Here is a 144,179-nt window from a genome sequence, read left to right as displayed (position 1 = left end):
TTCATATTGTCTTTTTCTTCCTGGTTCAGTCTTAGAATGCTGTACTTTTCTAAGAATTTGTCCATTTCTTCCAGGTTATCCATTTTATTGCCATATGGTTGCTTGTAGTGGTCTCTTACAGTCCTTTTTATTTCTATGGTGTCTATTGTTTAAGTTCTGCTTTTTCATTTCTAATTTTATTGGTTTGAGTCCTCTCCCTGTTTTTGTTGATGAGTCTGGCTAAAGGTTTATTAATTTTGTTTATCTTTTCAAAGAACCAGCTTTTAGTTTCCTTTGTCTTTGCTATTGCTTTCTTTGTTTCTGTTTTACTTATTTCTGCCCTGATCTATATGATTTCTTTATTTCTACTAACTTTGGTGGTTTTTTTTTTTTTTATTGTTTCTCTACTTGGTTTAGGTGTGAGGTTAGGTTCTTTATTCGATGTTTTTCTTATTTCTTGAGGTTGGCTTGTATTGCTGAAAACTTCCCTCTTAGAACTTCTTTTGTTGCACCCCATAGGTTTTGGATCATTGTGCTTTTGCTGTCATTTGTTTCTGGGTATTTTTTGATTTCCATTTTGATTTCTTCAGTGATCTGTTGGTTATTTAGTAGCATGTTGTTTATCTTCCATGTATTTGTGTTTTTTAGAGATTTTTTTTTTTCTTCCTGTTGTTGGTTTCTAATCTCACAGTGTTGTGGTCAGAAAAGATGATTGATATGATTTAAATTTTCATAAATTTACTGAGGCTGCATTTGTGACCTAAGGTGTGATCTGTCTTGGAGAATATTCTGTGTGCATTTGAAAAGAAAGTGTATTCTTCTGCTTTCAGAGAAAATGTCCTATAAATGCCACTTAAATCTCTGAGTCTAATGTGTCATATAAGGCTTTTGTTTCCTTATTAATTTTTCTCTCTGGAGGTTTTTTCCATTGGTATAAATGGAGTATTAAAAGTCCCCTACTATTACTGTGTTGCTGTTGACTCCCTCTTTTATAGCTATTAGCCTTTGCCTTCTTATCTATTAAGGTAATACTATGTTGAGTGTGTAAATATTTGCAATTGTTCTATCTCCTTCTTGGACTGACTCTTTGATCATTATGTAGTGTGCTTTTGTGTCTCTTATGATAGGTTTTATTGTAAACTCTATTTTATTTGATGTAAGTATTGCTACTCCAGTTTTCTTCTGATTTTCATTTACATGGAATATTGGAATATATTTTCATCCGCTCACTTTCAATCTGTAAGTGTTCCTAGTTCTGAGGAGGGCCTCTTGTAGATATCGTATATATGGGTTTTATTTTTGTATTTATTCAGCTAGTCTGTGTCTTTTTGCTTGGAGCACTTAATTCACTTACATTTAAGGTGATTATTGATATGTATATTTCTCTTATCATTTTCTTAATTGTTTTGGGCTTGTTTTTGTAGGTCTTTTCCTTCTCTTGTTTTTCCCACCTAGAGATACTCCTTTAGCATTTGCTGTAAAGCTAGTTTGGTGTTACTGAATTCTGTTAGATTTGCTTATTTGCCTCTTGAGAAACCTATATGCAGGTCAGGAGGCAACAGTTAGAACTGTACATGGAGCAACAGACTAGTTCCAAATAGGAAAAGGAGTACATCAAGGCTGTATATTGTCACTCTGCTTATTTAACTTATATGCAGAGTAAATCATGAGAAACGCTGAGCTGGAAGAGGCACAAGCGGGAGTCTAGATTGCCAGGAGAAATATCAATAACCTCAGATATACAGATGACACCACCCTTATGGCAGAAAGTGAAGAGGAACTAAAAAGCCTCTTAATGAAAGTGAAAGAGGAGAGTGAAAAAGTTGGCTTAAAGCTCAACATTCAGAAAATGAAGATCATGGCATCCGGTCCCATCACTTCATGGGAAATAGATGGGGAAACAGTGGAAACAGTGTCAGACTTTATTTTTGGGGGCTCCAAAATCACTGCAGATGGTGACTGCAGCCATGAAATTAAAAGACGCTTACTCCTTGGAAGGAAAGTTATGACCAACCTAGATAGCATATTTAAAAGCAGAGACATTACTTTGCCAACAAAGGTCCGTCTAGTCAAGGCTATGGTTTTTCCAGTGGTCATGTATGGATGTGAGAGTTGGACTATGAAGAAAGCTGAGTGCCAAAGAATTGATGGTTTTGAACTGTGGTGTTGGAGAAGACTCTTGAGAGTCCCTTGGACTGCAAGGAGATCCAACCAGTCTGTTCTAAAGGAGATCAGTCCTGGGTGTCCGTTGGAAGGAATGATGCTAAAGCTGAAACTTTAGCCAGTACTTTGGCCACCTCATGTGAAGAGTTGACTCATCGGAAAAGACTCTGATGCTGGGAGGGATTGGGGACAGGAGGAGAAGGGGATGACAGAGGATGAGATGGCTGGATGGCATCACTGACTCAATGGACATGAGTTTGAGTGAACTCCAGGAGTTGGTGATGGACAGGGAGGTGTGGCGTGCTGCAGTTCATGGGGTTGCAAAGAGTTAGACATGACTGAGCGACTGAACTGAACTGAACTGAATCTGAATGAGGTCCCTGCTGGGTAGAGTAACATTTTTGTAGGTTTTCCCTTTCATCACTTTAAATATGTCCTGCCACTCCCTTCTGGCCTGCAGTTTTTCTGCTGAAAAATCAGCTGATAGCCTTGTGGGGATTCCCTTGAGTGTAATTGGTTGCTTTTCCCTCGCTGCTTTTAATATTTGTTCTTTGTATTTAATTTTTATTAGTGTGATTAATATGTGTCTTAGCATGTGTTTCCTTGAATTTTTCCTGTATGAGACCCTGTGCTTCCTGGTTTTGATTCACTATTTCCTTTCTCAGGTTAGGGAAGTTTTTGACTATAATCTCTTCAGATATTTTCCCAGGCTCTTTCTCCTTCTCTTCTTCTTCTGGGATCACTGTAATTTGAATGTTGGTGGGTTAATGTTGTCCCAGAGGTCTCTGAGACTGTCCTCATTTCTTCTCATTCATTTTTTTTTTTTTTTACCTTTTTTTGTGAAAAGTTCATAAATTTTTATTTACATCTGTTTAGTTCATTTGTTCTTAACAGTTATGTTTAGATTAGTCATGAAAATCTCACAAGACATTAAACAGCTAATTATCATCTTTTTTTTTAATTTAAATTTATTTATTTTAATTAGAGGCTAAGGGCATACACACCGAGGAAACCAGAATTGAAAGAGACACGTGTACCCCAACGTTCAACTCAGCACTGTTTGTATAGCCAAGACATGGAAGCAACCTAGATGTCCATCATCAGATGAATGGATAAGGAAGCTGTGGTACATATACACAATGGAGTGTTACTCAGCCATTAAAAAGAATACATCTGAATCATTCATTTTTTTTTATTCAGCTCCTCAACAATTATTTTGCTCCTTGCCTCTGCCTGTGTCAAGTGTGTGTTTCGGAGTGTCTGTGAGCTTAGTACATCTTTAGGCAACCTGTCTACTAATGGGTGAGGCTGTGTTCCTGTCTTGCTGTTTGTTTGGTGTGAAGTGTTTGGCACTAGAGCCTGTAGGCATTTGGGTGAAGCTGAGTCTTGGTGTCAAGGTTGATACTTCTGGCAGAGCACTATTTAATATTACCTGGGCCCTGGAATTCTTTGGTGGTCTAGCATCCTGAACTTCACGTTCTGATCCTGGAGGCCCAAGCCTGATGCCTGGCCAGTGAACCAAGAGCCCACAAGCCGTGCTCCATGGCCAGAAAAAAAAAGAGAAGAAACCCCAAGAAAAACAGCAAAATCAAAAACAAACACACAGCAGCAACCTGGAGACAATACACACACATGCACTCAAAGAATTAAGAAAACAGACACACAACATCCAAGAATTATGATAAAAAGAATGAAACTAAGAGGAACAAGGAAACAGACAGAAAAGAGAAAAAGAACAAACAAAAGAATTCAAATGTGAGAACAGTTAATAAGGCTAAAATAATAAAAACCAAAAAAATGAAAAAAAAAAACAAACAAACAAACAGAAAGCTCACATACAGGAAAAAACAAAAATAAGTACATAGATATAATAAAAAAGAAAAAAAAATAAACAAACAAAGCACAAATACAAGATAAAAACCCCAGAAAACCACAAAAAGTAAAAAGAGCAAAATAAAAATGTATATTAAAAAATAAATAAAATAAACAACACCTTCCACTGATAAAATAAACAAGGAAAGAATAATAATAAGAATATTTCCTTAGTGCCTCCTCTGTCAGTGTCGTTGCTCCCACAGTGAACCACAGACAATCTCGGCCTCCAACAGGAGGCCCTCCAATACCTGTAGATAGGTCTCTGGACCTGCTGTTGGAACTGTGGTGCCAGTTCAGATTCTCATCTGGCCCAAGTACTGTGTGTAATTGCCTCCAGTGTCCACTGTTGTTAAGGTTAGACTGATAACAGTTTTGGGACCACTCATTGTCTATTCACACAGATGTAGGATTCCACAGTATTCCACAGATGTAGGATTTACCAAGCCTGTTGTGAGGATTTAATGTGTGACTTGAGGAGCTGGGCAAAATATTTTCATTTTTCTTCCTTAGTGACACTGCCCCTGGGGCTCAGCTTTTATTTTGGCCGCTGCCTCTTCTTGTGCGTCACCCTCAGGCATGTGTTCCCCACACAGGCAATAGGAAGCAAAGCAAGGCCTCACTGGGGCACATTAACTTCTTCAGTCCTGGGAGGGGTACAGCAGCCATAATTAGGGTGTGTGCAAATTGCCTCAGCTATTAGGAACTGACAGGCAGTTGCAATAGTCTGGGACATGCTTGCTCTCGTGCGAGTCCCTCTCTGTGCCCACATGGACCAAAGAAACTGGTGGGTGGGGAAAGGGTTTGTACTGGTGGCCCTGCCTCTTGCATACCACTCAATAATGATACCTTGCTTCTGTGGGATCCTGGACTTTTTCTGAAAATTTTATTGATTATGTTGCTCCTTACTTCTGTCCCTCCTTAGGCTGTCTTTTCACAGCAGTTCCCTCCCTGGTCCATGCTCCAGAACCCACTTTCCACCACCCAGCCCCTCTCCATAACAGGAGCCTCATGACTCAGTTTGGGGTGTATAGAGCTCATTTGGCCACACAGACCATGTGAGCAATTTTTACTTTATCCTGTCTTTCTCAGGCTGTCTCAGGACCTTTGATCTCTCTTTCTATCCCAGCTAATTTTCCCATCGTGATATTTTTCTAAGTGCAGGGACCTCCCCTCACGTTCAGCTTCCTGCCAGAGTTGCTGGTCCCTTTTTTGATTCCTCCTTTTCCCCCCCCCTACCCAGTTACTAGAGGATTTTTTTTTTTTTTTTTTGTCCTTTTATGTGTTCAGAGTCTCTCGCTAATGTTCAGTAGGTGCTCTGAGAGAATTGTTCCATTTATACTTATACTTGTGAGGAGCAATGACCCCCACATCCTCCTATTCCACCATCTTCCAGTTCACTGTATCTAAAATTTACCTTGATATACTTGTGAGGAGCAATGACCCCCACATCCTCCTATTCCACCATCTTCCAGTTCACTGTATCTAAAATTTACCTTGAGACTTGGTCTTTGACCCACAGGTTATTTAACAGTGTATGGTTAAATTTCCAAATATTTGTAGATTTTCATGTTATCTTTCTATTTTGATTTCTAGTTTGATTCCAGTGTATCACAGAACACATTGTGTATGATTTAAATTCCTTTAAAACAGGGTCTGTTTTAAAGCCTAGAATATGGTGTGTTTTGGTGTATGTTCCATAAGCGCTTGAAATGCATGTACATACTGATGATGTTGGGTGGATTATTCTATAAATATCAGTTGGATCCTATCGGTTGGTGTTCTCATTGAATTCCTCTTAAGTGTTTGTTGATTTTCAGTGTAATTGTCCTATACATTTTTGAGACTTTGATAATAAAGACTTGAACTGTTGTGGGTCTATTTTGCACTTCACTATCAGTTTTCCATTCATATGCTTTGCAATTCTGTTGTCTGCTGCACACAAATTTAGGATTGCTGTGTCTTCTTTGTGAATTGATCCTTTCATTATTATATAATGTCCTTCTGTGTTTTTAGTAATTATCTTTGCTCTGAAATATAATTTATTTGACATGAATGCAGCCTCTTCTGCTTTCATTTGATTCATGTTACCATGATATAACTTTTCCATTCATTTACTTTAATCCAACCCATACTGTTACACTTGAAGTGAGTTTGTTGTAGATATCATATAGGTGGCTCATCATGAGTCCTGTTGTGCATATTATACCAGGAAGGTCATGTAGAGCTCGTATCATTATTATTTATTTATGTCCTTATTTTTATTTATTTATATTTATATCCTGCCCTTTTCACTCAAATGGTTTAAGAAAACCTGCAGCCAGGATTTTTGGAAAGGAACAAAAAAGTTCCTTTGGAAACTTTGAAACAAGGAAAAGATAAGCAGAGTTAGGTTGATTACAAGGGCTTAAATATTGCTATACCTGAGCTTAAACTCTAGAATTGAACTTCCTAGAAGTTAAAGTAACAAGGTATGCTATGTAATCTTCATGATAAGAAAAGAGGAAGCACATCCCAGTTACTTGTGACTCTAGATCATAACTATCTGATAAACTTTCTGCAGTAATGGATTCCCTACCTATGCTGTTCAGTACATTAAATACTTGAAATGTGGTTAATGAATGAGAATCTGTCTTTTACATTTTATTTAATTTTATTAATTAAAACTTAAATAGCCACTAACTGGAGAGCCCAGGTCTAAGGAAACAATGTTCAGTTTAGTTCAATTCAGTCGCTCAGTCGTGTCTGACTCTCTGCAACCCCATGAATCGCAGCACGCCAGGCCTCCCTGTTCATCACCAACTCCCGGAGTTTACTCAAACTCATGTCCATCGAGTCAGTGATGCCATCCAGCCATCTCATCCTCTGTCGTCCCCTTCTCTTCCTGCCCCCAATCCCTTCCAGAATCAGGGTCTTTTCCAATGAGTCAACTCTTTGCATGAGGTGGCCAAAGTATTGGAGTTTCAGCTTTACCATCACTCCTTCCAATGAAGACCCGGGACTGGTCTCCTTTAGGATGGACTGGTTGGACCTCCTTGCAGTCCAAGGGACTCTCAAGAGTCTTCTCCAACACCACAGTTCAAAAGCATCAGTTCTTTGGCACTCAGCTTTCTTCATAGTCCAACTCTCACATCCATACATGACCACTGGAAAAACCATAGCCTTGACTAGGTGGACCTTTGTTGGCAAAGTAATGTCTCTGCTTTTGAATACACTATCTAGGTTGGTCATAACTTTCCTTCCAAGGAGTAAGCGTCTTTTAATTTCAGGAAACAATGTAGCATAGTGTAATTGAAATCAGATGGGCTGGGTTAATTTTTGGCTCTGTCAGAGGTATGTGTGACTGTGGAGAAGCTACTTAACCTTTCTGAGCCTCAGTTTCTAGATCTGTGAAGTGAGAAAAATGATAGTATCTAAGACTCTGAGGAAATAAAATAGGATGTGCAAAGCATTTAACACAATCCCTGCTGCTACTGCTAAGTCACTTCAGTCGTGTCCGACTCTGTGCGACCCCATAGACAGCAGCTCACTAGGCTCCCTTGTCCCTGGGATTCTCCAGGCAAGAACACTGGAGTGGGTTGCCATTTCCCTCTCCAATGCATGAAAGTGAAAACTGAAATTGAAGTTGCTCAGTCGTGTCCGACTCTTAGTGACCCCATGGACTGCAGCCCACCAGGCTCCTCCATCCATAGGATTTTCCAGGCAAGAGTACTGGAGGGGGGTGCCATTGCCTTCTCCAACACAATCCTTAACACATAGCAAATATAGTCCTATTTTATAATGCTTGGAATTACCTGGTTTGTCAGACTTTATGTCTTGATTTTAACAGGCACTCAAATGGAGGTTTTATACAAGAATAACAACTAGGAGTCTCAGTTATGCTTAAGCATCTTGGCCAATAACTGGTTTTCTGTTCACAGAATCAAAGATCAATCAACATTGTTAACAGCCTATATCCACTTCAGGCTACTTGAGGATACTCTGTATAAAAGCATGGGATTCTCTTGCTTTTCTTGTCAAGTTGTTAAGGGATTAAATCCTAATATTAGCATTCAGTAGCTTTTTCAGGCTTGCTGTTCAGTTCTTCTTGTAGGTATATTAAAAGCAAAAAGTACTAATTTCAGTGAGCTTTTATTGAAACATGAGAAGATTTATTACTTTTAGTAAAAAGAATAGTTTTTAAACTATGAATACCATATGTATTTCATGAAGATAATGTCCAGACTTTGGGCTTGATACGTTGCTATACAGTTGACTAGGGTCTGGCATCAAGCCCCAGCATACTGCCTAGAAAGAGAAATCAGAGGCTGGCACTCAGCTGGTGAGGTGAAGTATCTATAGGTCTCAAGTTTATCCCTTTTTTGTGTCAATTTTATTATTTTGCAGATTTAAATAACTGATATTTAAAACAACTCTTAAGCCATCTATTAGTCCAAGCAGTGAATGATATAATTGCTCTTACAATAATTAGAAAGTTACAAAAAATGGTCAGGGATTGATATTGCCTAGCCTGTAGGCTGCAGGGCAAGTTAGGAATTGACTGTGTTTTCATAATATTGCTAGGTTCTTATATTTTTCTGATAAGCCACTCCTGTACAGAAAGGCCTATGTGACAGAGTGCTATCCTAGATAGCACATGACAGTGTGTATGTGTGTGTGTGTGTACGTATATTTGTAAAGTATATGAAACAGGCTTTATGGACAATAGCAAATGGAAACTCTCTTATGTTGTTTTTAGTAGAATTTCCTCCAAGATGATAGTGTGACAATGATCACTAGAAAAAACTTTATCAGGTTGGCTTGCTTGTTATGGAAACTGTTTGACTCAGAGCCCCTATTCTACAGGAGGGTGGAGTTTTAAAAGAATGACTGACTATCTTTGCAGGTTTGAGAGTGTCTTGAAAAGATAATTGAGTTCTTCCAGCATAATCTTTTATTAGTTCATCATATATTTTGTGTAGGCTCATACCTGGTCCACTAGACTTTAAACAATATTCATTACAAAATAACAGTTTAATTGGGTGAATTTAATGATTCTATAAAATTGATTCAATTCTTTTGGGACAATAAAGCTGGGAGAAAATATTTCCCAGATATCAGTGGGAACCTGTGGTCTCTTTTGTTACATCATGTCACTAAGTCACCTTTCTTTATTGACTTTTTTATAGTTAGTCAAGTTTGAAGACTCCCACAGAGATTGAGTACTTATGTTCTTTGAAACAAAGATGTGATGGTTAGACTTATTTGATAAACTCTTTGGTATCCTTTTTATATTATGCTTAGCATACTTTAATTTTGTTTTGCTTCTGCTTTAAAACCAGGAGTGATAGTGTTTCAGGAAGGGGGACCCCTTCCAGGGCCCGAAACTGGGCTTTTGTCTAACACTTGGAAATGAATTGTCCGAAGAGACACATCTGCTGACAAAGCAAGAGATTTTGTTGTAAAGGGCACCTGGGTGGAGAGCAGTAGGGTAAGAGAAGCCAGGAGAACAGCTCTGCTGTGTGGCTGGCAGTCTCGGGTTTTATGGTGATGGGGTTAGTTTCCGGGTGGTCTTTGGCCAGTCACTCTAATTCAGAGTCTTTCCTGGTGGCGCACGCAATTGCTCAACCAAGATGGATGCTAGCGAGAGGGATTCTGGGAAGTGGATGGACACGCAGTGTCTCCTTTCAACCTTTCCCAAACTCTTCTGGTTGGTGGTGGCTTATTAGTTCCGTATTCCTTATCAGGATCTCCTGTCATAAAACAACTCATGCAAATGGTTACTATGATGCATGGCCAGGGTGCGGTTTCAATCAGTGTGCTTCCACTAAGAAAAGGATCAGACCTTGTTGTTGTTGTTCAGTTGCTTAGTCTTATCTGACCGTTTGCGCCCCCATGGACTGCAGCACACCAGACTTCCTTGTCCTTCACTATCTCCTGGAGCTTGCTCAAATTCATGTCCATTGAATTGGTGATGCCATCCAACCTTCTCGTCCTCTGTCATCCTTTTCTCCTCCTGCCTTCAATCTTTCCCAGGATCAGGGTCTTTTCTAATGAGTTGGCTCTTTGCATTAGGTGGCCAAAGTATTGAAGCTTCAGCTTCAGCATTAGTCCTTCCAATGAATATTCAGGACTGATTTCCTTTAGGATGGACTGGTTGGATCTCCTTGCAGTCCAGGGGACTCTCAAGAGTCTTCTCCAACACCACAGTTGAAAAGCATCAGTTCTTCAGTGCTTAGCCTTCTTTATGGTCTAACTCTCACATCCATACATGACTACTGGAAAAAGCATAGCTTTGACTATACAGACCTTTGCTGGCAAAGTAATGTCTCTGCTTTTTATATGCTGTCTAGGTTTGTCATAGCTTTTCTTCCAAAGAGCAAGCATCTTTTAATTTCAGGACTATATTTGCCCTAACGTGGGACCAACCTCCAGAGTTTGTTTCATTTTCTGTTGATAAGAGAAGAGGAAAAGATGTCTAAAGAAGGAATCAGAATGAAGTTTCAGAAAATCATCATATCAAAAGATTTCTTAATCCCTTGGTTGCTACCTAACCTCAGTGGGTGCACCCATTTCAAGGGACATATAAAACAAGAGGAGGAAGTATTCAGCTGAATCTGTTGGTGAGGAATAGGAGGTGATGATCAATGAAGACTTCTGGAGCTAAGTCTTACACCAACAACAAGTGTTAACTGGGTGAAAATTGGAGGTGGAAAATGGGTCAGCCTTGCAAAAGGGAAAACATGAAGAAAGGTACGTAATGGTATAGGAGAGTAGTACAAGAGATTTGGTTTTGCCAGAGTTTCAATATGAATGAGGATGAAGGGGAATTGGGGGAAGATGTAGCTGGAGAGAAAAAAAAGATCTAATTGCACGATACTGGATGCTTGGGGCTGGTGCACTGGGACGACCCAGAGGGATGGTATGGGGAGGGAGGAGGGAAGAGTGTTCAGGATGGGGAACACGTGTATACCTGTGGCAGATTCATGTTGATATATGGGAAAACCAATACAATATTGTAAAGTTAAGAAATAAAATAAAAAAAATAAAAATAAAAAATAAAATCTTAAAAAAAAAGAAAAGAACTAATTGAAGGAGCTTAAACTTTAACCTTTGCAATGAATTGTAAACATATTCAAGTTTGCATTTTAAAAAGATCACTACTTGAATTTGGGAATGTAAACTGGAAGTAGTGAGAGTCTTTGGGAATCTACTAAGTAACCACCTTAACAACTTACCATAGTTGTACTAAGCAGTACCAAGGAATTGATTAGGGGCCTAGTGGACATTGAAATCAACAAGGGAATGAGTAGAAGAAATAAATAGAAGTGAATAGGAAGTATAATAATCAGAATTTGGTTGGTATAAGTGGGAGGGGTGTTGCAAAGGAAAGTAAGCTATTAAGAATGAGCCATTCATTTCAGATTTTGTCATTCATAGATTTAGAAGCACAGAAGATGGAGTAGATTTGAAGGTAAAGATCATTCAGGTTAAGGTTTACTGAGTTTGAGGTGTCTACAGAAGGACATTCAGACAAAGATGACCAGTAGATTGATGGGTGTAAGAGTTTAGAGCTCAAAATGAGGTCAGAGCTGGAGAAATAGCCAGAAGAATCAGATATTAAAGAGAGCTAAAACAAGTCCATTTTTGAAGCCGGTTAGTGAAGAAAAGCTTCCCAGGTGGCACAATGGCAAAGAATCCACCTGCCAGTGCAGGAGATGCAAATAACACAGGTTCGTTCCCTGGTCAGCACGATCCCTTGGAGGAGGAAATGGCAACCTGCTCAAGTATTCTTGCCTGGAAAATTCCATGGACACAGAGGAGCCTGGCGGGGTATAGTCCATGAGGTGACAAAAAATCCAAGGTGACAGAGAATGCAGTGAAGAAGGGGGGGGGGGGAAAGCAAGAAAAATTATTTTAAAAGAAAAGACAATCAGTGACTACCTGGGTTATAAAAATAGTTAATGCCTGAACCAAATGACTGGTGAAAATTAGGTTTATTGGAAGAGAAGCAAACACGGTATACCTTAAAAGACATTTATTAAAGTGTGGTGCACTGTTAAGGTTTGGGGTTGACTTTAGATTCAGCCTTAGTGCTTAACTGGGCATTAAGGCCTCGCCTCTGGCCACGCCCACCCACACCGGCCTCCTTAAGCTTCGTTCTGCCTGGCCTCCATCTTCAAAGACGTTGATCTTTTCTACCCTGAATTCTAGATTTAGGTTTGGGACCTTGAAGTCACGTTAAGTGTTGAGTCCAGTTCCGTGCTTTCCCTAAGTATCTCCAGAAGGAGGAAGAAGGTACGTTAACACTCTTAAGTTGGCAGGCGTACTTGAGTGAGGCACTGTATCCTGTCAGCTCACCACAGGTGAAGTCGGAGCTGCCGTTACATCCCTGCTGCCGGGAGGTCACTTGAGAACCGAGGGCTTCCCCGTAAGTAGGTCCCAGAAGCCCCACGAAGCCCCACAGACCCTGGGTGGCTTTCGTGCCTCGGAGTCTCTGGAAGTCCCTGCAGATGTGAAGGGTGCTCTATACTGTCTCGTTTTCTAGTTTATTTTTATGGCAGGACGTATTTCCGTTTCTCAGTCCTGAGCGGCATGCCCTGGATTTTACCTCAAGCAACTCTGTGAACAGTCGTGCCCTGTACTAAGTTGGGACTGAACACAAGAGCAGTCGGTTTTGGGGGAAAGGTCAGGACTTCAGTTTAGGACATAATAAGGTTGAGATCCTGTAAGAAGTCCAGGTGGACATTTCAGCAGAGCTTTGATTGTATGGGTTTGGAAACAAGAGAAAAGTTGTTGGAGGGAAATCATGTTGATTAGCCTTTCCCTGTGCTCAGTTGCGGAGAAGGCAATGGCAACCCACTCCAGTACTCTTGTTGGAAAATCGCACCGACGGAGGAGCCTGGTAGGCTACAGTCCATGGGGTCACTAAGAGTTGGGCACAACTAAGTGACTTCACTTTCACTTTTCACTTTCATGCATTGGAGAAGGAAATGGCAACCCACTCCAGTGTTCTTGCCTGGAGAATCCCAGGGATGGGGGAGCCTGGTGGGCTGCCGTCTATGGGGTTGCACAGAGTCGGACACGACTGAAGCGACTTAGCAGCAGCAGCAGTGCTCAATTGGTCAGTCATGTCGGACACCTTGTGACCCCATAACTGTAGCCTGCCAGGCTCTTCTGTCCGTGGGATTTTCCAGGCAAGAATACTGGAGCAGGTTGCCATTTCCTCCTCCAGGGAAACAGAGTCTTAGTCTTTCCCTAAATACTACTTAATTTTCATGTGAATTTGGCTACTCTGACTGTTCGAAGTAAATGTAAAGGATCTGTAGATACTTGGGAGATGGTTATGGTAATGATTCTGGTTAAAATGCTGACTTTTGTTTAGTATTCATGCAGTTTATGTTCCTCTCAGTCACAAAACTTTAGTTCACAACACTTTTTTTTTGACAGGCCAACATTTGCAACACCAGTTAGTGAAATTTCATCACCAGCCAGTTAAAACTTTTTTATGATTTTAATTGTGTTTATTTTCCTTTGACCCATAATTTTTTAAAATAAATACAGTGTTTTTTTCCCCTGAAATGTGGAGTTTTCTGATTATCATATTATGATTGATTTCTAACTTGACTGCACTACAGTCAGAAAATATACCGATAAATTTCTGTTACTCAACTAGGTTTGTTTTTTCAAGGGGCTTTATGGTTCCATAGAGTCCACTTTAGTTCCTTAAAGCTGTTGGATCATATTTGATTATGTATTATTCAAATAGGACATTTCAGTCAAAACCATGGTAATATCAGCAATATTTTCAACTGTGTCCTGTTGTAAGGAGAACAAATTCTTATTTAACTCATTCAAATAACTGTATTTCCATGAAAATAAAAATAGAAGAGTTTCCCAATTCTGGAGGGACAGGATAGAAAAGAGAAAGTCTTCAACTTTACTTAAAAAGGTATAATTTACCAGATTACCTCAATTGATAATTAGCTTAAGGGGAAAGCTTCCCCTACATCTGGAAAACATAGATTAAAAGCTAGTAATATTTCAGATAAAGTTATAACCATATTCATCAGATTACTCCACCCTATATATCTAATCATTGATCTTAATATTTTGTTAACATTTTTATGAAACCATCAGGGTTTCCATTAGAATTTTTAAATTTCTTCTTCTGTTTGGTGGTGTGATCTGAAAGTTATCTAAAACCTGTATTATACCTTTCTTTGAATCTTCTTGAAGATGAAGCATTTTTGAAAAAGCATAAGGTGTACTCTGCAAATAAGTTAAATAAGCAGGGTGACAATACAGCCTTGTTTTATTCCTTTCCCAATTTTGAACCCATCAGTTGTTCCATGTCTAGTTCTAACTGTAGCTTCTTGACCTGCATACAGGTTTCTCAGGAGACAGGTAAGGTGGTCCAGTATTCCCCTTTTTTTAAAAAAGAATTTTCCACAGTTTGCTGTGATCCACACAGAACCTTTAGTATAGTCAATGAATGAGAAATAGATGTTTTTCTGGAATTTTCTTGCTTCCTCTATGTTCCATCGAAATGTTGGCAGTTTGATTTCTCTGCCTTTTCTAAACCCAGCTTGTACATCTGAAAGTTCTTAGTTCACATACTGCTTAAGCCTAGTTTAAAGGATTTTGAGAATTGCTTTGCTAGTATGCGAAATGACCACAATTGTATGGTAGTTTGAACTTTCTTTGGCACTGCCCTTCTTTGGGATTGGAATGAAAAGTGACCTTTCCCAGTCCTGTGGCCACTGCTGAATTTTCCAAATATGCTGTTATATTGAATTCAGCACTTTAATAGCATCATATTTTAGGATTTTAAATAGCTCAGCTGGAATTTCATCAACCTTCACTAGCTTTTTTCCTGTAATGCTTCCTAAAGCCCACTTGACTTCATACTCCAGAATGTCTGGTTCTAGGTGAGTGACCACAACATTGTGGTTATCCAGGTCATTAAGACCTTTTTTTTGTATAGTTCTTCTGTGTTCTTGCCACCCCTTCCTAATACCTTTGTCTTCTGTCAGGTCCTTACCATTTCTGTTTTTTATCATGCCCATTTAATTAAATATATTTTACAATTTTTATCTCTTAAAAATATTAGTCTTTAGTGAAAACGAAGAATCAAGCAGTTGTGAACATAGCAGCATTTCCTGATTGGCTAACTTATGAACATATTGTACACCTCTAGCAACATATATTTTCTCATAGCATAGTTTCTTTCCTCAATGTGGTACAAGACATATATCCGATGCACCCAAGTATCTTTAATTTTTCTCTCATAAGATGATAAAAGTAGGCAAACTTAGACTTGTTTAGCAATTAAAGTTGCCGTATTTTATCTTACTTAGGAGTGATCTGGATATTTAATGCTTCCTATTATTGAACATAATTTTGCAAAACTCTAAATTTTCAAATTACCAAATATCTTGAGAGAGTATTTTAAAATAGATAGGCCTAAAATATAATGGGGCTGCCCAAATGTGCAGTAGTAAAGAACCATCTTGCCAATGCAGGAGACGTAAGAGATGCAGGTTTGATCCTTGGGCTGGAAAGATCCGTGAAGTGGAAAATGGCCACCCACTCCTGTATTCTTTCCTGGAAAATTCCATGGACAGAGGCACCTGACTGGCTACAGTCCATGTGGTCACCAGGAGTCAGATATGACTGAGCACTTGAGTAGCAGAGCAGCAAACTGTCATTATTCCCAAAGATTTCACCAAGAAGTTTCTTATGTCATTTACATTTAATTAAAACAACTTATCAGAGAATAGTTGATTTACTATGATGTGTTAATTTTAGATGTAAAGCAATGTCAATCATTCATATATATATATATACACACATATATACATATACACACACACATATAACATTCTTTTTCAGATTCTTTTCCCATATAAGTTATTGAAGAATATTGAATAGAATTCTTTGTGCTATACAGTAGGTCCTTATTAGTTATCTGTTTTATATACAGTAGTGTGTATATGTTAACTCTAATTTCCTAATTTATCACTGCCCCCCATGTTCCCCTTTGGTAACCATCAGTTTGATTTTGAGGTCTGTGAGTCATTTACATTTAATTTTCTTAAAAGTTTCATCATATCAACTTTTTCTTGCAGAAACATTTTGCAACAGAAAGAATTTAACTTTAACCTTCAGTTAAAGTAGATACAATAAAAGTATTAGACTTAATGTTGATGACATTAAAGATATGCCTATATTAATTAAATCAATCTTAAACTAATATTAATACCAGATATGAATTGAATACTGAATATTTACCAGCTGTTGTGAACCTGAAGTTCATTCAGGTTAGTTTTTTTCCCCCATATTTCTGAGACTTTATATAAGCAAATTTATTTTGCTTATATAAAGGAAATTTATATAGGAAATCAAAGGAAATTTGATTTCCTTTAAGCCAGTTAAGTAGAGCTCACTTAATAAATTCATTTTGGTAAAAGCATTCAGAGATAAAGATATGTCACACTTATAAAGTACACACATACATACCTAGAGATCTCACACCTTCATTTAAAAACTTAGTCATGAATTAGGTATTACAGTATAAAGCAGTTTGTAAAACAACGACAGAAACAAAAAAGTTGGAATAAGTTCTGTTTCCTCCGTTGAGTTTAAAAGACCTCTTCATTCCTCCACCCCCCTTTCTTTGTCCAGATTTAGGTTCTACTAATTAATCTAAAGTTGTAATCTATGGCTTTCTTATCTCTCCTTGCTATTCTTTGGAACTCAGCATTGAAATGGGTATATCTTTCCTTTTCTCCTTTGCCTTTCACTTCTGTTCTTTTCACAGCTATTTCTAAGGCCTCCTCAGACCACCATTTTGCCTTTTTGCAGTTCTTTTTCTTGGGAATGGTCTTGATCACTCCCTCCTGTATAATGTCATGCATTTCTGTCCATAGTTCTTCAGGCACTCTGTTTATCAGGTCTAATCCCTTGAATCTATTTGTCACTTTCACTGTATAATCATAAGTGATTTGATTTAGGTCATACCTGAATGGTCTACTGGTTTTCCCTACTTTCTTCAATTTAAGTCTGAATTTGGCAATAAGGAGTTCATGATCCGAGCCACAGTCAGCTCCCAGCCTTATTTTTGCTGAATGTATAGAGCTTCTGCATCTCTGGCTGCAAAGAATATAATCAATCTGATTTTGGTATTGACCATCTGGTGATGTCCATGTGGAGAGTCGTCTTTTGTGTTGTTGGAAGAGGGTTTTTGCTATGACCAATGCATTCTCTTGGCAAAACTTTATTAGCCTTTGCCCTGCTTCATTCTGTACTCCAAGGCCAAATTTGCCTGTTACTCCAGTATTTCTTTACTTCCTACTTTTGCATTCCAGTCCCTTATAATGAAAAGGACATCTTTTTTGGGTGTTAGTTCTAGAGGGTCTTGTGGGTATTCATAGAACCATTCAACTTCAGCTTCTTCAGCATTACTGGTCAGGGCATAGGCTTGGATTACTGTAATATTGAATGGTTTGCCTTCGAAACGAACAGAGATCATTCTGTCATTTTTGAGATTGCATCCAAGTATTGCATTTTGGACTCTTTTGTTGACCATGATGGCTACTCCATTTCTTCTAAGGCATTCTTGCCCACAGTGTAGATATAATGGTCATCTGAGTTAAATTCACCCATTCCAGTCCATTTTAGTTCACCAATTCCTAAAATGTCGATGTTCACTCTTGCCATCTCCTGTTTGACCACTTCCAATTTGCCTTGATTCATGAACCTAACATTCCAGGTTCTTATGCAATATTACTCTTTACAGCATCAGACTTTACTTCCATCACCCATCACATCCACAACTGGGTGTTGTTTTTGCTTTGGCTCTGTCTTTTCATTCTTTCTGGATTAATTTCTCCAATCTTCTCCAGTAGCATATGGGGCACCTACTGACCTGGGGAGTTCATTTTTCAGTGTCATACCTTTTTGCCTTTTCATACTGTTCATGGGGTTCTCAAGGCAAGAATAATGAAGTGGTTTGTCATTCCTTCTCCAGTGGACCACATTTTGTCAGAACTCTCTGCCATGACCTGTCTGTCTTGGGTGGCCCTTACAAGGCATGGCTCATAGTTTCCTTGATCTAGGCAAGGCTGTGGTCTATGTGATCAGATTGGTTAGTTTTCTGTGACTGTGGTTTTCATTCTCTCTACCCTCTGATGGATAAAGATAGATGAATTTAAAACTGCTTTCCTTTTTTTTTTTTCAAGCTGAAATACAGTTGACATTGAATATTATGTTAGTTTTAGGTATGCTTCATAGTTATTTGACATTTTCATACATTATGAAATTATCACCATGATAAGTCTAGTAACTATCTTTCCTCTTACAGTATTATTGACCATATTCCTTATCCCCCTGGCTTGTACACTTTATAAATGGACCTCTTATTCCCCTTTACCTATTTCCTCCACCAAGTACCAAAGCATCCAAGTACTGCTTTTTGGACTCTTCTGTTGACTATGATGGCTACTCCATTTCTTATAAGAGATTCTTGCCCACATTAGTAGATATAATGGTCATCTGAATTAAATACACCTATTCCAGTTCAAGAAAATTAGAGATTCCAAGGGAACATTTCATGCAAAGATGGGCACAATAAAGAGAAATGGTATGAACCTAACAAGCAGAAGATGTTAAGAAGAGGTGGCAAGAATACAAAAAAGATCTTCAGAATGCAGATAACCATGATGGTGTGATCACTCATGTAGAGCCAGACATCCTGGAATGAGAAGTCAAGTGGGCCTTAGGAAGCATCACTATAAACAAAGCTAGGGAGGTGATGGAATTCCAGTTGAGCTATTTCATATCCTAAAAGATGATGCTGTGAAAATGCTGCACTCAATATGTCAGCAAATTTGGAAAACTCAGCAGTGGCCGCAGGACTGGAAAAGGTCAGATTGCATTCCAATCCCAAAGAAAGGCAATGCCAAAGAATGCTCAAACTACTGCACAATTGCACTCATCTCACACACTAGCAAAGTAATGCTCAAAATTCTCTGAGCCAGGCTTCAACAGTAAGTGAACTGTGAACTTGCAGATGTTCAAGCTGGATTTAGAAAAGGCAGAGGAACCAGAGATCAAATTGCTAACACTTCTTGGACCATCGAAAAAGCGAGAGAGTTCCAGAAAAACATCTCAGTTCAGTTCAGTCCAGTCGCTCAGTCGTGTCCGACTCTTTGCAGCCCCATGGACTGCAGCACGCCAGGCTTCCCATCCATCACCAACTCCCAGAGTTTACTCAAACTCATGTCCATAGAGTCGGTGATGCCATCCAACCATCTCATCCTCTGTCATCCCCTTCTCCTCCTGCCTTCAATCTTTTCCAGCGTCAGCGTCTTTTCAGATGAGTGAAAAGTGGCCAAAGTATTGGAGTTTCAGCTTCAACATCAGTGGCCAAAGTATTGGAGTTTCAGCTTCAACATCAGTCCTTCCAGTGAATATTCAGGACTGATTTCCTTTAGGATGGACTGGTTGGATCTCCTTGCAGTCCAAGGGTTTCTCTCAAGAGTCTTATCCAACACCACAGTTCAAAAGCATCAATTCTTCAGCACTCAGATTTCTTTATAGTCCAACTCTCACATCCATACATGACTACTGGAAAAACCTTGACTAGACATACCTTTGTTGACAAAGTAATGTTTCTGCTTTTTAATATGCTCTCTAGGTTGATCAAGTTGAATGGTTCTATGAAGACCTACAAGACCTTTTAGAACTAACACCCAAAAAAGATGTCCTTTTCATTGTAGGGCACTGGAATACAAAAGTAGGAAGTCAGGAAACACCTGGAGTAACAGGCAAATTTGGCCTAGGAATATGGAATGAAGCAGGGCAAAGACTAATAGAGTTTTGCCAAGAAAATGCACTAGTCATAACAAACACCCTCTTCCAACAACACAAGAGAAGACTCTACACATGGACATTACCAGATGGTCAACACCGAAATCAGATCGATTACATTCTTTGCAGCCAAAGATGGAGAAGCTCTATACAGTCAACAAAAACAAGACCAGGAGCTGACTGTGGCTCAGATCATGAACTCCTTATTACCAAATTCAGACTTAAATTGAAGAAAGTAGGGAAAACCACTAGACCATTCAGGTATGACCTAAATCAAATCCCTTATGATTATACAGTGGAAGTGAGAAATAGATCTAAGGGCCTAGATCTGATCGATAGAGTGCCTGATGAATTATGGAATGAGGTTCATGACATTGTACAGGAGACAGGGATCAAGACCATCCCCCTGGAAAAGAAATGCAAAAAAGCAAAATGGCTGTCTGGGGAGGCCTTACAAATAGCTGTGAAAAGAAGAGAAGCGAAAAGCAAAGGAGAAAAGGAAAGATATAAGCATCTGATTGCAGAGTTCCGAAGAATAGCAAGAAGAGATAAGAAAGCCTTCCTCAGCGATCAATGCAAAGAAATAGAGGACAACAACAGAATGGGAAAGACTAGAGATCTCTTCAAGAAAATCAGAGATACCAAGGGAACATTTCATGCAAAGATAGGCTCGATAAAGGACAGAAATGGTATGGACCTAACAGAAGCAGAAGATATTAAGAAGAGGTGGCAAGAATACACAGAAGAACTGTACAAAAAAGATCTTCAAGACCCAGATAATCACGATGGTGTGATCCCTGACCTAGAGCCAGACATCCTGGAATGTGAAGTCAAGTGGGCCTTAGAAAGCATCACTATGAACAAAGCTAGTGAAGGTGATGGAATTCCAGTTGAGCTATTCAAAATCCTGAAAGATGATGCTGTGAAAGTGTTGCACTCAATATGCCAGCAAATTGGGAAAAGTCAGCAGTGGCCACAGGACTGGAAAAGGTCAGTTTTCATTCCAATCCCAAAGAAAGGCAATGCCAAAGAATGCTCAAACTACCGTACAATTGCACTCATCTCACATGCTAGTAAAGTAATGCTCAAAATTCTCCAAGCCAGGCTTCAGCAATATGTGAACCGTGAACTTCGTGATGTTCAAGCTGGTTTTAGAAAAGGCAGAGGAACCAGAGATCAAATTTCCAACATCCACTGGATCATGGAAAAAGCAAGAGAGTTCCAGAAAAACATTTATTTCTGCTTTATTGCCTATGCCAAAGCCTTTGACTGTGTAGATCACAATAAACTGTGGAGAATTTTCAAGCGATGGGAATACCTGACCACCTGACCGGCCTCCTGAGAGATCTGTGTGTAGGTCAAGAAGCAACAGTTAGAACTGGACATGGAACAACGGACTGGTTCCATATTGGGAAAGAAGTATATGAAGGCTGTATATTGTCACTCTGCTTATTTAACTTATATGCAGAGTACATCATGAGAAATGCTGGATTGGATGAAGCACAACTGGAATCAAGATCGCTGGGAAGAATATCAGTAACTTCAGATATGCAGAAGACACCATCCTTATGGAAGAAAGCGAAGAACTAAAGAGCTCTTGTTGAAAGTGAAAGAAGAGAGTGAAAAAGTTGGCTTAAAACTCAACATTCAGAAAACTAAAATCATGGCATCTGGTCTCATCACTTCATGGCAAATAGGTAGGGAAACAGTGGAAACAGTGACAGACTGTATTTTGGAGGGCTCCAAAATCACTGCAGATGGTGACTGCAGCCTTGAAATGAAAAGACACTTGCTGTTTGAAAGTAAGTTATGACCAACCTAGATAGCATATTAGAAAGCAGAGACATTACTTTGCCAACAGAGGTCCATCTAGTCAAGGCTATGGTTTTTCCAGTGTTCATATACAGATGTGAGAGTTGGACTATAAAGAAAGCTGAGCACTGAAGAATTAATGCTTCTGAGCTTTAGTGTTGGAGAAGACTCTTGAGAGTCCCTTGGAAAGCAGAGAGATCCAACCAGTCCATCCTAAAGGAAATCAGTCCTGAATATTCATTGGAAGGACTGTTGCTGAAGCTTTGGCTACCTGATGGGAAGAACTGTCTCATTAGAAAAGACCCTGATTCTTGGAAAGATGGAAGGCAGGCAGAGAAGGGGAAAACAGAGGATGAGATGTTTGGATGGCATCATCGACTCAATGGGCATGAATTTGAGTAAACTCTGGGAAGTGATGGACATGGAGGCCTGGAGTGCTGCAGTCCATGGAGTTGCAAAGAGTCAGACAAGACTGAGTAACTGAATTGAACTGAATCTCTGGCTTTGTGGAGTGTGTTTGCATTTCAAGAACAGGATAGGGTGATAACTTTAAGCCTTTTCCTAGGAACGTTTTTGTTCCTTCAGGATCAGAATTTTAAAAAGATATTTTATCAAGGCAGCTTCTTTAATGGCATATGCAAAAAATCCCAGTATTTAAATGACAAAAGTTACCTTCCCATCTTGGCCATTTTAGGGTAAGATTTCTTTCAGTTCTCAAGTAAGTACTTGCAAATATTGGCTCCATGTTCATGAATCAACTGGAATTCCAGTAGGTCACTGCCTGTCTGAGAGACGATAGGCTTTAGAAACCAAATTTCCCATTTTCTTTTGGCTTTATTTTAGCATACAATGCAAATCTTTCCAATTTCTTAGCCCCTATATTAACAAATAAGGTGATGAGACATAGACAAGACAAATAGGGCCAAAAATAAAACTAGAAGCCAGAACCCCAGGATATTAACCCAGGTTTAGATTATCTCAGTACCTAAAACATTTTGTATTGTATCTATTAGTGTGGGCCTCTATCCCGTGATTCTGCCGAATTCCTACCAGCAGGACCTCTAACCCATGATTTAGACAATTTAGGCATAGGTAATTTTTAATGGGGCTTCCCTGGTAATTTTTAGTGAACTTACTCACCCAAAAGTGTCTTCCAGACCCAGAAACTATTTCTTAGTTGCAGAGCAAAATTATGTGCCAAAGGTCAATGGCCCCATGCCCAGGGAAGTCCAGGGAGTGGTCCCTGGACCCAATGGACCAGGCAGCTGCTTGGGCTTATCCAGCTGTTGGGCTCATTGAGCTTGCTTGCTCGATACCAGAAAGCCACTAATAAACCATCAGCAAAAAGTCCATCTGCACTTACCTCCTAACTGACTACCAAATTTGTTACAGAATTAGGTTTATTTGCCTGATACATAGGAAACCAAACTCTAAGATGCTGAGGTTTGTAACAGAGACTAAATCTCAGAGCTGGGAAAATAAATCTCAAATCCAGCTTCCTGAAAGTGTGGGGCTTCAGATGTTTATGGGATAAAGAAGTAGGGTGGTCTTGCATAGGAAAAGGTGATCAGAGGTGTGGAAAAGGTGAGGTAACTGGTATTCTGTATAGATGTATCTGAGTTACATTCTTCATGGGATACATGTTCATAAATGGAGGCAGTTTAGCATGATCATATGGTTGTTTGTGGCCTTTTGAAGTCAAAAGGTCACCCACTGGACACTTTTACATGTGTAGTTTTAGGGTTGGTGGTCCTAAATAGTCAAGCTGGCTCAAATTGGACAAGAGCTGACTCTTAAGTTCCTAAGCTATGTGAAACTTGAAGAGTATCCATTCTGCAAGAAATAATTAAGGAGACTTGCTCATTGAAGGCAGGCTATTAAGCAGAGAGTTTTTAAAAATAAGATGTTCCCTTATCTGCTGATCTGTAAGACAAGCTTAAGAATTTCTGTTACTCACCAGTTTCTGGTAATCTTATGGTGCATAGTTTCAGGGTGTTTTTTTTTTTTTTTTTACCCTACGGGACATGGTTTCAATTTCAATTCTTAGATGTTTACCACAATCAGTTGTGTGGCTCAAAATGTGATGACTGTTGATAAATGCTCCATTTTCATTGGAAAAGAATATACATACTGCAAATATTAAGTACTTCTGCTGCTGCTGCTAAGTCGCTTCAGTTGTGTCCGACTCTGTGTGACCCCACAGACGGCAGCCCACCAGGCTCCCCCGTCCCTGGGATTCCCCAGGCAAGAATACTGGGGTGGGTTGCCATTTCCTTCTCCAATGCATGAAAATGAAAAGTGAAAGTGAAGTTGCTCAGTCGTGTCCGACTCTAGCGACCCCATGGACTGCAGCCTACCAGTCTCCTCCATCCATGGGATTTTCTAGGCAAAAGTACTGGAGTGGGGTACCATTGCCTTCTCCAAATATTAAGTACAGTATTCTATAAATGGTAAAACTACCTTATTAGTAGAGTTGTTAAATCTTCAGAATTCTTACAGAATTTTTGTCTGCTTATTATATCCTTTATTGAGAGAAGTGTGCTAAATCTCCCAGTATTATTGTGAACGTGGGTATATTTCCTCTAGAGGCTAGGTGATTGGATGCATATATATGAAAAATGATTTTTTTAAAAATCATTTTTCATCATTATGTCCTTCTTTGTCTCTACTAATGTTTCTTTCCCTCAAAGTTTTTTGCTATGCTGGTAAACCAGTGAGATATATGATGTCATTTGTCCCCAATTCTCACCCTTCCTTTAGTTACAGCCTTTTCTCCATACCCTTTACCATTCAAGTTTACATTTGCTTCCTACCATAAGTTGATATGCTTTGCTTTTGACTTTGATATGAAGTTATCCCTTAGAGCAAAAGATTGAATTTGGCTTGTACCTTGGGACTTGTTCTCTTGGACAAGTTTCATCACCATTAGAATATACTCAGGACACCTGGAGCAGAGTTGTCTGGTCATATTAGCTGAGGCCAGTCTAGACAAGCAGGATGAATAGTCAGTCAACTCAAATGTATGAGCAATAAATTCTTACGGTTGTATATGACTGGGGTTTTTGTCCTTGATTGGTACATGACATTATCCTGGTGATGAAGCACTGTTACATATACAAGTTTTATGTTTTTTTTTTTTTTTTTTAACCTCCAATCTCAACAAACCAAGCTCTTTTAAAGTATGTATGATTATTGTTCTTTTAATCCAGTTAGACTGTTGTTGTTGTTATTTGGAGCTTTTACTTCATTACATTAAATGGCATTACTGATAACATTTAGGTTTAAATCTGGCATTTATTATTTTTAGGTTTAAATTTGGCATTTGCTTCATTTATGACTTAATTTTATCTCCTTTGTTGGATTATTATATTATGTCAGTTCAGCTCAATCATTCAGTCATGTCTGACTCTTTGCAACCCCATGGACTGCAGCACGCCAGGCTTCCCTGTCCACCAACATCTCCCAAAGCTTGCTCAAACTCATGTCCATTGAGTCGGTGATGCCGTCCAACATCTCATCTTCTGTCGTCCCCTTCTCCTGCCTTCAGTCTTTCCCAGCATAAGGGTCTTTTCCAATGAGTCAGTTCTTTGCATCAGGTGGCCTGACCTTTTTGACGTTTATAATGTATATCTTTAATGCCTGCAATGCGGGAGACCCGGGTTCGATCCCTGGGTTGGAAAGATCTCCTGGAAAAGGAAACGGCAACCCACTCAAGTACTCTTACCTGGAAAATCCCATGGACAGAGGAGCTTGGTAGGCTACAGTCCATGGGGTCGCAAAGAGTCAGACACGACTGAGCAAATTCACTTTCACTTTTAACTTATCCAAGTCTACCTTCAAGTAACATTATACCACTTCACATGTAGTAGAGAACTGTACAACAAACAGTACACTTTCATTTCCTTACTTCTGGCCTTTGAAGTATTACTGTCATACATTTTTTTAAAATTTTATTTTATTTTTAAACTTTACAATATTGTATTAGTTTTGCCAAATATCAAAATGAATCCGCCACAGGTATACCTGTGTTCCCCATCCTGAACCCTCCTCCCTCCTCCCTCCCCATACCCTCCCTCTGGGTCGTCCCAGTGCACCAGCCCCAAGCATCCAGTATCGTGCATCGAACCTGGACTGGTGACTCGTTTCATACATGATATTATACATGTTTCAATGCCATTCTCCCAAATCATCCCACCCTCTCCCTCTCCCACAGAGTCCATAAGACTGATCTATACATCAGTGTCTCTTTTGCTGTCTCGTACACAGGGTTATTGTTACCATCTTTCTAAATTCCATATATATGTGTTAGTATACTGTATTGGTGTTTTTCTTTCTGGCTTACTTCACTCTGTATAATAGGTTCCAGTTTCATCCACCTCATTAGAACTGATTCAAATGTATTCTTTTTAATGGCTGAGTAATACTCCATTGTGTATATGTACCACAGCTTTCTTATCCATTCATCTGCTGATGGGCATCTAGGTTGCTTCCATGTCCTGGCTATTATAAACAGTGCTGCGATGAACATTGGGGTACACGTGTCTCTTTCCCTTTGACAAAATTCAACATCCGTTTATGATCAAAACTCTCCAGAAAGCAGGAATAGAAGGAACATACATTTTATTTCTACAGTTGTTTTAAGCTGAAGGATTCATTGTTTATACTTTTTCCTTCAAACATTGTTATCTTCTAAATAGATTTTATAAATAAAATCATTTTTGTATACTACTTATATATTAAATACTTCCAGTGCACCCCATTCCTTTCTTTTTTTTTAAATTTAAATTTGTTTATTTTAATTGGAGGCTAATTACTTTACAGTATTTTATTGGTTCTCCCACACATCAACATGAATCTGCCGTGGGCTTACATGTGTTCCCCATCCTGAACCCCCCTCCCACCTCCTTCCCCATACCATCCCTCTGGGTCATCCCAGTGCACCAGCCCCAAGGATCCTGTATCGAACCTGGACTGGTGATTCATTTCTTGTATGATATTATACATGTTTCCATGAGGTGGATGAAACTGGAGCCCTTTCCTTTCTTTAAATGTGCATTTCCATCTGGTATCTTTTTCAGTCTTACTGAAAGACTTTCTTTAACTACTGGAAGTCTTTCTTAAAGACTTTAGTTGAAAGTCTTTAAGACTTTCTATTTCTTTTAATAGAAGTTACCTGTCTTTCTACTTTTGAATAGCTGAAAAGATCTTTATTTCACTGTCTTTTTTAGAACTCTTTTTGCAGAGTGCTAAATTCTGTTTAAACATTTTATAAAAGAATTTCTTCTGTTCTTTAAATATGTTACTCTACTGTTTTCTGGATTCACTTTTTTTTTTTTTTTAAGAACTCATTTTATTTTTTTTTCTTGAAAGAATGTGCAAGAGTCATTCTTTGAGATTTTCTTTTTATCAGTGTTTTTAAGCATCTTGATTCGGATGTATTTTATTTTTTGTATGTGCCTTTTCTATGGGGTTTGTGGTGCTTCTTGGTCTGTGGGTTTATAATTTTCTTCAATTTTGGAAGATAGTAATTTGCTCTTCAAATATTTTTTGTCCCTTACTTTGTCCCTCCTCTCTTTCAGCAACTCCAGTCACATTTATATTAGAATGCTTAAAGTTGTTCTGCAAGTCACAGTGTCTCTTCTTTTTTTCAAATTCTCAAGCTTCTAATCTTTTTTCTACAGTCCCCTCTTAATCTTAGCAGTGCATTTTTCATCTCACATGTTATATCTTTCATTTCTAGAAGTTCAGTCTACATCTTTTTAGAGAATTATTTTTCAAAGAATAAGTATTATAAATATAAGTGAAATAAATAACACTTGTTGAAATTTGCAAAAAAATATTATGTATTTCCTTCAAATATACACCTTCTTCTGCTGTCTTGAACATGGGATACAATTGTAATGACACTTTAATGTCCTTGCCTATTAAGTCTGTCATTTGAGATGTTTCTGAGTTGTTGTTGATTGATTTTTTTCTTATTTATGGATTGTGAATTTTTGCTTTTTTATTTTTTAAATTATTTATTTATTTTTGGCTCTACTGGGTCTTTGTTGTTGCCTGGGCTTTTCTATAGTTGTGACAAGCAGGGGCTACTCTCTTGTTGCAGCATGCATGTTTCTCACTCTCTCTCTCCTTTTTTTTTTTTTTTTTTTTTGTGGTGGCCTCTCTTGTTGCAAAAAATGGACTGTAGGTTGTGTGGGCTTCACTGCTTGTGGCTCCTGGACTCTAGAGCACTGGTTCAATAGTTGTGGCATACAGGCTTTGTTGCTTGATGGCATGTGGGATCTTCCTGGTTCAGGGATCAAACCCATATCACCTGTAATAGCAGGTGGATTCTTAACACTGAGCCAGTGTGGAGGCCTCTATCAGGAAAAATCCTGATAATTTTCATTGGGTGCTAGGCATTGTGAATTTTGCTTTGTTGTCTGCATTTTATATTAAAAAAGTATTCTTGATCTTGTTCCGTAACTTATGTAACCTGGAAATATTTTCATTATTTTGAAACTTACCTTTAAGGTTGTCTGGTTAGACCATAGCAGCCTTTAATGTAGGCTTAATTTTTTCCCCCACCACCCAGGCAATACCCATCTGAGTATGCTATGTGGTGCTGTAGGTATTACAAGGTTTTGCTTCTCTGGTGGCAATAACAACTCTTCTCAGAGTTGGTACTGTGACCCTTTGGAGATTTTCTCATCACCTCCTTTTCTGCAGTTCTCTCCCTGTCCTCAGATAATTTCTTTGCAAGTGTGTATTGATTAGTATACAGCCAGAGACTCTGGAGACACCCAGGAGGTACCCTTATTTCCACCAATTCCCATTTCTTTCTGCTCATTTCTAGAATATTGCCAGACTTCACTATATTCTCACACCCTGTGCTTCATTCTGGAAGCTCAATAGAGATTGTAAATGGAGCATTAAAACACGTACTTCCTGTTTCCCCTCTCAAGGATTGCTGTCCTTCACTGTCTACTATATACTATATGAAACATTTTGTTACATATTTTGCCTAGTTTTTAAATCACTTAATGTGAGAGTATTACCCTAGGCCCTCTTACGTCATTTTAACCTGAAGTGGACGTTCAGACTATTTGCTTTTTGCTACAACACTGCCTTTCCGAAAAAACAAAATGGAGCACAAAGAAAGATTCCAGGGGCAGAGATAATTGCCTGGGATAAGATCTCTAAGACTATTTTTGTTTCATTAAAGGAAAGTGAAAGTGAAGTTGCTCAGTCATGTCCAGCTCTTTGCAACCACATGGACTGTAGCCTAACCACACTCCTCTGTCCATGGAATTATCCAGGCAAGAGTATTGGAGTGGGTTTCCATTTTCTTCTCCAGGTGGTCTTCCCAACGCAGGGATCAAACCCGGATCTCCCACATTGCAGGCAGATACTTTACCATATAAGCCACCAGGGAAGCCACGTTTCATTAAAAATTTTCCCCAAATCCATACATTCTCTGAAAGTTCATATGTCTGAGAGCCTTATCTGAGCACAGAAGGATGAGAAAATGCAGTACTTATGTCTAGATGTCCTTAATATCTGGTTATTGTTGTTTTGCTGGTAAGAAAGCCCTTGTTAGTGAAATGCCATCTCCAACTTCTTGAAACATCATTAAAATAAGGGGAAGCACCCTTCTTTGTTCTTTTCTTCTTGGTAGTTGGATTGGAATGATAGACACACCTTTAGCAGCCATTTTGTACCCTGAGGAGCCATGTGTTGTAGTGGAATAGCAAACTGAAAGATGTCTGGGTTCTAAAGACATTGTAAAGCAACATACCAAATAATTTCTTCTTTAAACCTTTGAAATTTTTTTGTTGGCAAAAGCAAAAATAAACTTATTTCAGCCATTGCTATTCTGAATATTCCATAATTCTTAATTGAAGCTCACTCTAGAAAAGCCACATGTGGGAGGAAAAGAAGGGGCAGATACTTGTGTGTCTGAGGAACTCATTAGTCAAGGGTGATATTTTTTCATATACTTCAACCATGTCTCTAAGATCTCAGGTTATATCAAGATCATTGTTGTTGTTTTTCAGTTGCTAGGTTGTATCTGACTCTTTGTGACCCCAGGGACTGCAGCACGCCAGGCTTCTCTGTCCTTCACTATCTCCTGGAGTTGGCTTAAGTCATGTCCTTTGAGTTGGTGATGCCATCCAACCATCTTGTCCTCTGTTGCCCAGTTCTCCTTCTGCCCTCTAACTTTCCCAACATCAGGGTCTGTTCGAATGACTTGGCTTTTCACATCAGGTGGCCAAAGTATTGGAGCTCCAGCTTCAGGATCAGTCCTTCCAATGAATAGTTTAGGATTGGCTGGTTTGATCTCCTTTCAATCAAGGGACTCTCAAGAGTCTTCTCCAGCACCACAGTTTGAAAGCATCAATTCTTCCTTGCTCAGCCTTCGTTATGGTCCAGCTATCACATCCGTACATGACTACTGGAAAAACTGTAGCTTTGACTGTATGGACCTTTGTCAGCAAAGTGATGTCTCTGCTTTTTAATAGACTGTCTAGGTTGGTCATAGCTTTCTTTCCAAGGTGGAAGTGTGTTAATTTCATGGCTGCAGTCACTGTCCCTGGTGATTTTGGAGCCCAAGAAAATAAAATCTGTCACCATTTCCACTTTTCCCCCTTCTGTTTGCCGTGGAGTGATGGGACTAGGTGCCATGATTTTAATTTTCCGACTGTTGAGTTTTAAGCCAGTGTTTTCACTCTCCTCTTTCAAGAGGCTCTTTAGTTCCTCTTAACTTTCTGCCATTAGTATGGTAACATCTGCATATCTGAGGTTGTTGATATTTCTTCTGGCAATCTTGATTCCAGCTTGTATTTCATCCAGCCTGGCATTTCTCATGATGTACTCTGCATATAAACTAAATAAACAGGGTGACAATATGCAGCCTTAATGTACTCCTTTCAAGAGCATACTACTGTTTTAATAACACATTCATATATATTATCTAGTTTGAATTTTTTCAGCATCTATTAGTTAGCTAGGGTAGAGAACATGGTACCATTATAACAGTGAAAAAGCTAAACTTTTAATGGTGCAGTATCTGCAATAAATACTCACCTAGTTAGTAGGAAAGATAGGATGAAACTCTGCTCTTCTACATCAAATCCAGTTCATCTTCCTAGATTATGATCTTTTGAAAGATCTCTCCATTACAGATGGAATTTTCTGTAGAATAGTGGGGGTATGAAACATGAAGAAGCTACTGGATTCTGACTATTTTATTTACCATTTCAGCAAAAGGGTGAACCATGGATGATATTAACAGGACTGAGACTGGAAATGAAGAGACAGGAAGATGGAAAAACTTTAATTCTTGGATTAAATACTACTTCAACTATGAATGCTATATGACTTTCCTTAATGGCTGCTACAGTTGCAAATGGGAAGCCCAACAGAAGAAAAAAGCTAGACGTCCACTCTGCTGCTGCTCTTTGGTATATGAATCGGGAGGGAGACGGACCACACTTTCTTAGATATGGGAAAGTGTGTATTCTCTCCTTGAGAGAAGTGCTATATAGTGTGCATGTCTCTGTGTGTGTATGTCTACATACACAGTCATGCATCATGTTTAATGGGTCAAAAATAACTTTATTTAGAAGGTGTAAAATGATCAGAATTAGATAGGGAAAGAATGGAGGATGGCAGAAGAAATGATATTGGAGGAGTCAAAGGGCTTAGTATATTTTAGGTGGAGTGGAGGATATGAATGGAGAAGTGATGGGAAGTGAATGTAGAGAGAGAATGGAACAGATATTGTGTGGTTTTAAGAATTTGACGTCTGCCATGTAGGAAATAGTCCCTAAATTAAGGTCGGGGTAAAAAAGAATCCCTAAAGATTTTAAGCTTCTAATGTTGCCCATGCTGTGTTTTGGAATGGTTTCATATGGAAGATGCAAAAAGAGGTACAAGAGTAATGCAGAGGTCTTTGCCTTCAAAGAGAAAGCAACAGCAATATTCAAGGTAAAGCTGATGGTGTCCTGGATTAGCATAGTAATGGCAAAAGCGGAGAAGAGCAAATCGATTGAACAGATACTTATTACTTAAGGATGATGTACTAAGTGATAAGAGAGCTATACAGAAGGACATAGAGTGAAAGAAGGGAGGCTTCCTGGGAAGGATGCCATTGAAAGAGGAAGTGTGGTATAATGGAAAAAATCCCTGAACCAGAGCCTGAGACAATGTTTTAGTCCTTGTTCCATCTCTGCCCTTGGGCTGGTTTTGTGCTATCTCTGAGACCTTCTACAGATAGGGAATTAAACTACATAATTCTCAAAGTCCTTAGATAATTCTCAAAGCCCTATTTCTGCTCAGGAGAAGGAGTCTAGCATACAGCAAAAGAGAAAATTCCTTGTGTTCTAGGGAAAGACTGCCTGGATTAAACTTATGGCTTCATCACTGACTATCTCCAAACTAGAGCTTAACTACTGTGGGACCTTGGGCCAGTTGCCTAACATCCAGGGATTGGTTCCTCACTTGAATAATAGAGATGGTAGCAACAGTAACCACCAATTGGGTTTGTTGTGAGGAGAGAAGTGTTATGTGGAAACTTAAAACTGGGCTCAACACAATACTTAAAACTGGGCTCAGCACACAATTAGCACTCAATAAATGTTAGCTATCATTTTGCTGTTCTTGGAGTCACTGACTTGTGAAGTCATCTTCCACTTATAGGAATGATGGTGTAGGGGATTCTAGGTGGAGGAATTCAGGTGGTCAGAAGTCCAGAGATAGAGAAATATAGTGGTGTTTAGGGAAACATGAATTTCCAGTGTTGAATTTATGAGCAGATAAGGTGATAAATGGTAAGTGATTAGGTCAGAAAGGAATGTTTTAATAAAATTTTGAGGCATCTTTGTGTCAAGTTAAAATGTTTGAACTTTGTTCTGTAAACAGTGGGGAGCCTTTGAACATTTTTGAGCAAGTGTGGCAACAGTGAGAATCAAAATAAGGAAATTTGTTTATGCAACAAGAACAAGTTCATTGAATGTGCTCCCCAGTGAGTAAGACCACTAAGGCTTCTGGACTTCCTTGGCTTGTACTGTAGTGGGATGAGTTAGGTAAAAAACAGTAATGAAGAAAGATGGTTTCATATAGTGATAAGAGCTTTGAAGATAATACATAGGAAAATGGGAGCATGGTTGAGAAGACTGCTTTGAAGCAATGTCATGTGAACAATCTCTTAAATGTAAAAATCAAATCAGCCTTGTATACACGTGGGGGCAGAAATATTCCAGGCAGAGGAACCAGGCAGAGGAAGTGCAAAACTCTTAGGAATTAAGGAGCCTCCTGATGAGGGTGAAAGAGGAGAATGAAAAAGCTGGCTTAAAACTCAACATTCAAAAAAAGAAGATTATGGCATGTGGTCCCATCACTTCGTGGCAAATAGATGGGGGAAAAATGGAAACAGTGACAGACTTGATTTTCTTGGGTTCCAAAATTACTGCAGATGGTGACTGCAACCTTGAAATTAAAAAGCACCTGCTCCTTGTAAAAAAAAGCTATGACAAACCTACACAGTGTATTAAAAAAGCGGAGACATCTCTTTGCCGACAAAGGTCTGTATAGTCAAAACTGTTTTTCCAGTAGTCTTGGATGGATGTGAAATTTGGACCATAAAGATGGCTGGGCACTGAAGAATTGATACTTCTGAACTGCGGTACTGGAGAAGACTCTTGAGAGTCCCTTGGACAGCAGGGAAATCAAACCAGTCAATCCTAAAGGAAATCAACCTTGAATATTCATTAGAGGGACTTATGCTGATGCTCCGATACTTGGTCACCTGATGCAAAGACCCAAGTCAATGCAAAAGACCCTGGTGGTGGGAAAGATTGAGGGCAGGAGGAGAAGGGAACAACAGAGGATGAGATGGTTGGATGGCATCATCAACTTGATGGACTTGAGTTTGCACAAACTCCAGGAGATAGTGAAGCACAGGGAAGCCTGGTGTACTGCAGTCCAAGAAGTCACAAAGAGTAGGACATGACTGAGCAACTGAACAACAAAGGAACAGATCTGATCGTGTTCTAGAAACATAAAGAAGACCAGTATGTCTGGAGTTCAATAATGGAGTTAGTATGTAGAATGGGATGAGGTCAGGGATGGGCAAGACTTGATCATGTAAGACCTTTGGGCCATGGCAGGCAGTTGGGATGATATTCTTGTACAGTGGGCTGCTCTGGGAGGGTTGTAAGTAGGGGAGTGACTATGTGATACATATTTTTAAAAGTCCACACATGATTTGTGTAGAGGGTGAGTATAATCCGAGTCAAAACCTGTTCTCTTCATATTTTTACTTCAGAAGTGGTGGTTTAGTGCCTTGTTACCTATAATATCTCTCACCATTTTGAAGAACTCTGTTTTCCATTTTGTTTCCTTATTCTCAGTGCTCACAATAACTGTATAATTTGTACAGGGCAGGGATTATTCTATACATTTTTAATAGTTTGGATGCAGTGTCCCAATGAGGCAAGATTTCTCATTCTTCTGGTACAGTCATAGTCCTGGGAAGAGCTTGACAGTGTATTGTTCGGCTAGTCTGTGATATAATTTTCAGTGCAGGGGTTGTCTTCAAGGTTCAGTTTGTATACGTTTGCAGAAAGATCATTTCCATCTTGGTTTTGAGCTCACAGATCCAGGCTGTTTCCCTGCTTGGTTGTATGACCTTGAGTCATTTAACCTAACCTCTCTGAGTTTTAACTCTTTATTCTACAAAATGAGATCAACAATACCTAACTCGTATATGAGAATTAAAGTAAATGTAAGTAATTTGTGAAGTCCCTAGCATTATAACTACTGGAAAAAAAATGATTTATTCCCTAATCTAATGCTCTTCTCCCCCAAATGTGGGTAGATAAGTGACTATTCATTAGTGAACTGATGAATAATGAATGAATGAATTACTCAGTGAATGAACATACATTTGGTACATGGAGAGGTAGATGAATCAACAGATGATTGTTGAGAGACCATGATTGGAAATACATAGAAGTGTAATGAAATTTCCTTTTCCTCAAAGAAGAAACTGTGACATCAGATATAAACATATACACACAAAACTTCAGTTCAGGATAATGTTATAAATAAAGTTTTGTAAAATTCCATAGGGTTAAAAGAATACAGTGGTCTCTCCAGTCAGGGGAGGGTAATGCTACACTATAACTATGTAGACCTTTGAGGAGTATAAACAGATGTTGCAGAAGTACCATAAATAAATGGAGTTAAATAAGATTTCCTTCTGTCTCTTCCCAGAGAGAGCGATTATTTTACCCATGGCTGATTATGTCATTTTGCTTGTCTGTGCTTTTATTTTTCACATGGATAGAAACTTCAAATGAATTCAATGGCTTTGACTGGTGAGTTTCACTTTTTGTATTTTCATTTGTGTAAGGCTCTTTGGCATAATTACCACATGGATCTTACTTCAGGCTGAAAAGATCTGGTGACATAAGAGGGAGGGTGGACAAAGTTGGATTTTCTGCATCTCGTGGATGGGAGGCCTGACTCTGGGGAAGGGTAAGCATGCTCAGCACCCTTAGCTACTATACTTCCCTTCCACCTGTGCTCACTCTCACTCTTAGACCAAATCTGGCTCAGGGGGAAGCTTTCTCTGTGCTCCCAGTGTCCCCAGTCCTTCTATTCAGATGACCCTCTGATACCTTGTTCCTCAACTTCTTGATCTGGGTTACCGATGCCTACACTAGTTGGTCTTCATGATCTCTGTCCATGAACCCTGATATCTGTCTTACCTCCAGCCTCTTACTCTTTCTCTGTCCTTACAGGGCTTCCTGAAACTCTAAAAACAGGTATGATGTGTGATCTGAGCACCCTTCTGGCCCAACTCTTACTCCAAGACAACTCTCAGTTCTTCCAGCTTCTCTAGCCTTGATTGTTATATATCTTACCCATTATTTGGTGTTTGATGGGGAAAGGAGTCTGTTTAAGTATGAGGCTTTTTAAAAATGTAATTTATTGTTTTTGTTCAGTTGCTAAGTCATGTCTGATTCTTTGTGACCCCATGGACTGCAGCATGCCAGGATTCCCTGTCCTTCACTATATCTCAGAGTTTGCTCAAACTCATGTCCACTGAGTCGGTGATACCATCCAACCATCTCATCCCCTGTCACTCATTTCTCCTCCTACCCTCAACCTTTCCCAGCATCAGAGTTTTTTTCAATGAGTTGACTCTTCGCATCAGGTTGTCAAAGTATTAGAGCTTCAACATAAATCCTTCCATTGAATATTCAGGGTTGATTTCCTTTAGGATATCTGGTTTGAACTCCTTGTTTTCCAGGGGACTCTCAAGATTCTTCTCCAACACCACAGTTCAAAAGCATCAATTCTTTGGTGCTCAGCCTTATTTATTGTCCAACTCTCAAATCCATACATGACTGCTGGAAAAACCCTAGCTCTGACTATATGGATCTTTGTCTGTGAAGTGATGTCTCTGCTTTTTAATATACTGTCTAGGTTTGTCATGACAATTCTTCCAAGAAGCTAGTATCTTTTAATTTCATGGTTGTAGTCACTATCCACATTGATTTTGGAACCCAAGAAAATGAAATCTGACACAAATTTCCACATTTTCCTCATCTATTTGCCAAGAAGTGATAAGACCAGATGCCATGATCTTCATTTTTTGAATGTTGAGTTTTAAGCCAGCTTTTTCACTCTCCTCTTTTGCCCTCATCAAGAGACTCTTTAGTTCCTCTTCACTTTTTGCCATTAAAATGATGTCATCTGCATATCTGAGGTTGTTGATATTTTTCCCAGCAATCTTGATTCTTGGGTCTGTTTAAGGCTGTTTTTTGCTGCTGTTGTTTTTTTTTTTGGCATTTCTTTTGGTTAGTCTTGTTAAAGGTTTGTCATTTTGCTTATCTTTTTGAAAAACTAAATTTTAGTTTTGTTGATTTTGTCATTGTTTTCCTGTTCTTTATTTCACTTATTTACCAAGTGAATTGACCCTTGAATGGAGCAAAGGCATTGACAAAAGATGGAAGACATTGCTGCGCAGCCAGAACTGTATGCTATCAATCTTACTCCTAGTTTTCTCCTAGAAGAACTTTTAATAATTTACCAGATTTCTTGTCATTGGGGAAGAAGAAATACTTTTATGGGATTCCTGGACACTGACTGTGAACTTTCTGAAATGTATAACTGGAGATATAAAATCTTGCTATGATTCCTTAGTAAGAGTAGGAACTTTTGAGTATTAGGTGGTCAATAGAATTCTGGTTCAGACCCATATCTTCTTTGGGCATAGTGGGTCCCTAGACCACCCTGTGGTTATTTCTCTAGTTCTGCAATGCATACTCCAATAAACATACTCAAAATCATTCATAATCCCCACAGCAATGCTCCATCATCAAATAGATGTCAATATAAGAGTGAGCTCCCCCTGATCCTAAAGCCACAGTACGTTTCATAGGTAGTTCCATGGCTACCATGGCAAATTACCACAAATTGAGTGATACCAAAGAATACCATTTCTTATCTCACAGTTTTGTTGGTCAGAAGTGAGGTATGACCTGAGTACTCAAGGTGCTTAGCTGGCCTGTGCTTTTAACTGGGGCTCTGAGTGAGATTCACTCCCAGGTTTATTTAAGTTGTTGGCAGAATCCAGTTTCTTCTGGTTGTTGAAATGAAGTGCTCATTCATTAGTGATTGTCAGATGGGGGTTCTCAGCTTCTAGCTTGTGACCTTCTCTATCTTCAAATCTAACAGTGGTGTTTTAGCTCCTTCTCATGCTTCAGATTTCTCTGATTTCTCCTTTCTCATGTCTCTGACATCCTTTTCTGCCTTCTTTACTTATTTTAAGAGCTCATGTGACTACACTGGATTCAATCTGATAATCCAGAATAATCTTTCTACTTTAAAGGCAGCTGAATAGTAACCTTAATTGAAAATGTTCCTCTTATAGTCTAACATAACATCATCACTAGTGACACCAGAGGACAAAGATATATATTATGTATTATATATATATATGTATATATATATATATATATATTTCCCAGACCCTGATTCAGGGAAAGATTGAAGGCAGAAGAAGAGGGGGACAAGAGGATGAGGTGGTTGGATGGCATCACCAACTCAATGGACATGAACTTGGGCAAACTCCAGGAGATAGTGAAGGATAGAGAGGCCTGGCATGTTGCAGTCTGTGGGGTTGCAAGAGCTGGACATGACTTAGAGACTGAACAACAACCTACAGATGTATGTGTGTATATATACACACATATATATGTATTTAAATGATATATATATATGAATAAAATATATAACATATATATAACATATATAACATATATGATATGTAAGGATATATATATATGAATTTTTTCTTATCCCATTTCTCTGGCATTGAAAATAAGATGTGTGACTAGTAGTTAATCTTATATATTAGTACTTAAATTACAGGCATAAACATCATCCAGTGATCAACTGTCAGAGCATATGTAACAACCTTTTCTAGCATTTTCTGTGATAGCATAAGGTCTAATCCCAACAGTGAATACTTCTCTGAATCATCCCAGAACAATCCAATATTTTTAATCATTTTGAAAATTCTTAGGCTTTACCTTGGAGAAGGAAATGGCACCCCACTCCAGTACTCTTGCCTGGAAAATCCCATGGACAGGGGAGCCTGGTGGGCTGCCGTCTATGGGGTTGCACAGAGTTGGACACGACTGAGCGCCTTCACTTTCAGTTTTCACTTTCATGCATTGGAGAAGGAAATGGCAACCCACTCCAGTGTTCTTGCCTGGAGAATCCTAAGGACAGGGGAGCCTGGTAGGCTGCCGTCTATGGGGTCGCACAGAGTTGGACATGACTGAGGCAACTTAGCAGCAGCAGGCTTTATCTTTCATTTTTCTTTTTAAACTATTTTTAAAGTATCTGCTTATTTATTTTTGGCTTTGTTGAGTCTTTGTTGCTGCATGTGGGCTTTTTTCTAGTTGTGATGAGCAGGGGCTACTCACAGTAGTTTCAGTGCACAGACTTCTCATTGTAGTGCTTCTCTTATTGTGGAACATAGACTCTAGGATGTGTGGGTTTTAATAGTTGCAGCATGTGGGCTCAGTAGTGTGGCTCATGGGCTTAGCTGCCCCATCGCCTGTGGGATCTTCCTGGATAAAGTGTTGAACCCGTGTCTTCTGCATTGGCAGGTGGATCTTTACCACTGAGCCACCAGCAAAGCCTTCATCCCATTTTCAACTGCTTCTCCTTTTGAAACGTTAGTTTCATGTGTGTTAGGCCTTTTCTCTTCTTCCCATAAGTGTCATATTCTTTCTTCTGTACTTTTCATGTTTTTTGTGTGTCTCTGTTTCCTTCTTGATATTTGTCTCCTGACTTGGTTTTTTGCTAAACAAATTATTTTGGCTGTGTTTTACCTGATATTAAATTTGTTTACTGCATTCTTAATTTTTGTTGCTGTATTTTCCTTTGTAGAATTCTTAATTGGTTCTCTTTTTAATAGGTCTCTGTGTTTTGTCGCTCAGTCCAACTCTTTGTGACCCCATGAACTCTAGCCCGCCAGGCTCCTCTGTCCATGGGATCCTCCAGGCAAGAATATTGAAGTGGGTTGCCATGCCCTCCTCCAGGGGATCTTCTCAACCCAGGGATCGAACCCAGGTCTCCCACATTGCAGGTCTCCCACAATTTTTCCTTTGCCAGCAGTACTCAGCAGGTAGATGGGACCTTCACCTGTTTGGTGGGAGAATTTGGAAATGACCTAATATTAAATATTTACATGTGAATGAAAATAGATAAGAAGGCCATTATGTTGATGAGGGGAGAAAATAATGTGGCTAGAGAAATTATTAGAAAATATAGAGGTACTATTGAAGGCAAAACCAAACTTTTCTTTCTCATTTGGAATATAAAGTCAATATTGCTGCTGGATAAGTCATGTAATTAATTCTTTGGCTGTCTTTAGACTGCTTTATGTCTATCCTACATGTTTTTTTTCCCCTGTATTTCATTTTTTGATTATTACTCTGCTTGTATATAAACATTCTATTCTTGTTATATGGATATGAGTCCTTTATCTCTCTGAAGATCTTGAATATATTTTTTATTGTTCTTTTCTGATTGTTATCTTAATTATATTTTTGTGCAAGTTATTGTATTAGTTGGCATTATTAGGTTAATTTGGTAACATCACTTACACATTTTCTGATTCCTGGCTGTGAGATCATATTTTACAGGATACTCTTCCCAGTGTCTTGATCTGGGATCAGCCTTGCTAGGTTGACTGCTTGTCTAACTTTTTCTCTTGGCATGTCTTCTAACCCCTGACCAAAGAGAATTTTTTCTTATATTTAATGTAGTAATATGTTCAATAATCTATATTTTATATCATTAAAACATAATTTCTCTAGGTCTCATAAGGAGAGGAAATAATTTCTGTTATCTTGAAATGAAAAATCTAAATTCTGTGACATATAATATTTAGAGTAATTATAACATTGTTTAACTTAAATCAGTTTATTAGCAATTTTAACTTATAAACTACTTTAGTAACAAGGAGGACTATAAATCTCTTACACAAGATATAGATGTTAATATAGTAGCTTGCTATTATGTAAGAGAACATATTTATAAGGACAAGGAATCTGCAAAATTGGCATGTATTAGCTATATGAAGGCAGTGAACTTATGGATGACTTTTTCTCTTTTGATATTCCATAATTTCTGCATTTTATTGTTTTTTTAAAGAGTATATATATTTTTTGAGTCTTTATTCTAAATAACTTTAAAAAGCATACAAGTTGTACAGAATAATATTAATGTACCTGATTGTAGAGCAAAATTAAAACTTCTCAACTAAATACCTGCAAAGGGTAACTGTTCCCAAATTGCTCCTCTTCTTATTCCCCTGTTTTCTTATGCCTCATCTAGTCCAGTCTTATCCCCTATCCTTGGCAGAGGTACTACTAACTTCTTTATTTTAGAAATTGAAACACATTTTTGCAGGGTTGTTTTCCTAGGTACAGGAGTCTGGTTCTTTTGGTCCATTGTCTTGCTGAGTTTCCTTGGGATCCTGGCTGCCTACACAACATTGCTACTGGTGAGTAATGTTTCCCATTTTCCCCCCTCCCTTCCTGAGTAGTCTTATGAGGTGCTCTGTCTGTGGTATGGTTCCCAATTGGTGCTGGGAGCCCTCAGATCACTCTTTGCAGAGTCTGGGTTTTCATCAGCCATTAGGCAGGAGGGATAGAGGGGTAAAAAGGCTTGTGCTGTTAGAGGGTGTGTCTTTTCACTTTGATCCTTTGAAAGGGCGGCAGAACATCCTTTTTCTCTTCCTGTGTTTCATGGCTTATTTTCTGATTCATTCAATGTTGTCATTTTAGACACCTGCATCTTCACATGGCAATACACTTATTCATTGGACTACTCATTTCATAGCCCATTTCTTGAGGATCTTTCTGGACCTTACAAATTATCTAGTGAGTTAAACCTGTTCTGCTCTTCAAATGCTAATCCCCTAATCTGGTGCAAATTACATTTTAGCAAATGTATTTAGGTAATAGAGACCCTGCCTGTTTCCTGACATAGTAGTGTTGTGTAGTGTGGAAAATTCACACCAGATAGAGTAGTGTCATGTAATGTGAGAAATGTAGGCCAGGCAGCAGAGGCGTCTTCAGAACTGGAAAGCTTATGGGAGACTAACTTTTAGGTAACTAGAGTTTTTCAGTGCCCACTTACACATAGGACATGTATATCTTTCTCTGGTTTCATAATTTCTTGTCTCCACTGATTTCCTCTCTGACACTAAAGAACCCAACTCGCACAAGAGTTGACATTTGCATTAATTTTTCTTTCAGCAAAATATATTATATGAGTGATAAGTACTTAGGTTACAGAGATCAAAAACGTTTGGTTTCTGTTTTCATACAGGGCACTTCAGAGATAAGTTTGAGAAATAAAGTTACAGTTGTCCTTAATTCAATGAGTATAGAATCTAGCAGGGAACTAGGACATAGACACCACTCCAGTACTCTTGCTTGGAAAATCCCATGGGTGGAGGAGCCTGGTAGGCTGCAGTCCGTGGGGTCGCTGAGGGTTGGACACGACTGAGCGACTTCACTTTTACTTTTCACTTTCATGCATTGGAGAAGGAAATGGCAACCCACTCCAGTGTTCTTGCCTGGAGAATCCCAGGGATGGGGGAGCCTGGTGGGCTACCGTCTATGGCTTCGCACAGAGTCAGACACGACTGAAGTGACTTAGCAGCAGCAGCAGCAGCAGGACATAGACAAAAGTAAGTAACAAAGAGCATTATAATTGTCATTCAGTTCAGTTCAGTTCAGTCGCTCAGTTGTGTCCGACTCTTTGCAACCCCATGAATCATAGCACGCCAGGCCTCCCTGTCCATCACCAACTCCCGGAGTTCACTCAGACTCATGTCCATCAAGTCGGTGATGCCATCCAGCCATCTCATCCTTTGTCGTCCCCTTTTCCTTCTGCCCCTAATCCCTCCCAGCATCAGGGTCTTTTCCAATGAGTCAACTCTTCACATGAGGTGGCCAAAGTATTGGAGTTTCAGCTTCAGCATCAGTCCTTCCAATGAACACCCAGGACTGATCTCCTTTAAGATGGACTGGTTGGATCTCCTTGCAGTCCAAGGGACTCTCAAGAGTCTTCTCCAACACCACAGTTCAAAAGCATCAATTCTTCGGCGCTCAGCCTTCTTCACAGTCCAACTCTCACATCCATACATGACCACTGGAAAAACCATAACCTTGACTAGACAGACCTTTGTTGGCAAAGTAATGTCTCTGCTTTTCAATATGCTATCTAGGTTACTCATAGCTTTCCTTCCAAGGAGTAAGCATCTTTTAATTTCATGGCTGCAATCACCATCTGAAGTGATTTTGGAGCCCTAAAAAAATCAAGTCTGACACTGTTTCAACTGTTTCCCCATCTATCTGCCATGAAGTGATGGGACCAGATGCCATGATCTTCATTTTCTGAATGTTGAGCTTTAAGCCAACTTTTTCACTCTCCTCTTTCACTTTCATCAAGAGGCTTTTTAGTTCCTCTTCACTTTCTGCCATAAGGGTGGTGTCATCTGCATATCTGAGGTTATTGATATTTCTCTCGGCAATCTTGATTCCAGCTTGTGCTTCTTCTGGCGCAGCGTTTCTCATGATATACTCTGCATGTAAGTTAAATAAGCAGGGTGACAATATACAACCTTGACGTACTCCTTTTCCTATTTGGAACCAGTCTGTTGTTCCATGTCCAGTTCTAACTGTTGCTTCCTGAACTGCATATAGGTTTCTCAAGAGGCAAGTCAGGTGGTCTGGTATTCCCATCTCTTTCAGAATTTTCCACAGTTTATGTGATCCATACAGTCAAAGGCTTTGCCATTAGAGGGTCCTAAATAAAGTTCTACCTGGGTACTGAGAAGGAAGAGTTAACTTCCAGCCAGGAAGATTAAGTGAGGCTTCTTGGAAGAGGTGGCACAGGAGGGGGATCTTGAAGAGATGTTAGATTTAGAGGTGTTTACGGGGATGGAGGAAAAAAGTTCCAGAACATGGGGGTATCATGACAAAGTCAGGAAGACAGATATACATAGTTTGACTAGATAAGATGGAGGAATCAGTGATGGTGGTGGTTTAGTCGCTAAGTTGTGTTTGACTCTGGCAACCCCATGGACTGTAGCCTGCCAGGCTCCTTTGTCCATCGGGTTCTCCAGGCAATAATACTGGAGTAGGTTGCCATTTCCTTCTCCAGAAGAATCAGTACTGTTAACATATAAGGTGTAATGAAGAATAATGTGGAATATGGATAAAGCGATAGGATTTTCAAAGATTTTGGAAGGCCTGAAAAATAGGCCAAGACATTTAGCATAAATCAGATTTCTAGTTAGGATAATCATTCTCAAAGTCATTGTATGGAGGATGTAAGTAGACAGAGATTAGTAAGAAACTTTTTAATGAGGAAGATGTGGATGAATGATGTGCTTGGGTCCACCAAACTATACTTCACTCATACACAATAAACATAAAATGGTATAGGTAACTTCTAAGATGGACTTGCAGTGTCTAGTAAGCTATGTATTTTAACAAGCTTCTACTCTATCCTACCTCTTTTTGGATATAGTGGTAGCAACAGAGGATACCAGGTTTCTATTTCTTTATCTTTCAGTTATTTGTAACCTTAACCAAGTCACATAACTCTTCTAATTCTCAGTTTCTTTTCTTTCAATTGAGAGTGATAATAATATTTAATAAAGTGGTATTTTATAGGGCCTACAAGTGAAAGTGTTAGTTCTTTAGTCATGTTCAACTCTTTGCAACCCCATGGACTGTAGCTCTCCAGGCACCTCTGTCCATTGGGATTCTCCAGGCAAGAATACTGGAGTGTATTGCCTCGCCCTCCTCCAGGGCCTCTTCTCAACCCAGGGATTGAACCCATGTCTCCCACATTGCAGGCAGCTTCTTTACTGTCTGCGCCACTAGGGAAGCCCAAGGTCTTGTCTGGGACCTAAACTCAGGACCTCTTGTGCTGGAGGCAAGAACCATACTCCACAGATCAACCAGCTCGCCTGTATTGTACATTGGTAAAGTACAAATAAAATCATATCCATAAAATTATTTTGATAAAAAGGTGAGTGCCTTATGCACTCAAACTCTCTTTAATATCCTTGGCATCTAAAGAGTCCAGTTTTCAGTCTCCATCTGCACACTGACTTGATGATTGCATAGACTTGGATTCAAATCTAATTAAGATTTATTGACTAATACCAATGTTAACAACTGTGGTTAACAATTGTAACAATGGCACTGGTTCCTCAAAGAAGAGCTTTTTTTTTTTTAACATTTCAGTATTATTATTATTTTATTGTTGGCACATTTATAGGAGAAACTTGATTAGATGAGAAGAGGAAGCAAAATTTAAGGAAATTCAATGAGACTATCAAAGAGCTGGCCCCTCACTCTTATTACTAGTTCTGCATAATACTAGGAATAAGCTCCATCACAGGGAAAAGAAGTTGGTAGGAACTCTGAAAGAATATCAGTGTGGTGATTGTTACAAATTTGCAGAGAAGATAATAAACTCTCTCTGGGTTGCTGGTGAAAGTTACAAGTAGGAGGTCACATGGAGCACTGTTTGAAGGGTTGGTGGCATGGAAAGGGAGAGCTTTTTAGGCAGAGGAATAGTGTGACAAACCCTTGATGCTGAAAAGGGCAGGTGTAGCGAGAAGTGAATGTAATGCTGTTGACAACAGTGTTTTGGGTACCATCATGGTGATTTCATTTCAAATTATTCTCCTCTTTTTTTGTTGTTGTTGTTTCAGATACTTGGATTTTTGTTGTGTTGGGAAAAACAGCGACTGTACCTGCACTGGTATCATAAGGTAGGACATCTGAATCTTCAAATAGGAGACCTGAGACCAGCACTAAATGTGCCTCTTTGGCACTAAGTATTTAATACAGAGCTTCACTTTCTTTGTCTCCTTTAGAAAAAAGAAATCTGCTTACACTATTTCAACTGAAATGATTCAGTTTCTAACAGGTGGAACTGGCTTACTGACCATGATGAACCCAAACTTTATTTTTTCTCACTACTCTGTGTTAAACTTACTATGTGTGTTTGTTATTCCCATCCCCATAAAATCTTGAGCAAGCTCCATTAATTTCCCAGTCCTTCATAGTTACAAGGGCATTCCATTTCAATTATTAAATATTTCAGTTCATTGTAATGAATTCCAACTTTATGAGACATTTCTATTACTCTATTTCACATGACCCAGGCCTGGAAACCAACAGTGGTAAAGAGAACATGATTGTCCTTTTACCTTTCTTCCAGAGTAAGGCTCAGGGAAAGGAGAGATAGGGTAAAGAACACAGTCCCACAGGGAGGGTTTGGTTCCATTAGGACCAAGAAATCGAAATTTTTGGCTCTTTACCGCATGGATTTTTCCATGTGTGTTTTCAGAGACCCTTCTGCTGAGATCTTGACTGCAACTCTAGGTGGATTCAATGCCTGTATTCCTGTACCCTCTAAAATTTCTCTGCTGATGTCCTTTTTATTCTCCCTGAGTTTGGAGCCCTTTAAAAATACACAAGAAAGTACAAAGGATCTGTTTTTGTTTTGAGGAGACAGACATTACTGACCCAGCATCTGAAGACATGCAGCTCTTTTCCATCATTGCCTCCCTTGTCTTGTTTTGCTATGGGCTTGAGCATCTCCAGCACAGCCTCTTGGTATTTATAGACTTTTTCAGGCATGGTTTTCCTTGTATTTCCTCAAATCCAGAAACATGTCAAACCCCCTGAGTGGTCCCCTTAAATTTCCTCTTACTCAAAAGGAAAGTATGAATTGAAAGTATACATTTAAGAGTTAGAAAGAATGGAAATTGAAGTAATAAGATCATGCAGGGAAAGAGGAAATTGAAGGATGAACATATAGGTGTTACTGACATTCCCATAGGTTTTGGAGTTTGGATATCATGAGCAATTTGTTGCTACAAAGGGTCCCTGTGGGTTAAACCATTCTGATTACTATTCCAGAAACCATGCTTACCTTGCCTCTGGCAGTGAGCGCTGCTACTTGGCCTCTGCCACAGCAGAATCTCATCATTGCCTTTGAACTCAGGAAGCCAGTTTTTGTGGCAGCATCTCTCACCTTTATCCAGGCATAAAGCATGGCCGCTATGGTGCTTTTCAAGGATGCTGACACTCTACTCACCAATGTGTTTCTCAGTGTCCTCTGAGACCGCCTGTAGGGCACAATATGGAGTGGGTTAGCTGACCATAGGTGATAGCATTCCAACAACATTTTCTCTTTAAGAATTATTCTCAGTTTGTTGTAATCCATACAGTCAAAGGCTGTGCCATAGTCAATGAAGTGGAAGAGATGGGAATACTAGACCACCTTATCTGACCCCTGAGAAACCTGAGTGCAGGTCAAGAAGCAACAGTTATAACTGGAAGTGGAACAACAGACTGGTTCAAAATTGGGAAAGGAGTACATCAAGACTGTATATTGTCACCTTGCTTATTTAACTTATATGCAAAGTACATAATGCAAAATGCTGGGCTGGGTGAATCAAGCTGAAATCAAGATTGCTGGGAGAAATATCAACAACCTCAGATATGCAGATGATATCACTTCAATGATAAAAAGTGAAGAGGAACTAAAGAGCTTCTTGATGAAGGCAAAAGAGAGTGAAAAACCTGGCTTAAAACTCAACATTCAAAAAATGAAGAACATGGCTTCTGGTCCCATCACTGCATGGCAAATAGATGGGGAAACAGTGGAAACAGGCAGATTTTATTTTCTTGGGCTCCAAAATCACTGTGGATGGTGACTGCAGCCACAAAATTAAAAGATGCTTGCTCCTTGGAAGGAAAGCTATGACAAACCTAGACAGCATGTTAAAAAGCAGAGGTATCACTTTGCTGACTAAGGTCCATATAGTCAAAGCTATGGAACAACAAACTGGTTCCAAATAGGAAAAGGAGTACGTGAAGGCTGTATATTGTCACCCTGTTTATTTAACTTATATGCAGAGTACATCATGAGAAATGCTGGACTGGAAGAAACACAAGCTGGAATCAAGATTGCCGGGAGAAATACCAATAACCTCAGATATGCAGATGACACCACCCTTATGGCAGAAAGTAAAGAGGAACTCAAAAGCCTCTTGATGAAGGTGAAAGTGGAGAGTGAAAAAGTTGGCTTAACGCTCAACATTCAGAAAACGAAGACATGGCATCTGGTCCCATCACTTCATGGCAGATAGATGAGGAAACAGTGGAAACAGTGTCAGACTTTATTTTTCTGGGCTGCAAAATCACTGCAGATGGTGACTGCAGCCATGAAATTAAAAGACGCTTACTCCTTGGAAGGAAAGTTATGACCAACCTAGATAGCACATTCAAAAGCAGAGACATTACTTTGCCAACAAAGGTTCGTCTAGTTAAGGCAATGTTTTTCCTGTGGTCAGGTATGGATGTGAGAGTTGGACTGTGAAGAAGGCTGAGGGCCGAAGAATTGATGCTTTTGAACTGTGGTGTTGGAGAAGACTCTTGAGAGTCCCTTGGACTGCAAGGAGATCCAACCAGTCCATTCTAAAGGAGATCAGCCCTGGGATTTCTTTGGAAGGAATGATGCTAAAGCTGAAACTCCAGTACTTTGGCCACCTCATGCGAAGACTTGACTCATTGGAAAAGACTCTGATGCTGAGAGGGATTGGGGGCAAGAGGAGAAGGGGACGACAGAGGATGAGATGGCTGGATGGCATCACTGACTCGATGGACATGAGTCTGAGTGAACTCCGGGAGTTGGTGATGGACAGGGAGGCCTGGCATGCTGTGATTCATGGGGTTGCAAAGAGTCGGACACGACTGAGCGGCTGATCTGATCTGATCTGATGGTTTTTCCAGTAGTCATATATGGATGTGAGAGTTGGACCATAAACAAAGCTGAGCTCTGAAGAATTGATGCCTTTGAATTGTGGTGTTGGAGAAGACTCGGGAGTCTCTTGGACAGCACGGAGAGCAAACCAGTCAATCCCAAGAAATCAACCCTGAATATTCTTTGGAAGGACTGATAGTTAACCTGAAGCTCCATATTTTGGCCACCTGATATGAAGAGCTGACTCTTTGGAAATGACCCTTATACTGGGAACTATTAAAGGCATACAGAGAGGGTGGCAGCAGAGGATGAGATGGTTGGATGGCATCACTGACTCAATGGACGTGAGTTTGAACAAACTCCTCGAGATAGAGAAGGATAGAGACAAGTCTGGTGTGCTGCATTCCATGGGGTTGCAAAGTTTTGGACATGACTTAGTGACTGAGTAACATCAACAACGATAACCTTTTGTCAATAAATTATTGGTTTTTTTCTTCCATACTTTTTTTAAAAGGGAACAATGTTAAAAATTTTTTTTTTAATTTACACCACATTAACAAATTGAAAGATAAAAACCATATGATTATCTCACCATATGATTATCTCAGTAGATGCAGAGAAGCCTTTGACAAAATTCAACATCCATTTATGATAAAAACCCTCCAGAAAGCAGAAATAGAAGGAACATACCCAAACATAATAAAAGCTATATATGACAAACCCACAGCAAACATTATCCTCAATGGTGAAAAATTGAAAGCATTTCCCCTAATGTCAGGAACAAGACAAGGGTGCCCACTCTCACCACTACTATTGAACACAGTTTTGGAAGTTTTGGCCATAGCGATCAGAGCAGAAAAAGAAATAAAAATAATCCAGATTGGAAAAGAAGAAGTAAAACTCTCACTGTTTGCGGATGACATGATCCTCTACATAGAAAACCCTGAAGACTCCACCAGAAAATTACTAGAGCTAACCAATGAATATAGTAAAGTTGCAGGATATAAAATTAACACACAGAAACCCCTTGCATTCCTATATACTAACAATGAGAAAACAGAAAGAGAAATTAAGGAAACAATTCCATTCACCATTGCAACAAAAATAATAAAATACTTAGGAATATATCTACCTAAAGAAACAAAAGACCTATATATAGAAAACTATAGAACACTGGTGAAAAAATCAAAGAGGACACAAATAGATGGAGAAATATACCATGTTCATGCACTGGAAGAATCAATATAGTGAAAATGAGTATAATACCCAAAGCAATCTATAGATTCAATGGAATCCCTATCAAGCTACCAACAGTATTTTTCAGAGAACTAGAACAAATAATTTCACAATTTGTATGGAAATACAAAAAAGCCTTGAATAGCCAAAGCAATCTTGAAAAAGAAGAATGGAACTGGAGGAATCAGCCTGCCTGACTTCAGGCTCTACTACAAAGCCACAGTCATCAAGACAGTATGGTACTGGCACAAAGACAAAAATAAATTTAATTTTCTTTATTTATTATTTTTGGCTCCAGTGAGTCTTATTTGCTGTACACTGGCTTTATCTAGTTGTGGCAAGCAGGGGCTACTCTTCGTTGTTGTACACAGACTTCTCATTGAGAGTGGCTTCTGTTTTTGTGGAGCACAGACTCTAGGCACATAGGCTTAAGTAGTTGCACCACATGGACTCTGAACTTGTGGCTTATGGGCTATAGAGCATTGGTTAGTAGTTGTGGCTCACTGGCTCTAGAACACTGATTTATTAGTTGTGGCACATGAACTTAGTTGCTCTGTGACATGTGGAATCTTTCTGGATGAAGCGTTGAACCCATGTACCCCTGCATTGGTAGGCAGATTCTCATCCACTGTGCTGCATTAAGTTTTCTTTCTTTCATACAATACAGAGAAATTGCTGGCATCCCAGTTTATTAAACATGGGTTACTATTGAGTGAAGTTTTCAAATAAACAATTAGAGATGAATAATACCTGGGTACTTATATATTGATCTTATATATAACTATAATATATACACAATAATATATAACTATATATATATACACACACTTTATATATTGAACTTAGAATTGCTGGTTACTGCACAGTGAGTGGAAGTTGCTCAGTCGTGCTTGACTCTTTGCAACCCTGTGGACTGTATATGTATAGCCCATGGATTTTTCTAGGCTAGAATACTGGAGTGGGTAGCCTTTCCCTTCTCCAGGGGATCTTCCTAACCCAGGGATCGAACCCAGGTCTCCTGCATTGCAGATGGATTCTTTACCAGCTGAGCCACAAGGGAAGCCTGTATCAAATAATTCAGCCTGATTTAATATTATGTTCCTTTCTCCTTGTATAGTGAGCACCTCAAGAATTCATTACCACACAAAGGGTTTTTTGATCAATATATTTAATGAAGCCTTCATCTCTCAAGGTATTCTGTGATCTAATTCCAGTTATGAATCCATAGCCAATGAGAAGTGGTGGAGCTGGGTATTAGAAGAGTTGGAATACTCTTCGAAGATGACTAACTTGGTTGGGCCTTTAAACCCTTGGCTTTCAAATCTCCCTGGCAAGGGAATTTCTTTAGGGCTTGGAGTTTCAATGTGCAAAGAACAAACCTAGATGGAAAGAACACCAGGTCTATAGTGTGTTGTCTTCCACCTAGGCATGCTCAGAGAGCAATGAATGACCTCAATCAAAACTTTTTAAATAGCAAATAACCCAACCATCTTATAAATGTACTGAAGATTTTAATTAGCCAAAAGATAATGGTGAGTCCTTATCTATGAAAATTTCTAGCAGCTTCTAATCTGTATATCTAGGTTGCTTATAATAAATAAACCTGGAAGTTATAGATTTATAGGGTGAGAGACATGGCTGGCTGGAGTTGTATAGTTAATGGAATATATAAGAAAAGGATGCACATTTCAGGCAGATGCTTTAACTTCTGAGCCATCGGGGAAGCCCAAGAAAAGGATGCACCATAATGCAAAAGACTTCTTCTGTAGAAAAATGTTTTCTCATACTTTGCTCAAAACACTCCTCACACTTTAAGTCCCATACCAGAGCATGTATCCTAATACAGGAAAGGAAAGACTTTTTCATGCATAGCTGCTTTTGAAAGTCAGATTTATCCAAAAGAAACTGTTTGTACCTTATAATTGTCAGTTGCCTTAAATCATAGTAAAGCTTGGTGTTGAGTAAGATCACAGAATCACATGAGATTCATGTGAGTCTGATTTGTCTATTAAATGTTTGTGTTATGAGGCATTTGGTCTGCTAACAGTGTTTTTTTTTTTTTTTTTTTTTTTTTCAGATTTTCACATCTGTTTGTGTTTTTGTATAGAAGAGATTGGACTATAGGTTATTTTCCCTGTAATTGTCTTGTTCAGTTTGAGTACCAATGTTTTTGTTAGCTTCAAAAAACAAGTTAGAGAGAATTCCCTCTTATTCTCAGGAAGAGTTGGTTAAAATTGAAATATTTCTTCCTTTGTTGTTGTTCAGTTGCAACCCCATGGACTGCCACACACCAGGCTTCCCTGTCTTTTACTATCTCCCACAATTTGCTCAAACTCATCTTGATTGAGTCAGTTATGCCATCCAACAATCTCATCCTCTGTGGCCAAATTCTCCTCTGACCTCAATCTTTCCCAGCATCAGAGTATTTTCCAATGAGTTGACTCTTTGTATCAGGTGACCAAAGTATCGGACCTTCAGCTTTGGCATCAGTCCTTCCAAAGAATATTCAGGGTTGATTTCCTTGAGGATTGACTGGTTTGATTTCCTTGCTGTTCAAGGGGCTCTCAGGAGTCCTTTCCAGCACCACAGTTGAAAAGCATCAATACTTGGTCCTCAGCCTTGTTTATGGTCCAACTCTCATATCCATATATGACTACTGGAAAAACCATAGCTTTAGCTAGACAGACCTTTGTCAACAAAGTGATGCCTCTGCTTTTTATAGGTTTGTCATAGCTTTCCTTCCGAGGAGCAAGTGTCTTTTGATTTGGTGGCTGCAGTCACCATCTGCAGTAATTTTGGAGCCCAAGAAAGTAAAGTCTGTCACTGTTTCCTTCCCCCCCCCCCCACCCCGTCTATTTGGCATGAAGTGATGGGACCAGATGCCAAGAAGTTAGTTTTTTGAATGCTGAGTTTTAAGCCTACTTTTTCAATCTCCTCTTTCACTCTCTTCAAGAGGCTCTATAGTTTGTCTCGGCTTTCTTCTATTAGAGTTGTGTCATCTGTGTATCTGAGGTTGTTCATATTTCTCCCTGCAACCTTGATTCCAGCTTGAGCTTCATCAAGCCTGGCATTTTGCATGATGTACTCTGCACATAAGTTAAATAAGCAGGGTGACAATATACAGTGTTGACGTACTCCTTTCCCAGTTTGGAACCAGTCTGTTGTTCCATGTCCAGTTCTAACTGCTGCTTCTCGACCTGCATACAGGTTTCTCAGGAGGCAGGTAAGGTGGTCTGGTATTCCCATCTCTTTAAAAATTTTCCACAGTTAGTTATAATCCACACAGTCAAAGGCTTTAGCATAGTCAATGAAGCAGAAGTAGATGTTTTTCTGGAATTCCCTTGCTTTTTCTATGATCCAAGAGATGTTGGCAATTTGATCTCTGCTTCCTCTGCCTTTTCTAAATCCAGCTTGTACATCTGGAAGTTCTCAGGTCACATACTGTTGAAGCCTAGCTAAAAGGATTTTGAGCTTTACCTTGCTAGCATGTGAAATGAGTGCAGTTGTGCGGTAGTTTGAGTATTCGTTTGCATTGCCCTTTTTTGAGATTGGAATGAAAACTGACTTTTTCTAGTCCTGTGCCACTGCTGTGTTTTCCAAATTTGCTGGCATATTGATTGTAGCACTTTAACAACATCATCTTTCAGGATTTGAAATAGCTCAGCTGGAATTTTGAAAATTAACCTTTTAAGTTAGCAAGGCCTGGAATTATTTTGTGAGGTTTGATCATGAATTCAGTTGCTTTCATAGGTACAGAAGTCTCTAGAGGGCACCACAGATGTAGGGAAACTACATTTGAAGGGGAACAAGTTAAAATTGTGTCTTCTTGGTTTCAGTGTTCTTTCAATATAAAATGAATAGTAAATTTTTAAAATCTGTCCCCGTATTCTTTTTAATGGCTGAGTAATACTCCATTGTGTATATATACCACAGCTTTCTTATCCATTCATCAGCTGATGGACATCTAGGTTGCTTCCATGTCCTGGCTATTATAAACAGTGCTGTGATGAACACTGGGGTACATGTGTCTCTTTCAATTCTGGTTTCCTCAGTGTGTATGCCCAGCAGTGGGATTTCTGGGTCAGCAGTTCAGTTCAGTTCAGTCACTCAGTCATGTCCGACTCTTTGTGACCCCATGAATCCCAACACGCCAGGCCTCCCTGTTCATCACCAACTCCCGGAGTTCACCCAGACTCACATCCATTGAGTCAGTGATGCCACCCAGCCATCTCATCCTCTGTTGTCCCCTTCTCCTCCTGCCCCCAATCCCTCCCAGCATCAGAGTCTTTTCCAATGAGTCAACTCTTCGCATGAGGTGGCCAAAGTACTGGAATTTCAGCTTTAGCATCATTCCTTCCAAGGAAATCCCAGGGCTGATCTCCTTCAGAATGGACTGGTTGGATCTCCTTGCAGTCCAAGGGACTCTCAAGAGTCTTCTCCAACACCACAGTTCAAAAGCATCAATTCTTCGGCCCTCAGCTTCCTTCACAGTCCAACTCTCACATCCATACATGACCACAGGAAAAACCATAGCCTTGAGTAGACAGACCTTTATTGGCAAGTAATGTCTCTGCTTTTGAATATGCGATCTAGGTTGGTCATAACTTTCCTTCCAAGGAGTAAGCGTCTTTTAATTTCATGGCTGCAATCACCATCTGCAGTGATTTTGCAGCCCAGAAAAATAAAGTCTGACACTGTTTCCACTGTTTCCCCATCTATTTCCCATGAAGTGATGGGACTGGATGCTCGTTTTCTGAATGTTGAGTTTTAAGCCAACTTTTTCACTCTCCACTTTCACCTTCATCAAGAGGCTTTTGAGTTCCTCTTCACTTTCTGCCATAAGGGTGGTGTCATCTGCATATCTGAGGTTATTGATATTTCTCCCAGCAATCTTGATTCCAGCTTGTGTTTCTTCCAGTCCAGCGTTTCTCATGATGTACTCTGCATATAAGTTAAATAAACAGGGTAACAACATACAGCCTTGATGTACTCCTTTTCCTATTTGGAACCAGTCTGTTGTTCCATGTCCAGTTCTAACTGTTGCTTCCTGACCTGCATACAGATTTCTCAAGAGGCAGGTCAGGTGGTCTGGTATTCCCATATCTTTCGGAATTTTCCACAGTTTATTGTGAGCCACACAGTCAAAGGCTTTGTCATAGTCAATAAAGCAGAAATAGATGTTTTTCTGGAACTCTCTTGCTTTTTTCATGATGCAGCAGATGTTGGGAATTTGATCTCTGGTTCCTCTGCCTTTTATAAATCCAGCTTGAACATCTGGAAGTTCATGGTTCACATACTGCTGAAGCCTGGCTTGGAGAATTTTGAGCATTACTTTACTAGCGTGTGAGATGAGTGCAATTGTGCGGTAGTTTGAGCATTCTTTGGCATTGCCTTTCTTTGGGATTGGAATGAAAACTGACCTTTTCCAGTCCTGAGGCCACTGCTGAGTTTTCCAAATTTGCTGGCATATTGAATGCAGCACTTTCACAGCATCATCTTTCAGGATTTGAAAGAGCTTAACTGGAATTCCATCACCTCCACTAGCTTTGTTCGTAGTGTTGCTTTCTAAGGCCCACTTGACTTCACATTCCAGGATGTCTGGCTCTAGGTCAGGGATCACACCATCGTGATTATCTGGGTTGTGCAGATCTTTTTTGTATAGTTCTTCTGTGTATTCTTGCCACCTCTTCTTAATATCTTCTGCTTCTGTGAGGTCCATACCATTTCTGTCGTTTATGGAGCCCATCTTTGCATGAAATGTTCCCTTGGTATCTCTAATTTTCTTGAAGAGATCTCTAGTCTTTCCCATTCTGTTGTTTTCCTCTATTTCTTTGCATTGATTGCTGAAAAAGGCTTTATTATCTCTTCTTGCTATTCTTTGGAACTCTGCATTCAGATGCTTATATCTTTCCTTTTCTCCTTTGCTTTTCATTTCTCTTCTTTTCACAGCTATTTGTAAGGCTTCCCCAGACAGCCATTTTGCATTTCTTTTCCATGGGGATGGTCTTGATCCCTGTCTTCTGTACATTGTCACGAACCCCATTCCATAGTTCATCAGGCACTCTATCAGATCTAGGCCCTTAAATCTATTTCTCACTTCCACTGTATAATCAGAAGGGATTTGATTTAGGTCATACCTGAATGGTCTAGTGGTTTTCCCTACTTTCTTTAATTTAAGTCTGAATTTGGCAATAAGGAGTTCATGGTCTGAGCCACAGTCACCTCCTGGTCTTGTTTTTGCTGACTGTATAGAGCTTCTCCGTCTTTGGCTGCAAAGAATATAATCAATCTGACTTCAATATTGACCATCTGGTGATGTCCATGTGGGGAGTCATCTCCTGTGTGTTGGAAGAGGGTGTTTGCTATGACCAGTGCATTTTCTTGGCATAACTCTATTAGTCTTTGCCCTACTTCATTCTGTATTCCAAGGCCAAATTTGCCTGTTAGTCCAGGTGTTTCTTGACTTCCTACTTTTGCATTTCAGTCCCCTATAATGAAAAGGACATCTTTTTTGGGTGCTAGTTCTAAAAGATCTTGTAGGTCTTCATAGAACTGTTCAACTTCAGCTTCTTCAGCATTACTGTTGGGGCATAGATTTGGATTACTGTGATATTGAATGGTTTGCCTTGGAAACGAACAGAGATCATTCTGTCGTTTTTGAGATTGCATCCAAGTACTGCATTTCAGACTCTTTTGTTGACCATGGTGGCTACTCCATTTCTTCTGAGGGATTCCTGCCTGCAGTAGTAGATATAATGGTCATCTGAGTTAAATTCACCCATTCCAGTCCACTTTAGTTCTCTGATTCCTAGAATGTCGACATTCAGTCTTGCCATCTCTTGTTTGACCACTTCCAATTTGCCTTGATTCATGGACCTGACATTCCAGGTTCCTATGCAATATTCCTGTTTACAGCATCAGACCTTGCTTCTATCACCAGTCACATCCACAGCTGGGTATTGTTTCTGCTTTGGCTCCATCCCTTCATTCTTTCTGGAATTATTTCTCCACTCTTCTCCAGTAGCATATTGGGCACCTACTGACCTGGGGAGTTCCTCTTTCAGTATCCTATCATTTTCCTTTTCATACTGTTCATGGGGTTCTCAAGGCAAGAATACTGAAGTGGCTTGCCATTCCCTTCTTGTGGACCACATACTGTCAGATCTCTCCACCATTACCTGCCCGTCTTGGGTTGCCCCATGGGCATGGCTTAGTTTCATTGAGTTAGACAAGGCTGTGGTCCTAGTGTGATTAGATTGGCTAGTTTTCTGTGAGTATGGTTTCAGTGTGTCTGCCCTCTGATGCCCTCTTGCAACAACTACCATCTTACTTGGGTTTCTCTTACCCTGGGCGTGGGGTATCTTTTCACGGCTGTTCCAGCAACGCGCAGCCGCTGCTCCTTACCTTGGATGAGGGGTATCTCCTCACTGCCGCCCTTCCTGACCTTCAACGTGGGATAGCTCCTTTAGGCCCTCCTGCGCCCGAGCAGCCACGGCTCCTTGGATGTGGGGTTGGTCCTCCCGGCCACCGCCCCTGGCCTCGGGCGTGTGGTTGCTCCTCCCTGCTGCCGTCCCTGGCCTCAGGCGTGGGGGCGTGGAGTAGCTCCTAAGGCAGTTCTATTTCCAGTATTTTAAGGAATCGCCACACTGTTCTCCATAGTGCCTGTACTAGTTTACATTCCCACCAGCAGTGTAAGAGGGTTCCCTTTTCTGCACACCCTCTCCAGCATTTATTGCTTATAGACTTTTGGATTGCAGCCATTCCGACTGGTGTGAAATGGTACCTCATTGTGGTTTTGATTTGCATTTCTCTGATAATGAGTGATGTTGAGCATCTTTTCATGTGTTTGTTAGCCATCTGTATGTCTTCTTTGGAGAAATGTCTATTTAGTTCTTTGGCCCATTTTTTGATTGAGTTGTTTATTTTTCTGGAATTGAGCTGTAGGAGTTGCTTGTATATTTTTGAGATTAGTTGTTTGTCAGTTGCTTCATTTGCTATTATTTTCTCCCATTCTGAAGGCTGTCTTTAAACCTTGCTTATAGTTTCCTTTGTTGTGCAGACATTAAAAAGAATACATTTGAATCAGTTCCAATGAGGTGGATTAAACTGGAGCCTATTATACAGAGTGAAGTAAGCTAGAAAGAAAAACACCAATACAGTATACTAATGCTTATATATGGAATTTAGAAAGTTGGTAACCATAACCCTGTATGTGAGACAGCAAAAGAGACACAGATGTATAGAACAGTCTTTTGGACTCTGTGGGAGAGGGAGGGGGGGATTATTTGGGAGAATGGCATTGAAACATGTATAATATCATATAAGAAATGAATCTCCAGTCCAGGTTCAATGCAGGATACAGGAAGCTTGGGGCTGGTGCACTGGGATGACCCAGAGGGATGGGATGGGGAGGGAGGTGGGAGGGGGGTTCAGGATTGGGAACACGTGTACACCCGTGAAGGATTCATGTTGATGCATGGCAAAACCAATACAATATTGTAAAGTAATTAGCCTCTAATTAAAATAAATACATTTAAATTAAAAAAAGTCGCCATGTAGAAAAGTAAGAAACTGCATTAGAGATCAGAATATTTAATATTAAGTCCTATGATTATTCAGTGTGGTATTAAACTTGGTTTAAAATATCAAAAAAAAAAAAAAAAAGAAAGAAAGAAAGAAAGAAAGATGGTAACAATAACCCTGTATGCGAGACAGCAAAAGAGATACAGATGTATACAACAGTCTTTTGGACTCTGTGGGAGAGGGCGAGGTGGGATGATTTGGGAGAATGGCATTGAAACATGTATAATATTATATATGAAACTAGTCGCCAGTCCAGGTTCGATGCATGATACTGGATGCTTGGGGCTGGTGCACTGGGATGACCCAGAGGGATGGGATGGGGAGGGAGGAGGGAGTGGGTTTCAGGATGGGGAACACGTGTATACCTGTGGCGGATTCATGTTGATGTATGACAAAACCAATACAATATTGTAAAGTAATTAACCTCCAATTAAAATAAATAAATTTATATAAAAAAATAAAATCTGTCCAACAGATATTTGCTGAATAATTACTATGTCAGGCAGTGAGACTGTCTCTTAAAGGCAGTGAGAATATGATCTTACCCAAATATTGTCCTTGACTTCATAAGCTTATAGTCTATTAGAGAAAAACATATATTGAAAAAGCAATTGCAAATACTGTTGACTTGTGGTTATACTGAGTCACTTAAAGTGGTATTGAATATTTAAAATGGCCATTGTTGAAACTTGGTGAGATATGCCAAGCAGTATTGAAGACCCAGCTGAGGTGGAAAAAATTAATTAGTAAAGACATCAGACCATATAGCTGTATAATTTTTTTCCAGCCATGCTACATAACTTAGACTTGGCAGCAAAAAGATTAAATCCAAGTAGTACTGGGGGTCTCAGGGGTGGTTAGATTAAGGAGATGAGGAATAAGGTCACTGAAACTGTGAGAACAAATACGTTTCTCAAGGACAGTTATGATCAAAGCCTACTGCATGGAAGTCAGAACATTCTTTTTGTTTCCCCAGATCCTGGTTCTGATAATGATTCCGTTTTTCTCACTTTTGTTATGGATTTTATTAACTTACTGGAAAGACAGGTGGCTCACCATCGGGCTGTCACTTCAGGTAGGCACCATACTTAGTTGTAGCCCTGTCTGTCCAGATGAGTTCAGGCTGACTTTTCAATTTTCTCACAGGTCTTAGCTCCCTACATACACCTGAGCAGCATATCTGTGATGGTTTTGCTTTCATGGCCTGTGGCCTTCTACTTGATCCATTTGGAAGGAGAAGGTATGTCCTGTGGGTGGAACCTTCCTTGATTCTTCCAGCTCTGGCTTTAACTTCTGTACTTTACTCAGCAGAACAAGCAAAACACCACTGAATCTTTTTGAAACTCATTTATCTTGTTACTCAAGCATGCTCCTTGTGATCAAACTCACAACCCTACATGGTCTGTCATAACATCCTGTCATAGCATTTCCCAGGCTAAGCAGTCCATCTTCTAAAGAGACATTCTCCTTTTAGAAAAATTAGTATTTTCTCTCATTAACTTTGAGGGAATAGATTGGAGTAGTTTTAGGGAGGGTAGAGGGTGTTTTATTTTTATTTGGCCAGTGATGGTACACGTCATAGTTCTTTTAGTTTGTATTCAGATATTACTATTTTCAACTCAAGAACCAGGTGCAGATATCCCCTGGATACATCTTAGTCCCTCAAAGCAGTCCATGGTGAGTCTCTGTCACATCTGAGGACTTCCACAGAAGCAGAAATCTGCCCCTGCCACTGCTTTCCTCTTCATTCTTTGTCCTAATATCATGGAAGCAAATAAGAATCAGAGCTGTACATGAAGCTGTTTTGAGAATGGAGTTAACTCTCAGCACCCTTACTGAGAAACCAGGAGAACCTGCTTCTGTCTATATCTCTTTTTATTATTACTGGTTAAACAAGGAGTGCTTGCTTCCTGACGTGTCCAAGGATGCAGGAAAGAGAAAAACAGGATTGGTAGTGTTGCCATTATGTATGTGTGTATGTGTATGTGTCTGGTGAATTTTAGGAAATGTTTCTGGGGGCAGGAACTTTAAGGGGACAATAATGAACTCTTTTCTTTTTTATTTCCTGAATTTCAGCTAGAATGAGATGTTACCAGATTACAAGTAATGAAAGAAGAAGAAATACATGCTGTAGTATGCTCACGAAATTGAGAGGTTAGAGCTGGAGAGCTAGATTTGAAAGTGACATGGATGGTAATTTTAAAATGTACAAATAGGTTAGATCCTCAAAGGTATAAAATAGTAAATGTTGAGGTATTGCCAGTGATAACAGGTATTGTGATTAGTCTGTGTGTTTGTGTATGTGTGTATGTGTTTAAGAGAGGAGTGGGGGAGAGAGAGAGATACAACTATTTTTTGAGGGTCTATGATGAGTCAATAGTGTCATATCAATTGCATGAGGTAATACTAGTAGTAGAATAGCTCCATTTTTCAGAATGAAGAAAATGAATACCCAGAGAGGTTAAACAATAAGTCTGAGTCACAAAATTAGAAAGGAGTAAAGCCTGCTTTGTATTTGGATTTCTTTCAACTAGTATCCCTTCCACTATTCCTCTCTGCCATCAATACCTGGGCATTTTAGGCTGATCTTTAAGGGCTTGAGAGCTTTCTCAGAACCAATCAAACTCCTCCTCTTTCTGAGAAGCTGCTCCTTAACATTCCCTCTCCTTCCTGCCTCCTGTACAATTTATTCCCTTGTTAATTTGTATTTGTAAGTTTTTGTTGTTGTTCAGTTGCCAAGTCATGTCCGATTTTTTGTGACCTCATGGACTGTAGCACGCCAGGCCTCCCTGTCCGTCACCATCTCCTCGAGTTCACCCAAGTTCATGTCCATTGAATTGGTGATGCCATCCAACCATCTCATCCTTGGTCTCCCCCATCTCCTCCTGTCCTCATCCTTTCCCAGTAACAAGGTCTTTTTCAGTGAGTCGGCTCTTTGCATCAGGTGGCCAAAGTATTGGAGCTTCAGCATAAATCCTTCCAACCAATATTCAGGGTTGATTTCCTTTAGTATTGATTGTTTTGATCTCCTTACTGTCCAAGGGACTCTCAGGAGTCTTCTTCAGCACCACAATTCGCAAACAAATTCTTCAGTGTTCAGCCTTCTTTATTGTCCAATTGTCACATCTTGACTATTGGAAAGACCATATTTTTGACTATATGGACCTTTGTCAGCAAAGTAATGTCTTTGCTTTTTAATATGCTGTCTAGGTTTGTTATAAAGCCTTCCTTCCAAGAAGCAAGTGTCTTTTAATTTCATGGCTGCAGTCAGCATCCCCAGTGATTTTGGAGCCCAAGAAGAGAAAATCTGTCACAACTTTCACTTTTTCCCATGAAGTGATATGACCAGATGCCATGATCTTAGTTCTTTTAATGTTGAGTTTTAAGCCAGCTTTTTCACTCTTCTCTTTCACCCTCACCAAGCAGCTGTTTAGTTTGTCTTCACTTTTTCCTATTAGAGTGGTATCATCTAAATATTTGAGATTGTTAATGTTATTCCCAACAGTCTTGATTCCAGTTTGTAACTCATCCAGCCTGGCATTTTGCATGATATACTCTGCATATAAGTTAAATAAACAAGGTGACAGTATATAGCTTTGTTGTACTCCTTTCCAATTTGGAACCAGTCCTTGTTCAATGTAAGGTTCTAACTGTTGCTTCCTGACTTGCATACAGGTTTCTTAGGAGATAGGTAAGATGGTCTGGTATTTCCATCTCTTTAAGAATTTTCAAGAGTTTGTTCCAATCCACACAGTCAAAGACTTTCTTGTAGTCAATGAGGCAGCAGTGGATGTTTTTCTGGAATTCCCTTGGTTTCTCTGTGATCCAACAGATGTTGGCAATTTGAACTCTGGTTCCACTGCTTTTTCAAAACCCTGCTTGTTCATCTGGAAGTTCTTGATTCAAGTACTACTGAAACCTTGCTTGAAGGATTTTGAGCATAACCTTACTAGCATGGAAAGTGAGCGTCCAGTAGTTTGAACATCCTTTAGCACGATCCTTCTTTGGAATTTGGATGAACACTTACCTTTTCTAGTCCTGTGGCCATTGCTGGGTTTTCTAAATTTGCTGATATATTGAGTGCAACACTTTAACACCATCATCTTTTAGTATTTTAATTAGCTCAGCTGGAATTCCTTCATTTCCATTAGCTTTATTGGTAGTAATGCTTCCTGAAGCCCATTTGACTTCACACTCCAAGAGGCATTTGCAATAATTTTAACTTAATAATCATGCTTGTATTTGGGTAGCCTTTTGCTTTCAAATAATTGAAATGTGGGGGACCTGAGAGAAATAGTAAATCTGTGAGTTCACAGAGTCAGTGAACCCATGGATTCATTATTTACTATAACTATTTAGGGGGGATACTTATTTGCTTGGGATGGTTCTCCATTCCTCTTTTCTTTTTCATCACTTTTTCATTCCAACTTTTTCAGCTCTACAAGTGGCTGTTGGAGTGCCATTTTTTTTAATCCTTTTATGTCTCTATGTGGTGCCATTTGGGACTTACTCTCCCTGCCTTCAGGAGAAGGAGAAATTGGCACCTAAGCCAAACTTCTTTGGACATAGAGGTGCACCCATGGTAAGTCTGAGCTAGATGGATGTGGGTGTGCATGGGTGTGGATGAGACAAGGGCAGATCAGATCCTAAGAAACCCCTGGAGAAATAAAGAGGTTGGCTTGAGATGACAAGATAAGTAATTAATTGTAGAGGTTGGACTTAATTCTCCTAATTCTCAGTCCATTTCTCTTTATTATGTCCAGTGACATTGTCTCAGATGAGCAGAATTCCCAAACCAGATTCAGAAGAGTATAATGTAGGCAGGTTCTTAGAACATAGAACCAAGAGAACCAAACTCTGCTTCCTAAAGTCCTTTCATTACTGTGCCCCTTTCCTTGGGATTTCCCTGGTAGCTCAGACGGTAAAGCATCTGCCTGCAATGCAGGAGACCTGGGTTCGATCCCTGGGTCAGGAAGACCCCCTGGAGAAGAAAATGGCCACCCACTCCAGTATTCTTGCCTGGAAAATTCCATGGACAGAGGAGCCTGGTAGGCTAGAGTCTATGGGATCGCAAAGAGTTGGACACGACTGAGCGACTTCACTTCACTTCACTTCACTTTTTCCTATGCTAAAATGGATGTTGGCAGAAATGACTGTGAGATTAAAGGCCTGATGTCCTTTTCTTCCACAGCTGGGGCCTGAGAATACCATAATGTCCTTTGAGAAAGCTGTTGAATATGGGGCCCATGGACTGGAGAGTGATGTACAAATAAGGTAGGAAAGAAGGGACCAGAGTGGGAGGAGAAAAGACCAGTGGATGACTCCAGCCTGGCCCAAGCTGTAGAGAGGGCAAGCCCTGGGAGTTCCTCCCTTATTCTCCTGGCACATCTGCACATAACACAATACACGAATCACTTCTCCTTTACAAACCACATCTCTGCATCTCTACATTCTCAATCACAGGCTTATAAATCACACACTCTATATAGTCTCCACACATAGCTCAAATCTATCCTCCCTGCAAACATGCTTGCAGCTTACCTCTGTGCCCTACCTTAGCATTCTAACTAACATTTCCTAAGCATCGCCTGTATTCCTACTATATCCTTCTTCTGAGTGCTAGTGAGAGGCAGATGAGTGAGACAGAGTCGTGCCTAAGAGCTGTTTGCAACTGGTGAAGGAGACATGGCATGTTTACAAATAAACACAGTATAGGACCATTTGTGGTGAGTGCCTTTCAGAGCCAGGGAAAAAAAAATGAAGTCACTCAGTCATGTCTGACTGTGACCAGGCTCCTCTGTCCATGGGATTTTCCAGGCAAGAGTACTGGAGTGGGTTGCCATTTCCTTCTCCAGAGTATCTTCCCGACTCAGGGATTGAACTCAGGTCTCCCTCATTGTAAGCAGACACTTTTACCATCTGAGCCACCAGGGAAGTCTCTGGAAGCCTTCCAGAGAAGAGTAAGGCAAATGCAATGGGACCTCAGTGGAGGAGGAAGAGGCCACCTCTTTTGTGAAAAATGATCTGTGTGCTCAGAACAGTGTTTGGGTTGAGCCTTGAAGGAAAAATAGTATTTTTCCCAAGCAGAGATGGAGAACGAGAATATTCTGGGCAGAGGCAACAGCTTAGTCAAAGACATCCAAAGGAGGAATAGCAAGTTTGTAGATCCGTGAGCTGGTCTGTATGAATGCCAAAAGTAGTCCACTTTGGGGACGTGAGGGGCCTATGTGAGGGGGAAGGTATGGCTGCAAGGCTTGCTGAGACTGGATCACAGAGATCCCTAAATGTGTACTGGGCAGCCATGGTAGGTTTTAGAGAACACATTAGCTTATTGTTTTAGAAGGACTTATTTGAGAATCTGTGAGGGAGAATCATCATGGCTTTGGGCAGTAGGCTCTAGCAATGTCCAAGGGACAACAAAGGAAGACTTGGATCCTATCAGGGACGAGGACAAATCCCATGCTTTTCTGTAGAATGTATGTCCTTGGGCAGCCGAAAGTAGAGACAAACCGTCGGATGGTTATATTAGAGAATGTGGCATGCATTACTCCCTTCCCAGCCTTCTGTGAGGCAAACAGAAAAGAAATGAACATCCTATTTCACAGTGAAGAACTGTGGTTTGAGCCTGAATTCAAAGAAGATAAATGTATTGCTGAGGACAGAAGGCTAGAATGTACATGATAAAGCCAGAATTCGAACTAGATTTCCTGACCCCAGACTAGGGTTCTTATCAATGGTGACAACTATTCCATGCAGAATATTTGAATCAGGATTGAAACTGAATGCTCTTTCAGAGCTTCCCTTTCATTGTGCAAGTTCCTCATGGTCATGGCCTAATGTGGTAATGGTGCTGAGACAGTGAGCTCCTGGCACACTGTCCTTTTCTCTTCTGTGACTTTAACTTCATTGTAGATGATCTTCCCAACTGCTCAGTTTCTCTGTTGACATCTTCATTTCCCATGACCACCATCCACATATCTCCACCATCCACATTGATGGCTACAGTCTATACTCATCATTAATAAATATTGCCTATCAGTCATAGTCTAGTCAGGACATGAATACCACAAAAGTATCTAGAACAGGAAAAATCATATTATAATTACTAAGTAGTAAAAATGGCTACTGAAAAGTGGGACATAGGACTCTGGGGAGTGCACAAATTGCAACTACTACTGTGTATTCCACCATATTCTCTCCATTAATTACCAAAAAAATTAAAAAAAATTAGATACTGGACAAAATTCACAAAGCAACTAACAGAAGACTGAACGGTGAAGAATAGAATGTGGACTGGGTTGGTTCATAAGACCAAAGGAACTTCATAATAGGGAGCGAGTTTCCACTTGCTAATTTCTGTTTCTCCTCATGTATCCTGACATGAGCTCTGAAGAAAGCTGACCTGGAAACACCTATAGCTGCAGACAGAAAAAAGCTCCACAAAAATCTGTTATATCTAGCCCAATAACTGGTAGAAGGGTCATCCAATATGATATAAATGATTTGCTCATACCAGTCCTACTCAGGGGAACACCACACAGAAACCACTCCCCACCCTGTTGCAGCTTGTGGCTGTGGCTCTGGAGACTACGAGCGGATCCCTGCAACTATTTCTGTCCTGATGTAAGCGGTGGTACCCATTTCCTTTCTTCTTCAGCTATAGAGTGAGCAGAGAATTACTGAGAAAAGTTTTCCAGAAAAGAAGATTTTTTTTATTGTAAAATATTCTTAACATAAAATTTACCACTTAAACTATTTTTAGGGTACAGTTTAATGGCATTAAGTACCCCCACCTTCTTTTAACCATCACCACATAGATCTCTAGCACTTTTCATCTTCTCAGACTAAAACTATTTGTTAGATGTTAATAATAATTCCACCCAAGCCTTTGCAACTATCATTCTTTTTTATCTTTCTATGTGTTTGACTGTTCTGTGAAATCGTGCAGTATTTGTTATTTTGTGTTAAGCTCATTTCACATTAGCATGATGTCAGTATAGCTCATTTCACTTAAGCATGTCAAGACTCACCTATATTGTAGCATCTGTCAGAATTTCCTTCCTTTTAAAAGTTCTCTTAAAAAGCACATAACAAAATTTGCCATCATATCTATCTTTTAAGTGTACAATTTAGTAGTATCAAATATATTCACATTGTTTTGAAACAAATCTATAGAACTTGTTCATCTTGCAAATCTGAAACTTGATACCTGTTAAATAACAATTCCACCTTTCCTTCTGCCCTCAGCCCCTGCTTACCACCATTCTACTTTTCGCTCCTATGAATCTGACTACTTAAATAACACCCATAGTGGAATCATACAGTATTTGTCTTTTCGTGACTATCTTGTTTGATTTAGCATAATGTCCTCAGATTTCATCTATATTGTGGCATGTGACAGGATTTCCTTCCCTTTTTAGATTGAATGATATCCCACTATGTATAGATATCACATTTTGCTTCTTCATTTATCCTCTGATAGACATTTGGCTTGCTTCTGCCTCTTGACTGTTTTGAAAAATGCTGCTATGAACATTAGAGTACAAGTATATTTTCAAGAACTTGTTTTCAGTGCTTTTAAGTGTGTACCCCAAAGTGGAATTACTGTATCACGTGGTAAATCTATGTTTAGTTTTCTGAGGAATTGCCATGCTAGAGAAAGGGAATTTAAAAACCTGTTCATAACATTCTGGGCAGATCTTTGTATAACCTATGCATGAAACCACACAGACACAACACAGCAGAAGGCTTGAGAATCAATTGGAACACTATCTGTGTTGTAGATTGACTTCTGCAGAGCCTTTGAAAACTAACTTGGCGTTAAAACTGTATCTTACGAATGTGGTCCAGGACATGTTTTCTGAACCTAGACATCTTGAATCTCTGTTAAAATAGATTTTAATGAGATTTCAAATCTCCAAATACTCAAAATGCTCAGGATACAATCCAGAGTTTTCCATACCAGGATCTAGAAAAAACTCAGCTTCAGTGAGGAAAGGTAATCAATCAATAGACGCCAACAGCAGGAGAAACAGATGTTGGAATTATTCCTAAGAATTTTAAAGCAGCTATCATAAAATGTCTCCAGCAAACAGTTGTGAACACTTGTTAATTTAAAAAGTAGAAGGTGTTAGCAGAGAAAGAGAAGTAAAGAAGAATCAAATGGAAATGAAAAATTCTTTAGACAAAAGATAATGATGTTAAAATTTACTCCTATGCATACATCAAATCATGCTGTACACCTAAAAATAATACAATGCTATATGTCAGTTATAGCTCAATAAAACAAGGGTAAGGAAAACAATTTGGAACATGAGGAATAAAATAAAGCAAAGGAAAGGGTAAAAAATACATAGGTGGGGACTGCTCTGGTGGTCTAGTGGTTAAGGAGCCACTTGCCACTGCAGGGGACACAGTTTGATCCCTGGTCTGAGAAGACCACAGAAACTGTGGAAAACTAAGCCTGCGCACCAGAACTATTGAGTCCACATGCTACAACTAATGAACTATACATGCCTAGAGCTTGTGCTCTGGAACAACAGACTCCGCCACAATGAGAAGCATGCCCACCACAAAGAAAAGTAAGCCCACTCCTGAAACTAGAGAAAGCCTGTGTGCAGCAACTGAGACCCAGCCCAGCCAAAATAATAAATGTATTTTTAAAAAGATAAATATTAATAGGTGATTCTTCTATTCCAGAGTTTAAAAATTGTATTCAGTGGTTAAAGAGAAAAGTGATAATATTGTTTCATGTATGGGTCTCAATATATTTTTAGATATTTAAGACATGTATATTGTAATGGGAGGAGGATGGGTAAAGGGACCTAAAAAGTATTCAGTTTTCTACACAATACTTGAAGTGGTAGACTAGTAGAATGTGATCTATGGGGCATATTTGGAATCTTTGGGGCAACAACAAAATTATACAGAGATACACAGATGACCCTTGAACAATAGGAGATTGAAGTGCTCTTCAACTCATTACATTCACTCAGTCATGTCCGACTCTTTGGAACCCATAGACTGCAGCACGCCAGGCTTCCCTGTCCATCACCAACTCCAGGAGCTTGCTCAAACTCATGTCCATCAAATCCATCTTATCCTCTGTTGTCCCCTTTTCCTCCTGCCTTCAGTCTTTCTCAGCATCAGGGTCTTTTCCAGTGAGTCAGTTCTTCCCATCAGGTGACCAAAGTATTGGAGTTTCAGCTTCAGCATTAGTCCTTCCAATGAATATTCAGGACTGATTTCATTTAGGATTTACAGGTTTGATCTCCTTGCAGTCCAAGGGACTCTCAAGAGTCTTCTATAACACCACAGTTCAAAAACATAGGTTCCTTGGTGGTCAACTTTCTTTATGGTCCAACTCTCACATCCATAGATGACTACTGGAAAAACCATAGCTTTGATGGACCTTTGTCAGCAAAGTGATGTCTCTGCTTTATAATATGCTGTCTAGGTTTGGCACAGCTTTTCTTGGAAAAGAAAAGCTTTTCTTCACAGCTCCTTGGAAAAGCTCCACTGCTTTTAATTTCCTGGCTTCAGTCACATTCCACAGTGATTTTGAGCCCAAGATATTCTTTAATATGCTGTCTAGGTTTGGCACAGCTTTTCTTCCAAGGAGCAAGAAAAGCTCCTTAGAAAATCTCCACAGCTTTTAATTTCCTGGCTTCAGTCACATTCCACAGTGATTTTGAGCCCAAGAAAATAAAGTCTCTCACTGTTTCCATTGTTTCCCCATCTATTTGCCATGGAGTGATGGGACCAGATGCCATGATCTTTGTTTTTTGAGTTTTAAGCCAACTTTTTCACTCTCCTCTTCTACTTTCATCAAGAGGCTCTTTAGTTCTTTGCTTCCTGCCATAAGGGTGCTGTCATATGCATATCTGAGATTATTGATATTTATCCTGGCAATCATGATTCCAGCTTGTGTTTCATCCAGCTTGGCATTTCACATAATGTATTCTGCATATAAGTTAAATAATCAGGGTGATAATATACAGCCTTCACATAGTCCTTCCTCAACTTGTAACCAGTTTGTTGTTCCATGTCTGGCTTTAACTTGCTTCTTGACCTGCTTACAGATTTCTCAGCAGTCAGGTAAGGTGGTACAGAATGAAGCAGGGAAAAGGCTAATAGAGCTTTGCCAAGAGAATGCACTGGTCATAGCAAACACCCTCTTCCAACACACAGGAGATGACTCCCCACATGGACATCACCAGATGGTCAATATTGAAGTCAGATTGATTATATTCTTTGCAGCCAAAGATGGAGAAGCTCTATACAGTCAGCAAAAACAAGACTTGGAGCTGACTGTGGCTCAGATCATGAACTCTTTATTGTGAAATTCAGACTTAAATTGAAGAAAGTAGGGAAACCCAGTAGACCATTCAGGGATGACCTAAATCAAATCATGTATGATTATACAGTGGAATTGACAAATAGATTCAAGGTATTAGATCTGATAGAACTATGCCTGAAGAACTATGGACAGAGGTTCGTGACATTGCACAGGAAGGACTGATCAAGATCATCCACAAGAAAAAGAAATGGAAGAAGGGAAAATGGTTGTCTGAGGAAGCCTTACAAATAGCTGAGAAAAGAAGAGAAGCTACAGGCAAAGAAGAAAAGGAAAGATATATCCATTTGAATGCAGAGTTCCAAAGAATAGCAAGGAAAGATAAGAAAGCCTTCCTTAGTGATCAATGCAAAGAAATAGAGGAAAATAACAGAATGGGAAAGACGAGAGACCTCTTCAGGAAAATTAGAGATACCAAGGGAACATTTCATGCAAAGATGGGCACAATAAAGGACAGAATTGGTATGGACCTACCAGAAGCAGAAGTTATTAAGAAAAGGTGGCAAAAATACACAGAAGAACTATACAGAAAACATCTTTATGACCCAGATAACCATGATGGTATGGTCACTCGCCTAGAGCCAGACATCCTGGAATGCGAAGTCAAGTGGACCTCAGGAAACGTCACTATGAACAAAGCTAGTGGAGGTGATGGAATTCCAGTTGAGCTATTTCAAATCCTAAAAGATGATGCTGTTGAAGTGCTGCACTCAATATGCCAGCAAATTTGGAAAACTCAGCAGTGTCCATAGGACTGGTAAGGGTCAGTTTTCATTCCAATCCCAAAGAAAGGCAATGACAAAGAATGTTCAAACTAATGCACAGTTGCACTCATCTCACACACTAGCAAAGTAATGCTCAAAATTCTCCAAGCGAGGCTTCAACAGTACCCGAACCGAGAACTTCCAGATGAACAAGCTGGATTTAGAAAAGGCAGAGGAACCAGAGATCAAATTGCTAACATCCGTTGGTTCATTGAAAAAGCAAGGGAGTTCCAGAAAAACATCTACTTCTGCTTTATTGACTATGCCAAAGCCTTTGACTGTGTGGATCATAACAAACTGTGGAAAATTCTTTAAGAGATGGGCATACCAGGCCACCTTACCTGCCTCCTGAGAAATCTGTATGCAAGTCAAGAAGCAGCAGTTAGAACTGGACATGGAACAACAGACTGGTTCCAAATAGGTAAAGGAGTAAATCAAGGCTGTATATTCTCACCCCACTCATTTAAATTATATGCAGAGTACATCATGCAAAATGCCAAGCTGGATGAGACACAAGCTGGAATCAAGATTGCCAGGAAAGATATCAATAACCTCAGATACACAGATGACACCACCCTTACGGCAGAAAGCAAAGAAGAACTAAAGAGCCTCTTGATGAAAGTGAAAGAGGACAGTGAAAAAGTTGGCTTTAAACTCAACACTCGTATTTTGATTTTTTTTTTGATTTCTTCTGTGATTTGTTGGTTATTCAGCAGCGTGTTTTTCAGCCTCCATATGTTGGAATTTTTAATAGTTTTTCTCCTGTAGTTGAGATCTAATCTTACTGCATTGTGGTCTGAGAAGTTGCTTGGAATGATTTCAATTTTTTTAAATTTACCAAGGCTAGATTTATGGCCCAGGATGTGATCTATCCTGGAGAAAGTTCCGAGTGCACTTGAGAAAAAGGTGAAATTTATTGTTTTGGGATGAAATGTCCTATAGATATCAGAAACAAATGAAAATGAAAACACAACAACCCAAAACCTGTGGGACACCATAAAAGCAGTGCTAAGGGGAAGGTTCATAGCAATACAGGCATATCTCAAGAAACATGAAAAAGTTCAAATAAATAACCTAACTCTACACCTAAAGCAATTAGAAAAGGAAGAAATGAAGTACATCAGGGTTAGTAGAAGGAAAGAAATCTTAAAAATTAGGGCAGAAATAAATGCAAAGGAAACAAAAGACACCATAGCAAAAATCAACAAAGCCAAAAGCTGGTTCTTTGAGAGGATAAATAAAATTAACAAACCATTAGCCAGACTCATCAAGAAACAAGGGGAGAAAAATCAAATCAATAAAATTAGAAATGAAAGTGGAGAGATCACAACAGACAACACAGGAATACAAAGGATCATAAGAGACTACTATCAGCAATTTTATGCCAATAAAATGGACAACGTGGAAGAAATGGACAAATTCTTAGAAAAGTACAACTTTCCAAAACGGAACCAGGAAGAAATAGAAAATCTTAACAGACCCATCACAAGCACGGTAATTGAAACTGTAATCAGAAATCTTCCAGCAAACAAAAGCCCAGGTCCAGACAGCTTCACAGCTGAATTCTACCAAAAATTTAGAGAAGAGCTAACACCTATCCTACTCAAACTCTTCCAGAAAGTTGCAGAGGAAGGTAAACTTCCAAACACATTTTATGAGGCCACCATCACCCTAATACCAAAACCTGACAAAGATCCCACAAAAAAAGAAAACTACAGGCCAATATCACTGATGAACATAGATGCAAAAATCCATAACAAAATTCTAGCAATCAGAATCCAACAACACATTAAAAAGATCATACATCTTGACTAAGTGGGCTTTATCCCAGGGATGCAAGTATTCTTCAATATCCGGAAATCAATCAATGTAATACACCACATTAACAAATTGAAAAATAAAAGCCATATGATTATCTCAATAGATGCAGAGAAAGCCTTTGACAAAATTCAACATCCATTTATGATAAAAACCCTCCAGAAAGCAGGAATAGAAGGAACATACCTCAACATCATCAAAGCTATATATGACAAACCCACAGCAAACTTTATCCTCAATGGTGAAAAATTGAAAGCATTTCCCCTAACGTCAGGAACAAGACAAGGGTGGCCACTCTCACCACTACTATTGAACATAGTTTTGGAAGTTTTGGCCACAGCCATCAGAGCAGAAAAAAAAAATAAAAGGAATCCAGATTGGAAAAGAAGAAGTAAAACTCTCACTGTTTGCAGATGGCATGATCTTCTACATAGAAAACCCTGAAGACTCCACCAGAAAATTACTAGAGCTAATCAATGAATATAGTAAAGTTGCAGGATATAAAATTAACACATGGAAACCCCTTGCATTCCTATACACTAACAATGAGAAAACAGAAAGAGAAATTAAGGAAACAATTCCATTCACCACTGCAACGAAAAGAATAAAGTACTTAGGAATATATCTACCTAGAGAAACAAAAGACCTATATATAGAAAACTATAAAACACTGGTGAAAGAAATCAAAGAGGACACAAATAGATGAAGAAATATACCATATTCATGGATCAGAAGAATCAAAGTAGTGAAAATGAGTATACTACCCAAAGCAATCTATAGATTCAATGCAATCCCTATCAAGCTACCAACGGTATTTTTCACAAAGCTAGAACAAATAATTTCACAATTTGTATGAAAATACAAAAAACCTCAAATAGCCAAAGCAATCTTGAGAAAGAAGAATGGAACTGGAGGAATCAACCTGCCTGACTTCAGGCTCTACTACAAAGCCACAGTCATCAAGACTGTATGGTACTGGCACAAAGACAGAAATACAGATCAATGGAGCAAAATAGCAAGCCCAGAGATAAATCCACGCACCTATGGACACCTTATCTTTGACAAAAGAGCAAGAATATACAATGGAGAGAAGACAATCTCTTTAACAAGTGGTACTGGGAAAACTGGTCAACCACTTGTAAAAGAATGAAACTAGAACACTTTCTAATACCATACACAAAAATAAACTTAAAATGGATTAAAGATCTAAACATAAGAACAGAAACTATTAAATTCCTAGAGGAAAACATAGGCAAAACACTCTCCAACATAAATCATAGCAGGATCCTCTATGACCCACTTCCCAGAATATTGGAAATAAAAGCAAAAATAAACCAAATGGGACCTAATTAAACTTAAAAGCTTCTGCACAACAAAGGAAACTATAAGCAAGGTTTAAAGACAGCCTTCAGAATGGGAGAAAATCATAGCAAATGAAGCAACTGACAAACAGCTAATCTCAAAAATATACAAGCAACTCCTACAGTTCAATTTTAGAAAAGTAAACGACCCAGTCAAAAAATGGGCCAAAGAACTAAATAGACATTTCTCCAAAGAAGACATACAGATGGCTAACAAACACATGAAAAGATGCTCAACATCACTCATTATCAGAGAAATGCAAATCAGAACCACAATGAGGTACCATTTCACGCCAGTCAGAATGGCTGGGATCAAAAAGTCTGTAAGTAATAAATGCTGGAGAGGGTGTGGAGAAAAGGGAACCCTCTTACACTATTGGTGGGAATGCAAACTAGTACAGCCACTATGGAGAACAGTGTGGAGATTCCTTAAAAAACTGGAAATAGAACTGCCATACGACCCAGCAGTCCCACTGCTGGGCATACACACTGAGGAAACCAGATTTGAAAAAGACATGTGTACCCCAGTGTTCATCGCAACACTGTTTATAATAGCCAGGACATGGAAGCAACCTAGAAGTCCATCAGCAGACGAATGGATAAGAAAGCTGTGGTACATATACACAATGGAGTATTACTCAGCCATTTAAAAGAGTACATTTGAATCAGTTCTAATGAGGATGAAACTGGAGTCTATTATACAGAGTGAAGTAAGCCAGAAAGAAAAACACCAATACAGTATAATAACACTTATATATAAAATTTAAAAAGATGGTAATGATAACCCTGTATGTGAGACAGCAAAATAGACACAGATCTATAGAACAGTCTTTTGGACTCTATGGGAGAGAGTGAGGGTGGGATGATTTGGAAGAATGGCATTGAAACATGTGTATTATCATATGTGAAATGAATCGCCAGTCCAGGTTCAAAGCATGATACAGGATGCTCAGGGCTGGTGCACTGGGATGACCCAGAGGGATGGGATGGGGAGGGAGGTGGGAGGGATGTTTAGGATGGGGAACACATGTACACCTGTAGTGAATTCATGTCAATGTATGGCAAAATCAATATAATATTGTAAAGTAATAGCTACCAATTGTAATAAATAAATTTATATTTAAAAAGAAAATACAGAAAAATTCAACATTCAGAAGCGTAAGGTCACGGCATCCGGTCCCATCACTTCATGGCAAATAGATGGGGAAATAATGGACACTGTGACAGACTTTATTTTTTGGGGCTCCAAAATCACTGGAGATGGTGACTGCAGCCATGAAATTAAAAGATGCTTGCTCCTTGGAAGAAAAGCTATGACTATCCTAGAGAGCATATTAAAAAGCAGAGATATTACTTTGCCAACAAAGGTCCATCTAGTCAAAGCTATGGTTTTTCCAGTAGTCATCTATGGATGTGAGAGTTGGACTATAAAGAAAACTGAGTGCCAAAGAATTGATGATTTTGAACTGTGGTGTTGGAGAAGACTCTGAGAGTCCCTTGGACTGCAAGGAGATCCAACCAGTCCATCCTAAAGGAAATCAGTCTTGAATATTCATTGGAAGGACTGATGCTGAAGCTGAAACTCTAATACTTTGGTCACCTGATGTGAAGAACTGACTCACTGAAAAAGACCCTGATGCTGGGAAAGATTGAAGGTGGGAGGAGAAGGGGACGACAGAGGATGAGATGGTTGGATGGCATCACTGACTGGATGGACATGAGTTTGAGTTAATTCCAGGAGTTTGTGATGGACAGGGAGGCCTGGAATGCTGCAGTCCGTGGGGTTGCTAGAGTCGGACAGGACTGAGCGACTGAACTGAACTGGTCATGTGGCCCCAGGGAGCACAGGGCCTTACCTCATCACTATCCTAGTCACCTTACTGTCAGGTCATTACTTTTTTCTTCATTCGAAAAATCCCTGGATGGGGAGCTACACTTTCACCGTAAATAATATGATATTTACAAACCCCCCAAAGAGATCCCTAGGGCAGAAAAATACTGATATCATGTAAATTATTGGCACTTCATCCTTTGTTGTGATATGGGAGGGAGTAAGGAACCTTAGTTAGACTTCTTACCTTGATGGGCTTTCTGAGAACCCTGTCTGTCAAGTTGACTGTATTCTGCCAATTCTCGCATTTTCCTTTTCTCCCCATGCCTACAGTTTTGATGGGGTGCCTTTTCTCATGCATGACTATGACTTGACAAGAACAACCAATATAAAGGAGGTCTTGCCAGATGCTGCCCGTAAACACCCTTCCTTGTTTCAATGGAGTTTCCTGACGACTCTGAATGCAGGCAAATGGTTTTCAGATGCATGGGTAAGATGCATTTCCCAGGTCAAAAAACTGAATCCTTTGTTATGCATGGTCACACACTCTCCTAGAAATAAATACACTATGCACAGTATAATTTTGATGCCCTCGTGAGGTGGTACTACCTGAGAGAATTGGAGAAGTTCATGCAAAGGTATCATTTGATCTGAAAGAAGATTATTGCTGAGGGGAACTATGGGCAATAATGGTGGTTTGTTTCATATATTACAGTAGACTGGAGCAAGAAGATATGTAGTGTGTGTGTGTGTGTGTTCATGAAAGAAAGAGGAAAGGAAGGGTGAAGGGAAGGAGAGAGAGACAAAAGGAGAGGTACAGAGGAGACGGGATATACACTGGAAAAAGAATCAGAAAAACGTTATGAGGAGAATATAGCAGTGTGTAAATAAGACAGTTTAGAATTATCCTGAATATTTTAAAGTGGGTAAAAAATCAAGCCTGTATTTTCAAGATAGTTTAAGAAAAAACAACTGACATTTTCCAGGTTATCATATGTTTACAGGGAATCCATGCAACCTAGGTTTTACCAATCAGATATACTCATTTTGAGTCTTTGATTTTGACAACAAATATCTGAGCAGGACAGACAGCAGACATTCGTATTGCTAGCACCTATGACAACAGAGCTACAATACTTGGGGGTCAGCTGTGGTAATAGCTCTCTTATTACATAATTGTGTAATTAGGAAAATAAATCTTCAGATAATTTTGTTTATGTTCTAGGTGGAATGGAATTTTATTTATGTTACATGTTAATCCTGAAGATTGATTTGATCCTTTTTCATGTTAAAAAAGTGACAAGTTAAGACTTAGGTAAAGAGAGAATTATCCACCTCAAATTCATTCTGTTAACAAGTATTACTATAAGGGACAGCTAAATGTTGGTTTATAATGACTGTATCACCTCAGAATACTTATTCTTATATGAGTATATAGCCTACAAACGCTGTTTGCATGTGTAAAATAGTGGTATCCATCTGATATTCCAGGTTTCTGTGTGTGTGTAGGCTCTGTATATAAATCTCATCATACATAAATAAATAGAACATACAGACTTGAGAGGCTTCTTTAGTATGTATAATGTATATAGGCTTAGTTTGCCATATAGCAAACTCTTCTCTTGTAACTTAGCTGGTAAAGAATCCACCCACAATGTGAGAGACCTGGGTTCAATCCCTGGGTTAGGAAGATTTCCTGGAGAAGGGAAAGGCTGCCCCTGGAGAATTCCATGGACTGTATAGACCATGGTTCGCAAAGAGTCGGACATGACTGAGCGACTTTCACTTTCACTAGTTTGCCATAGGTAATATTTTAACAAACATGTATTCCAAATGAAAAGGTCATTATTAATCTGATGTGTAATGTATGTTTTGTGAAAGTCTTATTGTAAGTGATGAAATTGGATATGTTGTTATAAAGTTTTGTTTATTTTATAGGATTAATAGTTTTATTTTAGCTTGTTTAGATGGTAAGTTTACAGTGTTTAGTTTTTCAATTATTCTGGTTACTGAAGGGTATCTGAAAGCTTGACTTCAAATCTGATTATCTAGGAGGCTTTAATTTTAGGTTTCATAGTAGATCTTTCTTTGATTCCATGTTGTGCAGGCAGGAAATCAAAGTGGTGTTGGCACATGATTTAAAAGATTTGGATGTTTGGATAATTTTTCGTAGTAAAGAAATTGGTTTTGTTTGTGAAGGTTTTTCTGGGTGCTCTTTTTGGTTGGGTATAGTTATGGATTGATGGTAGTGGTGAGTTGATTATTATTTGTCAGTATAATTACTATTCTTGAGATTACTTGTGAAAATTAAATACCTAATCTGATCTATAATGAAATAAAAATAGATACTGAAGTTCTGAGAGTTGTCCCTGGAAGCTCAGCTGAGTTCCTATTTTTTAGTAAAACCAACCTTTGTGTGGAACATTTTCATATCCTTTTGTGAAAGTATAAATCTCAAGATTACAGAGGAATTACTTGAGAAATTTATCTCATGCATAAAGATAATGAACCAGGTACAAGTTTTATTTAGCACATTAATATGGGAACAAACAGGATGACGAAACCCAGTCAATAGAAAAGTGAGAAACCAACATGCAAAATTCTCAGTGCAACAAAGAAATGCTAAGAATTGCATAAGTTGGATACAAGTCTAGTGTATTATTTCAGTTAATACACTCTGTGACAATAAAAATTTTAGAGTTTTCTTCTCTATGAAAACTCATTTGCATCTCTACTAGAAAAAAATCCTGTCCTATTTTATCAGTTTTCTAGAAGTCAACATCTAACTTTACATCGTACATCAGTTCAGTTCAGTTCAGTTGCTCAGTCATGTCTGACTCTTCGCAACCCCATGAACTGCAGCATGCCAGGCCTGCCTGTCCATCACCAACTCCCAGAGTTTACTCAGAGTCATGTCCATTGAGTTGGTGATGCCATTCAACCATCTCATCCTCTGTCGTCCCCTTCTCCTCCTGCCTTCAATCTTTCCCAGCATCAGGGTCTTTTCCAATGAGTCAGTTCTGTGCATCAGGTGGCCAAAGTATTGGACATAGCAATTCAAAGAAAGGTACATTCCCATAAGAGTCAGATGATCTTTAGGTGTGCTTGTTAAACAGTGTGCTACAATGATACTGGAGGATTCAATGATGAACTTATGCTTCATTTCTGAGTTTTGAATAATTTAGGTTCCCTCTTGTGCTCATAAATAACCTCTGTAGATTATTTAGAGGAGGGTCTTATTGTGATTTTGTGTTATTTAACCTTATTAATTTGCATCCAGTGCAGTTTAAAGGATCAGTTAATACACATAAGGTTTATTGTTGTATAATCAGCAAATCTTGATTCAGATTGTGTTAAATAACTATTAAGCTTAATAAATTAGGTTCTGTCTAGAGCATGTATAGGGAATCTAGAATTTAATTTTAAATAGTCCCTACTGTTCCAGACTCTTATTCTTACTACGACTTGAGAAGTTCACTTGAATCAGGTTTCACACATATAGCTACAAATGTGGGCAAATTTCTCTCTCCTATTCCTGGTAATCAGTGATCTTTCTTCCTACTGTAATGCTGGGATAGAGTGCAACAAGGGACACCAAACTGTTTGCCTAGGAAAGCTGTAGGCTTTGATTCCAAATACCAATTATGCATGCGTCCTTAGTAGGGACTGGTGGCTTGTTCTTTCATATTGAATGACATGTATTCTCAAATATGATCCTTCAGTTATGACCTTGATGACACAATCAATTTTTCCAATGTGTCCAACTGGGAATTTCCAACTCCCAGTGTAAAGGAGTACATATTTTCAGCTTTTTCAAAAGACTGCATTGCCATGAAACATAGTGGCTCAGTAAAAACAAATTTTACCTGAATTCAGAGGGGTGGTGAGAACAAGTTACTAAATAAAAGAATGTTTGGCACAAGTGTAATAGGAAAAAAGTCAGAAGAGAATGGGTTTTCTCATACACCCATGAAGAAGTAGAATGTTTAAAAGAGTACTAACAGGGAATCCCCACCTGGTGGTACAGTAGTTAGAACTCAGCACTTTCACTGCTGAGGGCCTGGGTTCAATCCCTAGTCAGGGAACAAAGATCCCACAAGTCACACGATGTGGCCAAATAAGAAGAAATGAGTACCAACAGTTTCCAAAAAGAAAAGAGGAATATGCATGATTAGATTGCCCTCATCAGTTTGTTCAATCTGGTGTAGGTAATGTCCTACTATATCTAGGGTTATCAATGTACTTCTGCGGAGTTATCTGCTCCTCTCTAAAATTTAATCTTGGAAATTCTGACTCCAGTCCACTGATCAGTTGGATTGGTATCTAATTGAGATGGCAGTGTCAGCTTACACTAGGAAAGCTGTTTCCACGAGTTTCTTCCTTGCATATCAGTAGACAAGAGAGTATCTGTAAGGTCCTCTCAAACATGATTTTGAGGTTAACTTTTCCTATTTCTGTTCTGTATCATGTAGGAAAAACCTTCAGATGAACATGGGTATAAAGCAGAAATCACATGATAATTAAAATTAATTTGATTATTATATGATAGTAAATAGCAGTGTCAGAAAGGAGAATACAATAGTCTACTAATAGGCTATAATGCATAACTGTTTTCAAAAGATTTGGTCTGTTTCTCTTTCCCTTAAGTGTAAGAACATGTTGTGACTTCTGTTTTGGTTCAGTGGTTAAGACTTCATGCTTCCAATACAGGGGACACAGGTTCAGTCACTGGTCAAGGAACTAAGATCCTGCATTCCTCTCAGCACCCCCACCCACCCAAAAAGGAAGATCATATTCTGGGCATTGAACAGTTCTCCTGGTACTTCCAATCCATTCTTTATTACATTAAAAAAATTATCCATCTCTGAAATGTATTTCTATTATCATTTTACCTGCACAGTATTAACTAGGAATTTAAAATTTCCCTTTTTAACAACTCCTCCCATATTGAGGACTTAATGCACAATGTTGAGCTATATATGAAGCATGGACATTTCTACTTCTAGCCATGACTATTTGCAGGTACTGGTTGTTTTCTCTTGCCTTAAACAACTAGAAAACTAAACCAAAGAGCTTAAATAGTCATTCTCAGATATTGGACAGCAATCAGTGCAGAACTGTGATCCATGAGAGAAGGGAATACTAGGAGAGCCTTATAATTGCCCTTGTGTTTCGCTTGGATGTACTTTCCAGGTCTTATAGCAGGAGGACCCTAAGCAAAGCATAGCTGTCTTGTGGATTTGAGGAGAAAGAGATTGGATTTTTGGGAGATCAGAGTGTCTGGAATTTTGAGGGATGAAGTTCAAAAGTGAGAAAGCTTTCCAGAGAAAGGCCTCTAGAAATCTGCATGGGACTGGCTTGAGTATGTTGTTATCTATGAGACACAGAAGTAGGGTGACGTTCTACAAGGCTGGGCAAAGTACTAATAGGGAGCTTTTATTTGAACCATTCTAAGAACATATGGTTTTGAGAGCTGGACTGTAAAGAAGGCAGAACACCAAAGAATTGATGCCTTTGAACTATGGTGCTGGAGAAGACTCCAGCAAGGAGATCAAACCAGTCGATCTTAAGGGAGATCTACCCTGAATATTCACTGGAATGACTGATGCTGAAGCTGAAGCTCCAGTATATTGGTCATCTGATGTGAATAGATGACTCATTGGAAAAGTCCCTGATATTGGGAAAGATCGAGGGCAGAAGGAGAAGAGGGCGTCAGAGGACGAGATGGCTGATGGCATCACCGATGCAATGAACATGAATTTGGGCAAACTCTGGGAGACAGTGAGGGATAGGGAGTCCTGATGTGCCTCAGTCCATGAGGTTGCAAAGAATCAGACACAACTAGGCGATTGAACTACAACAACAACAATGTCATCAAGAGCTCACATCCATTGCCAACATTGATTGGATCATAGAAGAAGCTAGAGAATTCCAGAAAAGCATCTAATTCTGCCTCATTAACTATGCTAAAGCCTTTGTGTGGAATAAAACAAACTGTGGAAAATTCTTAAAGAGATAGGAATATCAGACCACTTTATCTGCCTCCTGAGAAACCTGTATGCAGGTCAAAAAGCAACCGTTAGAACCGGCCATGGAACAATGGGCTGGTTCCAAATTGGGAAGAGAGTACATCAAGGCTGTATATTGTCACTCTGCTTATTTAACTTACATGCAAAATCATGTGAAATGCCGGGCTGGATGAATCACAAGCTGGAATCAAGGTTGCAGGGAGAAGTATCAATAACCTCAGATAGCAGATGATACCACCCTTATGACAGAAAGTGAAGAGGAACTGAAGAGCCTTTTGATGAAAGTGAAAGAGGAAAGTGAAAAAGCTGGCTTAAAACTCAACATTCAAAAAACGAAGATGGTGGTATCTGGTTCCATCACTTCATGGCAAACAGATGGAGAAACAATGGAAAGAGTGTAAGCATCTTTTAATTTCATGGCTGTAGTCACCGTCCACAGTGATTTTGGAGCCCAAGAAAATAAAGCCAGGTATGCTTCAGTCTATGGGGTGACAAAGAGTTGGACACGACTGAGTGACTGAACAAGAGCTCACATGTGTCTGGAAGATGCTCAAGTTCTAACTAGCCATATTAGAAGATAGACTTTTTTGGACATATGGGAACTTCAGTAAAAACCCCAGAAAGGTCACACCATAATAACAAGCCTAAACCAGCTCTAAATTAAAGGCTATTTTAGACCCACTTAAAAAAAAGTCCGATTGATTTGTTCATAATATACCCCCCCGCCCCAGCCCAAAGAAAAATAAAAAGCACTTCCCTTGTAGCTCAGTTGGTAAAGAATCTGCCTGCACTGCAGGAGACCCATGTTTAATCTCTGGGTTGGGAAGATCCCCAGTAGAAGGAAATACCAACCCACTCCAGTATTCTTGCCTGGAGAATCCCATGGACAAAGGAACCTGGCAGGATACAGTTCATGGGGTCCTAAGAGTCAGATACAACTTAGCGACTAAATCACCACCACCAAAAACAACAACAACAACAACAACAACAACAAAACAAACTGGAAGAGACAACAATACTTAGACATCTAACAGTGTAACAGTTACAGTGTACAAGATCCAGTAATAAAATTACTGTGTGTACAAAGAAGGTTGAAAATGTGGCTTAAAGCCAGGGAAAAACTACACATAAAGATCCAGAAAAAAAAAAGCTGATAGAATTAAGAGAAAGGGAGTTTTCAAAAGCTATTCCAAGCAAGTCTATCAAGGATTTAAAGAAAAATAACGTAATGAGAGAGATGTAAGATATAAAAATAACTGAATAGAATTTCTAGAACTGAAAGCCTATGCCATCTGAAATTCTTCAGTATTTGTTGATAGTTTGTGTATTTTGAATAATGGCTCTATATCACTAAGGTGGTTGAATGAATGGATATAGAGTTATTCATAAGATTTTTTATTATCCTTGTAATGACTTTGGGATCAATGGTTATATTTCCATTTTTTAATTCCTGATTTTCATAATTTGTAATTGTCTCTCCTCCCCTGCCCTAGAGATCTATGGATTGTATTGATCTTATTAGAGATACAGTATGTGGTTTTGTTGATTTCTGCTCAGATCTTTATGTTTTCTTTCTTTTGTTTGCTTTGGGTTTGCTTTTAGGTTTTATGTAGTTTGCAAAAGGGTCAATTTTAGGTTACTTTAGTTATTTTTTCTTTCCATTATAAGCATTTAATACTATACATTTACCTCTAATACCACCTTAGCTGTATCATAGATTTTGATGTGTTGTATTTTAATTTTTATTTTGAAATATTTTAAAATTTCCCTTAAGTTTTCTTTCTTGTTATTGTTCAGTTGCTAAGTCCTGTCTGCTCTTTGGGACCCATGGACAGTAGCCTGCCAGGCTACTCTGTCCATGGAATTTCCCAGGCAAGAATACTGAAGTGAATTTCCATTTCCTTCTCCAGGAGTCTTCCCAACCCGGGGATTGAATTTACATCTCCTGCATTGGCAGGTGAATCCTTTACTGCTGAACCACCAGGGAAGCCTGACCCATGGTTTATTTAGAAATTTTCTTTTCAAATTTCCAGATGCTTTCAGATTTTCTAGTTATCTCACTATTGATTTCTAGTTTAATGCTGTTCTGGTCTGATTACATACTTTGTATGTTTTCATATTTATTGAAGTTCATTTATTTTATGTTTCAGAATATGACCTGTTATATTGTTACAAATGCACGTGAAAGGACTATGTATTCTGCCATTAAATGAGTTGTAAAATAGCAAATAAAATGTGTCAATCCATCTTCCAATTTATTCATCCCAGCCCATAACCATAAGTTTATTTTCCACATATGTAACTCCACTTCAGTTTTGTAGATAAATTCATTTGCAGGCTTTTTTTTTTTTTTAACACATATAAGGAAATCCAACAAGTCCATCCTAAAGGATATCAGTCCTGAGTGTTTATTGGTAGGACTAATTTTGAAGCTGGAACTCCAATACTTTGGCCACCTGATGCAAAGACCGGTCTCATTTGAAAAGACCCTGATGCTGAGAAAGATTGAGGGCAGGAAGAGAAGGGGACGACAGAGGATGAGATGTTTGGATGGCATCATTGACTCAATGGACATGGATTTGGGTGGACTCTGGGAGTTGGTAATGGACAGGGAGACCTGGCGTGCTGCGGTTCATGGGGTCACAAAAAGTTGGACACAACTGAGTGACAACTGAACTAAACTGAAGCAATATCATATATTTATCTTTCTCTCTCTGATTTACTTCCCTCAGTATGACAGTCTCTGGGTCTGTCTATGTTGCTGCACCTGGCATTATTTTGTTCTATTTTGTAGCTGAGTAGTAGTCCATTGTATATATGTACCACATCTTCTTTATCCATTCCTGTTTGGGGACATTTAGGTTGCTTCTGGGTGCTGAATATTGTACACAGAGCTGCAATGAACACTGGGGTGAGTGTGTCCTTTCAGGCCATATTTTTCCCTATATATATGCCCAGCTATCATATGGTAGCTCTGTTTTCATTTTTTAAGGAACCTCCATTCCGTTGTCCATAGTGGCTGTACCAGTTTACATTCTACATTCCCACCAACAGTCTAGGAGTGTGCCCTTTTCTCTACATGCTTTCCAGCATTTTTTGTTTTGTGCATTTTTTGATGATGGCCATTCTGACCAGTGTGAAGTGATACCTCATTCAAGTTTTGGTTTGCATTTCTCCATTAATTAGTGATGTTGAGCATCTTTTCATGTGCTTTTTAACAATCCATATGTCTTTGGAGAGATGTCTGTTTAGATCTGCTACCCATTTTCTGATTGAGTTGTTTGTTCTTTTGATATGGAACTGCATGAGCTGTTTGTATATTTTGGAGATAAATACCATGTTGGTTGCTTCATTTGTAAATATTTTCTTTTTCGGAGGGTTTCTTTTCATTTTGTTTGTGCTTTTGTTTTCTGTGCCAAACATTTAAGTTTAATTAGGTCCCTTTTGTTTATTTTTGTGTTTACTTTTGTTATTCTAGGAGGTAGATCAGAAAAGATCTTGCTGGGACTTCTCTGGCAGTCCAGTGGTTAAGACTGTGCAAGCCATTTACTTGCCCTTGTGGCTCAGCTGGTAAAGAATCTGCCTGCAATGTGGGAGACCTGGGTTTGATCCCTAGGTTGGGAAGATCCCCTGGAGAAGGGAAAGGCTACCCTCCACTATTCTGGCCTGGAGAATCCCATGGACTGTGTAGTCCATGGGGTCACAAAGAGTCAAACATGACCGAGCGACTTTCACTTCACTTCTTCACTTCATGTTTAATAATACATGTAAATTTCTTTTTAATGATACCTTTAGAGCCGGCATAAATCATCTTGCTTTTTAAAGGTGCACTTTTGGGAGGCTTTCACATCATTAACAACTTTGGTGACTTCATGATGCACTGTTACTCCAGAAGCCATAGTGCCTGTGGCTGAGGCTGTGGTGGAGGCTCCCAGAAATCATCTTAATTTTCTTTAGTTGGTTGGTTTTTGATAACTTTTCATGATTCATAATCTCTCATTACATTATGTCTCTTCCTTAGCCAACATCAGCCCAAAAGTTGGTTTGGGTTTTTCCATAAGCTGCTGCTGCTGCTGAGTCACTTCAGTCATGTCCGACTCTGTGCGACCCCATAGACGGCAGCCCACCAGGCTCCCCCATCCCTGGGATTCTCCAGGCAAGAACACTAGAGTGGGTTGCCACTTCCTTCTCCAATGCATGAAAGTTAAAAGTGAAAGTGAAATCGCTCAGTCGTTTCCAACCCTCAGCAACCCCATGGCCTGCAGCCTACCAGGCTCCTCCGTCCATGGGATTCTCCAGGCAAGAGTACTGGAGTGGGGTGCCATTGCCTTCTATGAAGTTTTTGCCCAACCTTATACCATGGCCTAGATCAGGAGCTGACAAGCTGCAGCCTACTGTCTAAATTCAGCCCAGTGGCCGTTCTGCATGGCCTGAGAGCTGTGTATGGTCTTTGAATTTTTAAATCACTGGAAAAAATCAGAAGAATAATGTTTCATGATGAGTACAGCTCACATAAAACTCAAGTTTTTAGTGTCAGTAAATAAATTTTTGTTGAAACACAGCCATGCTTATTCACTTATGAATTGTCTATGGCTGTTTCTGCACTGTAATAGTTCAGCAGTTGAGACAGAGCTGTGTCTCACACAAAGGAAAAAAATATTTGACACTTGTCTCTTGACACATAAGTTTGCTGAACCCTTGATAAGGAACTGTTTGTGTTTTATAGAGCTAAATTTCTCCTTAGAAGATTTGTGAATAGAATTATAAATTCAGTCTTAGAATTTCAATGTGGATTACTGCATAGACTTAAGATCTTGGTTTAAGACTTAAGAAACGGTAGGATGACCCTTCAATAAAACCTGAAACATAACTTTTTTGTTGATTTTGGTCTGATCAGGGCAGTCAGTGTTGATGATCTTCATAAGCTAGTATAAGGACACAAAGAAAGTAAATGTAGAATCAGAGAGAGTACATTTGGAAAAAACTGGTTAATAGCTCACAGAAACTGAATGAATTTATATCCTCCAACTGTCTGAGTTTGGGAATTTTTTTGAAAAATAAATGAAATAGATACATTGGTAGGACTGATATGAGGTATAATCAATCCTTGTTGTATTAAGTCTGGCATTATAGTTGGGTTAGATCTTCCTTAAATTCATCACTAGGAAGATTTTAGGCAAAAGTTATCAACACAGATAATGTGAACTCTTACAGGTTTGACTCTAATTATTCCTGCTCTTTTCCCCTCAGGAATTCTGTTGCCATGACCATTTATTTACTTTTTGAATCAATATACTAGTGTCCATACTGATAGTCAAATAATATTCAGTAGAATTTTCTGTAACTCCTGATACTAATTTTTCTGTGGTGCTTTTATTCTGGCTATTCTTTTGCAAAGAAGATTCCTAGCATAAAAATTTTAGGAAAGGGCTGCAGAGAACAAAGAGGTGTTATGACAGTGGTCTCAAAGTAAAAGTTGTAGGTTGGTTCACGGAAAAGGACTTAATATTGTTAAAAATTCCCACCATTTGAGCGGTTTTAAGCTCTAAGTAATCTGATTTTTTACCATAGTGGGATGAATAGTAAAGGTAGTGGCCCTTGTTTCAATAAAAAATGATATTGCTGTTTATATTTTTGGCTAGTTCTCCTCAGGATTCCCTGGTGGCTCATACAGTAAAGCATCTGTCTACAATGCGGGAGACCTGGGTTCGAGCCCTGGGTTGGGAAGATCCCCTGGAGAAGGAAATGGCAACCCACTCCAGTACTATTGCCTGGAAAATCCCATGGAGAGAGGAGCCTGGTAGGCTATAGTCTATGGGGTCGCAAAGAGTTGGACACGACTGAGCAACTTCACTTCACTTCCTCAGGATTACCTGTTGAGTGGTAGTATTTCCTTCTAAATGGAGTCATTGAGAAGATTTTGCATAATTGTCCTTTTTTTAAAAAAAATGAAGTATAATTGACTTAGAATATTATATTAGTTTCAGATGGAGGACATAGTAATTTGATATTTTTATGCTTTACAAAATGATCACAATAAGTCTGTTTACCCTCTCACCATAAAAATTATTACAATATTATTGACTATATTCCCTATGCTTTATAACCTCCTTATTATTTTTATTTTATAACTGGAAGTTTGTACCTTTGAATCTCATCTGTTTTATTCATCCTCCCTTCCCTCTGGCAACTACTAGTTTATTCTTTACGTCTGTGATGCTGTTTGATTTTGTTATGTATGCATGTTTTGGTTTTTCGATTGCATATAAAAATGAAACTTCAAGCTTGTAGAATAGCTTGAGAAGGACAGGTGTTAACTCTTTTCTTAAAATTAGGTATAATCCACCTGTTAAACTGGCTGGCTGGAGCTGGAGTATTGTTGTTGGGAATTTTAGGTTACCAGTTTCGTTACTAGTAATTGTTTTGTTCATGCTTTCTATTTCTTCCATATTCAGTCTTGAGAGATTGTACCTTGCTAAGAATTTATCTATTTCTTATAGGTTGTCCATTTTTTGGCATATGTTTATTTGCAGTTATTTCTTGCAGTCCTTTGTATTTCTGTGGTGTCAGTTGTAGCTCCTCTTTCATTTCTTATTTTATTTAATTGGGCCATTCCTCACTTTTCCTGATTATTCTGGCTAAAGTTTTATGAATTTTGTTTATCTTTGCAAAGAACCAGCTCTTAGGCTCATTGATCTATTCTTTAGTTGTTTTAGTCTTCATTTTGTATATTTATGCTTTGATCTTCATTGTGTCTTTTGTTGACTAACACTGGATTTTGTTTTTCCACTTTGTACTTTCCTTTAGGTGCATATTTTCAGATTTTCTTTTTTCACCTGAGGTAGACTTGTATCACTGTAGACATCCCTCTTAGAATTGCCTTTTCTGCATCCAATAGATTTTTGGATCTCGGGGTTTCCATTTGTCTCCAGCTACTAAAAAAAAATTTTTTTTTCTGACATGTTGATCACTCATTGACTGTTCAATAGCGTATTGTTTAGCTTCCATGTGTTTGTGTTTTTAAAATTAATTTTTATCAGAGTATAGTTGCTTTACCCTGTTGTTTCAACTGTATAGCAAAGTTAATCAGCTATACATATACATATATTCCCTCTTATTTGGATTTCCTTCCCATTTGTCACCATAGAGCACTGAATGGGGTTCCCTTAGCTATACAGTAGGTTCTCCTTAGTTATATATTTTATACGTAGTACCAATTGTGTGTATATGTCAATCCCAACTTCCCAATTCATCCCATACATCCCCTTTTCCCCTTTGGTGTTCAAACATTTGTTCTCCGTATCTGTATCTCTATTTCAGTTTTGCAAATAAAATAATTATACCATTTTTATATTCCACATATATGCTAATGTTCATATATGATATTTGTTTTTATCTTTCTGACTGACTTCTAGATACATCCACATCTCTACAAATGACCCAATTTTGTTCCTTTTTACAGCTGAGTAATATTCCATTGTATATATGTATCCTATCTTTATCCATTCTTCTGTTGATCAACAGTAGAGGACCCTTGGACTGGAGAGTCTTATGTGGGGCCCAGACCCCATGATTCTGGGGAGAATATTCTGCAGTTTTGATTATCCTTCCTTTTGTGGATTGCCTCCCTGACATATGGGTCTTAACTGTATAACGTCTCTAGATTCCTTTTTTATATCTGTAATTGTGGAAATGTTCTCTGCTAGTTTTTTTTAAGTGTATTTATTTTTGGCTGTGCTGGATCCTCCTTGTTGTGTTCTGACTTTCTCTAGTTGCAGTGAGTGGGAGCTACTTTACATTGTGGTATCCACGCTTCCCCTTGTCGTGGCTTCCTTTGTTGCTGAGCACAGGCTCTAGCTGCACAAGCTTCTGTAGTTGCAGCACTCAGGCCTCAGTAGTTGTGGCACAGGGGTTCCTTAGCTGTGGCTTGTGGGCCCTAGAGCGTGGGCTCCAGTAGTTGTGACACACGGTCTTAGTTGCTCCACGGCATGTGGAAGCTCTCTGGACTAGAGATCGAACCCATGTCTCCTGCATTGGCAGGTGGATTTCTATCCACTGTACCACCACAAGTCTTTAGGTTGATCTCATAGATGCTTGTTCTGCCAGTGGTTGTAGTCCTGGTGTGTCCGTGGGAGAAGGTGAGTGGAGGGTTTTTCTACTCTGCCATACTGGCCACAACTCTAATTGTCCTGTTTCTTAACAAATTGATAAGTTGGATCATCCAGCAGCCCTTCTACTTGTAATTTCTCTACGCACAGATATAGAGAACTGAGAACCATTTAATACCGTTTTTTACTTCAGAAACAAGGTGTTTTGTGGAGAATTTGTCTTTATTTTTAGCTTGTTACTTACTAGAGCCTTTAAAATGTTCAGTCATAGGCTAGAGATAGTCTAAATTGGCTTTTTCCCATTCCAGTGTATTTTTCTGAGTATTTTAAGGTGAGGCCTGATTTACCTAAGCTATTAGATTACCCATATTACTATTTAAAACTACTGGAATCTAGTTTTAAGCCCTCCTGTTAATCTTGATAGTTTTTGCTATTTAAATGTTTTTTTGTTCAAGTTGTCCTTAAGGGAAAGGCTTCATGAATATCCTTGTATAATGGATTTCCTATTCCCTTTGCCATTTGGGGGCATTTTAGAAATTAAGCACAAATGAGTTATTTAAATCTGTTTTTGATCTTTCCCGTCCAGTTTTTTCCACTGTTTTCCCCACATGAAGGTCTAGCAGTTAAGTGAATCATTTAGTTGAGAACTGGTAGAGTCTAGGGAAATCTTGAGTTATGAAGCAAATTCCTATATTTATGAGGATTAAGAAAAGAATTATTGACTCAGCTCAGATCTCGACCATGGTTTAATTCAATACTGATGATCTGCCTTGTTGGTATTATGAAATATGATTCTTTCTTTCTTGAGAAAAAAGTGAGAAAGGGCAGCTTTCTTAGGGTGTTATGGGAACGAGAAGAAATACAGAGGGTAGAGTAAGAATGATGGAGAAGGCTATGGCACCCCACTCCAGTACATTTGCCTAGAAAATCCCATGGACGGAGGAGCCTGGTAGGCTGCAGTCCATGGGGTTGCTAGAGTCAGACATGACTGAGCAACTTCACTTTCACTTTTCACTTTTATGCATTGGAGAAGGAAATGACAACCCACTCCAGTGTTCTTGCCTGGAGAATCCCAGGGACGGGGGAGCCTGGTGGGCTGCTGTCTATGGGGTCGCACAGAGTTGGACACGACTGAAGCAACTTAGCAGCAGCAGCAGCAGCAGAGTAAGAATGAAGATTAAGTTGTGTTGAGATAAAGGAAGAATACTTTAGTCTTGAGAAAATGTGAGGTAGCTAATGCTTCCTTCTGAAAAATAGCCATCTATCACCAACTTTACCAACAAGTGATCTAAAATTGGCAAATAATGGTAAAAGTAGCCATCTACTAAGTTTAATATAGACTATATATATATATATATATGGACTGAGGTGTAAGATAAAATGCTGTGTCTTAAAAAAGCTGACAGTTCCTGCTGTGAGAAAGTTACACTGAGTAGAAGTACAAAAGTGAGGGGACTGTTGTGAATTGTACAGTATTCTGTATACCAGACATTCTCCTAGACCCAGAAAATATTTTACTGTATTTAATCATCAAAATAATCATAAGAAATACATAGATTATTCCTCCCCTTTCCCATTTTATAGTTTGAACAATAAAGACTTTGAGAATATAAATGGTTTTACCAAGGTTAGAAAGCAAGAAGCATATGAAGCCAAGATTTGAATTCGGTTTAAGACGTATGCAAATAAGTAAGTATAGAGAACAGGATTAAAAAGGCATAAAATTAGTCATTGGAGTTTCATGCCATCAAAGTCTCTTTAGTTCAGAAATATTTCAGGACGTTTTCATGAGGAGGTAGCATTTGAACTAAGCTGTGCAAGTAGAGAACAGGTTTGTAACAGGTGAATGTGGCAAGGGAGGCAGATGTATGATAGAGGTGGGTTTGAATCCAATTCAGTCTGAAGCTAAAGCGTATTTCTTTTTTTTCATTGCCCATAACTAGAACAGTGAGAGAGAATGTGGCAGACCATTGAAACTAAAAATGAATTGCATTACCTTGAGTTTTAAAAAAGTTTGAAAATGGAGCTATAGAAAATAATAGGAAGAACCTTTAGTGCTAATACAACAGGTTCTAAGATATGCAATAAATAATTGCAAATACCATCACTTCCAATGGAAATTACATTTAATTTCTCTTCTTGGCAACTCTTATCTCAGGACCAGTATTTCAGAAGTCCTGGCGGGTTGAATGGTAATGGATCAACATGGAGGTAGGGCTGGGTGTGGGGCTAAACACAGGAGAATTGGAAAATGCTTTTGATAGGAGCCAATGTTTTCTCTGATGTACTTATTTTTAGATCAAACCATTTTTTCGTATGAAACCCTTATCAGAGGATGATAAGGAAAAAGCAAGAAATCAGAGGATTGCTAAACTAACTGATTTATTGGCAATTGCACAGAAGGAAAAAAAATTGGTGATATTTGATCTTAATTCTCCTCCTTCAAGACATCCTTCCAGATCATCATATATCCGCCTTGTAGTAAGAGTGATCCTTGACTCTAAGATTGAGCAACATCTGGTATGTCTATCTCAATATTTATGATAGAGGTTGGGAGGTGGATTGCTTGTCCCAAGACCATAGCATTTGAACCTGGCCTACCTTGTAGATCTTTCCTGGGATCCTTAAATAATTCTGCTCTCTATAGAAATGGGAGTTGGTTGCTTATACAGCTACATGTGGCAATCTAAGAATGACCCAGTTAAATTTACATCATTGGGGAAAACATTGAGGCTGTTTGCTGTTCCAAACCAAATGAAATGTCACCAGTGTGTTAAAAGGGAATGTGTATGATTGCTACACAATGTGACCTTCACCATCATCAACAGACATCTATTAGAAAGGGCCTGGGCATGGAACACTAAGGCTTTGAGGATTTGGTTTTCATTAGTAATATAGAAAGGACATCTGGTTCTTATTTGAGCAGAGATTTTTTCATCATGTTTCTCAGAACTTGCTGCATTTTGGCAGCTAATCATTCCAAATGTCTTAAAATTTCAAAATATGGAACAATGCTATGAGTGAAACAAGTATGTATCTTTGCAAACAGAACTATTTCTACAGATGAGTCATAATAGCATCCTCTGTTAGCAGGATATGACTCTGCTCAAAGATGATTTTTAGCATCATCAGCCAGAGGAGATGTTTATAAGTCTGACTTTTAATCCACACCTACCAACTCCTCATCCACTTTGGCTAGTATGATATCACCATGGACCCTTGGTCCCATGATGTTAACTGGGAAAACTCAGCTCCAGAACAACCTTGGTGAAAGCCTCATTATAGGAGTTCGTTAAATGTTATATGGCAGAAACCAACACAACAATCTAAAGCAATTATCTTCCAATTTAAAGCAAATTGTAAAAAAGTTCATTAGACAATATTAAGTCAGGTTGACTCTTTCACCAAAGGCTGGAATCTCTCTGCTCCCTGTAAAATGTACACATGCTGGAATGGGTCTCCTCCCATTCTACATGGGGCTATTTGTGTCTAGACTGCTGATTATCCACTGAAAGACGTCCTATTTCTCCTTATAGATTGCTTGGTTACCAGGTTCTGAGAGAAGGTATATCAAGAGCAAAGCTCCTGGTTTTCAGCACGTGGGCACATTTTATACCCTTCAGGAACTTGCGGATGAAAATATCACTAGAATAAATGTTGACTATAAGAGGTTGTACTACAATGGATTGAGGTAACTGATCATACCTCTTTTGGCATGTATTGCCTTACTTGCACAAAATCTGCATCCCAGCCAAGGTACTTAGGTTCCTCCTCAGGGCATCTGTGTGTGGTTATCTGTTTGGAATCCCGTATTTTCCTCCTTCTGCCCCTCCCATCCTCTGCCAACAAACATTTATCAATGATGGGCTCTCTTCCTGGGACCATCTTCAGCCCCTTATCCTTGTGCTCCAATCTCTTATCATTGTTGCTCTTTTTCTTTTTATATAATGTTATCAGTGAAAGTCAGAGCTCAAAAAGTTGATGATTTCCTCTGCCATTACTAGATAGATCACAGTACCTTATAAATGGCTTTGTGATACAGATATCTAGATCTCTTATAGGAATAACCCAGGGCATAATTAAATCATTATTTCAAAAACCATAAAATTGGCAGACGAATGGATAAGAAAGCTGTGGTACATATACACAATGAAATATCACTCAGCTATTATAAAGAATGCATTTGAATCAGTTCTAATGAAGTGGATGAGACTGGAGCCTATTATACAGGGTGAAGTAAGTCAGAAAGAAAAACACCAATACAGTATATTAACGCATACATATGTAATTTAGAAAGATGGTAATGATGACCCTATATGTGAGACAGCAAGAGAGACACGATGTAAAGAACAGACTCTTGGACTCTGTGGGAGAAGGCAAGGGTGGGATGATTTGAGAGAATAGCATTGAAACACATGTATTATCATATGTGAAATAGATTGCCAGTCCAGGTTCGATGCATGAGACAGGGCTGGTGCACTGGAATGACCCTGAGGGATGGGATGGGGAGGGAGGTGGGAGGGGTTCAGAATAAGGAATGCATGTTCACCCTTGGTGGATTCATCTCAATGTATGGCAAAAACCATTACAATATTGTAAAGTAATTAGCCTCCAATTAAAATAAATAAATTTAAAAAAATAAATAAAAGGGAAAAAACAACTTAAAACATCCTAGTATGAGAATAAAGTAAAATCATTTTCATACCACATTTATAAATATATAATTAGGGACAGATTTTCTGAATTAAAAGCACCTGGGAATGAAATGGTAACCTTTTTCAGACTCAACTGTTATTAGTCACTGCTCATGTTAATCCCTATACCCTTTCTATTAGATTTTAAAATAATTTTTCAGATAATTCTAAATGCTTCCAAGACACAGCTTCCTTGGAGATACAGATGTATATGTACATAGGCATCAGTTAAGAGATGTAGATATCACCAATGCTGTAGTTATAGATGTATATCCAAAATCTCTTGGGGTTAGTAGGAGTTCCCATAGGTACCTTTTTGTATTTGTAGCCATGAACTTGGCTGCTGGATGCACTTGTGTTACTTTTCCTGGCTCTTTGACCATAGAGGAATTGATCAAAAATATGTCATTTTTTTTTCTTTCAACATTAGAAAATTATATTATGTATATGTATTTCTGTCTCTTTTTACTTATTTTCATATAGGAAATGTTTCTAGTTGAATTTTTTCTCATAATTATTATTTAGATTACTAGTAGTTGAAATTAATTATAATAGCTTCCATTTATTGAGCTTTTATTATGTGTCTAGTGGTTGGTAGACCACAGACTCGTTTTCAAATCCTGGCCTACCCATCAGACAAGTAATGACCACACTTATGACTTAGACAAGTTTCTGCAAAGTGTTATCCCCATAACAAATTTTTTTTTCTTTTTCTTTTCTTTTATTTTATAACTTTACAATGTTGTATTGGTTTTGCCATATATCAAAATGAATCCACCACAGGTATACATGTGTCCCCCATCCTGAACCCTCCTCCCTCCTCCCTCCCCATATCAATCCTCTGGGTCATACCAGTGCAATCAGAATCCAACAAAACAAAATTTTTATAATCAAACAGGGTATTTTCTAGAGTTTCTTTCTGAAGGATCTCACCCCTTATTCCTGTCTTGACTAATTAGTTCATTCCTGTGAATGGTTCTGAGAAGCAGCGTGTCCTTGGAGAAGTTTCTCTTTTTGTTTTGTTGTGGTTGAAGGTGGGTTGGACCAATAGGAGACACTACTAACTTTGGAGAGTGTTCAGTTGTGTTGCTCAGGACTCTTCCTCCACATTGTAGGATATTTAGCATCCAGTGATGTTACTGCATCATTGTGACAATCTCAAATGCCCTAGATATTTCCACATGTCATCTGAGAAAATGATTATTGCTCCCATTGAGAACCATAGGCTAGATGAATGTGTCCAGGTGCATGTTCAACTTCAGCCCAGGATTTTGTGATTATTTAAGGAGATGCAAATGCTGTCCCAACACTCAGTTGATGCTATTTTTGTGATATGTCTTTGTGCTGAGGGTACACTATTTCTGACTGCCCGACTGGCATGCCACGTGGACAGCTCCTGCTTACCAGTTCCTAAGAGTGAAGATATGCCTGAGTGTTGGGACAGCATATCTTCACTCTTAGGAACTGGTAAGCAGGAGCTGTCCAAGTGGCATGCCAGTCGGGCAGTCAGAAATGGTGTACCCTCAGCACAAAGACATATCACAAAAATAGCATCAAAAAACTCAAGTTTCCATATGTGACTTCTTGCATAGCCAGCAAAAGGATAAGAGTATTAGTCCAATTTGAGAACACACTTAGATTGAAAATAAAAGCCATATCTCATTTGAACTAACCTGTATCTCACTATTGAAAGATTTTGAGACCTGAGACTTGTTTGTTGCTGCTATAGGGCAAGCCTGCCAACCTCAAGGCTAGGTACTTGAAGTCAGCAGCCATAAGCAGTAGAAATACTGAAACTGAATAGTGCTATTTCTGATGACTCAGTGACTTATTTCACTATCTAAACTTTACATGGTTTAATATGACACTTTGGAAGTTACTTGTTTTGAAAAATTGTCTATAATGAATCTTGTTTTTGAACATCAAAAGAGAAAAGCAGTTTAATTTAGCTCAGCAGATATTTCCCCAATAGTAATATGTATATAGACCAGTTAATTAGTTTTAGTGAAAAGTCAACACAAGCAAGATATGATTCTTTTTGTAAGGAAACCCATATATTCTAGTAGAGGAGTATAAGGGTTTTTAAAATATAACTACACTACAGGGTGGATCATGATTATTCATGAACCAGACTATTCCGAGCACTTCTCCTCAAGAAACACTGAATTTTAAGAAATTCAGCAGTTGTACCTTGTTAGTTGTATACTGTTTAAATCCAAATATTTATTCCAATCACATTTCCAATGCAGTATCTGTGTTCATTTTGATCAGACCACTAATGCAAGACATTGTGACTTTGCCATTTTGACTGAGAATGCTTTAAATACATTGTATTTAATGTAAGCATACAAAGATGTCCTCTGATTTATTTCTGATGTGGGAATTTTAAATGTTTTTAAAATTTTTAATTTTGAAAACTAATTTGTTGAGATGAAATTCCCATAAAATTAACCAATTTAAAGTAAAAATTCAGTAGAATTTAGTACATTCAGAATGTTGTTCAGCTGTCACCTGTAGGTCCAGTACATTTTAGTATTAGACATTTTTATTTTCCCATTTTTGGTCAGTCTTGCTAGAGGTTTATGAATTGTACTAACCATTTCAAAAACCAAATTTTAGCTTCATTAGCTATATTCTGTTGCAAATTTTCTTTCATATTTCATTGACTGCTGTTATCTTTATTTTATTTTTTATATTTCCTTTAGGTTTACTTTGCTCTTCTTTTATTAGTTTCTTTAGGTAGAAAATTAGGCGTTTGATTCTAAATTTTCTCTAGAATAAACATTTAAAGCTATAAATTACCGTACAAGCATTACTTACATTCCACAACATCCAATTTAAAATATTTAAAAAGTGTTTTATTTCCCACTTGACTCATAGATTACTTAGTAATGAACTGCTGACCTTTTAAAAATGTATTATGCATCTATCCTTAGTGTTATTTGCTTTTGACTTAAATTCATTGTGTGTGTGTGTGTGTGTGTGTGTGTGTGTTTGTTAGTCATGCAGTTGTGTCCGACTCTTTGTGACCCATGGACTGTAGCCCGCCAGGCTCCTCTGTCCATGGGATTTTCCAGGCAGGAATACTGGAGTGGGTTGCCATTTCCTTCTCTAAATTCATTGTGACCAAAGAACAAGTCTCTATGACTTCAATACTTTAAATGTATTTAAACTGGTCTCCTTGCTTACTAAATCATTCGTCTTGATGAATTGCCCATGTCCACCTAAAAATGATGAGCTCTCTTCTCTTCTTGGATGTGGTATTCTGTAAATATTGGTCAGTTTAATTTGGTTGACAGCCTTTTTAAACATTTTATACTGTATTTTCCCCTTCTTTTTCTAATACTTTGTTTGTCGCAGATCAAACTCCCACACAACATAGAACTTACCTACTATGAAGCTTTATTATTAATTTCAAAGGTGCAGCAGTCAATCAAGAGGTTTAGAGAAAGTAAGGAAAGGTCAGTCACTGATTTCAGCTTTGCAGGCTTTTTCTTTTATTGGATTCATACTCTATGGCCTACAGTAATAGATAAGAGCTCCAAGTGAGTTTTTGCAGAGCTGTTTCACTTAGAGGGGAGCATTTGTGTTACAGAACATCTACATTTAGTATTCCCAAAGAGATATGTAGTTTATGTGACCTTCTCCAGGGAGCCATTCCTCATAAATCCATATTCTATAATTACTTACAAAATATATAATAAACATTCAACTAGGAAATCCTTTTTAAAAATATTCTAAAAAATAAATAAAAATATTCTATGCATAAGGCCTGTCTTCACAGTAAATATTATTCTATTTATAAAAGAAGTAGCTATCATATCGACAAGATTAGACCATTGTCACCTGCCTTCGTACTTCTTTTATTATTATTATTTTAAATTTTATGTAACTTTACAATATGGTATTGGTTTTGCCATATATCAAAATGAATCTGCCACAGGTATACATGTGTTCCCCATCCTGAACCCTCCTCCCTCCTCCCTCCCCATACCATCCCTCTGGGATGTCCCAGCGCACCAGCCCCAAGCATCCAGTATCGTGCATCGAACCTGGACTGGCAACTCGTTTCATATATAATATTATACATATTTCAATGCCATTCTCCCAAATCATCCCACCCTCTCCCTCTCCCACAGAGTCCAAAAGACTGTTCTATAGATCAGTGTCTCTTTTGCTGTCTCGTACACAGGGTTATTGTTACTATCTTTCTAAATTCCGTATATATGCATTAGTATACTGTATTGGTGTTTTTCTTTCTGGCTTACTTCACTCTGTATAATAGGCTCCAGTTTCATCCACCTCATTAGAACTGATTCAAATGTATTCTTTTTAATGGCTGAGTAATACTCCATTGTGTATATGTACCACAGCTTTCTTATCCATTCATCTGCTGAGGGACATCTAGGTTGCTTCCATGTCCTGGCTATTATAAACAGTGCTGGGATGAACATTGGGGTACACGTGTCTCTTTCAATTCTGGTTTCCTTGGTGTGTATGCCCAGCAGTGGGGTCTGCCTCACCAGAAAAATTAAGGGCTCCAAATGCCTCATCTGTCAATTATGGAGAGAGGGGTATTGATATCTCCCACTCTGGTTGCTGATTTATGTTACTTCTCACTTTAGCTCTGTTTATTGTTATTGTTATTACGGTTGTTGTTTGGCTTCTTATATTTTAAACACTTTAAAAAAATACATTTAAATTTAGAATTGTTAGATCTTCTTGGTGAATTCACCCTTTCATTATGAAATATCCATGGTCTCTGGTTATAATTTTTGTCTAAATATTGCTTTTATTAATATTGCTACATTTTCTTATAGTTACTGTTTGTGTTTGTTTTTATTTTTGTCCTTTGTCTTTCAACTGCTTTGCATATTTATGTTTAAAGTGCATCTTTTATAAACAGATTATTGGTTCTTGCTTTTATATTTATGAGGATAATGTCTATTTTTTTTTAACTTTTTTTTTAAATTTTATTTTATTTTATTTATTTATTTATTTATTTTTAAATTTTATTTTATTTTTAAACTTTACATAAAACTGTATTAGTTTTGCCAAACATCAAAATGAATCCGCCACAGGTATACATGTAGTCCCCATCCTGAACCCTCCTCCCCCCTCCCTCCCCATACCCTCCCTCTGGGTCGTCCCAGTGCACCAGCCCCAAGCATCCAGTATCGTGCATCGAACCTGGACTGGCGACTCGTTTCATACATGATATTTTACATGTTTCAATGCCATTCTCCCAAATCTTCCCACCCTCTCCCTCTCCCACAGAGTCCATAAGACTGTTCTATACATCAGTGTCTCTTTTGCTGTCTTGTACACAGGGTTATTGTTACCATCTTTCTAAATTCCATATATATGTGTTAGTATACTGTATTGGTGTTTTTCTTTCTGGCTTACTTCACTCTGTATAATAGGCTCCAGTTTCATCCACCTCATTAGAACTGATTCAAATGTATTCTTTTTAATGGCTATTTTTTAATGAGAATCGTTGGTCCATTAATATTTAGTTTACCTGGTATATTTGGGTTTACATTATAATTAAGACCATTTTTTCCTATGTATCCTCTCTATTCTTGGTGAGTTGTTTTGGTTGTTCTTTCCTATGTTTTAATTTCTTAGTTAATTTCTAATTCTTTAGTGTTCTTTTCTGTCTCCTCCATAGGCTTTTATGTTTCTGAATTATTTTTTAGTGGTTGCTCTAGGGATTATAATTATTATTATAATCTACTGTAAATTAATATTATTCTATAATATAAAATACAAAATATTAAAGCCTTAAGACAACACAGTTCTATTTATTACCTTCTGCCCTTTGTGCTCTTCTTGTTATAATACTTTTGATATAAAACCCAGAGTTGTTGTTGTTGTTTAGTCACGCCATCATGTCTGACTCTTAGTGACCCCATGGACTGCAGCATGCCAGGCTTCCCTGTCCTTCACCATTTCCTGGTGCTTGCTCAAACTCATGTTCATTGAGTTGGTGATGCCATCCAACCATCTTGTCCTCTGTTGTCCCCTTCTCCTCCTGCCTTCAATCTTTCCCAGCATCAGGGTCTTTTATAATGAATCAACTCTTCATATCAGGTGGCCAAAGCGCTGGAGTATCAGCTTCAGCATCAATACTTCCAATGAATATTCAGGGTTGATTTCCTTTAGGACTGACTGGTTTGATCTCCTTGCAGTCCAAGGGACCCTCAAGAGTCTTCTCCAACACTACCAGTTCGAAAGCATCAATTCTTCAGCGCTCCAGCCTTCTGTATGGTCCAACTCTCACATCCATACGTGACTGCTGGAAAAACCAAACCCAGAGTACCTTTGTATTGTATTTTAAAAAATAGTCTATAGTATTTTTTAAACTTTTTATTTTGAAATGATTGCATGTTAACATGTAGGAAATAATACAAAATGATGATGTGATGATGTGTTACTCCATTGGTAAAACTTGTAATAGTATGATATCGAAACTAAGCTCTTGATAATGATAAAACCCACCAATCTTACTCAAATTTCCCAAGTTTTACTTACATTCATTTTATGTGTGTTTTGTATCTATAGTTCTGTGCAGTTTTATCATATATATGTTTGTGGATCTTAACAGCACAACCAAGATAGACTGGTTTAATCACCAGAAGTATTACTTTTTTTTTCTAGCACAATTTTAATTAGCATTGCTCATTATGAGAAATGGTAAAGTACCAGTCATTATAATTGCAAGTGTTGACAATTATTCAAAGTCATTAACATCTCAAGACCTAAGATAATACAGACTTACTGAATTTTAAAGATATGGAGGTAAGGTAGGGAGAAGTTGCTAGGAATACCTTCAGTTTTGCATAGGCTCAGCAAACATACCCCATGAATGATCATTTCCAGTTTTTTGGAGAGGTGAAGAGAGATTCTTAAGATACCACTAGCCTGGCCTCCTTCCTTATTAGCCACAGTGCTATAGGAAGTTGCTTCTAAACATGTAAATGTCAATGTTTCACTCAAACACCCTGAGGATTCCCCTATAGGAAAGAGTTCAATCTCCTTAGCCTTGGATTCAAAGCTCTTAATTTCTAGCTCCAGTTTTTCTTTTCTTTTAATTTTTTTTACAAGTGTGTGTGTGTATGTGTGTATGTTTTAATTTATTTAATTGGAGGCTAATTACTTTACAGTATTGTAGTGGGTTTTGCCATACATTGACATGAATCGGCAATGGGTGTACATGTGTTCCCCATCCTGAACCCCCCTCCCGTATCCCTCCCTATCCCACCCCTCTGGGTCATCCCAGTGCACCATCCCTAAGCACTCTGTCTCATGCATCGAACCTCGACTGGAATCACCAGAAGTATTACTTTTGTTGCCCTTTGATAACCACACTCCCCTTCCTTCCATCTGCATCTACTCACCTCAAACTCTAACCCCTCTCAATGACTAATTTCTTCTGCACTTCTATAATCCTGTCGTTTTAAGAAAGTCATATAGAAGAATCACAGAGTATGCAACCTGTTGTGATTGGCCTTTTTTCCATTCAGTATAATTCCCTTTGACATTCATCCAGATTGTTGCATGCATCTACAGTTTTTTCAGTTTCATTGATGGATAATATTCCATTGTATGAATGTACTAATATTTGTATAATTATTCATCAACTGAAAGATATCTGATTGTTTCCATTTATTATAGATAAATGTTATGAACATTTGAGTATGGGTTTTCATGAGAACATGATTTTTTTTTAATTTAATTTTATTTTTAAACTTTACATAATTGTATTAGTTTTGCCAAATATCAAAATGAATCCACCACAGGTATACATGTATTCCCCATCCTGAACCCTCCTCCCTCCTCCCTCCCCATTCCATCCCTCTAGGTCGTCCCAGTGCACCAGCCCCAAGCATCCAGTATCGTGCATCGAACCTGGACTGGCAACTCGTTTCATACATGATATTTTACATGTTTCAATGCCATTCTCCCAAATCTTCCCACCCTCTCCCTCTCTCACAGAGTCCATATACACAATGGAGTATTACTCAGCCATTAAAAAGAATACATTTGAATCAGTTCTAATGAGGTGGATGAAACTGGAGCCTATTATACAGAGTGAAGTAAGCCAGAAAGAAAAACACCAATACAGTATACTAAAGCATATATATGGAATTTAGAAAGATGGTAACGATAACCCTGTGTACGAGACAGCAAAAGAGACACTGATGTATAGAACAGTCTTATGGACTCTGAGAACATGATTTTTTAACTGTCTATAACTCACTCAGATTCCCCATTCTTTAAAAAGTGTCTTCATTGTGTTAAAATACATATAAAACTTACTTTTGCAATTATTTTTAATATAAAATACTGTGGTTTTAATGTACATTCACTGTGTTATACAACAATCACCACCATCTACCTTCCTAACACTTTCATCTTGTAAACTCAAATTCTCATTAAACAATGAACCTTCATCAATCCCTCATCAGAGTGTTTCTGTTTGTGATTTGATTCATGTAAGTGGAATCACATATTTGTCTAAGACTAACTTATTTCACTTAGGATGAAGTTCTCAAGGTTCATCCATGGTGAATTCATTCATTATAGGATTTCATTCCTTTTTAAGGCTGAATAATAGTCTATTATATGTATGTACCACAGTTTTCTTATCCATCATTAGCTGATGGACATTTGGGTTGCTTGAACATCTTAGCTCTTGTGAAAGAGGCAGCTTGGAACATGGGTATATGAATAGCCCTTCAAGACCCTGCTTTCAATTCTTTTGGGTATTTACCAGAAAGTAGAGTTGCTGGATTGTATGCATTATTTTTTTAATTTTTTGAGTAAACACCATACTGTTTTCCACAGTGGCTGTAAAAACAGGACACAAATGTTCCAAGTTTTCCATGTTAACACATCCTTACTGATTTCTGGTTTTTTGATGTAGCCATCCTAATGGTTTGGTATTTGTTATTCTTGGAATGTTTGATGAAATTTACCAGTGTAGTCTTTGGGTCCAGGAATTTTCTTTGTTTGGAGAGTTTTGGTTAATGATTCAATTTCTTTACCCATTGTAGGTCTATTTGCCTTTTCTTATTCTTTACTGCTTTCTTTTCTGATTCAGTCTTGGTAGGTTTTATGTTTCTAGGAATTTGTCCATTTCATTGAGTTTATCTAGTTTGTTGGGATATGATTCCTTATAGTACTCTCTTATAACCCTCATATTTCTGTTAAATTGGTGGTAATTTTCCCACTTTAATTTCTGACTTCAGTAATTTGAGTCTTTTCTCTTTTTCATGTTTGTATATCAAGTTAAAAGCTTATCAATTTTATTGATATATTCAGAGAATTACCTTGGGTTTCATTGATTTTTCTCTGTTGGTTTTCTGTTCTTCATTTTGTTTATTTCTGTTTTGATCTTTATTATTTTCTTCGTTTTGCTTTTTCCATTTTCTTAAGTTTTAAAGTTAGGTTGTTAATTTGAGATCTTTCTTTTTTTTTTTTTTTAAATGTTCGCATTTAGATATACATTTTCCCCCATGCACTACTTTTGCTACATCCCATGGATTTTGTTTTTATTTTCATCACATATCCAAATATTTTATAGTTTGCCTAGGGATTACTTTTTTGATCCACTGGTTTCTTGAAAGTGTATTAAGTTCCACAAACATGTAAATTTTTTTTTTGTTGTTGTTATTGACTTCTAACTTTGTCCTGTTACCTATCTTTTTAAGTCTATTGAGATTTTGTGGCCAAACATCTGGTCTGTCCTGAAAATGTCCCATGTGTACTTGAGAAGTTTGTGCATCCTATTGTTGGGTGGAGCATTTTGCATATGTCTGTTAGGTACAGTAAGTTTCTTGTATTGATTGAGTCCTCTGTTTCCCTATTTATCTTCTGTCTGGTTGTTCTGTCTGTTAGTAAGAGTGGGGTATTAAAATCTCCAACTATTATAATACAGTTTCAATTCTGTCAGTGTTTGCTTTATAAATTTTGCTTGTCTGTATTATGTGCATAAATGTTTATAATTATTATGTTTTCTTGCTGTATTGAAACTTTTATTAATGTTCAAAAAATACAAAAAAAGAAAAAATTGTAAATCTATACAATGTAATATTACTCAGTCATAAAAAGGTACAAAATTGGGTTGTTTGTAGAAATGTGGATGGTCCTAGAGTCTGTCATACAGAGTGAAATAAGTCAGAAGGAGAAAAACAAATATCACATATTAATGCATATATATGGAATCCAGTAAAAGGGCAGAGATGAACCTATTTGCAAGGCAGGAATAGAGACGCAGACATAGAGAACAGACATGTGGACACTAAAGGGGGGAAAGGTGGGAATGCGAGGGTGGGATGAACTGGAAGGTTAGGATTGACATATATATACTACCATGGAAATAATAGCTAGTGGGAACCTGCTGCATAGAATAGGGAGCTCAGGTGTATGCTCAGTGATCACCTAGACGGGTGGGTGTGTGGGATAAGAGGAAGGTCTAAGAGAGAGGAAATATATGTATGCCAATAGTTGATTGACTTTGTTGTACAGCAGATCTAAAATTGAGTCTCTTGTAAACACCATGAAATGTGGTTTTATGCATTCTGTCAATCTCTGTTTGATTGGCGAGTTTAATCCATTTCCATTTAAAGTAATTACTGATAAGAGGGGCTGTTGTCATGTTACTTCTGTCATGTCTGTAAATATTTGTTATTTTCTTTCTGTCATCTGTTTTAATTTGTTATTTTTATATACTTTATAATCTTTTACCCCTTATTTCCTGCCTTACTGTTTTATTTTGTGTTTAGCTATTTTTGTAGTGAAACATTTAAATCCTTTTCTCATTTCCTTTTTTATATAAGAAAATGAAGTTGCTCAGTCATGTCCAACTCTTTGCGACCCCATGGACTGTAGCCTACCAGGTTCCTCCATCCATGGGATTTTCCAGGCAAGAGTACTGGAGTGGGTTGCCATTTCCTTTCCCAGGGGATCTTCCCGACCCAGGGATCAAACCCAGGTCTCCAGCATTGCAGGCAGATGCTTTACCCTCTGAGCCACCAGGAAAGCCCTCAGTCTTTTTTTATATATTATATACCTAATTTTCCAATGGTTACCATGGGAATTGCAGTTACCATGCAACATGACACTGTGATTGAATTTATACCAGCTTAAATTCAATGATATGCAATAGCTCTTGTCCTTCACAGGTCCAGTCCTACTCCTTTTGCTTGTTGATGTCAGAAAACTTCATCTTTTTTCATGGTGTTCCCCTAAATATAAAATAATAATACTTCTAAATGTAGTAGTTTCTCAAATGATATTGAAAACAACATGTGGAGTGATAACCAGAGTTTAAAAATACTAGCTTTTAGACTAATGATTTTGTTTTTTTCCCTTTAAGTGTTTCAGCCTTAAATTATGTGAAAAATAAAGACATATTTAAGTCATATTTACAGACCATTTTTACAGTAATGCTAGATTTTAAATTTGCCCATGTATTTACTTTTACTGAAATCCTTATGTTACCATACAACATTGATTTACTATCTCATGACTTTATTTTACCTTGGCAGACTCCCTTGAATTTCTCTTAGAGGGTTAGTCTAGTGGCCATGAATTCCCTCAGCTTTCATTTGGGAATGTCTTAATTTCCACCTCTTACTGAGTCCAAGCTCATGCTTTTCGCTCCACAACAAGCCAGTAAATTGAGACGGTTTGTTGGGGGCAAGTATTAACAACTTTGTTCAGAAAACTGGCAGACTGAGAAGATGTCTAGTATCTCACAGAAACATCTCACCAACTTAGAACTTAGACTTCATTTACACTACAAGTGGAGGGGTTGTGGTTGGTTGGTGCAAACTTCTTGGTGTATGAATCCTCTGTTCTTGCAGGTGTCCATGTAGTCAGATCATGATTTCCTTGGGGGTGGGGGTAAAGAGCTCTGTCTCTTTTTTGGAGGGGGCATTTCATGAATGCCATCTATTGTCTTAAAGCAGGTTCGGGTAGGATTCTCATCTCAATCTGTTCTGGTGAAAAAGTTATTTGAGCATTTCATATACAAAGGAAATCTCAACTCAAAAGGATTGGTTACTCTGGCATATATTAGAAGCTGTGTTTCAGGATGAGGTCCCTTAGTCGGCATTCTGGAGTTTGTAAGAAGGAATGATTTTGTACTTCTTTAGAGACTTTTGTGACTGAAATGGAATGAGATGTTTTCTGTGCCACCCCGGTGTTTACCATAAAGTAGTATGTTTACCATAAAGTAGTACCCTTGTCTATCAGAAAGTCAATCAGATCATGCCCCACTCTCAGTTTTACCTTGGGCTCCTGTGAGGAAGTTGTAATTGGGTGCCTCGAGTCCAAGAGATAATCTGAGCCTCTTCATTCATCATCATCTCTTTCTGCCATATGAAAGATTCCTATATTTATTTGTTTTGTTTTTAGTGTTTTAGTCCAGGGTAATCATTTTTTCCACTGTCCTTCCTCCTTACAGTAAGTGTATTGTTCCTTCCTCAGTGGTGGCTTACCTCTATTCATGTTACTTGTCTTCTGGGAATCAAATGCTGCTGCCAGAAAAGTGGCATTCTGTTTGCATCTTCTTATTTCTGTTATTGTTTCCTGTTGTTGAATACTTTAAAAGCAGCATCTACCAACTGAGAAAGGTTCATTCCAAATGCATCATCTCATGTCTGCAGTTTTCTCATATTTTACATTTCTAGCACTTTAAAGACCCCAGGATCTGCCTTGGGCTTGATAAATTCATTGAAAAAATTCAGAGGCATCTTTATTTGGTTTTTACTGAATTAAAAATAATTTATTAAAACCAGCCTGCTGGCTGTTTGCATTTAGGCCCTCACAGGATAATGGCATAGGGGAAATTGGCTTGAGCAGGGAGTGGCTCCTGGTCCAAACTTGTTGTCCTAACAGGTCTAAGATGGCAATACCAGGCTAGGTCTCTGTGCTCCGGGACCTCATACAGGATTTTCTAATTGATCCCTATAAGGTGTGGGAGCCAGTTCGAACATTTCCTGCCCAGCATTGGGAACTGGCTCTGGCTGTATAGGAAAGTAATGAAATAATAAGACAGATATATTCACATAGCAGCCAGAGTGGCTGGCACAAGTGGCTCAGGCAGGGGTGAAGGTTTTAAACAACCTATCCTCACTCTAGTTCCCTTTCTTCTTTAATTTTCCCTGATGTAATAGCACAAATATTTGCACATAGGGCATTTCATCATTCTTCCCCATAGTTTTTACAAAATAGCTCTAATTGCAGAGTTGTATAGTCTTTTTGAGTGTTTTACTATAAAATAAAAAATAGCAATTGATCTCCTCTTAACCGTTTTGCTTTGGCATAAACCTATCAGCCGAATTCTGGGCTGAGATTTTCAGTTTTAAGAACAAAGTGGGAATTTTCTCTTCTCCCTGGGAATGTCCCACTCTCAGACACAAACAGACAAGTTTTTTTTTGTGTGTGTGTGTTCCTTTCTTCCATTTGACATCAGTAAAAGTTTTAAATATCACAGACTGATTTGACTGTAAATGAAGAAATGGTTCCAAAACAAAGTGAAACAAAAACTCAAAGACAAACAGAGAATTCTAAATAAACCCTTAAGTTTGGTCTTGGGGTTTTACATATACCAGTGACACAGGCTGGAGAAGTGAAAGGCAACCCACTCCAGCATTCTTGCCTGGAGAATTCCATGGACACAGGAGCCTGGTGGGCTACAGTTCATGGTGTTGCAAATAGTTGGATAAAACTGAGTGACTCACTTTCAATGACATAGGAGACCACAGATGATGCAATTAACAAGCAAAGGTGGCAGTACATGGTACACAGGGTCTCAAGATAACCAGATAAATCCCATTGGAGTTCCAGACAGGTACTGTGAGCACACATTGTTACAATAGAATATTCTCTTTTTCTTAGTCATGGGTTTGTAACTGTAATCAGACCACTCCCCAGAGGACTTTCTTTAGCAATAGTGGTTTTAAAGACAGAAATATAAGACAAACAAACAAATGGCACACACAGATGCTTTCATTCAAAGAAACAGATAAACCAGTTCAAAAATTGTATAAAAATCAGCAACTGTTTCCTCTCTCCAACAGGATATCCTACTCAAATAAAAAAAATGGACTTATTCCTGAGAAGAAAAGTCCCAAACAGAGAGGAATAAAGTTTTTGGTTTATACACAGCAATGACTTACCTGTTGACTTCCAGATACCAAGTGCTTATTCCAACTGCCAAATGCTGTGATAGCTGGGGCCACTTTGGGGGAATTTTGTAGGGAAGATCTTCAGCATATGTGGTCCCACCAGTTGCTAGGGCCTTATCCAATAATTTCTAAGTTGGGGATAGCTGGCCATGAGCAGCAGGGATCCTCTATAAATTCACCAAAATTCATTATATCCAAGCTCATACTGCTTTCTACATGACAGTTGCTGGGTCAAGGAGTAGCAATTTTATTTGGAAAGCCAGCAGACTGAGAATATGGTGAATGAGTGTCCCAAAGCACCATCTTATCCAAGTTAGAATTTGGGCTTTTTATGTTCTAAAAGGAGAGAAGATGTGGTTGGTTGTTGGAACTTCTTGGTAGCCTTTGTTGTTGCACCTGTCTATGTAGGTCACATCACAATGTTCCTGAAGACCTCCAACAAGATAAGTGCTATTCTGTGTTCCACAATCTCCATGTAAATGGAAAAGTGTTACACTTGAATAAGTCATAGCCTTGAGAATGAACTGTGCTATATATATCAGGTCATAGGCAACATTTTTGCCTTGTCACCAGAGCAATAGAGCATGCAATTTAACTTGCATATTAGAATAAACAGATCTAATATGGAGTCAGATTTGTTTTTTCCTATAACACTCCTTATTTTTAAAAGACAGGCTTTGCTGGATATAAGCGTCTTGGTTGACAGGTTTTTCTTTTAACACTTAGACTATGTGGATCCACTACCTTCTGTCTTCCAAAATTTCTGATGAGAAATCTGCTCAGGATGTTATTGAGGATCCTTGTATGTAACAAGGTGCTTTCAAGAGTCTTTTCTTTGCCTTTGGCTTTTGAAAGTTTGGTTATAATATGTCATAGGGTGGATCTCTTTGAGTTCATCTTAGTGTACCCTAGATACACCTAGATTCAAATGTTTCATCAGAGCACAGATCTCCAATAATTGGAGGATAGTTACCTTTTGGCCCATCTTGGCTTCCGTAAGCTGTGTGCAGGTTGCTCTAGGAACATGGGCACAGCTGCCTGTGATAGGGCTGAGAATGCAGAGTGGGTAATTGAGACTGTGCTACTTACTGAAATTGACCAATGTTAACCATAACTTATAAAACTTCCCTGGAAGTTGCAAGACTTCAATAAACCCCATAGAGCCAAATCAGTTACATTTGGTAGATTTTGCCAGTGCAATTATTGTTTAGATGGGGGCAAGTTCCTGGTGTTTCTTTTTCTGCCATCTTCCCAGAATTGCCTGCTGTGAATATAAGTTGTTACCTCTGTGGGATAAATGCCCAAGAATGCAATCCTGGGGTATGATAGTTTGACAAGTTTTATAAGGAACTTTATAAGTTTCATATAGTTTATGAGAAACTGCCAAACATGTTCAGAGGGCCTATACCATTTTATGTTCCCACCACCAATGTATGATGATCCAGAGGTTCTCCATCCTTGCTAGTTTAGGGCATTGTGATTTATTTTTAAATGTAGTCATTCTGTTATGTGTGTAGTGGTATCTCATTGTGGTTTTAATTTTCATTCCCTGGTGAGTAATGATATTGAACATCTTCTCATGTGCCAAGTTGCTATGGTCTATCCTCTTCAGCGAAATGTCTTATCATACCATTTTTAACTGAACTGCTTGATTTTTTATTGTTAAATTTTGAGAGTTCTTTAGTATAGTTCTTTGTTGGATATTTGGTTTGCAAATATTTTGTCCCAGTCTGTTTCAGGAGTGTACCATCTCCTTAACAGTCTTCCATAAAGCAAAAGTTTTAACATTTTGATTAGGCTTACCTTTTCAATTTTCTCTTTTATGGATGGTATGAGTCATGCTTTTAATGTCAAGTCTAAGAACTCTTTGTCTAACCCTTAGATCTCAAAGATTTCTGTTTTTTTCCCAAAAGTTTTATGGTTTTACATTGTGTGCTTAACTCTGTGATCCATCTTTAGTCAATTTTTATATGAATTATGCGGTGTGGGTCAAAGTTTTTTGTTTGTTTGGTTTTTTTTTGCCTTTGCCTATACAATTGCTCTAGTACCATTTGTTGAAAAAAAAACTTTTATTTCATTGATTTAATTTTGCACCTTTAACTGATCATTTTGACGTGTTTGTGTGGGTCTGTTTATGGCTTTTAAATTGTTGTTCAGTTGCTCAGTTGTGTCCAACTCTTTGTGATTTTAAATTATGTTCCATTAATCTCTATTTCTTTTCTAAGGCCACAGTATTTTGATTACTGTAGCTAAATAGCTTTAATATTGGGTAGAGTGATTCTTTCTCACTTTATTCTTTTTTAGTATCATTTTAGTTAATTTTGGGCTGTGCCTTACTATATACACTTCAGAATCAGCTGGACTAATTGTCCAAAAATCCTTTCTAGTATTTTCATAGGAATTGCATTAAGCTTGCAGATCACTGTGAGAATTGACATCTTTACAATGTTGAGTCTTCCGATTTATAAACACATATGTCTCTTCAATTTTTAAATCGTCTTTGATGATTTTCATCAGTTCTTTGTAGTTTATGGCTTACAGGTTTTGCTAAGTTAGTACCTAAGTATTTACTTTTCTTTGGAGTAATTGTTTATTGTATTGTTTCAATTTCTATATAGAAATGGAATGATTTTTTGTATTGGTGTCAAAAAGTTTTGAAAAGTAGATTTTTATTACTATTTCCTTATTTCTATTAAAAACTCTTTTAGGTGATCTGTAGAATTGTCTTAGAGATAATTCTAACATACTAGGTAACTAATTGCAAGCACTCCTGCAAATGTAGTAGTATGATTTTTTATCTTACAATTTATACACTGAGCCTAAGAACCTGCCAAGCTAGTATATGACAAAACTGCACTCACACCCAGGCTTCTACAGAGCTGTTTAGAATATACTGTACCATCTCAGGGTTAAAACAAAAATTTTTGAAGGGATTTATATTGTATATTTTGTGAGAAGTTTTCTCTGAAGATTACAACCTGATTAGAATTACTAGATGGTCTTCTACTTATTTTCTTTCCATATCTATAGATACTGTGTGCATATCTACTGACATTTAGTGCACAGGGAAATTTGGGTTCCATTTCTCTCAGTGCTTTTGAAAATTCTTTTAAAAATTCCCAGAGGGATGGTATGGGGAGGGAGGTGGGAGGGGGGTTCAAGATTGGGAACACGTGTATACCCGTGGCAGATTCATGTTGATGTATGGCAAAACCAATACAATATTGTAAAGTAATTAGCCTCTAATTAAAATAAATAAATTTAAATTAAAAAAATTTGAAATGTAAGTATTTACCAGATATGTATTCATTTATTTATTCATTCAGTTAACTATTTATGAAGCAGGTACTGAATATATGGAAATTAATAAGACAGAATCTCTGCTTTAATATGCTTACAGTCAAGTAAAGAAGACTGATAGGAAAGCAGGTAGAGTAGAGAGTGGTAGGTTCTCTGAAGGAAGTAAATATATTTGCTTCACAGTAGTATGTGGAGCTCACTCATCCCAGCTCATTGGAGCCAAAGAGGTTTGCAAACCTGTTTTAACAGTGGTGGTTGAAATTGGACTAAGGCTTCCCAGCTGGTACTAGTGGTAAAAATCCAGCCTACCAATGCAGGAGACATAAGAGGCGTGGGTTCAATCCCTGGGTTGGGAAGATCCCTTGGAGGAGGGCATGGAAACTCCATTATTCTTGCCTGGAGAATCCCATGGACAGAGGAGCCTGGTGGGCTCAAGTCTGTAGGGTCGCAAAGAATCGGACACAACTGAAGTGACTTAGCATGCACTCATACATAGGAATATTTATACCATGGAAATTGGCTAATTCTAGTAGGGCTTTCCTTCCTCCCATTTTTTCCTCCATCTTTTCTTCACTCTGCACCCCGCTTCCTTCCTTCCTTCCTCTTTTCTTCCTTTCTTTCTTTTCCCCTTAGGACATGCATACTACCGTTGATTGAGGAGGAAAGGTATTAAATGCAGTTCTGTGTCTCACTGTAACATGAGCTCATTCTACATGTCATGTCATAAGTTGTCCCATGCCCAACTAATTCTGGTGATTTAAGCTGCAGTCTTTCACAAATATTGTGGCTGTTTACCTTTTAGATGATAAAAACAAGACTAAATCTAAATCTCCTGTGGGTTCCTTTTCTTCCCAGAGAATATAAAGCAGCTAACATCAGCATCAACTTATACATCGTCAATGAACCTTGGCTCTTCTCATTGGTCTGGTGCCACAGTATTCACTCCGTGACCACAGACAACATTGAAGTCCTGAATGAGATGAATCAGCCTTACTACTTCATGGTGAGCTGGTTGTTCAGATTATTCTTCCTAGACTGATACAATAGGAGTCTCTGTCCCCCACCTTACCCCTACATTGCCCACTGTGCAGTCCCCAGGGCAGCTACTTAAGAGCAGAAACAATATGTGACATTGGAGATATGGCATTGTTCCTTCTCTCACCCAGATCCTTCTGTTATTCTCAGGGAGAAATTACTGTTGGTATAAATTATTGGCTGTTTATTGAATCCCCATAATGTGCCTTTCTTGGATACTGTAATTCAACCCTCTGAGCTAGCCACTAGGAGTAATGCACGGGAATCTGAAGTTTGAAGCTTCACATGATGCAGGATTCACAATGTCTGACTCCAGTGTGTTGATACTGCATCCCCACCTGCAGGCAGAGCCACAGTGACAGTGGCCTGAGGTGTGGGGATTCAAGTGTACTTGAATTCCAAAGTGAGAACTGTGGGTCCTGACCAAAATGCTTTTGAGGAGTGTGAGTGTCCATCACCTAGCTTGATTTCCCCTTCTGTCCTGCTTCTGCTTATGATCAGAGGCAAGGGGACCCGAACACCTGAGTTACACTTCTAGCTGAATCCCATCACTTATTATCTATGAAGGGAACCTCAGCTAACCAATTAACTGCTACAGAGCCCATTTTTCTTATCAGTGTGTAAATAGGATGACTGCATCAGTCACAATAGGCAACAACCGAAAACAGCTTAATTTCTCTTTTCTGACTTTTTAAACTGCTCTGTGAGCTAGGCTTTTCCTTACCCTGAATGAGATTTCTCTCAGATCCCATAGTTTTTCTAGTCATTCTTAGATAATCTTTCAACTGTTTAGTCACCAAAAAGCCTCAATTCAGGATCAAAATGTGTAGTTCAGAATAATAACTCAAACTCTAAACTGCCTTGAAAATTAAAGCTTTAGGCAGAGAAACCTAAATGAGAAGACTGAATATTTTTGGTTGCCTTCTCCATACTTCCTACCTTACTGGCCCCCTTATTTTTCTGACTTGTTCAGGGTCAGGAGCAGGTGCAAGGTAGTTAGGGCAAAGGGCAGTCTTGTAGAGCTGGTATTTCATTGAGGTCCTCTGGTGGCAGTGTAAAATTGCCTACCCCTTCTTTATTGGCAGCTTGGGGAGGTTTCTACAGATGATCCTCAAGGAAACCTAGGATGGCAGGTCCTTTGGCACAAGTGAAGCCTCTTCACTTGTCTTTCCGCATATTAGCCCTCTTCTTGTATGTACTGTATACTTTTCTAATGTTTTTGATTTTTAAAACTGCAGTGTAAACTTGTTCATTATATAAAATTCAGTTATTACAAAAATGTAAATTAGAAAGCAGTGCACCCTTCATAATCCTATCCCCTAAATCAGTAATGGCTCAAAATTGTCCCTTCAGATATATTAAATAAAACTTTTTACTTCAATACTTGGATTGATAATATTTAAATTTATAATAAATTCATGTGTTTCAAAATCAGAGTGTAAAAGGATGTAAGTAAATAACTTCTTTCTAAAAAAGGACGTTTAAAGGACTGAAGTTAACTTTGGTCAAGGAGGTGGGACCAGCACCCCAAAGGCTTTCCTAAGCAGCCCATACTCTGGGTCAGAATACGCAGATTCAGATCTCGGGTCTACCACTTATTATCTTGGAAATGTTATCTAACATGCTGGGCCTCAGATTGTTTATTTGTAAATTGAAGATAAAACTAGTACAATAGAAGCAGTTTTATCCAACACACATGGGTCTGCTTAATGGTCTGTTTGTTGAAAAAGTTATAACAGGACATCATGAAATTAGTTATATATAGTCTATTACCATTTTATTATGTTTAAAAAGCATACCTAATATTTAGTGGCTTAAAATTAACAAATGTTTGTCTGCCACATTCTGTATGATGGCTGAGTTGTTTCTCCAGCCTGAGACAGCTTGACTGGACTAGGTGTTCTAGGATGGCCTCATCCACATGTCTAGGTTCCTACCTGGGATGACTGTGGTTTCTTCATTTGGTCACTCATCCTCAAGGAGGCCAGCTTGTGCATGTTCACCTGCTGGCACTGGATTTCCAGCAGCAAGAGAGGTCAAGCACCGTGCACATGCTTTCTCAAGGGTTTCCCAGTGTGATGTTTGTAAATGTACCATTGGCCAAAGAAAATCACATGGTTAAGTTCAGATTCAAGGTGGGTCAGGGGGAAAAACAGACTTTACCCTCTTAATGGAAAGTGACAGTGTAGTCATGTTTCATATAGACCTGCATTTTGAATCAAATAATGTGGCCATTTTTATAAACAATCTACCACAAAAACAAACTCAGAATGGATTAAAGATGTAAGACCAGATACTTTAAAACCCTTAGAGGAAAGCATACAACACTCTACCCTGTAGGACTCTTATCCAAATTCATTGGAGAAAAAAAACTTTATAGAAAAGCAAAAGCTAAGAGAATTCAGCACCAGCAGACCAGCATTGCAACAAGCACTAAAGGAACTTCTCTAAGCAGAAATGAAAAAGCCACAAATAGAGACAGAAGAAATTACAGAGAGACTCACCAGTAAAGCCAAACATACAGTAAAGATAGGAAATCATCTGTGCACCAAAGTAGGACATAAAAACCATCAATTGTGAGGAAAGCACAAATGGAGGATATTGGAAATGCGTGTGAAATTAAAAGACCTTAAAACAATCTGGTTTATATATAGACTGCTATGTCAAAACCCCATGGTTACCACAAGCCAAAAATCTACAGTACATACACACACACAAAATAGAAAAAGAATCCAAACGCAATACTAAAGTTAGTCATTAAATCACAGGAGAAAAAAAGAAGTAAAAAGACCTGTAAAAACAAACCCAAAACGATTAAGAAAATTGTAATAGGAAAATACATATCCATAATCACCTTAAATGTAAATGGATTAAATACTCCTATCAAAAGACAAACACTGGCTGAATGGATACTAAAATAAGACCCATATATATGATGTTTATATGAAACCCACTTCAGACCCAGGGATATATATAACCTGAAAGTGAAGGGATGAAAAAGATATTCCATGTAAATGGAACTCAAAAGAAAATTGGAATAGCAACACTCATATCAGACAAAATAGACTTTATAAAGTAGAGACTGTTATAAGGGGCAAAGAAGGACACTACATAACAATCAAAGGAACAATCCAAGAAGAAGGTATAACAATTTTAAATATATACGCACCCAAATATAAGCACCTTAATACATAGGGCAAACAATAACAACCATTAAGTGAGAAATTGACAGGAACACAATAATAGTGGGGGACTTTAATATTTCACTTACACCAACGGGCTGATCTTCCAGACAGAAAAATTGATAAGGAAACACAAGCCTTAAATTACACATTAGACCAGATATTAACTAATATTTATAGAGCATTCCATCCCACTGTAACACAATGCACATTGTCCTTAAGTGCACATGGAACATTCTCCAGGATTGACCATATGCTGGGCCACAAAGTGAGTCTTGGTAAATTTAAGAATATTGAAGTTATATCAAGTATCTTTTCTGATCACAATACTATGATACTAGAAATCAACTACAAGGGAAAAAATGTGAAAAACCAAAAACACATGGAGGCTAAACAATATGTTACTAAACAACCAATAGATCACTGAAGAAGTGAAAGAACTAAAAAGATACCTAGAGATAAATGAAAATGAAAATACAATGATCCAAAACCTATGTGACATAGCAAAAGCAGTTCTAAGAGGCAAGTTCATAGCAATACAAACTTACCTCAGGAAACAAGAAAACTGACAAATAAATTAACATTACATCTAAAGCAAGTAGAGAAAGAGAAACAAAGAAAACCCAGAGTTAGCAGAAGGAAAGAAATCATAAGATCAGAGTAGAAATAAATGATAAAGAGATGAATAAAATGATAGGAGCAATCAATGAAAAATACAAGCTGTTTTTCTTTTTAAAAGATAAAAATTGGTAAACCTTTACCCAGATTCATCAAGCAAAAGGGGAGGGGGCACAATCAATAAAATTAGAAATGAAACCGTAGAAGTTACAACTAACACCAAAGAAATACAAAGGATCATAAGAGACTAACACAGGCAACTGCGTGCCAATAAATTGGACAACCTGAAAGAAATGGACAGATTCTTAGCAAGGTATGATCTCTCAGGACTGAACAAGGAAGAAATAGAAAATATCAACATACCAATAACAAAGAAAGGCAATGCCAAAGAATGGTTAAACTACTGCAAAATTGCACTCATCTCACACTCTAAAGTAATGCTCAAAATTCTCCAAGCCAGACTTCAGTAATACATGAACCGTGAACCTCCAGATGTTCAAGTTGGTTTTAGAAAAGGCAGAGGAACCAGAGATCAAATTGCCAACATCTGCTGGATCATGGAAAAAGGAAGAGAGTTCCAGAAGAACATCTATTTCTGCTTTATTGACTATGCCAAAGCCTTTGACTGTGTGGATCACAATAAACTGTGGAAAATTCTTAAAGAGATGGGAATACCAGACCACCTGACCTGCCTCTTGAGAAACCTATATGCAGATCAGGACGCAACAGTTAGAACTGGACACGGAACAACAGACTGATTCCAAATAGGAAAAGGAGTACATCAAGGCTGTATATTGTCACCCTGTTTATTTAACTTATATGCAGAGTACATCATGAGAAATGCTAGGTTGTATGAAGTGCAAGCTGGAATCAAGATTGCCAGGAGAAATACCAATAACCTCAGATATGCAGATGACACCACCCTTATGGCAGAAAGTGAAGAGGAACTCAAAAGCCTGTTGATGAAAGTGAAAGAAGAGAGTGAAAAAGTTGGCTTAAAGCTCAACATTCAGAAAACGAAGATCATGGCATCTGGTCCCATCACTTCATGGGAAATAGATGGGGAAACAGTGGAAACAGTGTCAGACTTTATTTTTTGGGGCTCCAAAATCACTGCAGATGGTGACTGCAGCCATGAAATTAAAAGATACCTACTCCTTGGAAGCAAAGTTCTGACCAACCTAGATAGCATATTCAAAAGCGGAGACATTACTTTGCCAACAAAGGTCTGTCTAGTCAAGCTATGGTTTTTCCAGTGGTCATGTATGGATGTGAGAGTTGGACTGTGAAGAAAGCTCAACGCCGAAGAATTGATGCTTTTGAACTGTGGTGTTGGAGAAGACTCTTGAGAGTCCCTTGGACTGCAAGGAGATCCAGCCAGTCCATTCTGAAGGAGATCAGTCCTGGGTGTTTTTTGGAAGTAATGATACTAAAGCTGAAACTCCAATACTCTGGCCACCTCATGTGAAGAATTGACTCATTAGAAAATACTCTGATGCTGGGAGGGATTGGGGGCAGGAGGAGAAGGGGCCGACAGAGGATGAGATGGTGGATAGCATCACCGACTCGATGGACATGAGTTTGGGTGAACTCCGGGAGTTGGTGGTGGACAGGGAGCCCTGGCGTGCTGCAGTTCATGGGGTTGCAAAGAGTCGGACACGACTGAGCGACTGAACTGAACTGAACCAATCACAAGCACTGAAACTGAAACTGTGATTAAATGCTCCTAACAGGCGAATTCTACTAAGCATTTAGAGAAGATTTACCACATGTTCTGAAACTATTCCAAAAAAAATTGGCAGAAGAATGAAAACTCACTAACTCATTCTATGAGGCCACCATCATCCTCATGCTAAAACCAAAGATACCACAAAAGAAGAAAATTACAGGCCAGTATCACTGATGAACATAGACACAAAAGTCCTCAACACAATACTACCAAACTGAATCCAACAACGCATTAAAAGGATCATACACCATTATCCAGTGGAATTTATCCCAGGGATGCAGGAATTTATCAATACCTACAAATCAATCAGTGTAATATACCACATCAACAAACTGAAAAATAAAAACCATATGATAATCTCAATAGATGCAGAAAAACTTTGGAAAAAATTCAGCACCTATTTATGATAAAAACTTTCCAGAAAATGGGCATAGAGAGAACATACTTCTACAAAATAAGGGCAATATTTGACAAACCTACAAATAACATCATAAATCAACAGTGAGAAACTGAAAACATTTCCTTTAAGGTTAGTAACAAGAAAAGGATGTCCATTCTCACCACTTTTATTCAGCATAGTTTTTGGAAGTCCTACCTATGGCAATCAGAGAAGAAAAAGAAATAAAGGGAATCCAGACTTGAAGAACCTAAACTGTCATTGTTTGTGAATGACATGATATATACATAGAAAATCCTAAAGATGCTCCCAGAAAACCACTAGAGCTCATCAATGAATCTGGTAAAGTTGCAGGTTACAAAATTGAAGACACAAATGGTTAGAAAGATATGCCACGTTCATGGATTGAAAGAATCAATATCGCTGGAACAGCTATACTACCTAAGACAATCTACAGATTCAGTGCAATCCCTATCAAATTATCAATGAAATTTTTCACAGAACTAGAACAGAAAATCTTAAAATTTTTATGGATACAAAAAGTATCTTGAATAGCCAAGCAATATTGAGAAAGAAAAATGGAGCTGGAAGGATCAGGATCCCTGACTTTGGCCTATATTAAAAAGCTACAGTCATCAAAACAGTATGGTAGTGGCACAAGGATAGAATTATAGATAAATGGGACAGGATATAAAGCCCAGAAATAAATCCATGCACCTGTGGCCAATTAATTGATGACAAAGGAGGTAAGACTATACAATGGAGAAAAGACGATTTCTTCAATAAATGAGGCTTGGAAAATTGGATGCCATCATGTTGAAAAGAAATGAAACTAGATCATTCACCTTTTGACATAGCCTCAAAGTCTTTCTTTTGAGAGCATTCAGCTGACTGAATTTTGTATTTTGTCACTTGTATGTGCTTCCCAGTGCACCAGCTGTGACTTCTAAGTTTAGTTTCCTTGATGTACAAGAACTTCAGTTCATTTGGAGAATGAGGAATCTGCAGATTTTTATAATCCTCCCACTCCTCAGTTGCAGTTTATTTTTAAAAAACCTCTTCTGTCATCATCGAGTTTTTCAAAGCATTGACTTTTTTTTTGGAAAATGTTGTACTTTTTAAACTCTGATCATACAGATTTCATATAACATTAATTAAACTCCTTCCCAGGTGGTTCAGTGGTAAAGAATCTGCCTGCCAATGCAGAAGACACAAGTTGGATCCCTGGATTGGGAAGATTTCTTGGAGAAGGAAATGGAAACTCCAGTTCCAGTACTGGAAAAGGCAACTCCAGTATTGTTGCCTGGGAAATCCCAAGGATGGAGGAGCCTGGGGGGCTGCACTACATGGGGTTACAAAAGAGTCAGACATGACATAGCGACTAAAACAGCAACAATAATTACACTGTACATTTATAACAAGTACAGGTGTTCTAAGTCATATGGATTTAAGAACAACTGATTCTTAGCGACTGTACAGCTGATCTGGTGGGCAGCATGCAGCAGGCCAAGGCCTCAGTCAGTCACTTGCCTGTTGGGGGTTAGGAGCCTTGGCTTAGTAGAAGTTGGTTAAGAGATTTTATTATGCCTGCCTAGTGGATCTGTTGTGAGAATTAGCTGTGAAAATATACCTCACGTGCATAGAATACTACCTTAGCTCCTGTAAATGCTCATTAATATTAATTGTTGTTCTCATCATTAACTTGATCGTTCATATTATTGTTGTTCTTGTTATCTTTATTAATCAGACCAAGCAAAGACCTTGAATTAGGATGGAAATGACATAAGAAAGATAAAAATGCCAGACCTAGTACCATCAAGTAGTATTGGAGGTGGAAAAATGAAGGTAGAAAGGAAGGATCAAACCAGGGAATTAAAAAATTTATTCAGTAGAACCTAGATAATGGAGCTGTGAAATGGGTGATGTAGGCAATAAGCCTAGAGAAGTGGGCATGTTAGTTAAGAATGATAATTTCAACATTTTTATTTGAAGCATGATTTAGAAGAATATTTCCTAAATGCTGGTTCACAGACTGGTTGCTTGTTTCTGGGAGCTTGTTAAAGATGCAGAAATTCTGATTCCTGAGTCACTAATGAGGTCCAGGAAGCTGTCTTATGAAAGGCTGCGGCTCAGGTAGATTTGGATGCACGGCCAGGTTTGGGAAGCTGTGCCGTGAACACGTAGCAGACTGGAAGCCAAGGAACTTGGGCTGTAGTCCTGGGTCCAGAGAAGACTTGCTCTGTGACATCTCTGCGACTCCCTCAGACCTCTGTTGAGGGTCCAGGGAAATGAGGTGTGTGAAGTGTTTTAGCCCTTGTAGAGCCCTCGACACGTAAAGCAGGGATTACATGTTAGGTTAGCAGCAGGTATTCTCTGTGTTTGACTTCAATCCCAGCAATCAAGGTTCCTCTCCCTACTCTGCCCCCTCTCCATTCCTGCTCAAGCAAGGGACTTGATCCACATGATCTACAATGTTCTCCAACTGTAAATACCTAAAACTGTTTTCTGTTTTGCAGACACCAAATTTCTACCTGTTCTTGTGGATTTTCATGGATATTCTTTCTGCAGTCTTCATTGTTTCCATATTTCGTTTTCATTGGTAAGTATACATTTGTAATTTTGTATAATTTTTTCCCAAAATAAGATATAAATGGTTTTGTACCTTGCGAAATTTATGAAAAAAGTTACACTCTTCCCATAATCCCACGTGACAAATCCTCAGGGAGACAGGGTTTTAAAGGTTTTATCTTCCAAACCTCCTGTTTCTGCTCATACTGCCTGCAGCTCCACACACCCCTTCTACCTCCTCGATGTGAGACCATATTCTAAGGATATGGACTTTCACTAAAGCTTAATCAAAGCTTTTTTTTTTTTTTTGACTATATATCCCTTGTGGATTAGTTGGGAGAGGACAAGAGTTGAAGGTTGTTCAGAACAAGTGTCCCACCTTCCACAGAATGGGACACAGCAGGGTGCTGTGTAAAGAGCAAGCTCACACTCCAGGAAGCCAGGGTTTTAGCCCTGGCTTTTCCTGTAGTTGCTCGATGACCCTGGGAAAATCATTGCCCCTTTCCAGACCATAGTCTTTTTTATCTGCCCAATCAAATGACATTTGAGAATTCTTGAAGGGAAAAATGCATCAAGATCGTTAAGGTTCAGGATGGGAGAGAGAACATCTGGTCGAAGAATTTTAGCTAGAAGAAAGCATGGTCTTTTAGATCTCATCATGCCCATTGTTTCCTCATTTGAGTTATCCTTTAAAGGAGGAAACTTTATACCCTCTGCCCAAGGTACCATTTGACTGGTAATGTTCTTTTCTGGCCACTACCTGTGTTATTGTTGCTTTGGAAGAGGTCTGCGAGGCTCATGGACACTCTGCTTCCTTCTAGGTGGAGAGAGAGCCAGAGTGAAAAACTTCGCCAGGGTATCACCAGTTACACAGGTGAAGTCAGAGGCCTAGCCCCCTCTCATCTCTTCATTCCTTCCCATTGCCTCCATGAGGCAGGGCTTGCCTTTAATATTTCTGACAAGAGTTGAAGGAGTCTAAAGTTAGAGGGTGGGAACCACTGAGAAGCTGGGCAAAAAACAGGATGTGCACAGACTCTGTTAGACCCTTGAGATCACAATACATTGTGGACTTTATCCTCTAAGCAGTGAGACTCCTTGGAAGATTTTGAACGTGGCTGTATATTTGCTTGCTTTGTCATATATTCATTCATCACACAGTTATAGAATACCGACTTTGTGCCAGGCAATGTGAGACTGAAGTACCTGAAAGCTTTGTATATGGAGGGTGTCTCGAGAACAGAGGATCTGAGGAACAGAGGCTCTCTGTCCACAGAGAGCAGTGAGGAAGCAGAAAAAGGTATAGCAGCAGTTGACATCTTTGGTTCAGCCATCTAGTTCCAGGACAGAGAAGCTGACATGCTTCTCAGGGCTGAATGTGCTTTATGTGGCTTCAGTTGTGATGTATGTTGGAAGGTGGAAGGAGAAAATTGCCAAGATCCTGGAATTCTGGACTAGAGTCTGCTGCTGCTGCTGCTGCTAAGTCACTTCAGTCATGTCCGACTCTATGTGACCCCAGAGACGGCAGCCCCCCAGGCTCCCCCATCCCTGGGATTCTCCAGGCAAGAACACTGGAGTGGGTTGCCATTTCCTCCTCCAATGCATGAAAGTGAAAAGTGAAAGTGAAGTCGCTCAGTCGTGTCTGACTCTTAGCGACCCCATGGACTGCAGCCTACCAGGCTCCCCTGTCCCTGAGATTTTCCAGGCAAGAGTATTGGAGTGGGATGCCATTGCCTTCTCCGGGACTAGAGTCTAGACTCTGCATATAAACATGAGGAAATGGCAAGTGAGTTTCAGACAAGGGAGCAGTATGCTTAGTCACTTGTGTAAAGGGATAGAATAGCAAAATAACTTATTAATCAGCAGAATAACTCAGGACTGAGTAAGTGGGATAGGTCCAGTAAGGGAAGGGAAGCTAGTTTATATTTCAGGAGGTTGTGAGGATAATCACACAGTGAGTTACTGGCTTGGGAAGCCAGTGCAATGTTAAAGGGAAAACCAGTGAGGAGGCAGAGGACTGTGCAGTGCATGATGCAGTTTCCTCCCATTGCTCTTGGAGTCTTTAAGTAAAGTTGATACAGTCAAAAATGATTGATTAATTTCTTGTGAACAGTTGTGAAGATGATGAGATGCTTTGTATCAGCTATCAGTCTTCAACACATACATAACTTAGACTTTCAGGAATGTATCCACAGTTCAGTTCAGTCACTCAGTCCTGTCCGACTCTTTGTGACCCCATGAACTGCAGCACGCCAGGCCTCCCTGTCCATCACCAACTCCCAGAGTCCACCCAAACTCATGTCCATCTAGTCGGTGATTCCATCCAGCTATCTCATCCTTTGTAGTCCCCTTCTCCTCCTGCCCTCAATCTTTCCCAGCATCAGGGACTATAAAAAATAAGAAATTTGAAGAGTAATGGTCTTTTGTATAGTAAAACTGAAGGCTTAAATCAAGCCACCCAAATTTATTAAGATATAGAGTAATCTCCAGTGACTCTGAGTTTTATGGATTTTAAGAAGGTCACTCTGTAGGCTGTTAAGGAGACTGAAGGCTGTGTTCCAGCTGCCTTATGATATTCAGAAGTTATATCAGTAAAGTAGGGCTTCCAAAACAAAATACCATAGACTGGGTGCCTTAAACAACAGAAGTTGATTTTTCTCACATTTCTGGAGGCTGGAGGTGCAGGATCAATGTGTCAGCAGGTTTGGTTTTTCTGAGGCCTCTCTAATTGACTTGCTGGTAGACTCTTTGTTGCTGTATCACCACACAGCCCTTCCTCTGTGCACACACAAACCCCCAATGTCCTCTGTGTCTCCAAGTTTTCTCTCTGATCAGACTGGATCAGGACTCACCATAATGGCCTCATTTTAATCATGACTTTAAAGGCTTTATCTCCTAAATTAGTCCTATATTGAAGTTCTGTGGTTAGCGCTTCAACATATGAGTTTGTGTGGTACACAGTTCAGCCCATAATAGTAATCTAATCAAGAAATAAAGAGAATATGGAATTGGTGTGGAAAGCATGGATGAGATAGAAGTTCTGAAGGAAAGTTCAAAGAACCATTTAAATTTGAATGAAGAAAGGTGGGTATCATGCCTTAGAAAATAAATTAACTTGACAACTACTTCCCACCATATTTAAATGAGAATAAGAAAATAAGGTGAGTAGATAATAAACTAAGAATCTTTCATGTTTTTAATTTTTAGTTGCTTATTTACAGAAACCAGTTTTGCCTAATCTAAATAAATATATAGAAAGACCATTTGAGTACCTAAAAGAGACAACTGAAAGGCAAAGGATGAAGTTTAGTATCAGGGAATGAACAAGGATGACTGGAAAGAAGCCAAAACCACAACCTAGAGCCATCAGTTCAGTTCAATTACTCAGTTGTGTCTGACACTTTGTGACCCCATGGACTGAAGCACACCAAGCTTCCCTGTCCATCACCAACTCCCAAAGCTTGCTAAAACTCAGGTCCATTGAGTCGGTGATGCCATCCAACCATCTCATCCTCTGTAATCCCCTTCTCCTCCTGCCTTCAATCTTTCCCAGCATCAAGGTCTTTTCCAAGAGTCAGTTCTTCACATCCGGTAGCCAGTGTATAGAAGTTTCAGCTTTAGCATCAGTCCTTCCCAAGACAGCCTGGAGCCATGCAGGGTGGGAAGACCAGGCCTTGCATACTAAGCTTAGTGTCACATTTTGCACCATGACTACCTTTTAGATCAACATGTGCTGCTGCACCTGCTGCTGCTACCTTTAATATATATGCGCACACACACACACACACACACGCACATCTTTAGGATATATTTTTCAGCCCTTCAAAGAAGTTGATCCTTTATCTTTTGTCTCATATAGTTTCTTACAAAAAGTCATTCAAAAAAGAAATCTTCCATTATTTTAATCATTGTTCCTCTACTTATAATATTTTATCTTGTCTCATACAGTTTCTTATGAAAAGTCATCCAAAAAAGAAATCTTCCTTTATTTTAATCATTGTTCCTTTGCTTGTAATATGTCCTTTTTAAGGCTGTTTCTTTTATTATTTTTTTCAGTAATTTGATTATGATTTACCTCAGTGTATATTAGTGTGTCTATCTGCTTAGGGTTTGCTGAACATCTTAAATCAGTAACAGTATAAATTTTCAGCCTGTATTTTTCAGATATCTTTCTGCTATTACCTTCTTTTTGGGTTTCCAATTACATAGATATTAGATGGTGTCATATTGTCTCATAAGTTACCAAGACTGTTTATTTTTATTTTTAGCCTATTAATTTCTATGCTTTATCTTGGGTATATTCTATCAAAGTTTGGGTTGTTTTTGATCACTGGGTAACAAATTACCACAAATCTATCAGTGTAAAGCAACACAAATTTATCATCTCCCAGTTTGTGGGCCAGGGGTCCAGGCATGGGTTTTCTAGGTCTACTGCATATCTCACCAGGCTCTCATGAAGATCTTGGCTTGGGCTGCAGTCTCATCTGAGACTTAAGAGTCCTCTTCCAAGCTCATTGATTGTTGGCAGAATTTAGTTCCTTACAGTTGCAAGAACTGAAGTCAGTCGTGTTTTCTTAATCACTCTTGACTGAGCTTTTCTCTGAGATCTAGATATTCCATTCAGGTCTTAGTCATAAGGCTTTCTTACATCATAGCATCTTCTTCACACCCAGTATGAGAATATCTCTTGTAGCAGATGTATTCAGGAGAAAGAGAACAAAGGTAAAAAATAATACACAAAATAAATAGAAAACAAATTGAAATATGGTAGTCATAAATTCAACCATTTTATTAAGTTCAGTTAACATAAATGTACAAAATACTCAAAGTAGTAGTGGAGATTGTAATATTGGATAGAATTAAGCAAGACCCAACCGTATGCAATTCATAAAAGAAATGCTTCAAATATAAAAACACAGATTAATAGTTAAAGGACAGAAAATTAAAATAAAATCAGAAGGGAGAAAAATGAAAAAAGATAGGATGGAAAATAATATGCCATACAAAAAGCAAGTATGAAAATAATATCTGAAAGATAAACTTTAAAACATGGAGCCTTACTTGAAATGAAGATTTCTTAAGAAAGAAAAGGTCAGTGTATCAAGAAGGCCCTATAATTATATAGTTAGTAACAGAGCTTCAAAACACATTAAACAAAAATAGAAAGAAATAGAAAAATCATAGTTAAAGATTTTGACATTCCTCTCTTAGTACCTGAAAGAACAACTAAATTCATCAAAAAGTAAAATCAGAAAGGATATAGAAGTCTGAACACTTCCAGCTAACCTGACCTAGTTGACAGAAAATATTATATTCAACAACTGCAGAATGTACAATATTTTGAAATGTAAATGGCGTAGTTGCAAAATAGACCATATGGCAAGCCATAAAGCAGATCTGGAAGATAGAGCTGATTTGCCCAACACACAGATGCAAACATACTGAATTAATTAAAATGAGACAGAGGAATATGTTCCAAACAAAAGAACAAGACAAAACCCCAGAAAAATAACTAAATGAAACAGAGATGAGCAATCTACCTGATAGAGTTAAAAATAATGGTCATAAACATATGCTTATTGAACTTTGGAGAAAAATGGATGGACATAGTGCAAACTTCAACATAAAATACAAGAAAATACCAAACAGAAGTAATAACTGAACCAAAAAATACATTAGAAGGGCTCAGCAGCAGAACAAATGAGGAAGTAGAACGAATCAGTGAGCTGGAAGACAAAACAATGGAACTCACCCAGACAGAGCAGCAAAATGAAAAAAGAACTTTAAAAAGGAAAGATACATTATGGGACTGTTAGGACAGCATCCAGTGTGATAACATTCACATTATAGTGCCCTCAGAAGGAAAAGAGAAAGAGAAAATGCCCCCAAAATTAACTGAAGAAACAGTGGCTGAAAATGTCCTTAATGTGGGGAAGGAAAAAGACATCCAGATCCAGAAAGCCACAGAGTTCCAAATAAGATGATCTCAAAAAGACACATACCAAGACACATTAAAGTTAAAATGGTAAATTTAAGGATAAAGAGAGAATCCTAAAAGGAGAACACAAAAACCAATTTGTAATCAAGGGAAACAACATAAGGTCATCAGATTTTTTAGCAGAAAATTTACAAGCCAGATAGGAAAGGTGTGATATATTAAAAGTGTTGAAAGGAAAAAACTTCCAAACAAGAACTCTCTACCCAGCAAGGTTACCATTCAGAATTGAAGGAGATATCAAGAGTTTCCCAGATAAGCAAAAGCTAGAAGAGTTCATCACTACTAGACCAGTTCTACAAGAAATTATAAGGGAATTCTTTAAGTTGGAAGCATACAAAAGTAAAAATATCACTGGAATATGTTTATGTATAATAAAGGTAGTGGAGGAAATTGATGTATTTCTAAACTTTTTATTGATCAAGAGATTAATCACAAGGGAAATTGGAAGCTATTTTAAAGTGTAATGCATATACACAAGCAAAAGTTGTGTGGTACAACTTAAGCCATAACTTAGACGGAAATTAGTAACTTTAACTTTTAGAAGGAAGCCTGGCTTAATAGTGATTAAGAGTCTACTGTAGCAATCTAAAAAATGGAGTTATTTTCACCAAGTAAAAGAAATGAAATGGTAAAGATAGCAGAAACAGTAAAATAGAAATGATACAAACTATAGAGAATATTCAAAAAGTGAAAAGTTAGTTCTTAGAAAAGATTAATAAAATTGATAAACGCTTAGTAAGGGGAAAAAGGAAGAGACAGACTGATTGCCAGTATAGTGAATGATTAATGAGAGATTATCTCTCCAGATCCTAGACATAAAAAGGAAAATCATAGAACATTTTTAAGCCATTAAATTTAAATGAGGTAAACAAATTCCTTCAAATGATTCAATTTTCCAGAACTGAAAAAAGAAATAGAAATTTTATAACCTATCAGAATCTTTCAGAATCAAATCCATGTATCAAAAACCTCACAACAAAGGAAAGTCCAGGCCCGATAAGCTTCACTGGTTAAGTGAATATTTAAGAAATAATACCAATTTTATACCGACTCACTAAAAAAACAAGTGCATTTCTTAGCTGACTTTTTATGGTCAGAAATAATCTCATATAAAAAATATCTGACAAAGACAGTGCAACATCTAAATGTATAGATCAATTCATTCACCAACTTAGCCATAAAACAATATATTAGCAGATTGAATCCATCAGTATAAAAAAAGGATAAAACATCTGGAGCAAGTGAGATTTATTGCAGTGGTACAAGTTGGATATATAATTTGCAGGTTAATCAATCTATCATCTAATCAGAATAGACTAGAAATAAAGTATATTTGACAAAAATCCACATCTATTTATGATCAAGATCTGAGTAGCCTAGTTATCGAATGAAATGTCCTCAATCTGATGAAAGATACTTAAAAATAAAACCTCAGCCAGTATGATTGTTAATGGTGAAGCAGGATTTTCTATATAAGATCAATAATAAGGCGAGGCTGTCTGCTCTCACTGCTTTTACTTGGCATTGTACTGAAGATCCTAGCTAGTTTCAGTTAGTTCAGTCACTCAGTCGTGTCTGACTATTTGTGACCCCATTGACTGCAGCACACCAGGCTTCCCTGTCCATCACAACTCCTGGAGCTTGCTCAAACTCACGTCCATTTAGTAAGATAGCCAGTTTAGTATATATAAATTATATACTAAATATATATATAAAGATAAATAACAGGCATAAATGAAGAAATAAAACTCCTAATTTGCATATATGATTATATACAGTAAAAAATTAGAAAGAGTCAAATGACAAACCTACTACAACTGGTGACTTAAGCAATAGCTCAGGAATGTTGTTGTTCAGGCTCTAAGTCATGTCTGACTCTTTGCAACCCCGTGGATTACAGCATGCCAGGCTTCCCTGTCCTTCACTATCTCCCAAAGTTTGCTCAAACTCACGTCCATTGAGTCAGTGATGCCATTCAGCCCTCTCATCCTCTTTCATCCCTTTTCCTCTTGCCCTCAGTCTTTCCCAGCATCAGGGTCTTTTCCAATGTGTTGGCTCTTCACATCAGGTAGCCACAATTTTGGAGCTTCAGCTTCAGCATCAGTCCTTCCAATGAATCAGTTCAGTTCAGTTCAGTCTCTCAGTCATATCTGACTCTTTGCAACCCCATGGACTGCAGCACGCCAGGCTTCCCTGTCCATCACCAACTCCTGGAGCTTGCTCAAACTTATGTCCATCGAGTCAGTGATGCCATCTAACCATCTCATCCTCTGTCATCCCCTTCTCCTCCTGCCTTGAATCTTTCCCAGCATCAGGATCTTTTCCAATGAGTCAGTTCTTTGCATCAAGTAGCCAAAGTATTGGAGCTTCAGCTTCACCATCAGTCCTTCCAATGAGTATTCAGGACTGATTTCTTTTAGTATTGACTAGTTTGATCTCCTTGCAGTCCAAGGGACTCTCAATAGTCTTCTCTAGTATCACAGTTCAAAAGCATCAGTTCTTCAGCACTCAGCTTTTACAGTCCAACTCTCACATCCATATATGACTACTGGAAAAACCATGAATATTCAGAATTAATTTTCATCAGGATTGAATTTGGTTTGATCTTGCTGCCCAAAGGATTCTCTATAGAACCTTCTCCAGGACCACAACTTGAAAGCATCAGATCTTTGGCACTCAGCCTTCTTTATGGTCCCACTCTCATATCCATACATGACTACTGGAAAAACCAAGCTTTTTTTTTTTTTTATCTTTGTCAACAAAGTTATGTCCTGCTTTTTAATATGCTGTCTAGGTTTTTTCCCAACGTAGCAAGCATCTTTTAATTTCATGGCTGCAGTCACTGTCCGCAGTGATTTTTGAGCCCAAGAAAATAAAATCTGTCACTGTATCCACTTTTTCCCCACGTGTTTGCCTTGAAGTGATGGGACCAGATGCCATCAGTTTTTTAAATGTTGATACAAGGTCAATATAGAAAAATCAACTGTATGTTTATATATCATCAGTGACTACTTTAAAAATTGAAATAGCATCATCTACAACAGCATAAAAACATAAATAGGAATTTTAGGAAAATATTGTAAGCCCTTGCAAAGAAGATAGATGATTGGTCACTGAAAACTACAAAAGTCTAGTGAGAAAAAGAAGACCCAGATAAATGGAGCAACATAACACATTCACGAATATGAAAACCTAATATCATAGATATTGGATGTCATGGAATTGAAGTACAAATTCAATTCAGGTGCATTAAAAATCCCCTTCAGCCTGTGAAGCTAAAATTAAGCTCCTGTGTGCAACTGTTTTTTCAAGAGTGAAATTACACACTGGGGGAAAAATAACTGGATTTTCTTCTTTGGATTCTCACTGTCTTCTAGATTTCATGTCCACAGTTCCTCCTTATATTGTAAATTCTTAGATAATTTTAAGATATTTTCTTCATTTTATACATGATCCAGTTTTTAATTTGTCTTTGATGAGAGTCCATTTCCAGGCTGCATTATGAAAAAAAGTCTCCATCATCTATTTGTTCTATCAGTTGGTTAGAAAAGAAACTGAAACTATTTTCTGAGCAATTACTGTGTGATAGACACTCCTGAGCACTATACATGGGGTGGCAAGCAAGGCAAAGTCTCTATTCGTAAAAAGCTCCCATTCTAATAGAGGATGTATTCAGTTTTTTGTTTACACTGCTTCAGAATCAGTGGTTGGGAAATACATGAACCTTAAACAAATGTTGATTTCACCCTTCTGAGGTGAGTTAGAGCCTCACCCAATAGACTCTTAAACTTAAGCACCTTGTTGTACAGATGTAGCGAAGTCTGCCCAAAGGCTGGGTAGGGAGAAAACTAAGGGGCAAGATTCTAAAGTGGTAAGTGAGGAGCTGACATTTTAAAGATGACTAGGATTTTACCACATTACTAGCAAAGATTGGAGAATCGACTTTGGAGGAATCTATGTTGTTTTCTTTTCTATCCCACAGAAGCTTTAAGTGCAAGCCTCCAAAATGAAGTAGTAGAAATTATGGATATCCCTGCACCTTTTCCAGAGAGGGAAAGGGAACCTCCAAGTTCTAAAGCTGTTGTACAAGAGGTTGTCAATGAAACCACTATACCAACCGTGCATCCCACAGATGACGTTGGACAACCAGTGCCCACTGAGCCAGCCTTTGAACCCATCCAAGAACCCACTTCGGAAGCCAACAGAGAGGCCACCCTCCAAACTGTATTGCCTACCTTGGAGGCAAATGAACCAATGGTTCCCTCTGTGGAGAAGCCTCCTCCTGAAACATAACCTGAAAAGCCCCCCACTATTGACTCCCCTCAATAATCCTCTTTTATGATGGTTTCCACCACACCCAGCATATCCTTCTCCCCCTTTTGGGCTGTCTTCAAAGAATAATTAGCCACAACTTGCCTCCTTCTCCTTTTTCTCCCTCTCTGTGCCCAGGGTGACCTGATGGTAGAGAGATCAGGAAAGAGGTGCGGAAGAGCCAGGGAGGCTCTCAGGAAAACCACTCTGGTCTTGCCTTTCCTCTCCAGGGGATGAGCAGAGGAGAAAAAGTGTGGTCCTGGAGTTTGAGTTGGTTGTTTTGTGGGTGTCAAATGATCTGTCTCATCCTAACCCTTCATGATATTCCTACAGCTAAAGGAGTGGCTGTGGTGAACATCAGCCTATAAATAAAGGCAGCCTCTGAGGAGCTAAGAAGGAAATAGATACAATCTTTGGGGCCCTCTGTGGTCACTCAGGCTGACAAAGTCAAGGGAGGAGTGCCAGAGTGATGCCGTGCAGAGTCAGAGAAGGAGAGGTGGCATGGATATGAGCAGGGGCAAAGATCTCACCCCACTCACACATCCTGTTGTACAGTGTGCATGGGGTGCTTCCTCATAGCTTGTCGCTGGCTGATTCTCCAGTGGGGTGATGGGCATATTCCCATGCCCACCCAGTGGCTTTTGACCTTGAAGGGAAACTCGACCTGAGAACCCTGCATTAGAAGCAGGAAGTTGTGTTCCACTGTGTGACCATCATCTACTCACCCTCCTTGTCCAGGGCTCATGTTCCCGTGTATATGGTAATGGGCAGGGGCAGACACCACAGCACCTTCCCTGGGCTGACTGTGGAGTCCTGTAAACAATGATGAGGCAGGGCTGCCTCAGATGGCCGCATTGTCATCCCAGAAAGCAGGGCTGTGTGGTTTGGGGACTTTATTTCAGCAACACCCCCTCCCCTCCCACACAGGTATCTGGAGACCAGGAATAGCACTCCCTGTGGAGTGGTTTGTCACCTACATGCAGGTGACCCCAGATGCTTGTGCATTTGAGGACAAGTGAGCTAGGCTGGCTGTGCTGAAGTATCAGGGGCCTTGAGGACAGATCCCTAGCATGCCAGAGGCAAGAGGATTCTCCCCTGTCATCTCTCCAGGCACTCAGCCTAGTCAAAGCCCAGAGGGATGCCCCACCCCCATATCACACCTTCCCTGTCTGAAGACCCCATCCGAGAACTGCCCAGAACTGAAGTTGTTCAGTCATGTGCAACTCTTTGCAATCCCATGGACTGTAGCTTACCAGACTCCTCCATCCATGCAATGTTCTAGGCAAGAGTACTGGAGTGGGTTGCCATTTCCTTCTCCAGTTCAGTCACTCAGTCGTGTCTGACTCTTTGTGACCCCATGAACCGCAGCACGCCAGGCCTCCCTGTCCATCACCAACTCCTGGAGTCCACCCAAACCCATGTCCATTGAGTCTGTGATGCCATCCAACCATCTCATCCTCTGTCGTCCCCTTCTCCTGCCCTCAATTTTTCCCAGCATCAGGGTCTTTTCCAATGAGTCAGCTCTTCCCATCAGGTGGCCAAAGTATTGGAGTTTCAGCTTCAACATCAGTCCTTCCAATGAACACCCAGGACTGATCTCCTTTAGGATGGACTGATCTCCTTTAGGATGGACTGGTTGGATCTCCTTGCAGTCCAAGGGACTGTCAAGAGTGTTCTCCAACACCACAGTTCAAAAGCATCAGTTCTTAAGTGCTCAGCTTTCTTTATAGTCCAACTTTCACACCCATACATGACCACTGGAAAGACCATAGCCCTGACTAGACAGGCCTTTGTTGACAAAGTAATGTCTCTGCTTTTTAATATGCTGTCTAGGTTGGTCATAACTTTCCTTCCAAGGAGCAAGCGTCTTTTACTTTCGTGGCTGCAATCACCATCTGCAGTGATTTTTGGAGCCGAGAAAAAATCAGCCACTGTTCCACTGTTTCCCCATCTATTTCCCATGAAGTGATGGGACCGGATGCCATGATCTTCGTTTTCTGAATGTTGAGCTTTAAGCCAACTTTTTCACTCTCCTCTTTCACTTTCATCAAGAGGCTCTTTAGTTCTTCTTCACTTTCTGCCATAAAGGTAGTGTCATCTGCATATCTGAGGTTATTGATATCCTCATATCCTGGAAATCTTGATTCCAGCTTGTGCTTCCTCCAGCCTAGCATTTCTCATGATGTACTCTGCATATAAGTTAAATAAGCAGGGTAACAATATACAGCCTTGACCTTCTCCTTTTCCTATTTGGAACCAGTCTGTTGTTCCATGTCCAGTTCTAACTGTTGCTTCACGACCTGCATATAGGTTTCTCAAGTGGCAGGTCAGGTGGTCTGGTCTGCCCATCTCTTTCAGAATTTTCCACAGTTTATTGTGATCCACACAGTCAAAGGCTTTGGCATAGTCAATAAAGCAGAAATAGATGTTTTTCTGGAATTCTCTTGCTTTTTCGATGATCCAGCAGATGTTGGCAATTTGATCTCTGGTTCCTCTGCCTTTTCTAAAACCAGCTTGAACATCTGGAAATTCATGGTTCACATATTGCTGAAGCCTGGCTTGGAGAATTTTGAGCATTACTTTACTAGAGTGTGAGATGAGTCCAATTGTGCAGTAGTTTAGGGATCTTCGAAACTTGCTTGTTCGATCCTGGTCACAAAGTAATATTTTACAGGCACCCACTGGACATAAGGATTTAATCCAAGGCAGCCTGGTTCCTGGGGTTCTTGGTGGCTTTTTGATTGACCAAAGAGACATTTCTGGAAGGATGTAAGGGCCATTCTGGATCTACTGGCCCTACAGGTAAGGCACAGAAGCTGGTTCCCCCTCTGGATCTCCAGCCAACCATACGTAGGTCTCCACCTCCCAGGCTGACATCCAGCATTGCCCTGCCCATCCTGCCCTGGTCCCAACCCATCCCTTTAAGCACCTTTCAAGCACATTGTGGGCTTAGGCACCCCTATCTCAAATCCCAGACTAGCTTGATCCTGTATCCACAGACCATGGATAGAGTTATATGAGCCACTCCCCCATAGGGCCTTGTCCTGGTGCCACACACTGCTCCCTCTCCTTTCCCCCTCAAAAGAGACCTGGGGCCAGAAGATAAAGCACATGGTATATGCCTGAGGTCATCAGGGGAGATCTGAACAGGGGTCATCACTCACACTGTAATATATAAAAGCAGTCTGTCTCCCTACCCTAGCCGAGGCTCCAGGACTTTGGTCAATTAAGCCAGTCCCTTAGGTTTCAGGATAATCTTGGTTTGAGTGTTCCCAGCATGGAGAACTAGGTTGTCCTCTTGGTTACATTTCCAGGCCATGTACACAAAGTGAAAGGAGGTCACATGGTAGGACTAGACTGAGTTACAAATGACATCTGAGGAGCACAGGCTCTTACAGTGGTGAGGTCACAGCAAGCCAGGAGTAGAACCAACCAGGTGCTTCAGGGTGAATGGAGGGAGTTCTGTCTCCTGGCAAGGCCACCTCACTGGAAGAAGGATCAGAGGCCACAGTGATACTGTCATGGTGGCCAGCCAGCCCAGCCTCCTGGGCTACCTGCCTGGGTAGTTAAAGTCTTCCTCGCTGATGGTCCTGAGCCAGCTGCTGCCTAGAGAGCAGGCACGGGGCCAGAGCCACCTTCCCACTGTTCCCTCGCCACTCCTGGGGCCTCACTGTTTGTTCATGGCTGTGAGCATCTGGCTAATATAGGGAGTTGGGAGGTCATCCATCTTGTAGCCCTGAAAACAACAGCAAGAAGATAAACAGAGCACTGAGAGGGACACGGCCGTCCACTCAGACCCAGAACACAGACAGCTCCCAGGAAACTGCAGTGGACAGAAGCCTGGACAAAGACAAATCCTGCCCCCCACCCCCCGGGCTCAGCCTCCCCAGCCAGATGGCTGAAGGTATGGATTCATCCGTCCAGACATCTAGGGTTCTAAGTTATCATGACCCCACTTCAAGGTGCTAGTTTGTGGGTCCCTCAAATTCTGGATGCCTATCTCCAGGAGTGATCGTAAAGGCTGTACCTGTTGAGCTCAGTTCAGGAGACCTCATTGCTAAAGTCTCTGCTGTTGACCTCAGTGGCCAGGAAGGTTGGCCCATGTAGCCAAGGGGAAGATGGTAGTCATTTTCCCTTCACCAACAGCCCCAGTTGTGCCCTCCTGTGTCAATGGTAGGACCCTGCCTCCTGGCCCTCTTTGTAGGAGTTGCTCAGGCTCTCACATATGAGCATCTGTTACCCCAGCACAGCCTGCTACCCTGACCAGTGTTGGCAGTGAGCAATCTGGAAGGAAGAAGTGGATGGTAGTGTCTGATGATGTTTAAAGACCAAGAACTAAAGAGTTAATTTGATTTAGTAGCAAGGGCTTTGTTAGTAACTCAGAGAGTGGTTTGGGTGGAGAGATGAGAGGCAAGGAATAAGACAAAGCAAATATGGACAGCCTCTCAAGATGTGTGGCCAGGAGGGTGAATGATGTGAGGATGATTGTGCCTGCAAGGTCTTTCAGGATTTGAGTCTGAGGTCCTTTGTTAGAAATACAGACAGAGAATTCCACTCCACTTTCTCTTCCCTGTCACTGCTCACCTTGATTTTGGGATTGATGAATTGATACACTTGTTAATGACAATTAAGAGCATCTCAGGGTAGAGGAGATTAAGATGGCAGAGTGGGAGAATGCTCATGAAAACAAAGTTACAAATATGTATGGAGCAGCAATTCTCTCCAAGTTCACCGGAGGACAAGCCAAACACTTGTTCTACAGCTAAGTCTATAAAGAAAGATACAATCAGGAATGAATGAAAGCGACCAGGTCAAGAACCACCCCTTTAGCAGGAGACACAGAAGAGGAGTGCAGTAGCATAGGCTCAGGGGTCCTCCCTGGGGAACAAGGGGGTCAAGCCATGAAATAGGCACCTCAGCCCTTGGCTCAGACAGAGATGCTGAGTCTCCTTAGCTGTTTTGAAAAGCAGTGGGTCTTACACAGAGTTATAACAAACTGAGACTCTGCTCTTGAAGACTGCATGCACAGTCTTGCTTACTCCTTGTTATAGCATGGTGCCAGTGGATGGAACCTCTGGGACTCTGGTTGGCTTGATAGGACTGCTCCAGAGCTCACCCCAGCTCGCACCAGGCTCCTGCTTCTGGCTCTCTTGCTCCACATTAAGTTGGAGGCTGTCACTGCCTGTGGAACAATACACATTTAGAGGGGACAGAGGGACCCTGTCCTGCCTCTGATCAGGGCAGAAACAGCCATTATCACCTCATGCATCCCTGCCCACACTCTCAGAAATGAGCGTGGCTAGCTCCAGGGTGGAGGCCATCATAACTGAGCAAGCATCTCTATGTATACTGGAAGGGGCCAGGACCAGCTCAGCTAGCCAACTCCTCTGGCCCTGAATCAACTTCTAACCAACTTCTAACCAAGCAAGTTGTACACCAGGCAAATGGTGAGTGAAACTAGCACAGTAGTGCAGTCCTAGGCCCCGGACATGTACCAGACCAATGCCTGGACCTCTGCAATCTCTGGAGAAACCAGGCTCCCTCAGGGCTCCTGTTGTAGCCACGCCTGATAGGGTGATGATGGTCACTCAGCATACGGGCAGGCCAAGGTTGCAACTGGCTCTGGATCTAGCCCCTCCAGCTCCAGCCCTATCTCCAACCAAGGTGGTGGCTGCCAAGCATACCTGGGGGAAGACACAGCCCATGCTTACTTCAGATCCAGCTCTTCCACTGACGCTACTGGGTACACACAGACTACATGGGACACTCCGACACAAGGACATGGCTTCAAGACTTGGATGGGTAACTCTTTCACCTAATTTCACAGACACAAAGTTTAGGAATATGTTTCAAATTAAAGGACAACAAAAAACTGGACAAATTATTGAACAGAATACCCATTAAAGAGTTAAGAGTGATAATGCTAATGGAACTAGGAAAAAAATAGATGAACACAGTAAGAATTTTAACAAAGAACCAGAAAATTTAAAAAAGAACTAGTAAGAGCTGAAAAATACAATAGCAAAAAATACAATAGAAGGAATTAACTGTAGATTAAGTGATACTGAAGAACACAAGCAATCTAGAAGATAGTAATGAAAATTACCTAATCAGAAGAGTAAAAACAAAAACATTTTTTAAAATGACAGTAGTTTTAAGGGACTTGTGAGATATCAAGCAAACTAATATTCAGAGAGTTCTGATTGAGATGGCAGAGGAGTGGGACATGTAGCTCACGTTGTCATAAGTAGATCACAAATATGATTCTCACAGAACATCTGCGGGGTGCTGGCAGAAGACCTGAGACTTCCCAACAGGCAAGTCTGGGTAGGGCCAAAGAAAAATGAGAGAAAGGAATTGGGATGGGACCTGGGCCCCTGGGAGGGAATTGTGAAAAAGGAAAACTTCTTGCACCCTGGGAAGTCCCCTCAGTGGCAGAGACACCAGCCAGGACAAGTTGAGGAGCTTTGGCGTCTCAGAGGAGAACGCAGCAAGTGGATTACAGAGGGCAGAGCGGAGGGAGAGCTGCACAGATGGGCAGGGCTACTGTCTGGGACTCCAAATCCTGAGATGCTCCCCCACGGGGGTAGATGGGGGCTGACTGCTGAGGCTCAGACTCCAGAGGTCAGACCTGGGGGCAGAGCTGGGGTTGGCTGCAGGGAAACAGCCCAAGGGAGCTAGGGTGTGATGCACCATAAACAAGGACGTATAGGAAGAAGCCTGGGCCCACCAGGGAGGCAAGCCAGCATTGCTGGGAGGTGCATGAGGAGAGGGGTGGAGCCACACTAGGACCTTTTCTCCAGACCTGTACTCTCAGCCCACAGGGCACCGCCCAAATGAGCCCTAGGGATGGGCATGAGTTGCCACTGCCACCTCAGACTGCAGAGGTGGGTGCACACTACCACTGCTCCTGAGGGCCCCACAACTGTGCCAACCCCTGTCACCACCTCCCCAGGAGGGCACATAGGCTGAATAACTGTATATTCTTTCAAGGGGATAATGACCAGCACACACTAAGGAAAGAGAAGGCAAGCATCTGAACCAAAACAGTCTCTGTCCTAAAAAATGTTAAATCCACACCAACTAACCAGGGAAAGTTCTGCATATAAATAGCTCTGCAAGACTATATAGTAGATAATTGTTTCTCCTAATTCAAAGAGTAAGAGGAATATACACAAAATGAAGAATCAGAGGAACCTCTTCCAGTTAAAAGACAATGAGAATTAGCCCGATGGAATAAACAGTGAAACAGACCTCTTCAGTATAATACTGGGATAGATAGCCAAAAAGTTCATTCAGGTTTTGTGTAACATAGATAGTTCAAAAAGTATGTAACGAAAATACTCAAGGAATAAAAAAAAAGGCTATCAACAGAAATTCAGATTACTGTAAAAAGGAACTAGAAACCATGAGAAGGAACCAAGAAAAATTAGAAAATTCATTTGCTGAGATGAAAGCTGAACTAAAGGCAAAAAATAGCAGAATGAATAATGCAGAAGGAATTAGTGATCTTAAAGATAGAATAATAGAAATTATCCAGTTAAAACAGAAAGACAAATGAAAAAAGATGAAAACAATATTAAGAGACTGGGGTATAATGTGTGCCATCTATGCATATCAGGGATTCCGGAAGGAGAAGAAAGGAATAAGGGGATTGAAAATGTATTTGAAGAAATTGTGGCTGAAAACTTCCCAACCTTAAAGAAAGAAACATATATGATGATTCAGGAAGCACAGAAAGCTCCAAACAAGATGAACCCAAACAAACATACACCAGGACATATTATAATAAAAATGACAAAAATTAAAGAAAAAGGATTCTAAAGGCAGCAAGACAAGAGCCAAGAGTAAATTACAAGGGAACTCCCATAAGGCTATCAGCTGATTTCTCTACAGAAACAATGAAAGCCAGAAGGGAGTGGCAATATATATTCGAAGTCTCAAATGTGAAAAGCCTGCAGGCTGAAATACTCTACACAGCAAGATTATCATTTAGGAGAATAAAGATTTTTTTCAGACAAGCAAAAACCTGTCTTAACAGAAATATTGAAAGGTAATCTCTAAATAGAAAAGAAGATATAATGAGGAGGAAATCAATTGGACAGCCAGTATACACATCAAACAAAACTATTCATGAAAGCAAAGACATAAGGAATAGCAAAAGCATAAACATGAAAATGTGAAAGAGGACATCAAAATCATGAAATGTAGGGAAAGAGTAAGAAAATGTAGGGTTTTTTTAGAATGTATTTCAGCCTCTATGTCATTCTAAAGCAAGAAGATACAAGAAGGGTTAACATATTTGAAAAACACTGCAAGCACAAATTGAAAACATACAGAATACTCACAAAAACAAAAAGCATAAAATAAAACTAAATCATGAAACCACAAAAAGAAAAATAAAGGAACAAAGAAACAACTAGAAAGGAAAGTTTAATATGGCAACAAATACATATTGGTCAATAATTACCTTAAAAGTCAATGGACTGAATGCGCCAATCAAAAGACATAGAGTGGAAGACTGGATACAAAAAAAAAAAAAAAATGTGCCTACAATATTCTGCCTGTACAGAGACCCAGCTCAGGGCAAAGGATGCACATAGATTGAAAGTGAGGGGATGGAGAAATATATTTCACACAAACAGAAATGGCAAGCTAATGGGAGATACAGTACTCACATTAGCCAAAATAGACACTGATAAATAGAAAACGATACCAAGAAATGGGAAGATACTCCTTGTTTGTGGATTGGAAGAATCAAATTGTTGAAAATGACTATACTGTCCAAAGTAATCTACAGACTCGGTGCAATCCCTTTCTAATTGCCAATGGCATCTTTCAGAGAACAAAAAATTTTACAGTTTGTATGGAAACACAAAGTACCCTGACTAGCCAAAGCAATCTTGAGAAAGAAAAATGGAACTAGGGGAATCGGGTTTCCTGGCTTCAGACTATAATAAAAAGCTACAGTCATCATAACAGTACAGTACTAGCACAGAAATATAGGCCAACTGAACTGAATAGAAAGCCCGGAGATAAGCCCATACACCTATGGTCCCTTAATCTATGACAGTGGAGACAAGAATATACAGTGGAGAAAAGACAAGCTCTTTAGTAAGCGGTAGTGGGAAAACTGGACAGCTACATGTGGAAAAATGAAATTAGAACACTCTAGCACCATGGCAACCCACTCAGGTACTCTTGCCTGGAAACTCCCATGGACAGAGGAGCCTGGTAGGCTGCAGTCCATGGCGTTGCAAAGAGTCGGACACGGGACATGACTGAGCGACTTCACTTTCACTTTTCACTTGTCGTGCATTGGAGAAGGAAATGGCAACCCACTCCAGTGTTCTTGCCTGGAGAATCCCAGGGACTGGGGAGCCTGGTGGACTGCCGTCTGTGGGGTTGCACAGAGTTGGACATAACTGAAGCGACTTAGCAGCAGCAGCAGCAGCACCATACACAAAAATAAATTCAAAATGGATTGAAGACTTGACTGTAAGGCCAGATACTATAAAACTCTTAGAGGAAAACATAGAACAATTTTTGATATAAATCACAGCAAGATCTTTTCTGACCCACTCTCTAGAATAATATAAAATAAATGGGACCTTAGTAAACATAAACATTTTTGCACATCAAAGGAAATCATAAATAAATGGAAAGAAAACCCTCAGAATGGGAGAAAATAATTTCAAACAATGCCACTGATAAGGGATTAATGCCCAAAATATAGAAGCTGTTCATGCAGTTCAATATGAAAACAAACAACCCAATCCAAAAATGAATGGAAGACCTAAATAGACATTTCTCCAATGAAGACATACAGATAAGATAGCCAACAAACATATGAAAAGATCAACATCACTAATTATTTGAGAAATGCAAATCAAAACCACAGTGAGATATCACCTCACACTGGTCAGAATGGCCAGCATCAAAAAACTACAAACAATGAATGTTGGAGAGACTGTGGACAAAAGGGAACTCTCTTGCACTGTTTGGTGGAATGAATAGTAAATTGATACAGCCTCTATGGAGAACAGTATGGAAGTTCCTTGAAAAACTAAAAGTAGAACCATCATATGACCCTGGGGCTTCCCTGGTGGCTCAGACTGTAAAGAATCTGCCTGTAGTATAGGAGACTTGGGCTCTATCCCTGGATCAGGAAAATCCCCTGGAGGAAGGAATGGCTATCCACTCCAGTATTTTTTCCTGGAGAATTCCATGGACAGAGGAGCCTGGCAGGCTACAGTTGATGGGGTTGCAAAGAGTTGGACATGACTGAGCGACTAACACACACACAGCATATGATCCAGCAATCCCAATCTTCAGCTTATACACAGAGAAAACTGTAATTCCATAGGATACATGCACTCCAATGTTCACTACAACCCTATTCACAATAGCCAGGACACGGAAGCAACCTAATTGTCCATCAGCATAAAAATGGATAAAGAAGATGTGGTACGTATATACAATGGAATCTTACTCAGCCTAAAAAGGAATGAAATTGTGCCATTTGCAGAGATTGTGGTTGGACCCAGAGACTGTCATACAGAGTGAAGTAAGTCAGAAAGAGGAAAACAAACATCATGTAATACTGCTTATATATGAAACCTAGAAAAATGATACAGATGAGCTTTTTTGCAAAGCAGAAATAGAGACATGATGTAGAGAACAAAGATGGATACCAAAGGGGAAAGGGAGAAAATAGGTTGAATTGGGAGATTGGGATTTACATATATACAGAACCATGCATAAAACAGCTAACTATTGAGAACCTACTGTATAGCAGGGGGAACTCTACTCAGTGCTCTATGGTGACCTAGTTCAGTTTAGTCAGTTCAGTTGCTCAGTCATGTCCGACTCTTTGTAACCCCATGGACCGCAGCACGCCAGCCCTCCCTGTCCATCATCAACTCTTGGAGTTTACTCAGATTCAAGTCCATTGAATCAGTGATGCCATCCAACCATCTCATCCTCTGTTGTCCCCTTCTCCTCCTCCTTCAATCTTTCCCAGCATCAGGGTCTTTTTCCAATGAGTCAGCTCTTCGCATCAGGTGGCCAAAGTATTGGAGTTTCAGCTTCAGCATCAGTCCTTCCAATGAACACTCAGGACTGATCTCCTTTAGGATGGATTGGTTGGATCTCCTTGCAGTCCAAGGGACTGTCAAGAGTGTTCTCCAACACCACAGTTCAAAAGCATCTGTCCTTTGGCACTCAGCTTTCTTTATAGTCCAACTCTCACATCCATACATGTGAAAAGGTGGTGACCAAACTGGGAAGGAAATCCAAAAAAGAGGAGATAGGGACTTCCCTTTTGGTCCAGTGGCTAGGACTCTGTGCTCCGAATGAAGGGGGTCTGGGAACTAGATACCAAATGTTGCAAGTGAGGGTTGGCATGCCACAGCTAAGGATTTCACATGCCACAACTAAAAGATCTGATGCAGCCACATGCCACAACTAAAAGATGCGATGCAGTGGAATATTTAAAAACAAAACAAACAGGAGGGGATATATGTATTCGTGTAGCTGATTCACTTTATAACAGACACTAGCAGAAGATTGTAAAGCAACTATAATAATTAATTTAAAACAAACAAGAACACAAACATCTACTATGTATATACTGGGAAGATAAAGCCCTAAAATAGACAATTTCTAGAATAGTGCTGTGGGAACAGAGGAGAGGGTGAAAAACTTCCCAAACTGGAGATCAGGGACAACTTCACAGATGGAGGACTTTTAAGCTGAGACTTGACAAAGAGAAATAAAAGGATTTGTGCTGTGAGGTGGGAAGGGAAGGGGAAGGGAAAGGGAAAGGCAGAATTCACAGGCAAAGGGAACAACTTGAGACAAAGTGAAGAGGTGTGAAAGAGCCCATTCATTATGTTTGGTGGTTTATCACTGGTTCAGTATATTGAGTGTAGCATAAGCTATGGGAGATGAAGAAAGTGATATGAGCAGAACAGAGCAGAACTTCCCCAATTTATTTATTTTTAAATAGAGTTTATTTTTTAGAGTAGTTTTAGGTTCACAGTAAAATTAAGTGGAAAGTACACAGATTTTCTATAAACCTCCCACCCCCACATATACACAACCTTCCCTACAACCAACATCCTGTATTTGATGGTATGTTAGTTATAATTTATGGGCCTACATTAACACATCATATTGAGTTTAGGTCCATATTTTACATTAGGGTTAACACTTGATGTCGTACATTCTGTGGGTTTGGACATATGTACATTGACAAGTATCCAGCATTATAGTATCATACAGAATAGTTTTCACTGCCCTAAAATTTCTCTGTTCTCTACTAATTCATCCTTCCTTCCCCCCAACCCATGAAACCCACTGATCTTTATGCTGTCTCCATAGTTTTGCCTTTTGCAGAATGTCACATAGTTGAAATCATAGAGTATATAGATTTTTCAAATTGGTTTCTTTCGTCTAATAATATGTAGTTTTCTCATTTTTTTAATAGTTTGATAGCTCCTTTCTTTTTAGTGCTGAATAATATTTCATTTCCCAGATGTACCCGAGTTTATTCATTCATCTACTGAAGGACATTTTGGTTGATTTCAAGTTTTAGCAGTTGTGAATAAGACTGCTATACTATCTGTGTTCAGTTTTTTTGTGAACATATTTTCAGCTCATTTGGGTAAATACTAAGGAGCACGACTGCAGTATTGTATTGTAAAAAGGTTTAATTTGGTAAGAAACTTGCAATCGGTCTTCCAAAGGGACTGTATAATTTTGAATTCCCATCATCTATGAATGAAAGATCTTGTTGCTCCATCCTCGTCAGCATTTGGTGTTGTCAGTTTTGGATGTTGGCTGTTCTAATAAGTGAGGTGATATTTCACTCCTGTTATAATTTGCAATTCTTTGATGACACATGATGTTGAACATCTTTTCCAATTGTGTATCTTTTAGTTAAGGTGTCTGTTCAGGTCTTTTCTCATTTTATTAACCAAGTTGTTTGTTTTCTTCTTTC

The 144,179-nt window shown here is 39.1% G+C and overlaps 1 protein-coding gene across 1 annotated transcript; it reads left to right on the top strand.

Annotated features, from left to right (window-relative positions):
- Positions 1 to 30,935: 30,935 nt before the first annotated feature.
- Positions 30,936 to 131,158, top strand: LOC129654212 (glycerophosphodiester phosphodiesterase domain-containing protein 4-like). The gene is made up of 16 exons (XM_055583740.1): positions 30,936 to 31,124; positions 34,939 to 35,042; positions 40,663 to 40,756; positions 44,996 to 45,055; positions 58,856 to 58,954; positions 59,026 to 59,119; positions 59,956 to 60,033; positions 62,316 to 62,461; positions 63,071 to 63,153; positions 75,343 to 75,499; positions 91,445 to 91,666; positions 92,683 to 92,837; positions 112,197 to 112,344; positions 120,819 to 120,901; positions 121,692 to 121,744; positions 130,848 to 131,158. Exons 1-16 carry the CDS (start codon positions 30,939 to 30,941, stop codon positions 131,156 to 131,158), a joined length of 2,073 nt encoding a protein of 690 aa, XP_055439715.1. The 5' UTR covers positions 30,936 to 30,938.
- Positions 131,159 to 144,179: the final 13,021 nt, after the last annotated feature.

The sequence above is a fragment of the Bubalus kerabau genome, chromosome 5, assembly GCF_029407905.1.
Source record: "Bubalus kerabau isolate K-KA32 ecotype Philippines breed swamp buffalo chromosome 5, PCC_UOA_SB_1v2, whole genome shotgun sequence".
Lineage (NCBI taxonomy): Eukaryota > Metazoa > Chordata > Mammalia > Artiodactyla > Bovidae > Bubalus > Bubalus kerabau.
The sequence above is the reverse complement of the archived record's forward strand: the minus strand, read 5'-3'. Positions and strand labels throughout refer to the sequence as shown.

What these genes read in the sequence shown, in the direction of transcription:
- LOC129654212 (XM_055583740.1), top strand. Translation starts at nt 30,939, where the DNA reads ATGGATGATATTAACAGGACTGAGACTGGAAATGAAGAGACAGGAAGA. An exon ending in GAATTCAATGGCTTTGACTG is followed by an intron (nt 35,043 to 40,662) that starts GTGAGTTTCACT and finishes ACATTTTTGCAG; the next exon opens with GGTTGTTTTCCTAGGTACAG. An exon ending in GGGTATCACCAGTTACACAG is followed by an intron (nt 121,745 to 130,847) that starts GTGAAGTCAGAG and finishes TCTATCCCACAG; the next exon opens with AAGCTTTAAGTGCAAGCCTC.